The 144,179-nt window shown below is 37.7% G+C and overlaps 1 protein-coding gene across 1 annotated transcript; it reads left to right on the top strand.

The window, feature by feature from the left end:
* The first annotated feature begins 36,624 nt into the window (after positions 1-36,624).
* On the top strand, positions 36,625-138,841 carry LOC145996545 (proteasome adapter and scaffold protein ECM29). Its single transcript, XM_083133049.1, has 37 exons — positions 36,625-36,737; positions 43,318-43,448; positions 45,660-45,776; positions 56,415-56,533; positions 57,847-57,996; positions 59,730-59,877; positions 61,396-61,535; positions 64,985-65,180; positions 66,992-67,077; positions 69,810-69,882; positions 72,248-72,364; positions 75,128-75,354; positions 77,678-77,894; positions 79,010-79,202; positions 81,813-81,904; positions 83,211-83,345; positions 85,574-85,709; positions 86,758-86,939; positions 88,303-88,404; positions 91,517-91,723; positions 93,225-93,339; positions 99,297-99,480; positions 102,742-102,859; positions 108,541-108,711; positions 111,108-111,341; positions 112,064-112,185; positions 113,728-113,950; positions 118,482-118,638; positions 120,962-121,120; positions 122,175-122,306; positions 126,040-126,185; positions 127,601-127,764; positions 130,789-130,993; positions 131,752-131,884; positions 134,108-134,311; positions 135,067-135,138; positions 138,314-138,841. Exons 1-37 carry the CDS (start codon positions 36,713-36,715, stop codon positions 138,442-138,444), a joined length of 5,463 nt encoding a protein of 1,820 aa, XP_082989175.1. The 5' UTR covers positions 36,625-36,712; the 3' UTR covers positions 138,445-138,841.
* The last annotated feature ends 5,338 nt before the right edge of the window (positions 138,842-144,179 follow it).

Below are 144,179 nucleotides of genomic sequence, written 5' to 3'. Positions count from 1 at the left end.
CGTATTATTAACGAAAGTATGACGATAACAGGACGTGGTCGACTGTCTAGAATGTTCGTTAATATCTTCGCGACCACTGTACAAAATATCATAGCAATTATCACATTCATAGAAATGCTTCATGTAAAAGAATCAGACGTTGCAGCGAAAACTCCATTTACTTCCATTATAAGCAGTCGAACACCAAGCACCGGGGTCAACACCAGCGCCTCTAGCGGATCATTTTCGAGTGGTACCATCCAGAGAGCGCAGAAGCATGCCGTTTTCCACACTACGTTATTCAAGGCGCTGTAACTTCAACAATCACCAGAATATCTAAAAAGCTGCTATTTGCCACAAAACAACGTTGTATAAAGCTATGTAACGTACGAAAAAAATACAGGACTATGGAGCCTGTTTCTCATGGAATCAATCGAACCTATCCCATAGTGCAGTGGCTAATGCTATCCCCTTGTAATCGAAGGATCCAAATTCGATTCCCGCTGGAGGGAATTTTAAAGAAAATTAAAAATATATTTTTAAAAAAGTGAATTAGAACAAACTTTGTCTCGTGAAAATGATAATTTATAGAAATGTTCCGAAGTACAAAATTGTGTACTATATTTTTTAAGGCCGCAACGTATCACTGTCACTTTTCGTATGTGTATTGAGACAGGCAGGCATAGAAGATATGCTGAAAAGTATATACAAATATACGCATACTTCGAACGCACCCGCTGATTGATAAGCAGTATTTCAAATTTTCTGTGATTATTCGAGATCGTACAAGAATCACACGCGTTGCAAAGCATGCGGATGTAAAAAGTAACACAAAAGTCATATAACGCTAGCCATAAACACAGTACTTGCCTTTAAAATATGATTCATATTTCACCCCGGATTGGAAAAATCACGCCATCTTAACCACCGACAAAACTGTATAAAGGTATGATGTTTTCTCACAATTAATACATAAACAATGGCACACACACATACAGAACGCATTAATTTACCAAAAGGAAACTTCATTTGAAAATATACAATAATAGTAATACAATTACAAATGTTAAACATCGGGACATTTTCATACACGCAGCATTTACTTCACTCACTTCAGACTTGCTATGGCTTGCAGGACTAAGTGTCGGAGCACGTGCGTTACGTGCGTTTCGCCAGATTTCCCATCAAGCTCTCTGTCGCTGACGTCACATTGAATATCATCCATTTGTATTATTGTACATTTTCAAATGAAGTTCCCTTTTGGTAAATTAATGCGTTGTGTATGGGTGTGTGTGTGTTGTGTGTTTATGTATTAATTCATTGTGAGAGAACGTCATATCATCATACAGTTTCTTCGCTAGTTACGATGGCGTGATTTTTCGAATGCGGGGTGAAATATGAATGTTATTTGAAAGGCAAGTACTGTGTTTATGGCTAGCGTTATATGACTTTTCTGCTACTCTTTACATCCGCATGCTTTGCAACGCATGTGGTTGCTGTACGATCTTAGCTCGCAGAAAATTTGAAATGCTCCTTATCAATCAGCGGATGCGTTCGCAGTATACGTATAATTGTATACACTTTTCAGCATATTTCCTATGCCTGCCTCAATGCACATACGAAAAGTGACAATGATACGTTACGGCATTAAAAAATATAGTAGGCCTACGCAATTTTGTACTTCGGAACATTTCTATAAATTATTATTTTTACGAGACAACGTTTGTTTTTAATTCACTTAATGTTTTTTTTCTCCACCAGTCGAATTTTGGATCAATCGATTATAAGGGGATAGCATTAGCCACTGCTAATAATCCTATAATCCTATAGCGCTATAGCCCAATATTGGGCCCTGGATTATCTACCGACCAGAGGCGTATATTCGGGGCTATCTAGGCTATCTGCGAAGCCCAGACTCGGTGACCAAAATACAGAAAAAAATATCAATCAGAAAATGTGCATAAAATTGTTCATTTCAAGATGATGATGAACCTGATTTCTTAGGAGTTGGAAACATTGCCCGCTTTCTTTGAATTCGCGCGGCGGCTGGCCCAGCGCCGGCGGGCAACTCCACGGGGGTGAAGGGCAAGCGTGACAGGGCTACCACAAAGATCACCCGATCAACGTTGCAAACCATTTTTTCCCAGCATGTAATGTCCCCAGGAACGGAAATTTTGAAGCCAAATTATCGCAGGCAAGGGGAAAGTGTGGCATATAGCAGGGACAAGAACATCATTGAACGCTTACAGAGGAGTTGAAAAGGAGGTCGTTGACCTTCAAACAACTAGAGATACAGTGGGGAGTAGAAAATTGTTGGCTGACCGGGAATGGTTTATGAGTGCATCTAAAAATTACGGAAAAGGCAAGGACCAGTTCTAGTCTAGATCGCGTCGAGTGGTCTTGGTGCTTGGAATTCATTTAAGTGCAGCGTGTGATTGCAGTAGTGAGTGGATTGTATTTTTGTGAATGATATGTGCTGTGTTTTGTGAATTGAAATGAGGGACATAATTAACAACCTGTCTATTCGGCTTCCGAATGACGATAAGCTCCAAATCGTTATGGATTTTCCTTGTATGTTCACTTTATGAACAGATAAGAAAGAGATCGGACCTACAGTTAAAATGGTATCTAAACCACCCTATATCGAACCCCTTGGTTTCAAGGCAACGACGTTGCCACTGCGCCAACAAGGAGTACCCGAACTTTAAATCGTGAAAATAGGTAGGTTGAAATTTTATACTTATTCTCGTATAGGCCTATAGGTCTACATAATATTTCACAATATGGGCCTCTTATTTATACAAATAAGAATGAAATTCTTGAAATCCTTCCCTAACTGACAGTGTACATTTCCATGTTTTATTTATGAGGTATATATTTTTAATCAGAATTACATCATTTCAACCCGCCACCCCAAATTAGTTAGAAAACAAAAACACCCCCTCCAGCAAATTCTTGTCCATTCGAACACTATGATATGGTGCGATAGCTCGGAGGAGGACCTGCACTTCGGGGAGGCCCGATTAATTCCATGAGAAACATGCTCCATAGTCTTGTATTTTTTTCGCATGTTACATAGCTTTATACAACGTTGTTTTGTGCCAAATAGCACATTTTTAGATAAGTGTCATTGTTACGAGTCTTAGCAAAATGTGAAAGACTACATTTGGCATGTAATCGTTATATTTGTACTTTGAACCAGTGCCACAAAGGCTGTAAGCGCCATGCATATCAAACGTGGTTTTTCCCACACGCTCCGAAACGTTTGCCAGGATCATGGCGGAGGGCGTGTTTTCGCGCAATTAATTGTGGGGGAAGTTGTTCGCTGAATATCATCCATTAAATGAGACAAAAACCACTTCTTACTTTCGCAAGCTTAAGGATGAGGAAAGAACAAGAAGTCCAGGCTTCGTGACTGTGGGGTGATTCACCTCCTCTCAACCATCTTCAATTGCCTTCCCAGAATCACCCCTTCGGAAGCAAAGTGGCTCGTGAGTAGAAGCTCGAGCTTCAATTTCCTTCAGTTTCTTTCCGTCTTCTTTACAGCATTGATTATCGAAATTCCTTTGTCCGAGGAAGAAATGTGATCTCCACTGATTGGAAGAGAGGGTTCAAGGTCGCTGTGTTGGTCGTCAACCTTTCCTCTTACGGAACGTGTGGTCAGTCCGCTGCCAAAGTGCTCCCGAGACCATTGTTCCATCGAGTATTGCAAAGCTTGCAAATCTTGCGATGCTTGTTTGCCTTGCACTTCCGTTCGAGGATGCCAAAAGGAGTTGGGCAGGAAGGGAATTGTTGTCGGGGTGCATGTGCTGTTCAAATCCTTCGTTTCTTGTTTGAATCAAGTTCAATGCTATAAGCTTGGTTCGGCACACGGTCAATGGTTTCTCAGGAGCAAGAACTTCCGTTTAATTTGTGGTTCCTGTTGCTGAGGTGGGTCAAGGTCGGATCTACCCCCTCCCTCTCCGTGAAAGAGAGGGGTGTGAGAATGGGAAGGAAAGAGATTCATCGAATGAGAGAACGGAAGAGAGAGGAAATGAAAGAAATACAGAGGATGACAAGCAGAGATAGAATGGTAGATAGAAAGAGTAACAGATAATAGATATAAAGAAAAGCAAAGGAAAGAAGGATGTGAGAAACAACCGGAGGAAGAAAGAAGAATAGATAAAGAAAAGAGAGAGAGAGAGAAAGGAATAAAGTATTGCAGAAACGGAGGAGGAAAAAAGAAGCAAACAAATAGAGAGGATAACGAAAAAAGAAAATAAGAGAGGAATAAAGAAAGTGACACAAACAGGAATAAATAAAGAGAAAGAAATAAATAAATAGAGAGAATAAAAGAAAGAGAAAAATAGGAATAAATAGAGAGAATGAAAGAAAGAGAAACATAGAAAGGAAGAAAAAATAGAGAGAATGAATGAAAGAAAAACAGAAAGAACAGAGGCAACGAGGAGTAGAAAGAAAGAAAATAATAATAAAAAGAAAGTAAGAGAAACAGAGGGAGAAAAAGATAGGAAAATAACAGAGAATGACAAAAAGAAAGAGTGAAAATAAAATATAGCAAGAAGAGAAAAGAAGAAGAAAATAGAGAGGAATAAGGAGAGTAACAGGTGAGGCTCATGCTTTCATATACCACCACTTAATCCAAACAAAAAAGATTTTCATGTGTTTTCAGTATTCCAAAAAAAAAATATGCTTTCTCTTGAACAATGTGTATAAAAGTTAATAATAATAAAGAATAAGTACTGCATCTCAGCACATAAACGGTATGACATGTAAAAAAATAAAAAGGCAGTTGTGCTGAATATTAACTTATCGAGTGGAAGTGTGTATCCAAGGATTTAATAATAATAATTGTTGTAATTATAGTTAGCTTGTAATATTTTCATTATCGAGGACTTTCCCTTCGAGACCGAGACGAGCTGGATAACAAGACGGATTGTACAAAATGTCTCACAGCCGTAACTTGGCGGGGCAAGGTGGCACTCGCCCCCACACCACCAAAATTTCCAGGTCTATTAAAATTTACAAGTTAGGGGTATTCTCTTAAACCTTCTGGAACCTGAGCTTCATGCCTCCCTCCCGCCCTTCCAAAGTTAGGCCCCAAGTCTCGCTCAGCGTCAGTTGATGTACACTTATAGGGGTTTCGGCTAGAATTATTAATGCGCTAATGAATATGTACAGAGGGGTCAAATTGTGTGTCAAATGTGCGCAGGGAATGGTGTCTGGGCAGCAGGAGAGCACTGTAGGAGTCAAACAGGGATGCATACTTTCGCCTTTACTTTTCATTCTTTTTATTAATGACGTTGCTAGTTACGTGGGAGAAAAGGTGCTGAAACACCGGAGATAGTCGTCGGGACACCGATACCAATGCTTCTCTACGCGGAATATCTCGTTTTAATATCAAATTAAGTACAGGGGTTACAGCGGGGATTGAACAGACTTAAACAATATTGCAAAGCATGGAAGTTGAAGGAAAATACACGAAAAACTAAAATAATGGTGTTTAAGAAAGGTTATGTTTTCACAACAAAGGAGCGGTGGGCGTATGGGGATTCCGAACTTGAAAGGGTCAAACGTTTCACCTATCTAGGCTTCATGCTGAGTATGGCAGGGGAGTGGACAAAGGACATCGAAGGCAGAAAGGAAAAAGCTTGTTATGGTCTGGGCAAGGTAGAGCGACTGCAACGGAAAGTCCCTACAGTCAGTGTGAGATTGCTGGATTAAATTTATGAAGCAACGGTGAAAGCAACACTATTTTACGGCGCGGAACTATGGGGGAGGGCAGGGGCGAGTAGCAAATCAGATACAAGCGCGGTTTTTAAAACAAATACTGGGAACCAGCACGCATGCAAGCACGTGTGGCGTCCTGAGGGATATGGGAAAACATAGGGAGGATGTCGAAGCGAAGATGAGGTGCTTCAAGTACTGGGTGAAACTGGAACAAGGGGCTGGAGACTCACTGAAAGAACGGTGTCTGCGAGTTCAGATTGAGGAAGGGTTCGCACGCCACTGGGCAAATGGGGTTAGGGACAACTTGTACAGAATGGGGTGGGAAGATGTGAGGGGCGGTAGGTGCGAAACTGGGATGTTACAAATTATAAGGGAAAGGTTGGTGGACAGTAGCAGGCAAGACATCATGGCAGAATGTAGGGAGAAGGTAACGCTCGTCAACGCACAACCGTCAGGGGTGTGGGTGGAATGGGGGAGAAAACGATACATTGATACGTGTACGTACCAGCAAAGAAGTGGATTCGCCTGGTTCCTGCTAGGGGGTGGAGGCAACACAAACTCAAGGAGCCGGACGGTCGTGCCACCTGAACGTGATGCGGCTAAGAGGAGACGAGGGCTCACGTCCTACATGACTGTGTTTGGTCGGCACCCCTCAGACAACGCAAATGGGGGGACAGTGCAAGGGACAGCATTGAGCAGACGATCCAGGCTGTATGTAGGGAGGAGAGAGTGATATAGCGAATGCAAATATCAAAGCCCTGGGCTCCTATTTACATGCAGTTTGGAGGGAGCGCAGGAAAATGCTGAAAGGAGTCAGTGAAAGTGAAGGGTACGGAACAGCAGTGGCTCAGGCATAGGTGGAGCGTGTAGTGCAGTGTTGTGAAGGTAGTGATAATGAACAATCTCAAATGTAAGACGAGGACCACATTGCCATTTATATATGTACATAGTATGTAATTCTTTTCCAAATGTTTCTGTTTATAAATGTCTCTGAATGTATGATCAATGGGGTGTATGTTTAAGGCGTGGTGTTTATATAACAATATTGTAGGATACGCAAAGCCGAAGGGCTCGTATCAATATTAATAAATATCATATCTGAACCCCATCCACACTCGGTCCCCCTTTAATATTTACATCGGAAAAGGATGAGAAGAAGAGAAGTTCCGCAAGAGTCTGTGGCGGTTGCGTAACAAGCGTGACACAAATGTTACCGGCCACATGAAACCCAACCTTCTTGCGTCGAATCCACAAGCGGTGTTTTTCCACTCATGTTGTTCTGTACAACAGGTTTTGGTCTTGACCAAGGTCAGGTAATTTCAATCTGCAAGCGTCACGTGACCTTTCACGCAATTTGATTATGATGATAATCGGCTGAATGTGCAACAGAAGGAGGAACTGGAAAATTAATCTTACTGTCTCTCTTCTAGAAACATCTGCCATCATTAACAAAAGTTGACTAAAAGCATTTTTTTGCGTCTCGTCCCTTTCGTAAGACGCATTTCTTCTCGCCCCACTGATTAAGCTGCCATGATTACCTTGGAAGAAACGTACGGAAAAAACAGTTCGCTGTGATATTAAAGACGCTTTCAGACCGAAGCGACAAGCTACAAGCGGCACATGCTGATTGGAAGCGAACACGAGTGGAGATGACTCGGTGAAGGCCATTGATGCAATCAACACAAAGCGCATGGAGATCAACGAGGCTGCAAGGTATTTTAATATTCCCAAAACCACTCTTAAAAGGAGATGGAAAACAAATGATGTTTCTACGGGGCGTTTCGGTCCATCGCCCATATTAGGGGAAGAAAACGAACGGAAAATGGTGCTTCACATCACGAAATTACAAGCTCATTGCTTTACACCGTCACGAGATTCTGTTCGATATATGGCTTTCCACTTAGCTCAACAATTTAACATCAAACATAATTTTGATTTGCAGAGTTAAAAAGCAGACTATGATTGGTTGAAATCGTTTCTAGCTCGAAATACTGACTTATCAGTAAGAATGTCAGAAAGCATCTCTGTCAATAGGGCTCTTGGGATGAACAAAGAAGTTGTTTCAAAATATTTTGACTTGTTAGAAAATATTTTAATTGAACATGAGCTCATCAATAAGCCCAGGCACATCTTCAACGTAGACGAGACTGGCCTACAATTAAACAACAAATCAGGAAATGCTATTGCTAGTAAAGGATCAAAAAATGTTAGTACCTTTACATCTAGTGAAAGGGGAGAGACAATATCTTGCATCTTCAAGGGGAAAAACTGAAAACAAGAATTTTGTGACGGTATGCCTCTTGGTTCAGAAATAGCCATGAATGAAAAATCTGCGTACATTAACTCCGATTTATTTTACGATTGCCTGAAAAATCATTTTGTGACAAGAAAGCCGACAGGAAAAGTCTTACTAATTCTTGATGGCCACACTTCTCATAGCAGCTCTGTAGATATGCTTGAGTTTGCCGAAAATAATGACATTATTATGCTAAGCCTTCCCAGGCCCACCACCCATTTTTTGCAACCACTTGAGGAGTTTTTTTTAAGTCTCTTAACCTTTAAGTGGGTATGTGAGGTGGCCACAACACCCCAGGTCTAAAAATTGTTTAAAAAAAATAGTCTTATGAGTTGGCAACACTGTTCATCTTTCCGTTACCTTCATGTTGTTTACTCCTTGAGGGGTAGGTCTTTTAGTCGCCTGATTGTTGTGCGCTGGTCCACAATAACAAAAGAACTCCGCGTTCTGGGGTGTTATCAGCACCCCACCTACCTACTTGCGTATTGTTTTAAACTTTATTTTGCTCGAGTGTTGCAATCCTTGTGGCTTTTCTTTTCTTGGAAATGGAATACAAGAAAGAACAGGAACGTGTCAAAAAGCTATTAGAGTTATTGGACGTAGTTAGTAGTGTAAATGCTCTTGCAGATCCTTATCTGACAAGCTTTCATTAGGTGAACTGTAGTGATATTCAAAAATTATAGGCCTGTATCTGTTTTCCAAATTTTTTTTTAGCTTCAAATTCATGTTCATGTGTAACCATTTAATTAGTAATGATTAAATATAAATCCTCGTACATTTGTTTAATACATATGCTACTTTTCAGTAACTATTGTGTATTCTGTTTGGAAGGAAAAGTAAAAAAAATATAATAAAATAAGGACTTGTCCCTAAAAAATAGAAGGAAAAAGGGAAAATTATAAAAATGTCCTTAAAAAGTTTGAAATTTAGTTATTTTCATTATTCGCAATCTTACAACCGTACAAATAATATAAAATTATACATATTACAATTATAATTGTTAGAATATAACTGTAAGTGTATTTTTTCTTGTTTTTTCTACCTACTTAAAGGTTAAGTCAAATTACAATGCCGCATGCAATACATTCATGAGGAACAACCCTACAAGACAGATTGGAAGACTTCAGTTCGGCCAACTGTTAGGTTTTGCATGGTCAAAATCAGCTACAGTGGAAAATGCCCTGTCCGGGTTTAAAGCAACGGGGATTTTCCCTTTAAATAGATTTGCTATTACAGACTACGTCTATTTGACGCCTCAAGAATACTCTTCAGAAAATAATGACAAAATAGGTGCGACTGGCGCACCGAGTGTTGTTGCATCGAGTTCAGGGCATCTACATCCTGCTGAACAATTGGCGGTTGCTGGAACTTCAACTGGAAGCACCAACATGTTCAAAGGGAGCAGTAAAATCAATCCACCTACTAAAATACTGAAAAATATTTCTCCTCTTCCTATTCTGAAGAAGAAAACTACATTGCGTAGTAAGGCAGCAAGCATTTCGAAAATACTCAATTCAGGGGAGAATATAGGTCTCCAGAAAAGTAAAAAGGCAAGAAAGGATAGGCGTGATGGTAAATCTAGCACGTCTAAATGTAAGATACCAAGGACTTTACGACGAGAGAGGAATGACTCGTCAGGTTCCGAAGGGTGTTCTAGTGATGCAATTGTTTACAATGATACTAGCGACAGCGATCACAACCCATATGATTGGGATGAAAATGAATGTGCTGGGTGTGGCGAGGGTTACAGTACAACTACCAACACTGAAGACTGCATTCGATGTACTGTGTGTTCCCGTTGGCTTCACGAGAGTTGCACCAAGTATGAAAACAAGTGTGACTTGTGTGGGAAGAAGACTTAAAAACTAAAGTAATTCAAATTTAAATTATAATCATAATATTGTATTTTGTCTCAACGGTTTATTTTGTGTAAAGGAAACAGCTCAGATGTACTATACTGATAATATAGTGTTTTAAAACTAATGAATTGATGCATTCCTGTCCTCAGTTTTCGGTGGTCCATCTCTCCCATAGAGCATGGTCCATCTAAATCGGAGTCATATGGGATAGATGGACCACTGACATATTTTTTTCTTATTTTTGTTAAAAAAATGTTTTTGCTCCTTTAACATTTCAAACATTATCTATTGTTAGGATATATCGATAAGATACTGTGGTTCAATTTTATGACAAGTATTGCCGTAAGTAACAAATATATTGCAATTCTAAAAAAGGGAGTCCATCTCTCCGGCACGTATATATGTATACGTATATGTATTATATGTATGCATCTTGTGCGTGTATGTGAAGTGACAGAAAAGAGTGTGAAAGCATAATTACTTGGTTTTAAAGGTTTCGTAAATCTGACTTCACCACTGAATTCCTGGTGAAATTCTGGCCCAAACCCATACCCCACATGCCCCCCTTCCCATTTAAAGAAATGAAGTTGGATCCAAGATGACGGTCACCAAGATGGCGGACGTTGTCATGACATGCACCAAAAAGTTTCTCCCTAGGCCTAACATATTATGACCTATTGCTATTGCTACCATGACCAATTACTCCAATCTACACTCCTTTTTATTTTATAGGGGGTGGTCAGGGACTTTTGACACCCTGCACATCCCCTTTCTACCACTTTTGATATATTGTAGAAGATGAGGAGGAAAGGCAATAAGATAACATTGGCTAAAGGACAACCACAAACACACATAACTAGGACACAACACAAGCCGCACAGACGATTAAACTGGCTGCGAGTCCAGTCGCCAGAGTCTCGTTAGTCTGCAAAATTTAAAAAAATCGCAATCCAAGATGTAGTGGAAGAGAGAGAAAATAGAGAGATCATAGAGCAGTGTTTTTCAACCGACGAGTCGCGGCCTGGTACTGGGCTCTTGCATCAATTATACCGAGGCGAGAGAGGTTCATTACATCCAGCGGAGTGGTTGACAACTAATTTAAACCTAACGTTATATTTGTCAACTATTTACTCTTTACGGTTATGCCATAATTTATTAATTCTTAATTTTAAGGACATGTGTTAATTAACGTGTAATGTTTAAAAAACGGAAATGTATTTGAATAAAATTATTGCTATCATGGTGTCGACTTTTAAATTAGGAATTTACCGAACAATAATCTCACGAAAGTAGAGAACCACTGAATTCGAATATAGAGAAAGTGAAAGGAACAAAACGAAGTATAGAAAGACGGGAGGGAGGAAAATAAGAACTAAAGAAAGAAAGAGAGGAAGAGAGAATAGAAATATGAAATGATACAGAGAGGCGATAAAATGGCAGAGGAAAAGCAGACACAGACAGAGGTTTGGAAGAAGGAAAGAAAGCGAGAGAGAAATATGAAGCCTTAGAGACACAGACGATAAGAAAATGTGGAGAAAGAGAGAGACAGAGATGAAAGTGAGTTGTTGTCGTAAGTCCACTTTATGCACAGTAAGGCTAATCGGCACTCCTCCTGCAGTTTAAAGTGGAATCCGAACCACTATGTGCGTTCACCGGGTATCGAACCCAGAACCCATTGATTACAAGGCGATGACGTTACTACTGCGGCATCGGGGAAGCTCCACAGATAGAAAGAATAAACTATAAAGTCTGAGAAAGAAGATGATTTGTTTATTATTGATATTTACCAATGACGAATGATGAAATTAATGAAGAGAGATTCACTAGGAACACCAATCCATGGCCGGTTTTCGAACCCGGGAACCCTGGTGTCGTATCGGCTGCGCAAACCACTCCGCCACGGAACTCAGCAAGAAGAAGATGGTGATATAGAAGAAAGGATGAAATACACGAGGTAACGTGCCGGTCCCCGTGGCAGAGTGGTTAGCGCTACGGCGCCAGGGGTCCCGGGTTCGAATCCTGGCCTGGGCATGGATGTTTGTGAGTGTCCATTCATCATTTTCATCATATCATCACTCATCCTCATCTTCGCAAATTAGCGAAAAGAGGCATAAATGAGAAATAAAGTAAATTAAATCAATGAACATGAGGTAGCGGATACAACGTTAGCCACTGTACCACGGAGGCTGGTAAACAGGGGAAGATGCCCTCAAGTTGTGTTTCGAGAAGACGAGGCACATTATCTGCTCAACTTGGCAGAGCTTCGCGAAAGATGGTTCGTGTGTGGAATGCGGATTATAACAGGATAGTGGAAGTTACACAGGAAATGGAAGATCCTATCGTAAGAGGGAGAGAGCGTTAGGAAAACATACCGTGAACGTGACAATGAAAGTATTACTAACAAATGTATTTGCTGTCTGCAAGAAAGTTGCAAATGATAGTTTTTGGTGGTGGTGGAAAGAGAAGGTGATGACGCGTCCTCTACTCACCAATGACTTAAAAAGTAGAGGCCAGAGTTTGTTTTAAGTTCACTTTATATTTCACGTACAGTAGGATTCATGAATATCACCATGCAAATTGTCCATCATCATGTTCGTGCACTTTATTTGATCCAATAACAGCTTCAAGAAATAAAGGAAAACTCAAAACAAGCTGTTGAAAACTTCTGCACCAACATACATAAAAATCAATCGCTTAAAAACATAGGATGTAAGAGAAAAATTTATGAAAATAGTCATGGACAATTTGCACGGTAATACTATACACATGGTCTGTAATCTCAGTGTAAGAATCCTACTTGTCTTAATTTCATACAGGAATCAAAAGTTAATAGCTAATTTGTCCACTATTACAAATATATTGAGAAGTAAAAAGGTAAAATTTCCCCTTGCACATTGCACATTGAGGGGTGTATATAGCTCTAAACCTTTACAATCTCTACATAGGCGTCGCCACAAATTTTTGCAAGGGCTGGAGGATCCGGCCACTGATAAAACTTGATTACTAGAAATAATAATAACAATAATTATTACCACGGTTAAAGTGTTATTTTACAATAATAACTATTATAAGTTAATAAAAATAAACCAATTTTATTCCAAATTTATTGTTGTTATTATTATTATTACATTAACGGAGAGACTGCTACTCGATGCACCATAAGAGTGAATGTCCAACACAACTGTGTTCCTGCATTTCGTACAGTTAGCGTACTGAAATCCATAGTTATGTATTTTGTTATTAACTTGTTGGGGGGAAATTTTACTCCAAGTATATATTGTGTGACCTCTCACAAAAAAATGGAATTTTTGAAGATGTGTAACGTTTATTCTTTGGATTAAATGGTAGAATATGAAATATAACCTGGTTGCTAAATTTTCCACTATATGTTTTCGTTGTATGGAAGTTTCTTTTTATATTTTTGTTCGAATACTAAATGAACATAATTTATGTTATGAACAATAAAAATAACAAGCTTCTGCTTGAACAATGCCAATTTCCACGGGGAGTCAAACCCCCCCCCCCCCACCCCTCCGACGCCCACGAATCTCTGCTATTTGTGGAGGTAATGTGTTGAGCAGCACTCTTCCACAGCCTTTAAAACTCGGGTACCTTTTTTATGACAGGCTAAGCTACTCCTAGAGCCACCTGTTGCAGAGATATTGCTGGAAAAATTCCCACCTGGAATAACCCACCCCGGGAATTGAACCCGGGTTTCTCGTGTGGTGCAGACTTTTTTTTTAACAACCTCTGCAACACTCTCCCATTTTTCTTCTTTATATTAATAGAAATGCGAATATCAAAAAACATTTACTTTTAAAGATGTGGCGCACAAAAATCTTTGACAGCCAACCAGTGGTGGTGGTTAGGGGACGTGGGGGCGATTGCCCCCACGTCCCCTAACCACCACCACTTTTGCTCCCGCACTATGTATCGAGGGAAATTAAACTGTCCTTGCCCCCTCCTCCCAGTTTTGGAACCCAAACCCCGTCACTACAGCCAACCATCGTCTCCCCTCCACACCAGACGGTCTGGTGCCGCCACTGGATATATCACTCTCCTGTCATAAACACGGAATAAATAATGACTTTAGGATCCAAATTTTTCCTATGCACAGATCCGGTAGTTCTCTTCCAGAACAGTTGTGGCGCCACAATCGCGAAGAGATTGCGCACAACATCTTGTAGCGAATCACTTTTTGTGATCATTCTCGTAAATGATTTTCCCCATAAATGTCTAACGCGTTTAGATCCGGACTTCGTGCTGTCCATGGCAAACGTGACAAGGATCCATCCAAGGTTAACCGATGGCGAAATGCGTTAGCGTGTCGTCTTGTTGTCGGATGCATTTCGTCTGGGGTTGAGGAAAGGGCCATGTGCCAATCGTACGCAGATTTACTGGGTTGTAGGAAAATCAAGGTCCACACACATAATCCTCAAGTCATTCCCGCCCAAACCGTCAAACGAAATGGGCCGTGTTGGATTTCTTGATGAAGTTCCGGTCTTGGGAAATTATGAAGATTCTTCCTGGCGCCAGATATGGCCTCACTGTTGAACAGGAAACGTCCAATTCTGCGGCACGCTTATGAGCGGGCTCGTATTAAATCTATTTGCTCTTTGCTGCTCACCAACTTCTAACAAGGAACACTAAAATACACGTTGACGGCAGGGGACTTTGTCGCCCATCCTGTACACACCAGAGCCCACGCAGGACAGGGCAAGTACCGTTATTTTCTTTACTTACCTGCCGCAAGACCAACTCAGCACCACAGATCGTACATAGAGAGTGACCTGAGTTACGGCAGTGACTTTCATTGCACTTCAGAGGCAACTCTCACCTTCTCAGTGCAAACACCTGGAATTCCGTTTCCAAGAACGGCCGTTGGCACACATTTAGTAAAGGAGGAGACAACGCGTGAATCAATTTTGGGATCCAAGTGCTGTTTTTCAACAGCGGATGTTTGGGACAATTCATCACGAAAAGATTGGGGGAGCTGCGGAATAAACGTTTTTTCGCTTTCTTAAATTCGTTTGAGCACACAGGTTGGAACCGGAACTTACATAAATAAATAAGCTGTCCTCCTGAGTGTACATGTGCCTTAAGTAAACTTTGCCATGCATATGACAAGGAGGCATCGGCGTAGCCAGTTGTGGACTTACCGGGCACGGACCCCTCTCGAAATTTTACCATATTTCCCTGAACTACAATGCAGTTTACACAGAAAGGAGGGTAGCCATTATATGTTAAATGCTTGAATTTAAAAAAAAAAAAAATTAATGCTTTTGTACTTCGTTCTGGAACAGAAATTTATGGAATAAAGGATATTAAATTAATTTCTGAAATATATAGTGCATCAACAAAGTGTCAATATCATGCTGCTGCTTCAATCCGAAGTGATGTGTTGGTGAAAAAAGGCGTATTATTCCGGTATTTTTTCTTGTTGAAATGGTGATGTGGTGAATATTTATTATTATTTTGCCATTAATTCTTTAATGTTTATTTTATATTTTCATTTTTAATAGTAAATTTATTAAGAATTTATATAAATATATGTTTATATTAAAGCGTGATATTGAAGCTCTTATGAAAAATAGTTGAATTAATTTTTTGTTGTTGGTGGTTTTAAGGAGCTTATTGTATCAATATATCTTCAATTTCATAATAATTAGAATGTTAGGTTTCTAGAATGATATATTGGGACACCGAACTCGAAAAAGAGATTGGGGTGCAAAGGGGTCACTCAAGCCAACCTCACTTCCACAGCGGTAACTCCAATGTTGCAGACTAACGAGGCTTTGGCGTCTGGACCTACGGCCAGTATGATCCTCCGTAGGGGTGTGTTGTCCTGCTGAGTGCCCCTTTTCAGCCCCAGCTTTTAATAGGTAAGGATATTTTAGTTCTCAGAGAGAGTATAGTTTCAATTCTTGTTAGTCATCACATATACAGGGTGGACCGTAAGTCCCTACCCATTCATATATCTTGTATATCATGGCCGTATTTAGAGGGGGGTTTCTAGGGTTCAACCCCCCCCCCTCGAAACTTCTGACATGTTGGATTAATGGAAGTTCAGAAACCAAAATCTGTAACTCATTTTCCAAATTTTTTTTCGAAGCATCACAAAATACAAGGAGACAAGGTTGAAACGATCAAGCTGGAATTTTCATACATTTGGAATTCTGAAACTTGAGTGAAACAGGATTTATTCCCGGAATCGCAACTCGCCCGCGACCCCTCCGTTATCACTTCTGCTGTCCTCTTTCCAGTCTTGTTCCTGCTTCACAAAGAATACAGACTGAAAATTCACTTATGATTGTCCCAAAGTTCCCTTTCCAAATTTGTAATTCCCTGTTCGATAAAGTTGAAAATCCCCTTGATAGGAGTTCAAACATAGGATCTCCAATTTCGTAGCGCATTACATTCGCGATTGAGACAATCCATGCACCAGGCTAAGTTTTTTAAAAATAATAACTGGTTCCACACTTTTCAAAATTCCAAAAGTTAAGTTTTAAGGTCAAACAACAAAAACATTGTGACTAAAATTTTCATCCGACTTTTAAAGCTTTTTCTTGAAGGTATCTACAATTTAATAACAAACTATAATAATTGTGGATTTCAGTACACACTGTATGGAAAAAAAAAAAACTTGTGCTGGATATTCACTCGTCTGCTAGATTGAGTAAGCCCCGTCAAGGGTATAACAACAACAGGGGCGGTTACAACAACAACAATAATAATAATAATAATAATAATAATAATAATTGTTATTATTATTAGGCCTATTATTATTATGGAATAAAATTGTTTTATTATTATGAAATTTTAATTATTATTGTATAATTTTTGTTATTATTACTATTATTCAAATTTCTCGCGACGCCCATGGGAACAATTATGGATGAACCTGCCCCCCCGAAAACATTTCCTGTCTACGGCCATGTTGTATATAGACCTCGTATTTTAGGTTTTCAACCTATTTTCTCCTTTGCAGGTAAATGAGAAGTAACAAGTTACGTCAGCGTTTCATTAAAAAATGCAACAACTGAGAAAGTTTTATAGTGCCTAAAATAACCTATTTTGCTTGCTAGAACCTATTTTAGGTTTATGTACCTAAAATAAACTTTTTTTAGGTTTTTACATATATTTTTAGGTTTTACATTATTTTTATGTCTCTAAGAGGTATTTACTCGGTTTCGTCACGAAACAATTCAATGACTGGCGTGTTTGAAACATGTTTTCTGTCGAATTCCCTCCCTCCAAGTCTGTGGTGTTTTTCAAAGCTCTAAAGAAAACAAAATGGCTGACGCCACTGTTACCCTGCGCAAAGTGGCGGCGATTAGAGGAACAGTTCCCTCGTACTTTTTGCCCCCGCAAAAATGCTGAGCCTTGATTACTAAGAGAAAGTAAACTGTCCTTGCCCCCCCCCCCCTTAATAAAAGTTGCAATCTTTCACATCTAGGGAGAAAGAATCTGCTTGTGCCTTCTTTTCCATGTTTTAACAAAATTCAAGCACTGAAAGTGATGTAAAGATATTAAAATTTGGTAGCAAAATTAATATTTGGTTGTTGTATATACCTATTAAAACTTCTTACGGTTCTTGTAAAATTTTGTTTTTAACCATTATAAATAATCTGAATTTTTCAGTTTTTTTAGAACCTACTTTATGATTTTTCGAGCCTAATTTAAGATATTTAGAACCTATTTTAGAATCTTTAGAACCTATATAAAGATTTTTGGAGCCTATTTTAGGAACCAAAAAGCACACTTTTTTAGAAACTAAAAATCCGAGGTCTACTTATATATCTAGTGTATAGAGTTTTCTGTGTGTTGTTGCGCAAAATATTATGCGATGCCATGTTCATGGGCCAGTAAACCATATCTCTTATGTCAATATGTTACAACAATGGTTTATACCGAAACTCGATGAACTTGGAATCAGAGATGAGGTTTGGTTTCAACAAGATGGAGCTCCGGCTCCCTCTGTGTGCGTGAATATCTGAATTACACTTTTCCTAACAAATGGATAGGTCGTGGTTCTGAAATATCCCGGCGCCTATGAAAATTTGGACTTGGCAACGTGTGATATCTCTCTTTGCGGATACATAAACGACATTGCGTCGAAACAACGTTATAATTCCAGTGATGAGTTGGGGGCAGTTGTTACAGCGGCATTTGGAACAATAACCCCTGCTATGTTGCGAAAAATGTCTCACAGAACATGGCATCGCGTAATACGTATTATGCAGCGAGAGTGAAGGACAGCACGCAGATACAATGGACACATAAAATATGTGAATGGTTAGGGATTTACGGGCCACCATCTAGTATAGTTTTGGTTCTTACTTAGTAGTGAATGAATGAATTAGTTTTTAAAGTTGAGTAAGTAAGTTCTTTTTAACAAACATTCTATTTTCGGGTTAGGGGCTTCATCTCAATTTTGTTCTAATTAAGAGACTTGTCACGTATTGTGTGACGGGGAAAAGTAGCCAACGTGCTGTACTGTACAAACACAAATCAATCAATCATTCCAAAACGACATCACCTGTCTGTTGATTGATTACAGCCTACTTCCCTGTACTAGTGGTGTCGTGCTCCTTGGCGGAGTGGTCAACGCAGCGCTCTATGAAGCCAGAGGTCCCGGGTTCGAATCCTGGCTAGGACATGGATGTTTGTGTTTGTCCAAATGAGATAACGATAAAAAATTATAAATGTAAAAGTTGAGAAAATGGTGAATTACGGGGGATACCTTAAAAAGAAAAAGGTTTTAGCACAGCGCGCTATGACGCCAGGGGTTCCGAGTTCGAATCCCTGGTCTGGGCATGGGTGTTCTTTCTTAGTGTCCATTCATAAATTTCATTATATCATCACTCATCATCTTCGCCAAAAGTGGCAGAAAAGCGAAGTTGATTGATTGAGTTGGTGTTTTAAGTCCACTTTATGCACAGTAAGGCTAATTGGAACTGAACCTACAGTTTAAATTGGGATCCGAACCATTATGAGGAAAGCGAAGTAAAATAAAAACTAAATCAATCAATCAGTGTGTGTTGATTGGCTCTAGCTTGTGTTCATGTTATGCAAGTGAACATTTGTTTGTTTCTTTGTTTGAGTCCACTTTATGCACAGAAAGGCTAATCAGGGCTGGACCAAAGGTTTTAGCTACTGCTGTGCTGAGAAGTCTGGAGTTGCAACACAACTCGGAGTTGCACAAACGCAAGGTTGTTCCACCCACAGGAATAGAAAAAGATAATTTTCAATACAGGCATTATTTGCAGATAAGTCGACAAAATAGGACTACAAGTCCCAAGAAAATGAGGGGGGAAATCACAAATTGCTTGGTCTGCAAATCAGCAATTTGCACGTACCAGATAAATCGTGTGTTTGCGAAGAAAGTCCACTGTTATTCACTTCTTCTTTGTCACGATATTGGAAATATTATGGTCTTCGAGTGTTGTTTCAGATTTAAACATTGCTATCGTGTTTTCATTGCCCCAAGCAGAACATGAGTGAACTATTGTCCTCCAAGCGTCCTTCAGACGTGTACCAATCAACACCGTATGAACCTCCACTTCAATATCCTTCCATAACGTCTCATGCTGGCTGCATTTACTTTTAGTAATGAACATAAGTTTGGTACTACTCCTTTGAATTATTGGAAGATACAACTGATATTTTAAGGCAACGTTTCTCAATTGACGGGCCACGGCTGGTACCGGGCCCTTGGTGTCAATTATTCTTGGCCGCGAAAGGTTCTTCTCAAGTTTGCGACTTGCAGCCCGAGCTGGCAACCACCTGGAAAGATGGCCTTAAGAAGCCTGTGGTAATACACAAGATTTGAATACCCCCTTCAATTAATGCTCAATCCCCCTCTAACTAAATGTAAGACCTAGAGTTGGATACGGTTCCCCCAACCTTTAATTCAGAATCCCCTCCCAGAACCCACGTGTAAAATATGGCCTCCTCCCTTCGATAATACCCTTAAACACTTCCTTTTCTTCATCTAATGGAATAAATGTGGTGCATTTAAGGTGTAAAATGTTTCCATATATTTTGGAAAAATATATACTAAATGTTGAATTTCATATTATTTCAAGGAAAAAATCCCCCTCAGCCTACGCCATAATCCACCCCGTGGGCACCCCTGGTTACGAGAACGGAAATCGAATTCAAAATATTTCCAAAGCTCATGTGCCAAACAGACAAAACTATTTTAGAACAAATGAAAGCGCTTTCGTAGACGTACCACACTCGTTTAGTTTGACCGTGAATGTACTATCTTGCAACTCATGGGAATATTTCACGTTAGATATAATCTCTACAGCGCTAACGGTTCGATACATTCTGCTCTACCAGTGATTTCTACACCTTAGTTCCTAATTCCGGTATTGCCAGATCATACCTCAGATATGATACACACTGAGAAATTTAACAAGCAAAAGGCATGAGAGAGGTAGTCTGGTTGATTGAAAGAGAGCATGTTGGGAATTCCCAAGATTCCTCGAGACATGTGACTATTGAATTACTGCAATATACTTTGTAAAACATTGAATTGCGTTGGCTTAATACAAGCAATATATGCTCAATCAGTTTAGAATCCTATCATATCTTGTCTCGGATTTTGATCGAGGCACTGGTAAATGTCTAGTACAAGGGTCTTCAACCCATGGCCCGCAGAGCCCTTTGCCGTGGCCCGTGCCCGTGCTTAACATAAAAACCGGATTAAGTAAATGGTTGATGGCAGCATCTTACAGTTCTCAATACCGTAGTATTGCTTCGTGGCCCGCGAGCGTCATTGAAATTGTTAATGTGGCCCGCACTGTCCGACGAGTTGAAGATCCCTGGTCTAGTACGTACAATGGGATCCATGAGTATTACCGTGCAAATTGTCCATGACTATTTTCAATAATTTTTCTCTTACATCCTATGTGTTTTTAAGCGATGGATTTTTATGTATGCTAGTGCAAAAGGTGTCTACAACTTGTTTTGAGTTTTATTTTAATTCTTGAAGCTCTTATTGGGTCAAATAAAGTGATGGACAATTTCCACGGCAATACTCATGAATCCCACTGTACGCTAGGCATAAATACCCCAATAGAAGGTAACTAGACGTCCCGTAATATCTGGGACAGTCTCTTTTTTGAGCCTCTGTCCCGATTATTTTTAACGTAAAATGAGACGCCAAAATGTCCCTTTTTTGTTACAATGACTTAACCGCGTAGAATTACTCCAACAATACACCTTCTCTACTATTACTATGAACTATGGCATTGTTGGGTAGAAATTATTTCACATTTCAATGTCAAAAATGTGCCATATTCCAATTTTCTTAAAATATTGGAGTTTCTTCTCTGTTTACCTTAAACTAAAGAGAATGAGTGTTTTCGTACATGAATGGTTGTGGACAAGTGACAAGAATGCTCTTTCAGAACAAACTTTGAAAGCCATGTTGATTAATAAAGTGAACTTTAATAACACACGTGTGTATGCTTTTACAAAATATTATTTGAAAAGAAGGATGTACTACAGAAGATCCATTCTTTGGCAAAATATCAACGAATGGTTCTAATTCTAAAGGAGTGCTTGGTTGGTGTGCAGTGCATATCGCCACATTATGTAAGTTATTTACACAATATTTATTTAATTAGTTTTCAAACATAAATATTTATGACGGAACAGTTTTTATATTAAAGTGGATATATTTTGCCGTCCCGTTTTTCTTTCAGGAAAATATGAAAAAGTTCCGTTTCGTTGTTTTAAAAATCTGATCACCTTACCTAAATGTAAATATTCAACTCGAATGGAATAGGCAACATTCACCACAATCAAGCTACAGAATCAAGGAACAAATCTAGGCTGTTCGAGAAAAGGCACTTAAGTCAAGAAATGCAATTTTACAGCAAACATTTTTCTTACGCTTATTCTTATAGCCTAATAGCAAAAACATGTTGGATCCTCATTATTTAGAATCTTTACACATTATCAATATTAAAAAAATAATTACTTAAATTGATTATCTGAAAACAGCAGAGCACAAAATAAAATTGCAGTTTGTGCCTTATCCGCTTTTACCAGACACACTAGAAATATTCTCCAAATCTGAAATTCCACACGACTTTTTCTTACCATATTTCTCGACAGCAAAGATATCACCTTTGTGTAAAAATCCAAGGCAATTTGTCGAGCTGAATTTCAACACTTAAAATTTCGAAGTTCCAGAACTCAAAACACGCTTGAAACGATAAACTGTCACAGCAAAAAAAAAAAGAAAAAAGAACATTTCGTAATCTTGTTATGTGTATCACAAATACACAAATGTCGTACTGAAAAACTAAAGTAATAGTCAATTTAAACGCACAAAAATACTTAACACTTACCAAACCACGATGACAGCGCTCCCCGTGTCCAAATTGCGAACCCTTTCGCACTTATGATACCAGTTTGCACCAAGCCAGCACAGACTGACAAACACTCGCTGCAAACAACGGATTCTGGTACACAATCTGACGCACGCCACCGGCACAGGCTTCGACAAAAATATTGTCGTAGCAAAGATTCCAGAAACTGGGTAGAATTGAGAGTTCCTACCAGCCTAGAGACATATATTGACATTTCATAGCAAGGCGGATCGTGGAGAAAGCACAATGCCGTACGCTGACCTCTGTGCATAAACCCGTTAGGAGCAACGGAAGAACTCCCCTAAAGTTATCTCTCCTGTGTTTGATTTGATGCCCCGTCCATTTGCAAATACACAACTCTTGTGTGTTCTGGCTAATGGATTTTTCAGAGAAAAGCGTGCGCGAATGTAGGGCTTTTCCTGATGTGGGTGCATGCGTCGAATGTGCATGACAAAGAGAAAAAAATCCTTTAGTCATTTAGCCCAAAGGCAATAGTACACCCAAAGGCGAAAGAAACAGTAGGCGAATGAATTGTCCACCACCATTTTCATTCGGTCTAAATTCCACAAGGTGATGACAATGAATTGAAATAATGACGTCAATAAGCAGAGAACAATGCCTGCTTGGAACCAACATAGTTTCTTTCATTCCTTAAAACAACACAGGATGTAGAATAAAAAAAGTAATGAAAATAGCGGTGGACAATTTGCTTACCATTATCTTTGACGTTGACTGTACGTACGTGTCTATATTTCGTTACTGTTATTCGCCTACAATGATACATGTATTGTACACGTAGAAAGAAAAATGCTACATGTTATTCGACATTATAGCCCCTTAAGAAATTAGATTTCAATTGTTTAACCCCCACAGACAGACAAACGTGCCAATACGATAGCGAATCAGTTCAACATCTCAAACCAAATACATATCTCCAGCTCTTACTTGTCTTTGATAACCAACCTACAAAATATTTTACATAAGTAATGCTACTGTGAGCTCTGTTTATCTTGGTAGTTTTTCTTCTAAAACTAGTCGACTGTTTTACTATCGTTCCTTGCCGGTTTAAAATGGCTTCTGCTGAACTGGAAAATTCCATAAATAAATAAATAGAATCAAAACCATTTATGTCGCGTTAAAGTAATATTTACTAGGTCTTTATTTGAAATTCTTGATCTTCACATGTTAGTTTACGAAATGTCGACAGGTCACGATTGTTCGATTGTTGCCTCTCTAGGACAAATAGGGTTGTTTCTTGTTGCGATAAGCAGTCTAATTTAATCTTTATCGCTCTTGCAGTTTTTGAGATTGGTAGTTGGCTTAGCACGGACGGAAACGGCAAGGATACTTCTGTTTTCAGTAACCTGAAATCAAGATGCCCTCCCTGATGGCGTAGTGGTAACGTCGTCGTCTTATAATCAAAGGATACTGGTTTCGATACCCGGTGGAGGCACATAGCGATTTCACTTTAAACTGTAGGTCCAGTTCCGATTATACACACGAGTATGTGTTCATAAAGTAAGCTTAAAACCAAACACAAACTTCTAACATCAAGGGGCTAACACGATACAAGATTGTTCCCCAGAATAGGATGGAAGCACTGGCGTACGCAAGGCAGAGCTGATAGGGGCTATGGCCCCCTCCGAAATTGTGAGAAAATCATTTTTTTTTTCAAATTAAAACAGTAATGAATTTGGGTAAAACGAAAGAGGTAAATGAAATCTCCGCTTTAAAGCGACCCCTGATTATCATCTCTGTCTTTGAAGAACTTTTAAAACCAAGGTTAAATGTGGTGATTACAAAATATTATAGTGCATCCCCTCCCACAAGAACGCAGCAATGTACAGTCACAGGCAATAAAAAAGGGACACCTAGATCTTGAAATATCGGCTTCCATGCAAGGTGTTATGCAGTGGTGAAGCGTGCTGTCTCTGGAAGGGTAGGCACATGACGGAGCAGGGATTGGGGGGGAGGGAAAGATGTGATTTTTTTTAACAGTAGTATGTTAAAATATAGCCCCTAGAAAATAAAATATAACATATTGCTTGAATCTCGTCTACTGCTGTTCGAAAAAGTCGGGATAGTGATTGTAAAGAATAATGTAGTGATTAACGCTCTCGCCTTATAATCAAGAAGCAGAAGTTTCGATTCCCCCTGGAGGCATTGGTTCAGATTCTACTTTAATCTCGTCTCGATTAGATATCTGAGAATAAAGGCGCTTTTGTCTCGAAGGTCAGAAAACAGTGACAATGGGACTCGATGTTCTGACCACGCGTCACCCAATGAAAAAGCCGATCTGTGAGGCCATAGCCCTCTTACATTTCTTATATTAAAGCTGCTCGTAGAAAGTATTTGCTACTTCAATAACAGTATATTCAATGTTTCTCGCATTAAAGAAATGGATCACTTGATCGTCACTTAGCGTTTATTTCTTTTTAATGCTGACCTCCACAGCGGATTGGTTATAACAACGTGCTGCGACAAGGGCCTCAGGTTCGAATCCCCACCTGGGCATAGGTGTTCTTTGTGAGTGTCCCTTCGTCAATGTCATCATATTATCGCTCATTCTCATATTCCCAATTAGCCAAAAATGGCAGAAAGCCAAGTAAAATAAACTAAATCTATCAATCACTTATTTCTTTTTAACTCTTTTATGCATATGATTCTTCTTCAACACGCGGCGACTTTTTTTTAAATACTATAATATAATCTAGAAAATGATGAAATTCTAAATGAGAACACGGACACCTTTCTGTGTAACATACAGACCAGAAAATTTCAGTAATATGGATTTTCTCTATACGTTTGCATTGTACTTTGCCCCATTTTAAAAGTAGCGCGTTTTCAGTTAAGTCACTAATCATGAAAGAAAATTTCGCCTCAATATCCCTTTCCTCAATGAAATAAAATACTTCCCCTCTCTGAATCGAGATTGATGTGGGGCACATCCAGCAGCTAACACTTCGCGAAAAGCGCTTCCTCAAAAGAGCTGAAAGCACCAAACTTTAACACTGGTAACCAACTTGCATGCATTGTTTGCAGTTAGAATTCTAATAATGCCTACTTTGATAGGTTAGGAGGCGAGGTTTAGAGGTGATAGCAACACATTTTCTCAACGTGTTAGCAGCTGGGTGTGCTCCGCTCCCGGCAGAGTTCTGAATCTTCCATGGAAACGCTGCTTCAACAAGCTCTGTGCGTCCACTGCCTGCTTGTCACGCACTCGTACACGATCGGCCACTCGTACACGATCGGCACTCTTCGGAAGTCAGGGAGAGAGAGTAAGAGAGAGAAAAGAGCCCGGCCTCTCAGTTAACGTTACAGGCGAACGCGTCCCTGAAATTATGTTTTCCCGCACGAATCACATGGGTTGTTATGGGACCAGCTAAGGCACTCTCAGGCGGGCCTCGCCGAATGCGCAGATACGGTTCCAGGCAGGGTTGCAAACTTGCTGTAATTATCGTAAGACCTAGAATTTCAGTTTTCTTTCATTAAGCGTCGTTTAATGAAATTTATAAGTAATAAAATAATCCGTAATAGACAAATATATTAGGGTAGGCCCGGCCTCCGGGCCTCTTAGGACGCTTCGCCACTGGACTGTTATGTGGGTTTCCTAACTCTATGGCGGTGGCAGAGCCGTGTTCTCCCGGTCCTCCCGTTTCGCCTTATTGTGTTTTCACTTCCCCCAATAGAATCTCAAATGATTTATGTGATACGGCCGCGGTGGCTCCGTCGGTAACGCGTCTGACTACCATGCTAAAGGTCCCGGGTTCGATCCCCGGCTGGTTCAAATCCGGGAACTTTTCTAACGTTGGAAGCGACCCCGGTGCTCACCCAGTGTCGAATAACATGGGTACCTGGGGGAAACCCTAAGGGGTAAAGGCGGTCAGGGGCGTGATGCTGATCACGACCGGATCAAGAAAGTGTGGGGCGTTTCCCCTATACGCCTTCATGGCGTGGTGCTAAGCACAGGGGAGCACTTTACCTTTTTTTTTTTTACCTTATCCTATTTCGCCTTACACAAAAAAATTTCCCACCTGCTAATATTATCGACTTGAAGGGCAATTCATAATGGGAGCGCAGAGCGTGTGATGTTGCCTACCTTCGCTCCCCACCACGACCCCCAGGAGCACCGACCTCGGCCAATCTCCCTCCGTGCGGTTCACAGTCGGACCAAGTGGCCCTTTTAAGGATAGCCAGCGTTAGGTTAGGTTAGGTTAGGTTAGGTTAGGTTTTTGCCTTTGTTGAATTAATAAAATCAGAGCAGTACCTGACCCTTCATGTCGATAATATTCCCTGGTGGATTTTTTTTTGTGTGTAAGGCGAAACAGGATAAGGCGAAATGGGATGTCCCGTTTCGCCTTAGAAAGTTAGTGTCACATAAATCACGCCAAATTGTGTTGGGGGGTGAAAACGCAATACGGCGAAACGGGCCGTAATCGGCAGAGCTTGCCATTGCAAATTTGCTATTAAAATCCCCTTATCACCGTAGAGTTATGCAACACACATAACGCCTTGCAGAGAAGCTAATATTTCAGGATCTAGGTGTCCCGTTTTTATTGCCTGTGACTGTACCTAGGTAATATCGACCTTTACAATCCCAGGCTCCCCGAAAGAAAAAGTCCTGCGTCCGCTATTGGGTGTAAGTTGTCGGAATTTAAGCGTGCTTTTCAGCAATTCCCTACTTTAGCCATCTTCGAGAAAGAAATAAACAATATCATGAAAACCCAAAGAAAACCTGGCAGTCTAATCGCCCCAAATCGAAAAAAAATCGCAAGACCCCTTTGATACTGACGTCACAGAAACGTCAGAGTTAGGGCGCCTACAAATTTACCACCAGCCGCAGTGCACTCACGACATCGATGCTGCAATTTCTGCATGCCCTGGTGCATCTCCAAGGGCGGGTCACGTGACCTTCTCGGCGGACTGTTCTTCAAGGGCGGAGATGTGGAGGTGTCGAAATTGGCAGACTTCTTCTTTGTCTCTGATAATTACCACACCGCCTAGATATACCGTGAGTCACATCCGTTAATTTGTCCTTTCAGAGATTGCAAAGTCGTCTCAGGTATTCTCAATTCTTATCCATTGCAGGTTCAAGGGGATGCACTTGGTATCTTTCAGTCTCTCGCTGATTATTATCTGTGCAATGCTATGAAGGGTGGTTCCTGCGGTATGCATTTTCCCTGTCATTTCCTAGTTTCCTATTATCCATGCCTTGTCTTCCCGACAGTAATTTTGCTACTCCCATCCTCTCACACTTCCTTCTGAAACTCTCTCCCCTGACCGCCGACCTCCGTGGCTATCCCAGCACGCTACGACACCAAACGTCCCGGGTTAGAATCGCGGCTTGGGCATGTGTGTTCTTGGTGAGTGTCCCTTCATCAATTTCATCATATCATCACTTTCCCTCATTCTCGCGATCGGCCAAAAGTGGCGCAGAAAGGGAAGTAAAATAAAGCAAATAATTAATCAATCTGTCCCATGACTGTATATCAGGGGAGAGTTTAGTAAGAGGATCACGCCCCTTCTACTGATATAGTTCATATTTTGCATTAATTAAATAATCAATTGAACAATTGTTTGAATGTGTGCCCATGGACGTGAACACATACAGTTTATTTATTTTTAGCGTAACTGTTTCATTATGGAAGAAATAACTATGAACTATTATTTCTGAAAAACTTAAAAACAAACAATGACATATGTTACCCTGCCCCCGTGTCAGGGCAACAGTGATTTTTCCTTTTTTGTAATATTTATTAATATGTTAATTAATTGGGTAATCAAGTGTATAAACATATATATGTCTGATTAGTGTAAATCAATTTATTATGCATTTTTAGGTTCGTATTATTCCATGTATAAATACCATGTAGCTCTCTGTTCTTGCTTCGTGTTTCGAACGTTCAAAAGAAAGGCGGGCTTAAAAATTTTGAAAGAAGGGCCGTTGGCAACAGACGCCAACAAAACGTATATAAACTCCCAGATGAGAGTGGGGGAGGTCGGCTGTTGGAACTGAGACTTGGAAGGGAGAGGCTGTTTTTGCTTCGGTCAGCTAGGACCGGAGGACAGATCTCCCGCAACGGATGCTGTAAGAGATTGGATTGCCGGGCAAGCTAGTGCTTTGGTGTCCAGTTTACAGGTAAAAGGGTAGTTTGTACTGGATGTTATTTTGAAGTAATTACGGTGCGCCGGGCAGCCTAGTGCCTTGTCACCGTGGAGTTTGAGAAATGTACACGTCGGGCGACCTCGCGCCTGTTAAGACGTTTCTTGGAGTAACGCGAGTCTACCTTGTGACAAGCGTACTCCTGATGTAATTCATGAAATGTAAAGCATCCAGGTACAAACAATAGAGATTCCAACATCAAAATTAGAGTTTTGGCCCGATAATTAGAGAAATGAACGTTCGGATACCATTTGTACATACTTCAAATTTTACTTTAATTAAACTATAGAAAATATCCAAAATTTCCGTTTTTAATTTCACAGATGCTGGACAAGGTAATTTATCCCCTATAGCAATAAGGTTTCGCAAAGGTTATCCGTTGTCTCTTGTAGTTAATTATATAATTATGTTGACTTGTAGCAACCCACGTGCATTGTCGTACAAAGAAAGATACCCCTAGACAAATCAGAGCCGAGTACGAAGTGCACCGAACCTCGAGTGCGGAGGTAAAGAGTGTGGGGGGCCAAGCTAGTAACACATATTTCAATACTAGTTCGCATACTGATGTGAATTTATTCCTAATTTCTACATGTGTCCCATTATGGGGGAAAAAATTATTACCTATTATTTCTGAAAAAATGAAAGCAAACACCGACATGTGTTAATACTGTAATTCGTTAAATTTGAAAATAAAAGCCTACATGTATAACGAAATTAAGCTTTAAAAAAGTAAGGAAATATTATTTGGATAATTAAATTTTGTGAACATCAAACCAATATTTACATACACATTATTTGGAGAAAAATGTTTTATTTCTTAATTTAAAAAATGCAACTATTAAAATTCAACTATGATACTAATGAATGTTGAATCCTTCTATTTTTCCCCCCCTTTATACACTAGTGTCCAAAATTAAAGCAACAAACAGAAATACTTTCCTCGTGTGATTTTTTTTTTGTTGATAAATTTGCCAAGTTTAACCGCTATTGCTATCGTGATTTTTTGTTGATAAATCCTGGCACATTAAGGTTAGTTTATTTTCTATCTTAAACCAGTTGTCTATGACATCATAAATATTACTATCACCTGATCGTATTATGTGGTCAAATGGACACACGGGAAAGAATTTCCGTTTGTTGTTTTAATTTTGGACATTATTATATTTATAGATATAACCATAGTCCTTTCGTTTAGCATTGCTAACAAAGCCTGGAATATCAAATCAGAATATTTGTATATTGTCAAACACAATCAGATCAAATTCAAGGTGTCGAGTTTACTTCAAAAGATATGCAGCACCACATAATCTTACGTTATTTGTTCTTCAGTATCAAGCTCCACTAAGCATTTTGCAACCAACTCAAAACAAAAAAGCAAACATTCCATGATGTGTTTTCGCACGGGACTCTGCGACTCTGTGACTCTGCTTCTATAAGTTTCGGCCTTCCCAGAAGATGGCAGCAAATCGGCAAATGCAATAGTTCCATCTGTTGACAGAATGGTGAATTGCATGATCTCTGAATGAGATGAAATTCCCCAGGGTGTTTGCTTACGTTGCGTTTTTGAAGTTGACCGCATCGTGTGGCAGTGAATCAGGATCAGAGGCGGCGATTAGGGGGCCGAGGGGAGGCAGTTGCCCCCACTTTTGCCCCCGCACTATGCTAAACGTTAACTACGAGGGAAAGTAAATTGTCTTTGCGCCCCCCATCTAGATCTGACACCTTGCCTCCCTTACACCCCCCGATGGAAAATTATGATAAATCCCTGTTTGGGGGTGGAAATTCGTATTTTGTGGGGTGAAAGGGTAAATTTAAAGCCAAAATGAGCATAAATTGTGTATTTGTGAGGTGGGTGCGGATCAGGGTGCGAAATCATTGAAGACTGGTGCGGGGGGGAGAAAGATATATAAATCTACGCACAGTCGCACACACACAACTATGTACTTACATATAATTGATTGATTGATTGATTGATTTAGTTTATTTTACTTCGCGTTTTGTGCCTCTTGGCTAATTTGCGAAGATGGGGATGAGTGATGAAATGATGAAATTGATGAATGGACATTCACAGACAACCAAGCCCGACCGGGATTCGAACCCGGGACCCTTGGCGTCGCAGCGCGATGTGCTAACCACTCGGCCACAGGGTTGGGCTTACTTACATATAAAAATAATATTAAGTATAAAAGTTAATTACTAATATTTAAAAATACAATACTATTAAATACATATAAAGGAATTACTTTGTTACTTTTGCATATATCAGACATTTTTAAAGTAACAAACTAATTCCTTTACTAACTGGTTAAATATATCAATAAATTACGAAGAAGTAATATTCGTGAATATTTATTATTATTTTGTTATTTATAAACATTAAATTTTCTAATTATTTTTTGTTCTCCAATATTTCATTGACTTTAAATTATTTAAATAGTTTAAGTAGAATAATAAGTTGTGGACTTCGTAGTAACTAAGAAGTTCTTAAATCAATGATTTTTAGTTTTTCTATTACAAGCGTAATATCAATTATTTTATTAATTAGTAGAGTGATTTTATTGTTGTTAGGAATAATATTTTAATTAGGGATGTTACAATTTTTATTGAGTTCTATTAATATAAATCAATTAAATTATAACACCATTAAGCCTTGTTTCCATGATTATGAAAAACTAAATATGCTGACCAAGGCAGTAATTTATTTTATTAAAAACATAAACTAAACGTAACGTTTCAACCTTCTAGCAAGGTCTTCATCAGACTCTGTATGAAGTACAAAAGTAACAAGATACACAAAAAGGGCATTATATATACACAAACATTACTCCCTCCAGACTATTAGAAAGTTGTTAGGAACTTTCTAGCAGGTGGCTTTCACTTGCCAACTGCACTTTCACCTAAAAGGCTAAATATAATTAATTTCATATAGAATGTGGTTGGACTTTTTATCTCACGCTCTTTTTCCTTCATTTTTCTCCCTTCTTCTCTCCTCTTTCTCTCTTGTCCTTTCCACTCTTTCTAACACCTTCTTCCATTCTTTGTTTAACTTCAGTCTACCATCTTAGAAGCATCTTAGGAATAGCGAAGAATGCAAGCAAGAAAAAGGAGAACAGAGAAGACGAAGAGGAAGAGGAAGGGATTATCTACGAAGTGAAATGTAAAGAATGTCAGAGTGTGTACATAGTAGAAACGAAAAAGAGGCTGAAAGACAGGTTGAAACAACATAGGGATGATGTACGACTTAAGAGAGAGAGAAATGCGATATTTAAACACGAGAGAAACAGGACATGACATAGAGTGGGATGAGGCTAAGCAGATAGGAAGTTAGAAGAGAATGCTAGTGAGAAAATGGAAGGAAGCCAAGGAAATAGAGAAGAAAGGTGAAGAAGACATAATGAACTGGAATTAAATTTTTCGATTTACACTAGATAAAATGAGGTTTTTGGCTTGTGTGTGTGAAATAATATATTGTGTTTATAATTTAAAGAGAGATATAATTATCGAGGAAAAGCGGCAGTGACGTGCACTGAGGAGTAGCTAGTTTAGCAGAGATAGATCAATCAATCTCACGTCTCTAATTATTTTCAAATCACAATATTTATTGCCTTGAATGAAGCCTCAGTTCATATGCAACACTTCTTGCCATGCGCTTCTCGTCCCTCGATGTGATTAGCTGGCAAGGCTGGATACCCTAGCTGGCTCTTCTTCCGCCTTACCAGTTCCAGGTATAGACAACCGCCCGAAGCGAAAAGGGAAGATTTCTGCCTGTACTTCCCTTGCTCTCTCATCCCCCGCTTCAATGGTTGAAAACCCGTGGTTTCAGGTCCTCCAGTCTATCTCCTATAGGACAGATAGGGGATTGGTTTCCCTTCGATTCCTTTGTAAATCCTCTAAAGAACTCAGGGGAAAATTTTCTGCAGTACTTATGTTCTCTGAATTTACACAACCTTTTAAACGTTGTACAATATGTATATATAATATGCGATGTAGTTTTATTTGTATATGAATGGGAACGTGCTTGTATTATGTGCAGACAAAAATGTTATGGTTTCTTTTCTCTTTTTTTCAAATATGGAATATATGATGATTAAATAACAAATATCTAGCTCTCGTTTTAGTAGTGTTTTATTTAAATATACTAATAATTTGGCCTCCAATAAAAAATGGGTAAGCTAAACAGTCATAAATACGGATGTATTAATATTGGGCAAGAAAACGCGTGTTCTAATTGGTTTGGTTTATTTTACTTCACCTTTCTGCCACATTTCGTTATCGCGAAAATGAGGATGAGTGATGATATAATGAAATTGATGAAGGGACCTCACAAAGAACAATTCAAGCCGGGATTCTAACCCGTGACGAGCGCGCATTCTTGTTTCTGTGTGTTGTACTCTGCAGTGAATAATGAAATAATTTGGAATGAACAATTTATCCCAGAACTCAAAAAGCCAAATGAATATCAGCGAAGAAAGTAGAAAAAAGTGTGTTTTGTTACCTGTTTATCTCCTCTAATATATTCAATTTTTCCACCTCCCATCGCTTTTTCTAGATGTATAGATTTAATCGCGATAACTAGCTAATGAGCTTATGGAAGTCACGAGGGACAATCATAAACAGAGAACTCTGGACTCCTGATTTCACAGTGCCCTGCAGATGAACTGGGAGGAAATTATTTGTATTTTCTTTTTCCTTTCTTTAGCGTTGCTTTTCCATCACTTTACCTAAATTCTACCATGACTATGAACGTTGATTAAATTAAACGGATGAAGAGTGGTTGCAAAGGAACACTCATGCAAAGGCCAGGGCTCGAGCCCGGATCCTTCAGTAACGAGATCGTGAGATGGAGAAATTAGGGAAATCAAGCAATGCAATTTTTTTAGAAAAACGTTAATCACATACAAAAATGGTGTTTCAAAAATCCAATTGAAATTTACGTCCCACTGAGTAAACAAGCAGTTTGCTTTACCGATACCCAAGTATCCGAATAGTTAGAGCTTTCCACTCATCTTTGTTGTCGGCCGACCTCCGTAGAGGAGTGCAAGTGGCTCCAGATCGGTACCCGGTGGAGGCACATAGTGGTTCGGATCCCACTTTAAACTGTAGGTGCAGTCCCGATTAGCTTTTATGAACATAAAGTGGACTTAAACACCAAATCAACCAGCCGCGGGGGAGTGGTTATCACTGCATGCTATTACACGAGGAGTTCCGAGTTCGATCCCCGACCTCGGCATGGGTGTTATTTGTGTTTGTCTCTTCATTAATTGTATTGTATCATCTTCGCGATTAACCAAATGTGACAGCGACGCTAAGTAGCATAAATCAAATCATTGATTGACTGATTGATTTGGTTTGTTTTACTTCACTTATCCTACACTTTTGGCTAAACGTCAAGATGATACGATAAAATTGATGAAGGGACAAACACAAATAACACCCATGCCCAGGTCGGGGTTCGAACCCGGGATCTCTGGCTTAAAAGTCAAATCAACTTGTTTTGGATTTTCGAAAGTGGGTGGGATTAACACGTGTTTCTTTTCAGTAGGCCTTCCTCATTTTGCAATCCTTTCCTTTCTTTGACGTTCTATTTTTAGGAATACCAGACCCTAAAGGGGGGAGAGGGATTATGACCCACACCAACCTCCCTTGGGCACGCCACTGATTGCTACCCCAAGTGTCGACATCACCGCACGTCACTGAAAAGCGGAGAATGTTCTAGAACCCTGAGGGATAACCCTGTTATTGATAATATTCTATGTAAACTTTTCTTGCTCTTTCGGTGTTGTCGCAACGAACTTGAGCATTATTTAAGATTTGTCAGCATTTGGAAGTTGCACAACAAAGCATTGTTGAAGGCAGCGCCATGAGTCGGGCGATTCGTTGGATTACTAATTCTCTGAAAAGCTCGAGAGGGAACTTTCTTGAATAGGAGGTGGAGTCGAACTACAAAACATTTTATGTGCGGAACATTCCAGAATATAATATGGATATAAATAAGCGGATTCAATTTCATGGTTGTTCTGTACAACAGAATCATTCAATAAGACTTCAGGAGTAAGTGTGACAGTCGATTTGTGATCAGTCAGTGTCCATTGACAGTTTTATAAGATGTAGAGATTAGGGGAGAACTAGTGACACATTTTGCTGGAAAGTGCTGAAGTCTACCACTATTACAAGTTCGCGTCCAAAGCAGAAGACATTGCCAGGAGTGTAGTGCTAGTTTCGGGTCATGAGCCAAAGAGATCGAAGGTCTCTAAAGTAAATATTTCAGCAGTAATGGGCATTGGAGCATCATAATAATAATAATAAAAATAATAATGAAAATAAACTGCACAGATCGACTGAAAAATCTAAGTATTGAGTGACGATTTATTAGTGACCGGACCAAGTTTCCTGTATGCAGTCCGAGAGTTTCGTGGGATAAAAAAGGACTTTTAAGTCAACTGTTTTGGAAAAATACTCAAACGCTAACTACCACAAAGGGACAGACATGAAGGCCGAAAATTTTATGAATGTCGAGAAGAGAAAGCAAGAAGATGTTGCATATGTGGAAATTTTAGCGGAAAAAGCAAGCTGGACCATGACTCCAAAACCAGGGTCTCTGGCATATACCGTGCCATTCTTTGTTCTACCAAGTGAGCTACCGAGTCACCCTTGGCTTCGCTTGATCTTTGCTGTCGCTGTAGAGCAATGGCACGGTATGCCTGGTGGAGTCAGCATTTTCCGCTAAAATTTCTGCATAGCACATCACATCCCACCAGGTTTCACGCCGAAGCTACAAGCTATACGTGTCGCTTGAGGATTTCACAAATCGAACACAGGCTTGTCCAGTCTGTCGTGCCGCTACAGTGTGAAAAGTTTCTGCTGATTGGGTCACTCATTGCAAAAGACGTGTGTGTGCCTTCGGTCTGAATTCTTCCTAAATCTTGAAGATCCAAGTCACAAGGATGGAAAATTAGGATTTTTGATAAGGTTACGTTTCGAAGGCAGGCGACAACACCATAAAGGATCATATCCAAACCCGGTAGAATACATTCGAGTGGGCCGGACCCTGTGGCTGAGTGGTTAGCACATCGCGCTGCGACGCCAAGGGTCCCGGGTTCGAATCCCGCTCGGGCATGGTTGTTTGTGAATGTCCATTCATCAATTTCAACATTTCATCACTCATCCCCATCTTCGCAAATTAGCCAAGAGGCACAAAACGCGAAGTAAAATAAAATAAATCAAAACATTCAGCATAACAGCTTCGTGAAACGGGCACATACACAGTGAGATCGTTTCGGCACAAACACAACGTTCGTACATTGCAACAGAGGAGTCAAGTTATAAAAAAATGTCCCGATATCACGTTCTGAAAGGGAAAAAAACAGTTTAAACAGTGGCAAATTTAAGAGACAGTTGCTCTCCATTTTTGGCCCCGCACTATGGCTTTTTAATGCTAACCTTTGTCTACCAAGAGAAAGTAAACTTTTCTTGCCCCCCCCCCCCCCCCCACCGTTTTGGAACTGAATCGCCACCATCGACCTTAAACCTTGCGAGGTTCTATCTACACCCCTGTAAAAAAATGATGTTTAGCCCCCCCGTAAAAAAATCTGGATACATGCCTGGTGCCATGACATTCTCTCTTTTACATTCTTTTTCATTTAGATCATTCGGCGTCCATGACCGACTCCCGCCGCTTCCTAGCTACGGATCTGAACTTGACGAGACTGAGAAAGGCAGGTATTGCGAGGGAAGCGACCAAGAAAATTTTACGAAATGTATTTTTATTTGCATACGATTTGAAATCGAGGGGAGCAATTGCTCCTTTGTGCCCCCTGCAGGTGCCTTTGGCAGTTAATGTTTGCCCCCTCCCTAATAATATCACGGGGCGCCAAGACATTCTCTCTTTTACAACCTTTTCTCATTTAAAACATTCGGCGCCCATGGCCGACTCCCGTCCCCCCTTAGTAGCTATGGCTACTAAGTAGTCCCCCTGCAGGTGCCATTGGCCGTCAACGTTTGCCTCCCTTTATTTGACTGCCATCTTAGGTGTGGGGGCAATGCCTCCCTACTCCCCTGTGGTTGCGCCACTGTTCAAACATGGTCTTGCACTTTTCGGACACTTCCTCTACCTAAGAGGAAATAGAAGCGGATTCGAACCACTGTGCTGTGCAGTGTCTAATGTGCCTCCATGGGGAATCATGGACTTCTTGAGATTACAATGTGACAGCTTTAACCACCGAGCTATCAGTTAGTGAAAGAAGAGAAGAAAGAAGGCATCACATTGTCCTTCCTCCTTCAGTTTTGGGCCACCTGAAACATGGCGACGGCCACAGATGAACTGAGTAAGTATTGAAAAATAATTAAAATTACATTATTAAGAAATGAGGCAAGAGTTTTCGTAAATGTAATATGCAATATATACACATCAAGGCTTGCTTGCAATAAGAACGACGCTTGTGATCGTCCAGTAAGTGATTTAACAAATGGGATGTTTGTCAGTAAATAAAACCCACACACGCATTATCTCGGAAATTGTCTCTGATTTAATTATATTGAAGGGGGACATCATTTCTAGACGTTCATAGTCAGAGAAGTTTTTTTTTTTACATTGACAATGGTATGAAGATGCGTACAATGCCGGTTTCACAGGACAGGTCGACGACTGCCCGAGAAAGCACAAGGCGACATGAAACAATCGGGGACTGGTTGTTGTGTCCACGATTAGAATATATTGTCACCCTTGGCAGCAAATATCATTGCTAAATTTTGTACAGTTACGAAAACTAGAGTAGTACCTGTATTCAGTACTTAAATTTAAGAAGTATTGAAAGAATTTTACATTTTTTTTTTTCAAATGAGCGTGGAGCATGTTAAATTCTTAATTTCGGTTTCCACTGACATATAACCAGTGATCAGAACGCTACATTTTATAAGTAGTTTCGTTACAACTACAGTTACTCTTCCAAAATATAGCTTCGCTACAGCTACAACTACATTTGGTAAAAATTTACTATCCTTCGGACACCTCTATTTTTTTTTTTTATTTTTTTTTGTTTTGGTTAGGTCAATTTTTGACATTGATACTTACGTATCTGCTTCGCGGAACATTCCTGAAGGTGTATTAACGTTGTTTTGATGAAATTAATTGCAATTTTTCACATTACCAGAACGTCTTTCTGGTAGGTGTTTTTCCTTGCCTGAGACACAATATCGCGAGTACACCTTCCTACATAATTGCGCGTCCGGCTTATCTTTTGCCAAATTTTTGACATTCGAACTTACGTATCTGCTTCGCGGAACATTCCTGAACGTGTATTGACGTTGTTTTGATGAAAGTAAGAGCAATTTGGTAAAAATTTACTATCCTTCGGACACCTCTATTTTTTTCGTTTCGTCAATTTTTGAGATTCATACTTACGTATCTGCTTCGCGGAACATTCCTGAAGGTGTATCAACATTGTTTTGATGAAATTTGAACTATGTTTCCTAACCTAACAGAACTAACCTAACCACGCACCAATGGTTCGCAATTATTTCCAATTTCTAGATCCTGATACTAACACGACACCAAATTTTAACTATGTTTCCTAACCTAACAGAACTAACCTATCCACGTGCCAATGGTTCGTGGAGCTAGCTATTCTCCGTCGGAGAATAAATTTTCAATGAACAACATGAATTTCAGCTATGAAACATTCCCACATCACACAAAACACCTTCCCGATGTTCGACAATGTTACAGGAACTTATTACGGTAAGTAGTTTCGGAACGACTTTACAATACCGGACCACTCTCCAATTGCTATGAAATTTCGCCTACTCACTAATTGAGTCCTCCTAATCACGAATCTGCATGTAATAATTGGCGGTCAAGTATGGAAATGTAGAGAAAAACGAAATAAACTATGTTTTCCTAATGTAACGTAACCCTACCGTAAGAACAGCAGGTCCACGGAATACGCCATTTTCCCAACATGAAAAATTCAGCATGCAATACACCATTGCCAAACGTACGTATTCAAACGAGTCCACATACCTAAATAATAATTTTTCATTGTATTTACGCTAATGTAACCTAACCTAACATGCCTAACCTAACCTTGTAGGCATTCCTCGTCTGACGTCTGAACACAAGGTAGGAAAACTGTTGTGCGACAAGAAATGCGAAAGAAACATGGTTGTCAATTGCTTTGTATGGAGAATCATCGTGGTTTTTAACAAGGTTATTCTACAACTCCTACACGTTATTTTACAATTTCCGTGCTTGACCGCCAATTATTAGATGCAAATTCGTGATTAGGAGGTCTCAATTAGTGAGTAGGCGAAATTTCATAGAAATTGGAGAGTGGTCTGATATTGTAAACTCATGCCGTAGTTTCTTCTGTAAAAATAAATAAATGTGTCCGAAGGATAGTAAACAAGTACAGACTCCTAGTTGGGAAGATGGGATCCTCCTGCTCCTCCATTCCCTATTCTGCTCATCATTCTTCCCCATTCTCACAATTAGCCAAAAGTGGCATAAAACGGTCATAGATAAGAAAATAACTAAATAAACAAACATGCCATGATTGGAAAAAGTTACAGAAAAGGGATACGAAAGTAGGAAAAATTCATAAATTTGAAAACTGTGTATTTTAACAAAAAAATGTCATTTCTGCAGGAAAGTCAATAACTTGTACATTCTTTTTACAATATGATAAAATATATTGAGGAAACTGATGTGTAAACCTGAGTGTTCTAAACATATTGTAATTTTAAAATTTGCGAACAAACATTATGACCAAAATAATTGTAATTCCAGAAACCCTATCGTTCTTGTAACAATAATTTCTTGCCGGTGTGATCCTATACACTGACAATGATCAATGCTGTTAACGTATTGAACCATTGATTGCTGGCACTATTGCTTTGTCAGATTAGTGGAAAATGGATCGCCCATTTTTGCACTGTAAGTTGTGTTTTACACAGTAATTATCGATATTTTGCTGTCTGTTACGCCATCGATATCCACAGGATTTGTTCCAGGGGTGGTACAAACGGGGCATTTTTTCCTGGCGGTGTAGCAAATGAGGCATGTTTCTCTCCAAAATAGTGATGCAGCTAAAATAAATAGCTATTAGCCGGAATATATTCATATATGCCAGTTAGTTATCTGGATATTATAATTATTCAGATGCTAATGAAATAAAGCTGACAACAACAAGCTTAAGTCCTGCAGGAAGTACAGAGGAAGCATGGCTATCCAATTGGAAAGCTTATTTTACACTGATTTATGTAAGCTGTTGTCTGATTGGCTTTAGATCACAATTAAATATGAACAGCAAAGTGGCCATAAGTCGGGTAGTGTTAGTTTCTTAGATATTATATGAGAAGATAAAAGTTTAAGAAGAGAAAAGTATCACACATTTCCTGAATGAAACCTGCTTTTTATTTCATCTTTAATATAATTTTTATTTGTTAATATTACTCCTAAGTACTTGAATTTGGAAACTGGGTCAAACGAGTTATCAATAATTAGATTTTGATTATTACCTAAAACTTTGTTTCGACCTGTAAGCATATATTTAGTTTTCTCTTTGCTAACTTCCAAACCTATCTTTTTAGCTGCTTTGAAAAATACTTTAGCATTATTCTTAATTGTATTTAGGTATATCATCCCCTAGTAAGTCTACATCATCTGCATATGCTAACAACTGAGTCGCACCCTTTAAGGAGGTATATTTACCCCCATAATAGTGATGCCCCCTCAAATAACACTATTTCAGTCTGAAATTATCACGTTCCTTCAATGCCTGTATAATGATTAACCTAAATTACAGTGACTGAAATGAAATTTTGTTCGCCACTAGTCATTGGTATGACTAAATTTAAGTTATTTCTGAACATTCAATTTCAATAAATTTAAGTTATGTCTGAACATTCATTTTCAAGGGGATGTCCATACTGACTGACAAGTTCCAGTACTACATTCTGCTTTAGAAGTAGTGATGTTACAGCAATACTGCTACCTGTAGAGTTATTGTTGTTGATCCATCATAACATTCTTCAGCAGCCGTACTTACAGCATTCAGTTCCTTGCAAAGCACATCAAAATCTGACTCTCTACCACTGGGAATGTGTAGTATTATGTTTTGTGTCTATGACCTCACACTTTCATTATCATCTACGGAAAGCACTTTTCACCAATTTTTTCCATTGTGTTTGAACATGCCTTCACTGTGGTAGCAAAATTTCAAGTGCGCTGTAATGCTGCATGCAGGGTGGATAAAAATCATGATCTTTAATTTTTTTAAAATAATTTTTGATGATTTTTTTTTAAAAAATCTGATTATTTTGATTTAAATCCGTTATTATTATTTTTTAAGAAAACACACTTAAAATTGTGTTTATTGTTTTTGGCACCATGCATATAGATATGTTTTCTTATAGAAAGGCTTTTCCTGGTAAATGGCATAAAATATTTGAACAGTTTGATTAAAGCAAGTAGAAAGTACTATGTAAATATACATTTTTCTGATACTGTATGTAATGTTTGCTGAGTGTTTTAATGATACTATAATTTCAGTAACTTTTCTTGCTGTGAAAATAAAACATTCTGGATGTTGTATGTAATTGTAATTTAAAATATTTTTATTGTCTTTGTAGCTGAATTTTGGCAATTTTTTAAATTATAGTTTGCAAAATATCATCTCCCATTTTTATTTACAGTTTGATGATAATGGCACTGTTTACGGTTTAACATGATTAGTATTTTGTATATTTTTCTACACAAAATGTTTGCTATTTTTGCCTATAGAAATTATTGAATTTTATATCAAGAGAAATTTAAGTGTGTTTACCATTTACATATTACATTTCTATTCGTATGAGCTTCACACCATCAGTACATATATTTTGTTTCCTATATTTTCCTTTCTTAGAGTGTAATAATCACCATTAAATGATTACAAGATGAATGCCCTTTCACCAAAAGTGATTCTGATATCTACAAAATCCTTGTGTACATTATTCTATAAATTATTTCTTTAAAGTGATATAAGTCAGTGATTATAAAAAAAATCACCTGATTTAAGTCACTATTTAAATCAATCCACCTTGGCTGCATGTATGGTGAATACAACTCCTACTACGTCACATATGCGAGGGTTATGATTGCATAATGTTGCCAGTTGGAGATGAAATTACGTGTATTTTTTTTGAAAAGGTACATTATTATATATTCAAAAACAAAAATAGCACATAAAAGTAATATGAACTTGAGTAACGCAGTCATAATTTAATTGGCTCATAATGTCAACTAATGGCATAAAGTGGCACAAACTAAGATGGCGTGGAGTACATTAAGCAAACTTTACTGCCATCTAGCCATGCTTCAAATTATTTATGATGTTAAGCGGTGGCTCAGTTGGTAACGTGTCTGACTACCATGCTCAAGGTCCCGGGTTCGATCCCTGGCCGGTTCAAATCCGGGAACTTTTCTAACAGTGGAAGCGGCCCCGGCGCCCACCCAGCGTCGAATAACATGGGTACCTGGGGGAAACCCTGGGGGGTAAAGGCGGTCAGGGGCGTGATGCTGATCACATCACCCCCACTCACGACCGGATCAAGAAAGTGTGGGTCGTTACCCCCACACCCCCTATACGCCTTGATGGCGTGGTGCTATGCACAGGGGAACACTTTACTTTTTTTTTTTTGTTAAGAATTAAGTGCAGGAGGTGCCAACTTTTGAAAAATATTGGATGGGTTCAAACACTTGTTGGTAAATAACACTAAGGAAACCACAACCATATTACACCAATGTTCATGAAAGCCCAAACTTTCTTCAACTGATTCGTTCCTTGCAACTTGTGTTTGGTAAACCCCACTTGTCTTCACTCAAGAAAATCTACACTCGTTCATTGTTGCCACCACGATATGCACCAGATCAACTGGGCCAAAAAGATACTATGCTGGCAATAGGAGAAGCAAGTAAGGAGAACGCTAACAATGCTTCCTCTCTTATTTAAAATAATATATATAGTGGCCACGGTGGCTCAGTCGGTAACGCATCTGACTACCAAGCTAAAGGTCCCGGGTTTGATCCCCAGCCGGTTCAAATCCGGGAACTTTTCTAACGGAAGCAGCCCCGGCGCCCACCCAGCGTCGAATAACATGGGTTCCTGGGGGAAACCCTTGGGGGTAAAGGTGGTCAGGGGCGTGATGCTGATCACATCACCCCCACTCACGACCGGATCAAGAAAGTGTGGGGCGTTACCCCCACACCCCCTATACGCCTTGATGGCGTGGTGCTATGCACAGGGGAACACTTTATATATATATATATATATATATATATATATATATATAATTAATTTTAAATATAAATAGTGAGTAAATGCACAAACACTATGTGTTTTCCTCTCTTATTGTTTTCAAAACTCTGTCATTTACAGATTTCAACAAGCAATCCACGAATCACGACAACAAATATGTGATGATATGATAACACAACAAATTATTGGGTGGGCTTGGGCCCATATCAGTTAGATTATTAACTGATTAAGTGTATCCAAATGGCAACTCCATGTACTGTAGGGTTAAGTTACTGTCCCCGACATGTTAGAAGAAATTATAGTAACATTGCATTTCTTATGTATTCTTCAAGTTGTTTAAATTTATAATTATGCTGTGCATGAGAACTAGTTTCTATTCTTTTCTTAGAATTAACAAGAGTGAAATGTGATACAATAGTTCCTGGTTTGATTATGAAAGTCACAGAAAGAGAGGAAAAACATATTTCCAAGTTTCTTAGCTGTTCAGTCTTTCCCATGTGGTTTAACCCAACAAGTAAACATTGGAAGCAATTTGTGTCACAGTTTTTGTTTCAGGCAACAGAATTAAAATTCATGAAACACACATTCCAATCTGTTGCTCTCTTCACAGCTTTACTGGAAAGAGTATTTCTTCGCATCGGCTCAGCAGATTCAGATGAGCAGTTGCAGAGTGCAGTTTCGAAGTTTCTACCTCCCGTCCTGCTGAAACTTTCGAGTCAACAGGATGGGGTGCGTAAGAAGGTGAGTAACACATGAAGTTTACGTGAACGTTAACGTATTGCAGAGTGGTATTCAAATTTCATTCCTCCACCATTGTTTTCACCCAAATCCCTGAAGCAAATTGGATTAATTATAATCTATTTATTTATCTATGGTATAGTCCTTGTTGTAGTAGGATATTTATTATTGGAAATTGTAATGTACAGGGTGTCCAGAATGGGAGTGACAGTTTTTTAAAGTTTGTGGTTTTAATATGGATAGAAATAGATGAAAAGAAAGCATTGAGCGTGGTGGCCTATCCTCTTTTGTGGAGCAAACAATAACAGGAAATTTGTTCTTAGATATGCTTGAAAACTTTGCAGTTCCCCAATTACGTCATTTACAACCTACAGTGATATACCAACTACATGGTGCTCCGCCACATTGGCGCCTACAAGTGAGGGAGTATCTTGATACGGAATTTCCTGATCTTTGAATAGGCCGTGATGGGCCAATTTCCTGGCCACCAAGCTCGCCTCATTTTACCCCTCTGGACTTTTTTACTCTGGGGTTATGTGAAAGACATTGTGTATTCTGGCCCAAAGGTACGAAACCTACAAGAACTGCAGGACCGAATTAGGAATGTGATTGCTTCTGTCATGCCTCTGATGCTACAGAATACGTGGAGAGAAATTGAAATCAGGTTGGACATCCTCGGTATCACAAAAGGACCTCATGTGGAGCTATACTGAGCTGTGCAAAGTTGTAACTGCTACCAATAAAACTTGGTGAGTTTATCTTCAAAATGCTTTCTTTTATTTTTATCTACTTCTATCCATATTAAAACCACAAACTTAAACTGTCAGTCCCATTCTTGACACCCTGTATACTTTTGACGATCTGAAATGTATAGCTCTATGCTGCATCTTATTGATAGAACATGTGTTACTTGGTGTGTGAAAAATGTAATCCATTTCATTGTTATTTTCTCCTATGATAGGAAAGAGTATATGTGGAAGTCTGGCATTTAATTTTTTCCCGTTATATGTGTATTATCAATCAGAAATGATGTGCCTGTTATTGAGGTTTTCACTGCAACCTTGCAATAGCATTAAGCAACAGCTTCATAACTACAGTATGAGGCAAAAGTCAGGTTACATAGGAAAACAAATACATGCATACAAACGTACCTGCTTGAATGCATCCTTCTGTTCGATGCTCCCAGTTCCATAAGATGATTTGAAAGATGGACCTGTGATCCTTTCTTTAAAGTGGTCCAGTATCTTAATTTTCTTAGCATACGCGATGTCCTTTTTATGTCCTGACAAGTAAGAATCCAGGGTTGTTAGGTCTGGTGACCGTGGTGGCCATTTACCCATGTAACTTGACTTTTGCTTCACCCTGTATGTTATTCTAAAAATAATAATAAAACCTAATATGACAAGGTTAAAATAAACTATGCCACAATACATGCACACATCCAGGCACAAAGCTCAGAAATACCGAAGTAACTAAACCCATTCACACAAACATCTGCAATCAGAATTTGGGCCATATTGTCCATGATTCAACATAAGGCCCCTGTAACCTGAGATTTGAAATTTATTAACTCAATGGTGCAATGGACATCATGGGCAATGCTTTTGACAACTGTTGTCTGACTGGAGTCCATTACCAATTATCAAAAGTAACTCCCAAATTGTGCACACAATTCTGGGTCAACACTGAAAACTTGGGAGTTCCAACCCTGGACCACTCGCATCAAAGGCAAACTTGTATACAGCAATTCTGATCCCTTAGAGAGGAATGATTTTATTGGCTGCTTTTGTGTGTGCATGTGTTTGTATTATAATGATTTTTTGGTCGGTTATATCTTGGGAAAACTTGTACTGTGCACAAGAAGTAGCTCTAAACATAGGTGTTGGTGGTTTCTATATAGTTCGACATATATGATGGACAGGTGAACCCATATTCGTGGTACACACTGGATAATCACATGACTGTAACAGCCAATCTGTATCCCTTGTATTGAAGCTGCTTCTAACGAAGGCATGATCACCACGAATTCTGACGGGCAACGTTATTGCCCTACCCACTGCAGTGTTTCTCTCTCTGCCGTTGTATGTGGCGAGCTGTATAGTGTAGTAATATTAACATCCTGTCAATGTTGAACATGCACATTACAAATTACCCGACTTTGTTCTGCAACTGACTGCTAGTTGAAATATTCAGTGAATAATTTTATTGAATTAGGTGATGGAGCTTTTGGTGCACATCAACAAGCGAATCAAGAGCAGACCTCAAGTGCAACTCCCTGTGGAAGCCCTTCTGGTCCAGTATCAGGATCCAGCAGCAAGCTCATTCGTGACAGTAAGTATTAGATTGCCGTAGGTAGCATACAGGAGCATAAAGTGAACAAATCCCTTCTGACTGAAATGTTCGTTTACCTTCCATCTTTTTTTCTTTTTCTTTTTATCATCATGATGCTTAAATTTAGCTTTTAAGATACCATAGGAAAGGTGCCTTGAGTGAGGTAACATGCATTTAGATACTTATGTACAATATGTTATTTATTGTCAGGAGCATACATTAGAGAAATAAACGCTAGAGGAAATATATACAGGGTGTGTCAAAAGTCCCCTAACACCCCTAACCTGCTGAGTACAATTGGTTGTAATAGAAACAGGTTGAGCCCAGGGGAACCATAGTTGTGTGTGTCAAGCTGAGGCCCGCCATATTGAATTTCAACTAGAGCCTCAAAAAAATTAAAATTTCTGGGTATCCTACTGGATGAACACCTTAGCTATACAGAACACATAAACAATCAAAATTAAGTAGTGTGTGCTATGCCCCTCTTTTCGATAAATTTTATGTGTTAACTCTCCCCTGCATATACATTTATAAAGGCTTAATTTATGTTAAGTGAAATATTTCCAACTTTGCCACAAATGAGGAAATACATGGCCTAAACACAAGAAATAAAGACAAACTTCACATAAATCACTGCCGCCTTAACTTATGTAAGAAAGGTCCCTTAAACTCTTCCATAGATCTCTACAATAAACTACCACAAGATGTGAGGAAGGAACCAAAATTGATGATATTCAAGCACAAGATAAAATCGATGCTTCTGAAGCATGTTTTTTATTCTATAGCTGAATACATGGAAGCGACTTTTACTTGAGACAACATGTATATAACGTAGTATAATCACATATTCTTCTTGTAAATTGAAACGTCAAATGAACTAGGATAATTAGTATCACCTAGAAGTAGGCTGTAGTGTTCTATATCTTCTCATGTTATGCTCTTTTTGTGATTTTGATAAAATACCAGAGTAACACCCAATTTTTTACAAATTTTGGCTATGTATTTTGTATTTGTATGTGTAAGATCTATGAATGTAGTATTGTATTGTAATGTATTGACATGTCCTATATTACCATGTACTGTTATTTGTACACACCTGTAGTCCGTGGACACAAATAAACTGAACTGAACTAAACTCCAAAATTTTAAATGGGAAGGAGGTGATGTGTTATATATCAATTCCAGCTAGAATTTCATGAGAAATGCAATGGTGAAGGTTTTTTCAATACATCTCTAACCAGAAAAAGTTATGAAGGAATACTTGTGCTCATTTACTCCTTTTTAAAGTGTCAGAAAAAAAACCATTGAAATGCCTCCAATGTGTAGTAACGAGATCATTTTGATGTCTAGGGAGAGAAGTTCAAGTGCCATAGCTCATGATTTTAACCGAATACATCCACGAAGAGTTGAACATTATGAATGGTTGTGTTGAACAATTACGGGTCTGTAAACTAGCCGTTTTTGAGATAATCACAAATGTGTGATTACAAGCTGCCACCAGGGGGGCATGATGGGGTCCTTGCATCCCCCTTAATTTTCTTCTGCACCCATTATGTTCAACTGAAAACACTAACGTTAATATGTAATATTATGTCATGTCGTCATATTGAGCACCGAATGATAGGTACTGAAGTAAGACCGTTATTATTGTATGCAACAGGCAAGCACTGAAAGAGGTGCCGATACTTTCCTGTACTGGCGGCAGCCTCTATAAACATCAGCGGCCCTTTTTTTTCTTTTGTCAGCATTGTTATTATGATTTTTTTCTTCTTTTGTTTCTTCAAGTGGCCTGTTCGTGATTTTTTATAATTGCCTATAACTTAATGTGAGTTATGTTTTTTTCTGTTTTGCATTGTTGATAAATGGTTTATTTTCCGCCTACTTGTTCTTCCTTACACTGGAGCAAAATTTTCAGCTGCTTTTAAGGTATCATCAGGTCGTGCTCGGGAAATTATTTAATGTGAGGTTTTTTAACAGTTGTAACATGAAGGGTAGTTTTCTTCTTAAGTTCTATGTATTTGTTCCACATAACATGTCTAGTAAATGTACCATTTCAACCTTTTTTAAAAACTGTTAGGAAGAGGCCCAATGTTTACGAAGAAATTTTACAGTTCGTTGGTGGGGATATTGTGCGGCAAAAGGAATTTTAAAGATGACACAGTTGCTGTGCTCTTTACTTTTTGTCTTGTGGCAGACTGAAGGTATAATGTACTATGTATATTGTACCTCCATTGGTTACATTGAAAAGGTTCTAAAATTGTGTTTTTAAGGGCAGGATGATTTTATTTTGTATTCCACTACATAGTGCAATAAGACTGCAACGTGTATCTGACTGTTTACACTGTATGACCACTTTCTTGGAGTAGAAGACTTAATACATATCATTATGGACATCCAGGGGGAAGGCAAGGGGTGGGGGCAGCATCCCTGGAAAATGAATGTCAATCTAAAGTTATATATTTCACACATATATTTTAATTTCAGTCAGTAATTTATGTCAATCGGTGGCAGCGATTAGGGATGCAGTTGCCCCCCCTGCTTTTTGCTGTTTTTGCCCCCGCACTATGCTAAACCTTATCTACCAAGGGAAAGTAAACTACCCTTGCCCCCACCCCCCACCCCGTTTTAAGAGGTTGCATGCGTGTTTCATGTTTTCCTTATTTTCAGAATCACACCCCCTAAATTTCTTTCCGCATCCCATCATCACCTCTGGCCGCCACTGACTTCATTGTTTCTAAACGTAGTCCTAGTTGGTAAAATTCTAATAATGTGTGCGAGTGTGTGGGTACGAACTGTACCACCTTGATATGATCCACATTGTTATGTGACGTCATCAGTAGAAGATATGTCACTAATGTATTTATTTTTGTAAAAGATAGCGTAATTTCTTTGTTATTAAAGGTAATAATGCACCTTGTTTGTAATATATATCTTTTGTTTAATGTTTATTGTATTTTATGCTCTGTTATGAGTAATTTAATGTATCTTTGTTTGCAAGAGTGCTCTATACGAATTTGTATTTCTAAAGATGTATAGATGTCAGTCTTGTTGATAGTATCCTTTTGTAGATAGTGAGTGATTCATCTGTACTTTAATCTGTGTTCTCGAAAATAGTATAAAAGCGAGGATGTCGCGTAAGAATCAACACACTTTCGCCACGGATCGACGAAGCTTTTAAACTTAAAAAGAACTCCTCGGTGTTGTGCATACATCCTGGTATGGTAGTTCGGGGCGCAAGCTAGGCCTATGTGAACATAGGTACGCCGATAGCCATGCATTGATGATATGCACAATACTGCAACCATTCCACATCAAATAATAAAGTTAGCCTAAAGATTAATCTAGAAATAAAAGGTTAAAGAGTAAATATTGGCTCAGTTATCATTGCATATCTCTTGGTGTGGTAGTTCGGGGCGCAAGCTAGGTCTATGCAATCATAGGCTTGCCGATAGCCACGCATTGAGTTTTATGCGTTTTAATTGAGTCAATTCATCGACAAAGCGAAATCCTCGCCTTCGTCTCAAGTATAGTTGCATTATAATTGCATTAAATAAAAATAAAACTTTTCAGTTTATATATACGGCAGTAATGTGGTTTTATTTCTCTGTGCTGTGAATATTGTCTCTGCCTAACACTATCCCTGTACCTGAGAGGAGTCTGTGTACTTCACCGAGTCTCATCGTTCACCGCTGAGTATTATTAAGTTAATATTAATAGTAAAATAATACGACGCCTGAGGTAATTCGACAGACCATTAATAGAACGTATCAAATGGCAGCTCAACGTGTTGGCTCGATTCTGTAGTGTACAAGGGCAAGACAATTGTTTAAAGTTGAAATTCATTGTGCAAGAGCACTAAAGTTTTATATTTGTAGAAAAGCACAGAACTACTTCGTTGAAATGGAAAGAAAACATTTGCGTAGCGCAAATAAAAATCTTGCTTCTAGTTCAGAGCTTAATGTTCCCGATTGTTGTCGGAACGTTGATAAAGATAAAACCACATTTGTGTGCAAGAAATGTACAAAGTTTCTACATTATGAATGTTGTGGCTTAGATGTTCGATCTGAAAGCCACGAAGCTACCGATTTCGTTTGTAAAGAATGTGAATCATTGTCTACAACTATTACCTTTGATCCATTAAATATGTTTGAAGCTTTAAAAGCCATGATCGAAGGAATTAGCAAGCAGCAAGTTGAAAGTATGGAAACATTACAAGCTGATATTAGCAAACAGTCTGAAACATTGCAGGCTGACATTAAACAGCAAGCTGATTCCATTAATAACTTGAAAGCTGATATTAGCAAACAGTCTGAAACATTGCAGGCTGACATTAAACAGCAAGCTGATTCCATTAATAACTTGAAGGCTGATATTAGCAAACAGTCTGAAGCACTGAAAGCTGATATCCATATAGAGCCCGCAGTCTGAGTTTGGCTAATTCTCCTCGAACTGTACGACAGCTTGCTGATTTTTTGAAAAGATTCGAGGTGCTTGAAGAGCAGGACAGTTGGAAACCTGTGTGGAATAGGGAAGGTGCAGGCCAGGGAAATGCTCCCAGACAAAATAGAATTGGAAACCAACAACCCAGAGTCAGACAAGTTATGCAGAACCAGAGGAATGGATATTCCAATTACAACAGACGACGTAATCCTCCGAGAAGGGATGGCAGGAACAACTACGCACGTGGGCCACGTCGTTCCAGATCTGATCCAGAAGACCATTCCCGTGACTCTTCACGTAACGCCTCTGAACCCAGTAATTTCAGAGCGACGGCGCCTCCGTTTGAACCTTCTGCTTCACGTTTGACGAACGAGCAACGTCAAAGCGTCGACATGACAAGAGACTTTTGTTGGGCACCATCGACTAGTGCTAATCCGAGTGGTATGCAGTCGGATTTAGCCAGTCGCCCAACGTGAATTCTTCGTTCCCGATCACGCTTGGGCTAAAATCTTGGACTTCTCTGGGAACCGATGACAGCGTTATAGATAGTGAAGATAATCATCTTTTTGTTGTGCTGACTCTCAATGAAGGAGAACAAAGTTTAGAGAGAGCACTAAAACAGGCAGTTGGAAAGGAATTTGTGTGCAAGAAATGTACAAAGTTTCTACATTATGAATGTTGTGGCTTAGATGTTCGATCTGAAAGCCACGAAGCTACCGATTTCGTTTGTAAAGAATGTGAATCATTGTCTACAACTATTACCTTTGATCCATTAAATATGTTTGAAGCTTTAAAAGCCATGATCGAAGGAATTAGCAAGCAGCAAGTTGAAAGTATGGAAACATTACAAGCTGATATTAGCAAACAGTCTGAAACATTGCAGGCTGACATTAAACAGCAAGCTGATTCCATTAATAACTTGAAAGCTGATATTAGCAAACAGTCTGAAACATTGCAGGCTGACATTAAACAGCAAGCTGATTCCATTAATAACTTGAAGGCTGATATTAGCAAACAGTCTGAAGCACTGAAAGCTGATATCTGTAGACAATGTGCGCTATTAAAGGATGATATCGGTAAGCAGCACGATGAATCTATGAAAGCTTTAAGAGCTGAAATAGGCGAGATGGCCTGTGAAATACAACAACTAAAGTCTGAGAACGAGAATACTAGGGCCCGATTCTCTGAAGAAATTCGGCAGGCTAGAGAGATGGACTTTGATGAGTTCCGGCGTAGCTTGGCAGCCGATGTTAATAAAGCCACGGAAAGTGTTCGCATCGATGTAGGGGATATTAATTCGAGATTTACTGAGGAGTGCAATAAGATTATTGAAAAACAGCTGACGATGGAACAGATATTGGCCGAGGCCGAGACTGACAAAATACAGTTCCGGGCTGAGGTCCAAGAAAATATTAGTCAGATTTCCGTCGTTGTGTCTCAAAGAAGCAAGGATGTTGAGGAAATAAAGACTCAGGTAGAACAACTTACGAATCAGTTAGAGACTATGCACGTTTCCCGGCAAACGGAAACAGAAACTGGATCTCGAACAGCTGGTCACCCGTCTGCGGTTGCTGAGAGTGCAGTGTTGCCAACCATTAACATTGAACTAAATGAAGCAATGGACAGAACAGGTGGAGAGAGAACTAGAAAAGACAAGCAAGTATGTCGCCCACGAGTTACTGCTGATTCAAGAGCTAATGAAGTGGCCTCTGCAGTTCCACCTACCTTTAGTCTCTCGGGCGATGATAGAGGTTACAGAGAGCGTGAATCTCCCAGGGCACGGCATCGTCGTTTTGAAGAAGGGGCAAAGAGGAAACGTCTAGCAAGGAAGAAAGATCGCAGTTCCTCCTCTTCCAGCACCAGCTCGGACTCTCAGGATCAAGCGAATATCAGAAAGCGAACACGAAGGCATGGAAATGTGAGAAGCGGGTCAGATGAGTCACCACCGCGAACTCAGCGATCAACGACGACAGGAACCCCAAGGATGGCAGACCTTAATTCCTTGTCCAAGTTCAAGGGAGACCTGGAAGCCCAGAATGCTGAACAGTATTTAAAAGAACTCAATATCAACTTTGATTTAATGCAAGTTCCATACGAATATCGATTGGAAATTATTCCTCGGTTATTCAAAGGCCAGGCTGAGCATTGGTTTCGAGCAAACCAGTTAGAGTTCAAGTCCTATTCTGATTTCTGCCGTCGTTTTCGCAAACAATATGCTTCAGAAGAGGCCAAAGAAAGGCAGCTGACAGCAGTGAGATCTCGTCGATATTCAAAGCAGTTTGGTATGAGTATGGAAGAATACGCATGGTCCATTTACTCAGCCTACCGCAATCTGTCTGCCCGTTATGTAGAACCAGAGATAGTGAACTTAATTATCTCTCAGCTTCCATATAGAGCCCGCAGTCTGAGTTTGGCTAATTCTCCTCGAACTGTACGACAGCTTGCTGATTTTTTGAAAAGATTCGAGGTGCTTGAAGAGCAGGACAGTTGGAAACCTGTGTGGAATAGGGAAGGTGCAGGCCAGGGAAATGCTCCCAGACAAAATAGAATTGGAAACCAACAACCCAGAGTCAGACAAGTTATGCAGAACCAGAGGAATGGATATTCCAATTACAACAGACGATGTAATCCTCCGAGAAGGGATGGCAGGAACAACTACGCACGTGGGCCACGTCGTTCCAGATCTGATCCAGAAGACCATTCCCGTGACTCTTCACGTAACGCCTCTGAACCCAGTAATTTCAGAGCGACGGCGCCTCCGTTTGAACCTTCTGCTTCACGTTTGACGAACGAGCAACGTCAAAGCGTCGACATGACAAGAGACTTTTGTTGGGCACCATCGACTAGTGCTAATCCGAGTGGTATGCAGTCGGATTTAGCCAGTCGCCCAACGTGAATTCTTCGTTCCCGATCACGCTTGGGCTAAAATCTTGGACTTCTCTGGGAACCGATGACAGCGTTATAGATAGTGAAGATAATCATCTTTTTGTTGTGCTGACTCTCAATGAAGGAGAACAAAGTTTAGAGAGAGCACTAAAACAGGCAGTTGGAAAGGAAAAACTACCCAGGGCTCCGTTAATTAAAGCAACTGTAACAGGCGTCGATTTTATTTGTGTTCTGGACACTGGCAGCGAATGTAATCTCATGAGCTACGCCATTTGGAAGAAGATTAAAGAGAAGCTGCCGTCATTGCAGTTACAAACTTGTCCAGATGTAAGGCTGACTGATTTCACTGGGAGAAACAAAACTAGAGTTGTGGGATGTAGACGAGTATATCTGGAGATTGCTGGAAGAAATTTATTGGAGGACATGTTTGTCTTGAAGGGTCTCGAAGCTGACTTTATTTTGGGCTACCCATTCCTCAGGAAATATGAAGCAGGAATTGACCTACAGCGCGAGAAGTTATCCCTCACCGTAGACGGAGTTCCGGTAGAGCAGGACCTCGTAAATGATGGATCTTCGAAAGGGACGTATGTAAGAAAGGTCCGTGAAGATTCCCATGTCGATCAGTGGACGGCTAGTCCTGACGACATTCTGCAGAAGGTCAATGCGAATGAGATTTTATGCGAAAGGGGTAAAAACCAATTGAAAGAAGTCTTATTGAAGCATAGAGATGTATTTTCCGAGAGACCAGGTACTATTAAAAACTTCCAGTGTGAGATTGAACTCACCACCACAGAACCTGTGTATCGATCTCCATATCCCATACCTATAGCCTAAAGAAAGCTCCTGAAGGAAGAACTGAAAAAGTGGAGACAATGAGATGTTACTGTGCCTTGATATTCATCTTGTATGAGCACCTTAATTGTTGGTAAGCCTGATGGTAACATACGCCTGCAGTCGTTTTGCTGATTCATTATTCCGTTTCTGAGACTACTGGATATTCACCTGCTGAACTATTCTTCAACCATCCCATACCCAGAGAGATCTTAACCCATTTCAATTGGCCCGAACGGGAAGAAGCCCAACCGGATTGGAAGTCCAAATTATTCTTAGCCCAAGTCAGGGAGAAGAAGAAGCTGTCGAAGGATTTAAAACAGAAGGGAAACGCCAAGACAGTGACAGTTGGAGACTTCGTGATGGTTAAAAACCATTCCTTAAGCTCCTCATTAGATAGGACCATTCAAAAGTTATTTATGTTGTGGATAGGACCTTATCTAGTGGACAAAGTGGAAAATAATGTTGTGACATTGCTAATTCCAAGGACTAAAGAATTATATGGTAAGGTTAACTTGGATAACGTAAAACTGGTGCGTTTTTCGGAGGATAAAAAGAAAGAATTTGTAATTTAAAACTAAGTTTCCTCCAGGTAGATAACTTCCTTCCTGAAACTTAGTTTCCGAAAGGAAGGGGCAGATGATATGATCCACATTGTTATGTGACGTCATCAGTAGAAGATATGTCACTAATGTATTTATTTTTGTAAAAGATAGCGTAATTTCTTTGTTATTAAAGGTAATAATGCACCTTGTTTGTAATATATATCTTTTGTTTAATGTTTATTGTATTTTATGCTCTGTTATGAGTAATTTAATGTATCTTTGTTTGCAAGAGTGCTCTATACGAATTTGTATTTCTAAAGATGTATAGATGTCAGTCTTGTTGATAGTATCCTTTTGTAGATAGTGAGTGATTCATCTGTACTTTAATCTGTGTTCTCGAAAATAGTATAAAAGCGAGGATGTCGCGTAAGAATCAACACACTTTCGCCACGGATCGACGAAGCTTTTAAACTTAAAAAGAACTCCTCGGTGTTGTGCATACATCCTGGTATGGTAGTTCGGGGCGCAAGCTAGGCCTATGTGAACATAGGTACGCCGATAGCCATGCATTGATGATATGCACAATACTGCAACCATTCCACATCAAATAATAAAGTTAGCCTAAAGATTAATCTAGAAATAAAAGGTTAAAGAGTAAATATTGGCTCAGTTATCATTGCATATCTCTTGGTGTGGTAGTTAAGGGCGCAAGCTAGGTCTATGCAATCATAGGCTTGCCGATAGCCACGCATTGAGTTTTATGCGTTTTAATTGAGTCAATTCATCGACAAAGCGAAATCCTCGCCTTCGTCTCAAGTATAGTTGCATTATAATTGCATTAAATAAAAATAAAACTTTTCAATTTATATATACGGCAGTAATGTGGTTTTATTTCTCTGTGCTGTGAATATTGTCTCTGCCTAACACTATCCCTGTACCTGAGAGGAGTCTGTGTACTTCACCGAGTCTCATCGTTCACCGCTGAGTATTATTAAGTTAATATTAATAGTAAAATAATACGACGCCTGAGGTAATTCGACAGACCTTTAATAGAACGTATCAACCTCTCGGAAATGTTCTGTTTGATTGCAACGCCACCTCTCTGAAATGTTCTGTTTTGTAAACAAAGAGCAAACCTCAGACCGCGCAAGGAGTAAAGCACTCGGTGTTTACAAAATACAATCAATGATGGGTTGTAACCACACATTCACACACATTATTAGCATTTTACCAACTAGGACAACATTTACAAGCAATGAAGTCAGTGGCAGCTTGTAATCACACATTCACGATTATCTCGAAAATGGCTCGTTTGCAGACCCATGTGTACTGAGACTTTTTTTGCTTCTATTATCGTATACTTTCACCTGTGTCAGTTTGCGCTATTACTTTCGAGACACCCTGTATTTTTGTTTTTATCTAGTAGATTTCTGCATGTAGGGTTGCACAAGTTTAGCATAGACTCATTACTGGTCTACACTTATATTTTCAAGTTTTAGTGCCTTTATACCTCAAGAAGAAGAATCTTTGGGATGCATGTGCAGGCAATTGTGAGTCACTGCAGTTTTTCCACTCATCTGCCTGCGAACTCAGGCCATTGTCAAACTTTTTCCTCCTTTCGTAAACTTGTGGTGTGATTAACATGTGTAGAGATATTGAATTTTTATTTGCTGGAGAATGATACAAGTTTTAGTCTTCCGAAGGGCAAGAAACTGCTGCTCTTCACTGATTTAAGTGTATGGAGGAGGTGCTAAAAAAAAATAAAAAAAAATAAAAAAAGTTTTGAAGCTCACTTTGTCAGTTTGGCAGCCTTAAGGTTGTTCTATAAATAATATAAATAAAAGTTCACACCTCAAGGTTTACATTCGACTCTTCCTTGTGTGTACAGTATTATGAAGGTTAATGATTAAGCACAAAATTGCAATTTTCATTACAGAATTTTACAATCATCTACATCAAAATGGGATATCCACGGATGCCTTTAACAAAACAGGCAGAGCTAGTGCCCAGTTTATTGAATGCCTTGGAGGGAAAGCCACAATCTCATCAGGACAAGTACGTTTGGATACTATTAATAATCATATTCATGTTTTTAAGTAAACTTTATAAGTTAATAAAATATCCACGAAATGTAAAATATATTAAAAAATTGTAAGGTGCACATTCTTTGGTAGAAATTTTAAATGGGAGACAAGGTAAAACTGTGCACACATCTCATCTTGGTTTTTCAGAGGGCAAAATTGTAAATATCAAATTTCATTGACTGCTTCAAATGGATACCTGTGGATGGGGAAGGTGACTGGAGCAAGGTGCTGATCACATCACCTCCACAAATAGCTGTAATTGAATAATGTGTGGGGTCCTACCTCCACACATGCAGTGTGCACAGTCCACTTTACTATGCAGGTTTTGGATTGGCTACTTCAGTAATCAATTTACGCAGGGTTAGAGTTGCTGCCTTGGTATGGGTCTACCTTTGCGACCATCCATTCATTATTTTCATCTTCATTGTCATGAACGAGGAGTGGAAGAAATGCATTGTAAAATAAGACAATTATAAATACTATATTTTGCAATTTCTTGAATGTTCGCATTACCACTGTTTCACAGAAAGAAAAATGTTTTAAAAAAAAAGTATTTAAGAGGAGTTCTCCAAGGTCTTCTTCATGTTGGCTATGAAGTTCAAAACATTAAAATAAACATTTCTCAACATTGGTAAAAAGCTTAAATGGATAAAACGAGGTGGTGGATGTTTCTGGGGTAACCTTGGAAATGAACCACTGGAAAGTACTCTGTTTTGATAAAAAAAATTATTAAATAAATTATTACCCAAAATATTTTAGAGATATTTATCGAAAATTTTTGCTAGTCTAGAACTAAACTAAAATGATGAAATACACAAACAGAAAGTATATATACACATTGCAGGGTGACTAGATAATTACTGTGTGGCTAGTCACCCTGCTATGTGTATATATACTTTCTGTGTGTGTATTTCATCATTTTAGTTTAGTTCTTCATCTGAGGAAGACCTTCATAGAGGGTAGAAACGTTACATGTAAAGTGTTTTTAAATCTTAGTAAACTGCCTTGGTCAGCAACTTTAGTGTTTTTAATATGGAAACAAGGCTTAATTATATTACTATGGTTTTTCTGTTTGTGGTTTGGAAGTAAAAACAGTCACGTTGTTAAATAAGAATTGTAGCTTTCCTGGTGACGTTTGCTTCCTAAGGGAAGCTAATGCCAATTTAACATGGCTGGTAACCTGAGAACACTTGTTCAAATCACATTCTTACATAAAAGCCATGTATTATGGGATTTCCACTTTATTTTTAATGTAATATATATATATATTTTTAATCTTTACAGTTTACTACTGCTCATAATGCCAGCACTAGGCCATGTTGCCGTACCAGCAGATCCACAGAAAAGATTGGTGCTGTTTGGATTGAATGAGAAGCAGCATGTTGCGAAACAGCTATCTGAGTTTATGTTAGATATGCTTCTGTTGCCATATGGGTAAGGAGATGAGGTGTTCTTTTCTTGTAGAACTGTGCTCTTTTTACATGTATTTTGAAATCTAGTCAGATACGTGGACTGTTTCGGAAATTGTCATGAAAAAGCATTTTTTCTAATGGAGCTTGAAACTGAATAATTGACAGATAGTTTTTATTAGTCGACACTGACCATATTTTCTTACGATAAATTTCTATTCCAGTGTATTTGTAAATAGCTTATGCCTTACCTCCATGATTCTGTCTTTTGTTACTGGATTTTGAATGCATTTTGAAACATACAATTTATTTTCTAATGCAAAATGTTTAGGCACTGGCAACCATAAATCTGTGAATTTTTCCACTGTCCGGTGAGTGTTTCCTTTCTCCTTCTTTGATCTTTGATTTTATATATATATATATCTTTGCAATATAGTTGATTGTGTTAAGTCCTATCTACATAGGTGGAAAACCCCAAATTAATAAATTGGAACTCAGATATTCTGTTTATACTCTTCCAAAGAATGCTTGTGTCGTAGGTGTATACCACTCTGAATATACAGTCATATAAAGAAATACTTCCACCATATAGAGCCTTAAAATCAGTAGTCTTATGGGGGAAGTATTTCTTTCCACAGCTGTACAATATTACTCTTACCAATACATACATAAACATTGTAACAGCTCAAAAAAGTAGTTCAAAGTATTTCTATATTTTAACATGTAACTATTCCATTGATATTTTACCAAATCCCTTAAGTGTGGATGGCGTATATATACGCCCTCCACATTGTGCTGCTGTAGTGTGGAAGGCGTATATGTACGCTTTATGTTTGTTTCAACTATATTCGATTTACAGTGGCGCATATAGTCACACAGACATTTGGTGAGATAGTTCTAGCTGTAGTAGAAACAAAAAACTAGTAGCAAGAGAAGAAAAAGGAGATGACAAAACTATTTTTTCCCTTCTTTCTTTCCATCTTCTTCTTTTTTGTATTTTTCCTCTCTTGCTACTATTTTTTGTTTCTACTACAGCTAGAACTATCTCACCAAATGTCTGTGTGACTATATGCGCCACAGTAAATCGAATATAGTTGAAACAAACATAAAGCGTATTGATACACCTTTCGCACTACAGCAGCACAATGCGGAGGACGTATACTGAATTTGACGAAAAAACCTACATTTTCCAGCAAAAAACAAATTCCACACTTAAGGGGTTAAATATTTATGGTTTCATATCAGAATATTAAAATACGTGTCATGTATTCACAAAATTAAAAGAAATTGCACATTTGTATAATTTCCATAATTTATAATTTGTAAGGATGGGCCAATATGACATTTTGGCTGGTACTGATATAGTACCGATTACTGATATTCTAGCGATACGATATAAAATTTGAAGTGGTCCTTTGAAGAACCTGAAAGCTTTATGGACCTCATTAATAAATGTGTGTTTCAAGATGACTGCAGGGCAAGAAGTTGCATATTTAAACATTTACTTTTTTAAAAAGTACGGCATGAAGATTATCCACTGCATTTTACAAACCCTGCAAGATATCCAAACTCTGTAAAAATATTGGTTGATATCAGCGATTAAATTACAACCAATAATTTTCATTACTGATTGGTATTGGCCCTGCCAATAGTGGTACAGTGGTTTCTTACATCAGACATTGGACCGAATAATCATTTTACGTTGCAGTGCAATGGGCTTATACTCATTACCTCATTAATTTTTTTTTTCACCTTTAGTGCCACACCTCTTCCTGCTCAGCCGACAAGACAGCCATCCCAGCAAGATGGACAGCAGGTGACCAGTACTGTTCCTCCAGGAATGAGTGAATATTCATTCAAACGAGTTATGGGGGAGACCCCCTTAAAGGCTGAAGATCTAGAACAGGTAAATGTGGTCTTCTCTCACCAATTTATATCAATGTTTTAACGAACTCTTGATTTCACCACCCTTCTAGCACCTTCTTGATACATGTATTACACTAGTTCTATTACTCTTAAAAGTTTTGCATGTAGTATTGTGCCATATATCAGTAATCTGGGTTCTGAGTTTTGATCATAATAAAAACATTTCATCTTCACTAAAAAAATGAAGTCGTAAGTGATGATTGATGAGTTGCCTTGAACACCAGATTCCAGGTTTGGAAATGCTACTGTTAAATATTTTCATATTGATTTAGGGTATGAGTAGGGGCATGCATATTTCGTTTTTGACGAAAAAACGAAATGTGACAAAACACATTGTAGTGTTAATTTTTCATGTTTTTAAAAGGTCTGAGATGCATTTTGTGACCATCTTTTGTCACGAAATAATGTGAAATGAACTGCAAAATGCGAAATGAACTCTTAAACACGAAATTTACCGTTTATATACCGACGCGACACTTTCTGAAGTCTGAAGTATCCTGTGAGTTATGCAATTCACAGAAAATTGATTAATTCTGCTGTAAATATTTGGGAAGCAAAAATAAACCCCTTTACACAGGAATAAACTTAATACTCTGTTAACTTCATAAATGTGCTATTAGAAGGGATAAGTTTATTTTGTGTAATAAGTGCAGTTTTTAAATCGAACTTAGGATTATATTCACAATTTTAAAACCAAAATGTCATTTTATATAGCACTTTTCATGTTATTATTCACCGCTATAACACCGAAATTTCATTTTATTTACCGCTTTTGAACCCGAAATCGACTCTGTTTTTGTACCGAAATTTTGCTTTTTTAATTACCAAAAATATGTGCCTCTAGGTATGAGACTTGCAGTATTTAATCCTTTTGACATGTATACTCACTCAGAAATGGAAATTTTAGTCAAATTACCATTTGTTGATCCTTTTCTGAATATTACTTACTCTGTTAGCATGTATCTTCACTTTTGTGTAGGAATACAAAATACTATAGTTTACAATGTAGCTTATGGATACGGCATGAAATGACCTTCAAGTGTTCATAAATCAAAAAAAAATGTTGTTTCATTCATAATTTTTCTAAATATTAAATGATGACTGATATTAATGTCAACAAAATAACATTCATATTCATTCATGCTAAGGTATAATCATTGCTGCAAAGTTAAAACAATTTCAATACTGGCAGAAAAAGCAAAAATTAACAACCATATTTTGGCCGTTGTGCCAATTGGTCAAATGCACAACACACCATCCCCCCTCAAAGACATGCTGAGCAAAAAACAAAGATACTGCACTTATGCCGCCATTACGCGGGCCAGTTATGAACTGAAATGTCAAACGTTTGCAGCAAAGCAGATGACAAATGATGTACAAACACGTTTCTGTGTTGTCACTCAAAAATGTATCCACAATTTGTACACAATAGGGAAAAATGTAGAAATACTTTCTCCACATTGAAAGGCTTAAACATTACATTTTTCATCTGTTGCAGACCAAGCTAGGGATTGTCAAGTTCCTGTCATCTGGTGTCATAGCAGAATGTGATATTCTCCCGCATTTGGTTGTTGCAGCGGCCGACACAAGGTTCAATGTGGCAAATGCTGCTGACTTGGAGCTGAAGAAGATCACTGGGTTTGTAGCACATTATGTCCTCCTGCAATTTGATGGTATTGTGTCAAAGTATTTTGATGAAAAAATACACATATTGTTATCATGATTTGTCACTGATGATTACGTTACGTAGTGCCAAAAAATATTTGAGGAGGTAAAAGACAAATTGCACAAGTTTTCTATGCCTTGATAGTCTCTGGTGGTTCTGCACACTTTTAAATAGAACTTTTTCACCATTGTTAAATTTAATTTTGGTCATTACATAAGGCTGAGCCCATACCATTTTGAAACAATACTGATCCTGATGCTTGATAATTGTAACAATAAAATTTGTTCAAAATCATCATCATCCTTCACCGTTTCCTGCCTCTTGCTGGGTCGGCACAGAAGTCAAGCAAGCCTCAATTTTATCCTGGTCTTCCACCACTCCTCTCTTTCCATGGTGTTCCAATCTTGTCCTCTTCTCCTAACACTCTCCGCCATCTGCTCTTTCCACCGACATCTTGGTCTCTTCCCTTGGCCTTATTCCCACTCGTTGTTCATTGTAAGCTCTTATTGCCAGCCTTTCTTCATCCATCATCTTCATGCATCCAAACCATCTCAGCTGTGCCTGATCTATCCTGCCCTGAAACTTCACCACCCCCACTGTCTGTGTCGGATCTCCTCATTCCTTATTCTATCCCTTCTAGTTTTCCCCAATATACTCCTTAAAAATTTCATCTCCACTGCCTGCATCTTTCTTTTGTCTCTGTCATTGTCCAAGTCTGTGCTCCGTACATAATTATTGGCACATAGTATGTGTTATGTATTACCTTCTTGCATTTCTGCATTTCATAGATACATATTTCCCTGTTCCATATTAATCTTTGAATGTTTTGATATAGTCCACCACCCATTTGTCCTCTTCTATATACCTCCTCTTCTACTCAAAATATTGATTAATATTAGTGGATGAGTTTTCCACTGAAATTATAAGCATCAACTTACCATAGTTTTTCTTCAAAATATTCAAGAATTACATAATGATATTAAAGTTTCTGTTAGGTAATCACAAAATGCAGTGTTTCACATAATATTAGTGCAAAATTAGTGGAAATTTTCAAGTCTGCATAATTTCCAGGCTTCATGAAATTGTCATGCAGTATATTTGTGGACCCTGTCTGAATACCAAAATGCTAGAAAAGTTTGAACTGGTATCAGCAAGTAAAATCCAGCTGATTCTTTCTGATACCAATATATCGCCATTATGTCAGGCTGAAGTAGTACCGTATTTTTGCAATACTCTTACTGATGATAATACCCTTACCTTCCAACATATACCAGTACCAGTGCTTGAACATTATATCACTTTGAAGTTGTTGAGAATATTTCATCATGTGAGAACCACAGCATGATAACTCCAATTTATCAAGCTCTCCTGTAAAATAATGTATTCTTAGGAATATGTCGCACTTGAAAAATAAATATCTGTAAATTTGAGAAACGTGACTTGACTCTACACCACTAAGAAGAGATGGAGACTCCAAATAGAACCGAAAACTGCATTTTTGGCAATACTTAACTTTCGTACTCGCATGACGATTTGTAAGGAATAATGTAAGTATTCCATAGCAATGTCTACCATAGTTTTGCTTGGAAAATATTTGAATTACAAAGAGAAAATCAGAATGTTAAAATACGTGTCATTTAATTATAAAAAATCACTTTTACCACACAATATTTGTGCAAAAATTAAGTAAAATTATGCATTTTTGGAGACCCTGGAGGTATCTAACGTTAGAAAGGTGTTTTCTTTATATTTATGGCACATATGTGATCTCTACCTTGTATCCAAAATGAATTGAAAATTCTGAATGGTAGCATTGAGTGCACTATCATTATTTTATTCAAATAATTTTGGTACTTTAGTATTTATAAGAGTTTAATTACTAGAATGAATATTACTGTAGTGCTCTTAGAGGTTCAGCGAGACTGTTATAGGGAGGGTTTGGTGGAGTATACTAAATCAACCAAGAATAAAAAAACGACGACGACAACACTTAATCAAAAAGAGCAACGCTTTACGCTGCCTGTGCTACGTGTGGTGTTACGTGGACAATAACAGGTATCCCTGGAGAGACCTGTTAACACCAACAGACGAACTTTAGCCTAAAATCTAAAAATGGTAGGTAGAGGAGGCTTTTGTAGACTTACGGTTCATGTCAATGATATCATTTCGATCACATTTAAACGACACATTTATTCAATATGGCCACCACCAAACATGGACATCTTCACTGTTACACAAAGAACACAAAAATGAATATACAAAAGACTTGGTATTTACAGATCAGCCAATTGCACAAAATACGCTTCATACCTGGGGGCCCACACTTTTTCACAACTACAAGCCACATCCCGACACCTGGCAATTTATGGGACACACAAGACAAAATAATTGATAATTCCGGCTTCTTTGAGGTAATAACGACTTTGGGGAGTGATGGATGCACTTTCCAGGCTTTTCATGGAAGGATTGCTGGATATAACCATGGATTTTCATGGATTCTTCATGGATGTTCTTATGACTCCTTGCCAACCATTTGGTCTGGATTTCTCACTTTGGGTATGGGACACAGATTTCGGCACATTGTCGAAAATTGCATGCAGAACCTTAAAAGAGGTCTTGGCTACCATATCGTGTGTGGTTACACCTACTCAGGTTCATATTTAATTTATATTGGCCTTGGATGCCTATTTCCAGTGTAAGTCCATTGTTCACGGCCCATGCGGCCATTAACACACTGGTTTTGGTCAGCAACACAAAACCAGACCTGCTCAGGCAGCTAACAAAAACAAGTGAGCTTGAACGCCAAGCTTAAAACATAATAGAACACCTGACTGCCTCGTCCCAGCCCTGGAAGCCTCTCATTGGCTAGCTGAGGTCACATGTGGCTTTTCCTTGTCTGTGCAGGTTCCAATTCCTTCCACCAGATGGCAGAGTTATCAGGTGGTTGAAAAATGTAAACAAAGGTGTTTTTTCACATTTTCTGGCTTATTTATGCCAGATAATTAAAAATGAGTTTACTTTTCATAAATTAGACATTATTTTACCTATGTACAAATGTTATCTTTTATATTTAATAAAAGATAAGAGATTTAGCAAATATATGATTTGGAGCACATGGTTTTTTGTATTCAAGATGGCTACTGTTTACCTGAAAATTGTTACTTTTAATAAATAAAGCATTTTTATCCATCCCATGGGTGTAGCAAATGGTTGTAAGCATTACTCATGATGCTAATTGGGGGAAAGTATAAGCTTTTGGGAAATAGCTCTCGCAAGCCTTTTCTGATATTAACCTAATGGCCCTTGCACTTAGGTTGGGTCTGTGGGCATTGTGTGTGGCCTAATCCTTGATTGGTCATATATTATTTTCAAATATTTTTATATTCCTTCACCCCTAAGAGATATTTTATTTCTATTTTAGTGGTCTTGACTGGAGTAGTGCGGCTCTTACGTCTCGTCTCTTCTCCTTGTTTATTGGAACGCAGGTCCTCAAAGACAGACCGCAGGTTAAACCAGAGTTGCGTCGTTCACCTGCTAGCACCAGGATAAGACTCAAAATCCTGCCCTATCTTTGCAAAGCTCGAGGAGTTGCCCTTCAGTTCCCTGCATGTATTCAGGTATCCTATTACAGTTCTTCACATTTATACTGGTTTTAAGTCTGTAACATTGTCAAATCTATTAAGAGCCCCATGCACACCTAAGGGTAGGTGTGTAAGGGGTGACGTTCTGGGAAGGCACACAAAAGTTAACCTCACTTCCCCGTAGTACACTCTGGTAACAGCTGCTTGCAGGCTAACAGTGACCAGTATATAAACCTTTGTAGGGCTGTGTTTATCTTTCTGTGTGCCGAGTGCCTCTCTACAGCCTCAGCTTTTAATAGGTAAGGAGATTTATCCTCGGAAACAGTATAGTTTTGGGTCTTTATAAGTTATGAATAGGGACGTGAAGTTTTCTTTTTTAACGATAACACCGAAAAGTTGAGGAATATGTATTTGTGTAGGTAAAGGAGGCAAATTTTCGGTGTTCCGGAACAACGAAATAACGCAAATTATGCCATTTTTCATAATAACACCAAGTTTTACACTTTAACGTGAAAAATGCCGTGAAATATGCAATATAAACTGGGGATAAACGCTTCTTCTGTTAAAAAAAAAAACTACATGAAGTGCTATTAGATCTCTCATTTGTAGTTTAGCTGGTGATAGTTGGAGTTCGATTCAAGAGATATTGTTACGCTTCAATTATTGCAGTTTGGCACAGACATGACTTACAGTGTTCAACCTCGTCCTGAAGTAGAATTCACTTGGGTGGGGGGGGGAGAGATCTTGCCAGAAGGGAAATTTTGTAGGAAGGGGAAAATTTTCAGGAAGAAGCATCTGTTATGTTTCGGGGCGAGGGGGGGGGGGGGGGGCTAGTGTATGTGTGTACATAAAACTGTATTTTAAGGTCGCAGAGGGATGTTTTGCATTTTTAGGGAAATGTGATGTGTATGATTGTGTTAAAAAATTTGGATATTATCATTCAATAAACATTTCATATTTTGTGGCTGATGAGATTAAATAGTTTTCCAAATGGAGGAAATTTGGTCATTTCTCACGAAGGTAAGCCACAATTTTTTTTGTATTAAAACTAAAACTTCTTTCAATTTTCCAGAATTAAAAGAATGTGGAAATCTTAAACATAGAAGGAACAGTAAAAATGTATGGAAAAATAACATCGATTTTACATAAATCTCACCGAATTTTGCCCTAAACCGCAAAAAATAACACCGAATTCCTGTAAAAAATAACATCGAAATTTAGGGAAAAACAAAACACGTCCCTACTTATGAATAAGTTTTAAATATTGAGTGAAGAAACTTAATAGACATCTTTTATTTTATTCTTAAGGCCCTGTCCTATGTTTTGTGTGATGGGCAATATGGGTATGTGCTGATATGCTTATAATATAAAAATCAATCAATATCTAAGGGTATAAAGCTTAGTTTCGTCAATTTGTGGGTCAGTTGCTCCAAACAACGTTTGTGTAATTTATTCAAATACTACATCTGCAAATTGAACCTAAGACTTCCCAGTGGCATGGTGGTAAATCAGTTGCCTTGAAATTAAAGTGTCCTAGATTCAGTACTTGGTGGAGGCACACTGCACAGTGGTTCGGATCTTACTTTAAAGTGTAGGTCCAGTCCCAATTAGCCTGTCTGAGCATAAAACAGACTTAGGGAAGCTTGCAGACTAATGAGACAAGTAACATGGCACCAGTAGACCAATCTTTCACTTCATTATGAAAGAGGAATTTATTTATGAAGACTCCCTTCCAAGCAACACATGATGTTTGTTTCTTGTCGCTTCAGTCTGAAAACGCCCTAACGCAAACTTTTTTTTTCAAATTTAACATGCATATTTTGTTAAGATGATTTTTCATGTTTCAGGTTGTGTTTGATTGTCTTTATGGGTCCAATACTAATGCTAGACTGAAGACAATGGCCTTACAATTTGCATCTCATATCATCTCCGGGTAAGTGTGTTCATAATATAGGGTGGCCCCAATAAAGTAAAAGTATTTCAGTTACCTTTTTTGTGGACCATTCTGTAGTTAGTATAGTGTCTGGTCTAGGTTATAGGATAGCACTGGTGACAATTTTATAGGATAATGATTGAAAGTTCAGAGGTAAATTGTCCTGAACCAGTGTTGAAATCTGATTTTTCTTCATTACAATTTCTAACTCGTAAACTACGATTGATGTTAAAATTGTATGAGAGAGAAGAGAAGGAGAGGAATAAAAATAAAAACAGCAGGGAGGGAGGGAGAGAGATTGTGTGTGAGTGAGTGCAGGCTCAAGTAGAAACAAGCCAGCCCAGGTTTTCCATTGTGTGTCTGTGTATACTACATCATAAGTTACTAAAATGTTTGATGTTAAATAGAACATTACGTTATTATTTGAATACTTTCTGCATATTGTAAATGTGACATTATTATTTGATACGAGGGTCACTATTTATATTTTGAGCCTAACAATGAAAAAACAGGAATTTGGCATTGAAAACTGCTTTATTGTTTTTCGAAGTATTCTCCTTTATGGTCAATACACTTTTGCATTCGTTCGAACCATTTGTCAAAGCAGTTTTTCCAATCTTCTTGAGACACCTCCATAATATGGTTTTTGAACGCATCAACGGCGCCTTCCGCCGACGAAAATCTTTGTTCACGCAATTTATTCTTGACATTCGGGAACAAGAAGAAGTCATTGGGTGACAAATCAGGACTGTATGGTGGATGACCCATCAATTCGATTTTTTGACTGTTCATAAAGTCGGTTCTTAGACGAGATGTGTGACAGCTGGCATTGTCTTGATGAAGAATGATCCTACGGCGTTTGTTTGTTTTCCGTATTTGACCGAAGACCTCTGGCAAACAAATTGTTGTGTGCCATTCAGAGTTGACCGTTTTACGTTCCTCTAAAGGCACAGTTGCCACATGACCAGTTTTCCCGAAAAAAAAGGCGACCATTTGTTTCGATGTGCTTCGAGCGCGAACAACTTTTGTTGGATTGGGTTCATCTTGAAACACCCATTCAGTCGACTGCTGTTTACGTTCCGGCTCATATGCATATATTCATGATTCGTCACCTGTTACAATCTTATATACGTCTTTTAAAGCACCACGATTGTATTTATTGAGCATTTGTTTGCACCAATTGACGCGAGCGTCTTTTTGAGTTTTTGTCAAATTGTGTGGGATCCAACGAGAACATACCTTTCTCACAGCTAAATGATCATGTAATATTTTATATATGCTGGTGGAACTAATGCCTATGGTTGCCTCAATCTCACAGTATGTCACATGACGATCTTGCAGTATTAGGTTTTGCACAGCATCAATGTTTTCTTGAACAACAACTGATTTTGGACGACCTTTGCGAATCTCGTCGGTGAGCGAATGACGGCCACGATTAAATTCGTTATACCAGCGTTTCACAGTGGCAAAGGATGGGGCTTCATCGCCAAATGTGGAAGTAAGTTGATCGATGCACTCTTGTCTTGATAATCCACGTCGAAAATCGTAAAAAAACATCGCACGAAAATGTTCACAAGTTAATTCCATTTTATTGTTGTCGCGCAATCTCCAAGGCAACATAAACAACACAAATGAAGCTATTGACAAAACATTTGAAATACGTTATGGTCAATAATGCCAGACGATTCCGTGCAAACGTCAAATCGCGCCTAACTTCAATCAGTGATGCCAAGGCTCAAAATATAAATAGTGACCCTCGTACTAGTTCTTTTTAAAACCAAACATTATAACAATTAATAATAACACTCTTACTGATTAATATTATTGATAATAATAATATTTCATTGTCATTAAGCTTGTACAGCAATAGACAACGTCAAGAAACAAAATACATGTGAAATGTATTGTAAAATAATATAAAATTATAATCTCTTTTATGTTTGAGTTACACTAACATACAATATTTTTAATAAATATAGCATTAGCATTTTTGTGCATCCTGTGAAAGATCAAAAAACTGGAAAAATAACGACCGGTGTCTGCAATAAAATCCAGTAGATACTTTCAGATACCGATCCCACAATACTAATACATCGGCTCGGATCTAATCAGAGCTCATTTAAAGAAACTTGTCATGCAATTGGTACATAAATTAATATGTAAGAAATGCATTGTTTTTCTTACATGTTAATTTATTTTCTATAGAAGGAAGTTCTATTTTTATAGTTGTGAATTTTGTTTTGCAAGATTTGTCTGTAGTTCATGTTTTTCTCTGCATCTTTAGTATACATACAGATGAACCCTGATTTGACATTTCAGGATTTTATATTTTCCTGTGTTGTACATTCAATCCTTACAGTCCCAATAGAGGAAAACAGTAAAATTACTGATAACTTACCAATTTTATATTTCTATAAATAGCATGTACTTTAGTGTAAAATCCTGACATTTTGTTATTATCTTTCTAAATTTATAGGGCAATTCTAGTTCACGAAATATTTTCAATTTTTGTATTCAATTGTTCGAATACTATCTATAAATTTGATATTAATACTTTAGCTGTATCAGTATAAGATAACCTGAAAATAGATTTTATTCTCGGTGCAGAATGCAAATGTCATCCAGTAATACATACTTTTTGAATTGTACTGTATCTTAATCTGAGTTTTATTGTCTTGTATTATATTTTAACACAACTGTGAGGTGAAACAGGATTTCTTTCTTTCACATAGGGCTAACCAGGCTCGACTTGCACCAGTTGCTGGAGTTCTGTTATCTGGTCTCCTGAAGCTGATAGCTGAAGAGGTAAATAAAACACCACAGTACTTAGACATTTTAAAGATGTTACATGTAACAGGTGGCCCAAAAGTCATCATCCTATTTGAACTGACCTTTATTTTCACATCTTGTTGTTTATATCAGTAGTGTTTTGTCAGTTAAATAGAACATACTCACGAAATTTATTGTGTGCGAAAATGAATAAGTATACCCCACATACAGCCTGCGAAACATTAGTTCTTTTCGGGGAAGAGTAATATCCCGTTTTGGTGATTTGCCATGTCCGTCCAGGTCCCCCAATTTGACCGCTCCAGATTTTTTCTTTGGAGATATTTGAAGTCATTGGTTTATGTGAATAAGCCAGAGACGTTACAGCAACTAAAGGAAAATATTCAGCATGAAATTGAAAACACTTTCCCGCAGATTCTTTCAAACACCACCAATGCAATAAAAAGAGCTGAAATTGGCATCAATTCGAATGGTAATCATTTATTGGATGTTGTCTTTAAAAATTGAGGACATAAAACTTACAAGTATCAATAAAAGTTTAACACAAAATCACCTAGTGTGTTTAATTTATAACCCAAGCTATAGGCTAAGAAAATCAGGTGATGACTTTTGCACCACCTTCTATATAATTTCTTACTTGTATAGCTTTGCGTTTTCCAGAATTCTCTCGATGCTGAACATCCAGTCTTGGTAAGATATAGTTCCCCCTGCATATAGCACATTCTCGATCTCAGCCATTTTGAAGGTAATGTGATCAACAGCATGCTCTGGCCTCTTTTACCCCCCAGGGTTGCCCATGCCCATTGATTTGAAGCTGGGTGAGCCGCAGAGCTGCTTTATGTGGGCACAAGGCTTGAAAAATTCTGACCTTATGTCACCTACCCCGGGAATCGAACCTGGGTCTCCCACGTGGCAGTCAGATGACTTACTGACTAGACTGCCTTCGCCATGAACATCCGGTCTCGTCCTTGAAGATTTCAAGTTTGAGTTTGCCAGCGCATAGGTATTGTATTACATTTGTTCTTCCAGTAATCATTATCATTCATCCACATTCTTGCAATCATTCGAAAAAATACAGAAAGGCATCGTTAACACAAAAAAATTGCCATCATCATTATTATGATTATTATTATAAATTGTACAATGATCATTTACATCTTGGTCTACCAACTGCCAGGACTGAACAGTTTTCATTGAATTTTGGACAAAGCATGAACATTTAATTACTTTTGTTTCTGTTGACTATTTTACTATTTCATTCTCATCATCACTTATGTAGAGATGCAAGATTACATTTTTGTTAACACACTTTTGCATAATTTGCTGAATTGTAGTGATATAATTTTTTTTTAAAATAAGTATTTACTTCTAACTTATGCTGACAAATGCTCATATTTTTTTCATAATTTGGATGTTACAAATTAGAAATGGGACAAATTAATCAGTACTTGATCAGCATCATCTGATATAAGCATATCAGTCTCTATCAGTTAATTTTACTGATTCAACGTATCCATGAATTGTCTGGCGATTAGTGCAAAATTCTAGTACCGGTACTTTGTTAGTACTATTTATGTGAATTTTAAGGTATAATTCATACACTTTTTGTTGTGGGTAAAGTATAGTAAATGCCATTTTCAAAGCAAAAACTTTTTGCACTATCTGGTTACTTATGTTAATTAAAGAGGTTAATGGACCATTAATGTTCTTTATGGAACTTTTGGAAATATATATTGGATCAGTTGAATATTGGGTATTGGCATCATTAAATTTTATATTGGTACTTTTCAGTAACAGCAAAAAAAATGATACCTGTCCATCCCTATCACATATACATATCTATAATTTATATTCTCAAAGGTTTGCATAACCATTTTTTGTAGATGGAAGATAATATAATACAGTTATTTTTAAAAGGAGTTAATGGAGAGAGGGAAGGTCAGTGCCACTGGAAGGAGGAGGGGAGGGAAGACGAGACGAGTAGGGTGGCCCCCGTGGCTGAGTCGTTAGCAAATCGCACTACAACACCAGGGGTCTCGGGTTTTCGAATCCTGACCTAGCGATAGATGTTTGTGTCCATTCATCAATTTCGTAATATCATCACTCATCCACATCTTCGCAAATTAGCCAAAGTGGCACAAAATGATATGACACCTGCAAGTTGGAAAAACCAGTTTACCTAGGAGGAAATAAGGACACAAGTTAGTCATTCCTTAGAAGTGTAGAGCGACTAGCCATGTGAGATTGTGTTGTGCTTATCTAGGTGTAAACTTGAAAAAGTTCTGGGAAACCAGGACGAAACGTCGCTGAAAAAATAAAAACAACGGAAAGTAGCTGAATTATATTATTTTGTGTGTATAATTTACAAATTCTCTGTTTCCAGGAACCTAAACTTAAAATGATGGCATACGTAGCAGTAGGCAAGTTAGGTCAAAGGATGCCGCATCTAGTAAACAAGGATTTGGCTCTTCTTCAGACATTTTTCGATGCTTTGTCTCAGGTATGCTTGATTGATTTGTGCTATTCCGCTCGTCAACTTGGACAATTTGTGATAGATTTAACTAATCAAGATTTTTCATGTTGGATATGCTATATGAACAGTATTAAGAGAACATCTATGTAGCGCTCAGTTTTTTCCAGGCACAGAATTGCTTGAACTCTTGAGGCTTCTAATTACAAAACTACCCTACTACTGACCTCAAACATCGAAGAATAGGCAAGATTTTTTCTTGCTGACCTCTGCATCAGAGTGGTTAGCACGTCAAAGGTTATGCGTTCGAATCCCAGCCATGGGCCTCCCCGATGGCTCAGTGGTATCGTCGTTTCCTTCTGGGTTCGATACCCGGTGGAGGCACACAGTGGTTCGGATCCCGATTAGCATATATGTGCATAAAGTGGACGTAAAACACCAAATCAATCAATCAAATCGAACCCAGCGTGGGCATGGGTGTTCTTTGTGAGTGACCCTTCGTCACTTACCTCATCTTTGCAATTAGCCAAAAGTGGTAGAAAGTGAAGTAAAATAAACCAAATAAATCAAGAAGTTCTCTCTAGACCAGCGGTTCTCAAACTACTTTCTCATTGTACCCTTTAGTCGTAACTAAATGTCTAATGTACCCCCACCATAGGTCTTCTCTGAAAATTGTGTTGGGGGGGGGGATTTGGCTGCCTGGTTGGTGGGGCATTTTTGGTATGTTGGAGGCGTGTTTCTGAAATAGAACAAAATGGTATTCGTGCTCTATGTGGAAGGATAATAAACAAACATTAGAATCGTATGTTTTATTATTTTATTGGGTGTACATACATTTACAATAAATATGATAAATTACAAAAATAAAAATTTAAAACTCATGCATGGAAAGAAGTATATACAAAATAATGAACTCTGCTGTACACACCTGCAGCAAAAATTATGATGTGTGGGTATTCTCTACATTTCTCTTCCGAGCTGATCGCGTACCCTCTTCAAGTCATTCATGTACCCCTGGGGGTACGCGTACCGCAGTTTGAGGACCACTGCTCTAGACCATTACCTTATTCTTCTTGTATGTATTGCTTGTATTGCAAAATTTTTTTTATTTTGTGGTGGTTACAAGCAAGTATACACATTTTTGTTCATGCAACATTTCAGAACACACACTCCCTTCATCGAGACAATTATTTGTAATTCTGTAACGAAGCGTAAGTCTGTACATTTTCTAAACGCTACAATGTGATGGTCGTTCACTTATTCTACCAGCCAGTTGCTCTTCTTAGGCATGTCAAGAATGCAGAGTCAAGTGTAAAGAGACTTCCTGGAGTACTGGTGTAGCAAACTGCTCACAGGTAAACAGGTTGTAATTTTGCATAACTTGACGAATCGGTGTGGAGGAAGTCTCCACTTGTAGAGTAGAAAGGTGGAGGGATCACTTTTGGGATTGGCTTGGAATAGTGAACAGCGCTCTTCGGTTTTGTCTTCGAAAAGTCACGTCTTCCTGACTTAGATGGAAGCAAGCCTTGAGTACAGACTTACACTTCGTTCTAGAACTTCATCTTAAAACATCATCATCAGACTTCAGGTTAGACAGGTAAAATAGCCTACCCTTACCATGTATGATTCAGGTTCAAAGGTTTTAAAATTCAAGTGTTAGCTGCTTGCCATTTCTAGTTCTTTATTAGTGTATCTTGTTACTTTAGTACCTCTAGCTTCTTACCATCGAGCTCACAATGAACAGCTAGTTGCTCTACCATCTAGGTGAATGATTGAGTGAGCTACATTCCCATTAAGATCCCTCATACCTAAGGGTATGATACGATTCGATCAATACACAATATACAATTAATATTGTCAATAATGTTTATACATTCTGTGTAAGCTGTCGTTACATTGTTGGAGTGTAACAACAGCATCAACAATGAAATGAAGAACATTCTTTATGTGTTATAAAAATCCTGAGTTAATAATTGAGAATCTTACTAAACTTTAATTATAAACCAAAATGCCGTCAGGCGGAAGTTGAAAGCTCAGAATAAATTTTAATTGTTATTTTTGTGCTATGTGTTGTTCACTAAAATTAAAAGTGTGAGCCAATACGTACCACTGTGGACCTATACCAGTGCTCGTACTGATACCCATTCCCATCAATACTTGAACAGTGTAACAATTTAAAGTGAGCCAAAATATTTATACACAAGTTTTCCTATATTGTGTCAATCTACCCGAATTTGGCTTTGATGTATTAATATTTTCACATGAGGTAAATAATTTGTTGCAAAATTTGTTTCTCTTCACAATCATGTTGCATCATTTCCAGGTTAATTATAATTCACAAAAATTGTATTTTTGCAGACCCTCCGAGAAACCAGAAAAGTATTGGCTAGTATCTGAATAAATTGTGATACTTTCAGATAACAGTACCTTTAATATTGATCGATACATAAGCATCGGTATCTTCTCAAACCTTATTCAAAATCATAGTATTCATAAATACGCAGAAACTAGTACTCACTTTTATCCACGAAGCTGTTTTTTTCTTTTTCGATTAATTTCAGTGTCCACTGCCACCTTCCTCGTTGGAAGTTGCTGTGGGCACTGAAATTAATCGAAAAAGAAAAAATAGCTTCGTGGATAAAAGTGAGTACTAGTTTTCTCCATATTTATATACTACAGCATCTCTCTTTACCCAATTATGAATAGTATTCATAGTTGTGTTACATCAAATAGTTATTATGTGAACTTGAATTCAATGTAATTAATTTTAAATTCATTGCCACATTCTTGCAGGAAGACGTTGAAATACGAATGGCTGTGAGGGAAGCATTGCTTTGCCTGGTCCATGCATTCCAGAGTTTAGACGTGGCGAACCAGCAGCTTATGCAGGCTCTTCTCACCAGCCAGATTGAGTCTGCTGAGCCAATGGCACGATTTGTAGCCGTTAAGTATGCTGTCAGTGTCTTCCCGTCAAACCATGCTCCATCACGTTATTTGTTGCTATTGGCCAGTGGAGATAGGTACAGTTTCTTGCAAAATTGTTCCCACAAAGTTTTAGATTGAAAGCGTGGTAAAGCTCGAGTAGAGATGGCTGGAGCATGTTGTTGATTTCTTCATCTGCAATAGGTTCAAGCCTAAAATTTTGTGCATAGAGCTCTACCAGCTGTATTTTATCAGTGAGATTAAATTAAAATTTGTATACAGTAGAACTTGGATTTTACGTTTTTCAAGGGACAAAGGTATTAGCCTAATGTGCAGAAATATGTGAATTGGAGGAAAATTTTGCAAATTTTGATGTTTGAATATATAAAGCAGTAAAATAGTAAATCTGAGAATATAAAATCATGATTCTACTGTACTTCCAGTAAGAAGTAATAAGTCTGTAGCACTTGCAAAATCTCAATAACTATTTTTTAAATGAAGTTAGAGCTTTATTCGTCTTGTATTTTATGGTTGTTATAAGCATTTTAACAAATTTTTTGATGTCACATCTCAGGAGAACACATGTTTCTTTCATCAGACATTTATTGTTAGTTTGATTAAAAAGTTGGAAAAAAAATTAAGCTTATGGTGTAACTATAGTTATGTAGTCCATTTACATGTAATAGTTCATGCTCAGAAAATAAGAACTATATCTGTACATACACAAAGCAAATGTTATATAGGTACAGAAAACAAATCATAACATCAGATAGATTAAATACCTTCAGCCCAATTGCATGACAAATGTGGTATTCAGTTTTTGATAAGTTAATTTGTCTTGGTGAAGAGGTTCCCTTGGTATATCATCCAGGTCAGTTGCATATGCTTATGAGCTTTTTGAGGACTGTACCTCTCATCTTCAGGGATTTGAAGATATTTCAATCCCTGAAGATGAGGTGGCGTTAGCATCTCGAAAGCTTAGAAGCATATCTGGAACTGACGTGGCTGATATCTTGAGAGAACCTCTTCATTGTTCACCAGCAGGAAAGCTTCAATAATTATTAATTTGTCTTTTATGCACGTGTTCTAAATGCATCATTTTAATTTTAGTTGGATGTGAAAAAATTTTTGCAGTGAAACCTTGTTTTAAGTTCCCAGATTTTATATTTTCCTGCAGTATACATTCAATTTTCCTGGTTCCATTAGAGCAAAATGCTATAAATTTTTCCTCAATTTTACATTTTCCCAGTTACAAGTTTTTTGCCTCGGTCCCTTCAACAACTTAAAATCGGGGTCCCACTGTTATTATACGAACAGTAAATGGTGAAGGACTTTTAAAACTCAGTGTAATTAAATTATTCAGAAAATGTCATAATGAGAAGACAAGCTATCATGGAATATAATTATTTATTTTATTTTAAATGTTACGTTGGCATAGTTGGGACAACAGCCAACAGAAGTTCCACTACCACAGGTGCAGTCATGGTAATGAACCAATGGATGCTTCAGTTGTTTCGCAGCTAGTGGATTGTGACACCGTGTGATTTCTTCATGTTGGGTTACATCAAGTGTCGTGTATCTGCACCACCCCAACCACAACCTGTGATCTGCAACACTGAATCACTGCTCCTGTTACGTTTAGGTCATTCGCCATCCTAACAGCTTGGCTATGAGAGGAGTTTAAATGTGAGAAGGGGAATAATTAATGCACCTTAGACCTCCACCTATTTATCGTACATGGGCCGAACGGGTGAGGGGGTGAATATGCCCGAGCCAAATTTGAACAACTAAACTCTGATACTTAAATTACTGGTGCATCACTGTACCTGATCTGGTCCGTCGGCACCGTGTCATCCGTTGGCAGGGTGTACTTTGGGCACTGCCCAGCCTTCACATGAACACACTTCACGAGTCAAACTATTTAGCCCAACCACTCGCCTTGTTCGCTCTCTTAAGACTCCCTTCTGCGACCTCTTGTCACCCGGGAGCTGGCTGGTGTTTTTGTGATGACTTAGCATTTTATTTCCCCCTCGTGACACTCCCATTAGCCCAGTCACTCCTGATATGGGTCAGATGTGGACTGAAACGGAGTAAAGTTTAGATGCATTTCATGTGACAAAGGGTGAACATATTGAACATTTATGAGAACTGTAAAAAGAATCTGAAAGTTTGTGTTCACTTGGTGTATGATTCGTTACATGTAACTAAACCATTCAATTACACAGATTGTTTGAAAACTTGCACGTATTTTATAATCACTCTGTCGTAGTAAGAAATGTTCTGTTTCTCAACACACTTACACCGCAGAGGTAAGGCAAACGATTATACCTTTCATGTGAATAAAATACTATGCGTCTTGCCTTTCAGTGTGACATTCATTGCTACTTAATAATATTCATGGTAGTTGCAATCTTTTCGCAGCAAAGACGAGGTCTTCACGGAGGCACTGAAGGCACTCTATGGAGCAGTCCACAAACACGAACGAGATAAGGTTGCAGAGGAGAAACCTGTTGCCCTTCCTTTGTTTTCCGAGATGATTTCATACATCAGTGAGAAAGCACAAGATAGGATCCAGAGTCCAAAACGTTATGTGGTCGGCAACCATACACTTGCATTTAGCCCTGCCACTTTCACTGAAGTAAGTGTTGCAATGTGCAGATATTATAAATGTTAGTTTTATGCTCAAGCTGTGCAAGTAACCATGGTCATTTGTCTAGCATACATGTTCATTTTTTCAGAGTGGCAATGTAAAATAACAAAATATTATTATTTTTCCAGAAACAACAACAAAACACAGTAAGTGTTATGATTATTGTTTATGATAATTTGTATTGGCACAAGACAGAAGTTATGCCTTAACTGAATAATTTCCCATGCGGCAAGTACAGCAAAATCATTAAGAACAGAAGTATTAAGAAACGATACAATTCTATTAAATAATCATTATTCTTAGGTGAGGTTCAGCAAATGCTGATCTGCAGGGTGACTCAGAAAAATGGGAACTTTTGAAAAGCGTAGGTGGCAACACTGCATAGTTGACAGCACTGCATAACGGTATCTTGAGCAACAGACAACCTTGCCATTTAGTAATCATGGATCAGTGGAACGGTCAACATCGTGCTTTCGCCATAAAAATGTTCTCTCTCGATTTGGTGACATTCCCTGGCCACCAAGATCCCCGGATGTGTGCGTATGTGATTTCTTCTTGTGGGGCCATCTTAAGAGTCAGATGTACACGTCTCGGCCAAGAACAAGGGTTGAATTGAAGCAACAAATTAAAGACAAAATTTGTGCCATCCCACATGACATGTTGCAGCGATCAATGAGGGACCTTAATGGCAGATTGCAAGAATGCAGAGCTAGCAAGGGACTCCATCTGAAGGACGTAATTTTCAAAAAGTGATACTGTTGATTACTGTATCTTAAATGGGAAGTTGTAACAGTTCAATTTCTGTCAATATGTTTTTGTATCTGATTTCTCTGGTGTCTGGTGGGTTTTTCAAAATTTCCTGTTTTTCTGTGTCACCCTGTACAACCTAACCCCTAAATGGGGCTTTCCACTAGTATATAAAAGCAGGCTTTTTTGTTGTTTTTGCTTCTTGCTGTCTGAATTGGGAAAGCAAGAAGACTGGACTGATAAAAGTAATGTAGCTGATGCTATCAGTGTATTATAGGGGTTTTATGTAGGCTAGTGTCATTTTTATTTTGCATATTAACCTGTGGTACAAGCTAATTTTCAGTTATTCTTTGTAGATCATATCCTATCTTAGGCTTTGCCTAATAAGCAGTGCTAAAGTTCCTGTTTCTCAGGAAATGTCATATCAAGCTAGCGAATCAACACCATTGGTAGGGAAGTTCTTGAGGCAGCTGCTGGAGACAGACGAGAAAGCACAGCCCCTCCAACAATATCTGCAGATGCTTCATCAGATACTGGTGGCGAATCCAGGTATCTACAAATATATTCCTGTTATACATTGTAAGAACTGCATGTATGACCACTGCTGAGCTGATGCCACTCAACTGATTGCCCATGCTGATGTTGGCACTCTTACTGAATCTCACCAATACCAATGCTTGAAAATTGCACTATCAATTGTTCAAAATATTGGTAATTATTATCGGTATTGGTCGATATAGGGATATTGGTTTATCGGTAAAATTACCTATTATTTTACCAATCTGATATATCTATAAATATCAAAATTTTGTCATTTTCGAGTCTGCCTGGGTTCAGTCTGGGTTTTCGGCCTGTGTATAGGACCGGTGGCTACGAGTGAGTAACGTAATCCAGTCTCGGAAATCTCCTGTAACTGCTGAGGGTTCGACGTGCTGACCTTATGTCACCCCATTACCGGTTGAAGAACTCCACACCTCTAGGTAGGATTGTGGGAGGGAGACTGGCAGTCGGGAGATAGACCAAGGCCCTTCCAGGGCTGTCGAGCCACGGATTATTATTATTATTATTAATAACTTTTATGTATAATCTCCCTGCTCTACTATTTAGAAATGTCTAAATGTGGAATTTCTTTTGCACTGCAGTTACCTTGAGACATGCATTTATCAAGGAGGTCAATGATCCATTCTGGTTCTTCAGGGATCATTTCGAATTTTATATTGGATCGGTAAATTTTATATCTGTACTCTATTGGTATTGGCCAGTATTTCATATCGGCTCAATTATTAATGGGTAAGTGTTGCATTCCAATTACAAGCATCAATTTACCAGAGTTTTGCTTCAAAATATTGAAGAATTACCCTGATCATTAAAATATCTGTTATGTAATAACAAAATACGGTTTTTCACAATATTGGTGCAAATTGAATTGAAACTTCAAATGTTGCATCATTTCCAGAATAATTAGACTAAAAATGTTGTGTTTTCTTTCTGCACACCCCATGAATGTATCAGGTGCTACTGTTAAATAAAATTCAACTTACATTTTCTGGTACCAATACCACTAGTATCATACGATAAGGATAGATCGGCATCGAATCATCCCTACACATTGGAACCCATTTTCCCGCATTATACATTCAATCTTCATGGTCCCAATAGAGCAAAACTATGATAAAATTTTCCCGGATTTTACATTTTCCCGCCTATTAAGTTCTTTCACCTTGGTCCCCTGAAAAAAAAACTTAAAATTGAGGTTTCACTGAATATGATCATACATATAAGGAGCATTCAGAAAGTAAGTTGTGGTATGTCTTAGAGTAAAGAATAAAATTATATGTACATTTGTCCCAAATTTTGTTTGTACCATTGTTAAGGCCCTTGTGAGACCAGGAGGCTTTTGTAGACCCTTTCTATTATCTGCTTGTGGAAGTAAGACAGTCGGACATTTTTGTTGTGTCACTGAGAATGCACAGTTACACAGTGCCAATACTGCAACCTATTGGTGACATGATCCATACAATAGGTGAAATTTCAGGGAAGCTGTAAGGAGAGATCAGAAATTGTGATATTGGTCCACATAAACTTCGTTTGTTGGCCATGTGGCTCAGCAAACCCACACATGCCACCACCACACAGCCGACTTACTTGTACACTATAATGTAACTTGCCTTTAGGTAACTGCACATGTACACTGAAACAACAGCGACATGTGTGGCTTCAGTGGAAACTTGAACTTGTGGCAAAGAATCCAGCAGTCACTTTTTGTTGTGTCCTGGTTTCCTAAGTGCCTTAACAGTGGTTGTATCTATGACGAGAAGTATCTTATGAGGCAAAAGTTCTGACCATATTTTTGTTTGTGCCAAATGTGTGTGTTCTTTTTTAAAGCCCACTGGAACTTACTTTCTGAATACCCCTTGCTTCAAATTTCCTGTTTATTGAATAATCAGTCTTGTCTTTTTGTTTGTGTAATGGAAATTTCAATTTTTTTTCCACAAAAGTCACTTGACATGTACCTGAATTTACTACCTCAAGACTTGAACCACTGTTGCCAGACAGATCAGAAGGAGGAAACATTTTAACAGACCTTTTACCTGTTTTATGCCTTTTAATTAAAAATGAGCTCACACTTTTAACTGTTCAAATCCTCATGAATATGTTGTGAAAATCTTGAGGTAGTACATGTACAAGTACGTGTCAAAATAAGTAACTTTTATATTCATAATGTTAGCACATGGCATGAGCTTGGCTTTATATTTTTTGTCTCTCATTAAGATTATGTATGCTGTTCTGTGAAACAATTCATAAATTATTATTAATGACTTCGTACGAATGAAGATTAACTCTTGTAAGTTCTACAAATTTTTATTAATGACTGCGTACCAATGAAGATGAAGATTAACTCATTTAAGTTCCATAAATTTTTATTAATGATTTCGTACCAATGAAGATTAACTCATGCAAGTTCCTTAAACTATTATTAATGACTTCATACCAACGAAGTTTAACTCATGTAAGTTCAAGTCAGAACATCATGTTGCATTAAGATCATTCCTTTGTATGGACTATCACAGTTGGTCCATTTTCAGAGCTCCCAACTCTATATCGGAGCAGTCAACAAGCTGTATGCAAATTACATGAAGATTGTAATTTTTTTTGCAGGCCCAACACCATTGTACTGTTTGCTTGAAGCAGTGGCATCGGCTCCTGACAACCTTGCGTCAAGGTTTACTTCTAAAATAAGTTGGCTGAAGGTAAGAACATAGAAAATCTATAACAGTACATATTTGTAATGACTGAAAATTGTTTGATTTTCAGGTATTGTTGTTACTGTTGGCACTGGGGGTTACTTGAATCCTGTGCTATTTTTTTTAGATATACCATGACTTCACTCCTCGTTACAGTGTGTGTTCATCATAGTTTTTACACATTTGTATAGATGGGAAATAGTGTACGCAAGGGCAAGCATATCTTTAAAATATCCTTTTTTGTAATCTTTTGTGGTAAAACAGTTTTAAATAGATTTTTTTTTTTTAGTGGTGTTTTGAGTCAGGTAATGCATTTTCTAGTGTGTGATGTTTGGAGAAATAGTCTCTATTTTGCATAATCTTGCTTCAGATTGCCTCTTTCCTGATTTTTTCGTGATGCTTTAGCATCGATCCAACTGTGCACATTCACCCAGCATTCATGAAATGTTAATTTGTTTATTTGCTAGTTGCAATCGCCTCTTTAATCTAGGGAAAGCAACCATTAGTGAGTAGAAGCCGTGTGTTGTAAGATGAGTGGTCAAAATCCTTGCAGTAGCCCTATATCCCTTTCGGAATGCACCCAATGATCACTCTCTTGTACATTGTGCACCCTCTTCAATTGCATCTTATCACCATTCATCCTCATCTTCACGATTAGTCAGAAGTTGCAGAAAAGCAAAATAAAATAAATAAATCAGCATACGTATATTGGAGTTGTCATTGTCTTAAATAGGGAACAATTTAACTACAGGACGTAACACTACTTTTTAATAAAATGAGAACATCTTACCATACGTTGGAACAACATTTATTGTGGAAAACAGAAAAAACTAGTGATAAGATGTGCACAATGGAATATAATATGTTCATGTTCGCTGTCTACATTTTTATATGTATAGATAATGCATTTTTACATGTCTGGTGCCTGTAGAAGTTTTAACTGCCTGTAAATGAGCTCCCTATTCATTCTGGTCAGCTTGCTTTTAGAGCAGAACTCTCACGTAGCTGTGTGCTTGGTACTCTTGCCTTTGGTGTGAGCTGTCCTGGGTTTGATCCCTGATGGAAGCTCCAAATTTTCAGTGTTGATCCATCATCTTGAGGACAATTTGGGTTACTGTTGTGATCCTGCACAATCCGCATTTTAAAATATTTTCACAAGAATTATCATAAAAACTTAGGGAAGATTTGAGTAATTTATTCTAGAATACCTTGAATTTTAGCTTAATTCTAGATTAGCCACTGTTTCCAATGTATTATTGGTTCTAGTTCTAATTTTCTTCATCATTTAATGTTTCAATCTCTTTTTTTTCAGGATCTGCTTTTTTCCATGAAGGAAGATGTTAGAGAAATAGCATCTCAGTTGTATGGAATAGTGTTGGCACATGGCCTAAGTGACAGTGATTTTGATGTTTCTATTAAAGATCTTCAAACATCTCTTAAAGATAAGGTAATGTAAATTATTTTGTAGTATTTTCCTTAGTTGAAGAGCATGAAATCAGTTTTTTTTTTTTTTTTTGTTGTTCCCCCCCCCCCACGTTTGTCACCTATGAGCATGCAACACTTTTAATGCACATTTAGCTTGCTTACAACATCACATACAAATGTATTTTTTTTTTGTTCTAGAATATTTTGACTTCTGTTACTGTGTTAGCACATTGTCATATTCTCTTTGGTGAACTGTCATTTTCCTTAGTGAAAATGTTGTGAACTTGGTGTAAACAAAATTCTTGAAACTAGTAATATTGTAACAGCTTATTCTTCAACATTTGTTATGACTAAGGCTTGGAAGTTGACCTAAAAAATAACCTGTAACATGACCTTAAAATTATTAAAAAATTACCTAAAAATAATTTTTGCTTTTCAAATGAAAGCCTGATTTTTTTATCCGTAATTTACAAAAGAGTAGTTGCATAATCCCATAAAACCCTTTGTTTGGTGGATTAATCTGTTGAAGCAAAGGGCAAGAAAACAATTATGTGCTGATGCAGTTTTCTTTATTTCTACTTCTAGTTTACATAAAATACACCACAAGGTTTTTCTGTACAAGTCCTTCACCTCCTTTCGCAGTGGGCCTTCTATGGTAGCCAGCCAGCATCTGAAAATACGGTTGTGTTTCGTGTACATCAGATTATAATATTTTTATATTGTGACTAATTTTACCTTAAAACTGCAGATTAAAGCGATAAATGTGGCCTGCAAGGGAACCTCAGAAGTAAGCTTCACATAAAGTAATATATTTTAAGTTTGCCGGAAGAAAAATAAATTTACCACAATAAATTATTTAATGCGTTGTGAAACATTTCGGTTAAAAAAACAATATTGTGCTTGTCCATTGACCATATTTTCAATTAATTGCAAACTTGCAAAAAGACCATGTCAGGAAATGTAAATATGTAAGCTATGCTAACAAATGCATTTAAAATTCACAAAACACAGGAAGAGAAAAATAAACCTCAAAATAACGAAAATGATTTCTAGTTCTAACTGAAGGGAAACGGACTCATATCAGGTTTAGCATTGTTTTCAAGGCTCAGAAAAAAAAATATGAATACAAAACAAAAGAAAAATATATAACCCGAAGTTTCTTGAAATTTGAGTAATGCAGTTTGTATTTTCTTGTATGTCACTTTTCTCGCTGTTGGCTAATCATGACGAGGATGGTAAATGTCAATTGGATGTAATTCATGAAAGAACACTCAAGCCAAACCTAGGACACAAAGGAATCTTCCCTGTCCCTATAAGGAATGTTCAGGAATTACACATTCCTTTATAAGTTGTTTTTTTACACACACATAAAATGAAGGTTGCATTGTATTAGTCAGTAAGGCTAATCCAAACTGGACCTACAGTTTAAAGTGGAATCCGAACCACTATGTGCCTCCACCGGGTCAAACTTAATGAACTCTCAGTAAAGTACAAATATCCAAGGATATCTTGCCGTCTCTGTTGTCTGAGGGTGTTTTTTTTATATATACCAGAACGACAGCACTCCTCTTCATTATGGCAATTGTGTTCATCAGTACCATAATGTGCAGTTTCCCAACACTAGGATTGGTTGGTAAGGTCCTGTGAACTGACCACCTTGTTCCCCAGACCTCACTCGACCAGATTTCTACCTGTGGGAACATATCAAGACCATCGTGTATTCAGGGAAAATTCGGGATGTAGAACATCTTAAGCAACGAATCATAGACACATGTGCCACCATTACCGCAGACACTTTAAGGAGGGTTTTGCACGAATGGGGATCGAGACTGGCTTTAAGAGTTCATCAGGATGTCAGGACATTGAACACATCATTTAAACATTAGTGGTGTCATGACTAGCCTTGTTTGGGGTGACAACAACAAAGAATCATTAATATCTTCATCACGGTTGGTGCCAAAGCAACAATAAGCATACCATTGAACTTGTGAGAAAATTTACTGTTTAATTGAAGTGTCACAAGCTATGGTTTCCATTTACAATTTTGAAGTTGAATTCAAGATTGCAGGTTTGAAGATGGCAGCTGTCATTGTCATATGCCCTATAACATTCCCCCACCCCTATTTCAAACCTACAGTGTTACTTTTGCACAACAGTATGTCATTCAACTTTTATTCATGTGTCTCCATACTTTTGAACCACTCTCTAGAACTAATTAATGTACTTTGATTGGCATTTTATTTATTCCAGGGATTGGAAGCCAAACATGGTTGCATACTGGCTCTAGGTTGTAGTTTGGGTCGTAAGGTACACTTGAAAAGAAATGAGAACCAAGTTCATTCCATTTATACTTGGAAAGTGTACAAAGAAGCTGTGACTGCAGTGGGTAAGTTGCAAATGACTATGTTCAATATAGTAATTTTTATTAAGGATGGATTGATATGAAAATTTAACACATACTGATTCTACCAATATAAAATTTACTGATGATTAAAAATTGCTAATGTTACATGAATAACAATAATTAATTAACCTTTTTATTGAATGTATCTGTACGGGAGATTGCAGTAGGCTTTCTTTAAAAAAATGAAATTAAGTATTTTGATATTTACTTTAGAAAGCATAGGTACTGTATTTGGATTTTACCTGTACATTTGTAAATAAAGTTGCAGAATTTTGCCCTAAAGTACAGATTTTTTAATAGATATATGTAGGGACTTTGAGTTTTCACAAATGCAGTAACACCAAAAAATATTAATTGTTGCAAAAGTGTTTGTGTAAGTGCAGTGACATGTTCTAAACAACTTTTTCATTTCAAATTTGGCATAAAATGCATATTGTGCTCTTTTTCATGAATTTCAACACATTTTGTGCTTAAAATATGAAAAATACAATGAAAAATCCATCATCCTTTTGTTTTAGACTTAAAAAATAAAATGTACCATGTTTACACATGTTTTTGAATTTTTTTTAAAATGAAAAACTATGATTCATGTTACACTTGGAATAATGTTCTTGGCCAAGCAAATTGGCAGTGTTCTCATGGGAGATCAAATGCACACTTACTGTCACATGGGAACCATGACACAGTACTGAGCAAAATGACAGATCTGATGGAGATCAAGTGTTCACCTATGGTCACACGGAAGCTGTAACATTAGGTTTCACGCACGAAACATTTTTAATGAATGAGGAAATTGGTGGAGTTTTGGCAGAGATAGTGGGTGCTCCTATGTTCACATATAAGCCGTTGAATCCCAGATTTAATCCTTGAGCAAACCACAATTTTCTCAACTTTTCATTGATTTCAAGTCATCTCTGTGCTGTAAACTGTTTTACTTAGCATTATATCATATTATTATAGCAATATACATGGCGTGTGTGAATTGTTCCTTACGTGAGAAATTTTCTGTAAAACTATGTTTCATTTGCAGTTTCATATCTGGAACACCAGCACGTTCTGTTGATTGGAGCAGCCTGTTCAGCAGTGGGTGAGCTAGGAAGGTGCGGACCATTGCCTCTAAACAACGATGAGAATGATGCAGGCACAGTTGGAAAATTAGGTGTCGTGAAGAAGCTTCAGAATATCATGAGCAACAGTAAACTGCCTTCAAAGGTAAGTCTTAATGTTGTCAGTGCCTTATCGTTACATTTCCTCAAATTCCAATACTTCATTGTTCATGCCTCCAGCACTTACATTAGCAGAGAATTGAGAAACCTTTGTATAGTGCCGTACCTTTTGACATTTTTACAAGGCTTTTTTATGGAATTCAGTTAATGACATTTTATTCATTCTAAAGCTGTTCTGTATGTTTTTCACGCTGTATTTCCAGAGGTCATGTAATCAAATCCCATCCTGGGCATGGATGTTTTTTGTGAGTGTCCCTTCATCATATCATCACTCATCCTCATCTTTGCGATTAGGCAAAAGTGTCAGAAAAGCGATGCTATATATCAAAAATCAAATGCAGGCTGTATTTGTTTATGGAATTGATTTGTTACGATGTGGCTATTACTATTTGCTAATAGTTATTGACAGCACGATTGAAATAAATACTAAATATTTCCCAAACATTGTAGAACATCTGAGATATATTTTTTCAGTTGTAGAAAGAATTGATACAAGACGATAAAATGGAAGTTGTATAAATTAAAATTGAAGTGTCTCGCAGCACAGTTTATAATGCTTCACACTTTCACATAAAGGCCTGAGTTTGAGGCTCTCCTCGTTAAGGATTTTTGCTCTGCTGGCACACCGGAGCTTTCTTGCTTGCTTCTACTATTAGGCAGATAATGTGAGTGCAGTAGTATTGCTCGCAAATTGTCCACGAGTATTTTCATTATTTTTTCTTTGCATCCTGTGTTTTTAATGATATTATTATTTTTTATACTGGTGCAGAGGTAGTCAATAGCTTGTTCGACATTTTATTTCAATTCTTGATGCTTTATTTTCATGAAAGAGAGAAAAAAACTTGGCGATGCTGATGGACAATTTGCTTTGTAATTCTTATGCACCCCCACTGTACATCAGCAACAGCATCCATGTGATTTAGCCAGAAGCTGACTGAGTTGCAGGTATTGCTATGTAATCATTATTACATTCCCCTAATGATGTAGAAAACTTATCGTAAATAACCAAAGAGAAATTAAGTGCAAATTAATTAATTTTTACAGTTGCCACTGGGTTGTTTTGCGAGTCTCACATTTTGATGATTGAATGTACATGTCTTTCAATTGATTTTAGAAGATTCTCGCACCTTATGCGGAAAGCATGATTTTCATGCATCACCAGGTTAAAATGGAGACTAACAGAAACAGTGTTTGTGGCTGTTTGTTTTATTTTGTCGACTTTTAGACAATTTTTATCGAAAGAAAATGTAATCCACACTTTCAAATTTGTTTTCAGTAATTAGTATTGGCACATGCATATAGTGCGGCTCTTTTCTGTATTTAATAAATGGCATCTTTACCCCACACAGGTGAAGGAGAAGGCAGCGAAAGCTGAAGGTTACCTGTGTATAGGAGAGCAGTTCCCACACAGCAGGGTGATTGTGGAGGGTTTCTTAGATATGGCCAAGGAGGTAGGTATAGGACTACTTTATTTATCATTATGATGAATGTGCCCATCAAAATATGATTTGGGTGCTGTTTTCAAGTAGAGATATAGGAAAGATTGTGCAAATATTGAGCGAACCTAGGACTGTGGCATATGATGTCAGTGTTAGACTATCTAGGCGAGCTCTCTGGTGTTACCACATTTATTGAGATTGAAATAAAGTTTTAGAAAATTGTTAACGATGTATAATTTTGATTTGTTTTCAGTGCCATCTTGTACTCTATTTTGTTGTTGTTGTTATTTTCCTGCTGTTACTGTTTGAGTGTAAAATGGTCATTCAGTACTGTATCTGAAACTTTAGGTAAAATAATAAATAAATAAGCTGTTCTACACAATACTTCGTGTCAAATCAACTTTCCTCCATTGCTGGCATCTTCTTTTTCTCTAGTAACCAGAAATATATTGCTTTGTGTGTTATTTAGTAATTGTACATTATTTACTCATGGGTCCAACTACTGTGTAATGATTTGTGTATAAAGTTGAATATAATTGACGAGGGATTATTGACACAATGTTATATAATTCTGTTAGTAACAGTCGGGCTGAAATTGTTTACCTTCATATCATTTTATTTTAAGCATGTTTTCATTTGTCAAAATATTAATTCTATAGATGGAACAAAATTAAATTACTTACACCAATAAAAATAAACGAATTCACTAATCCAGTATAAAATGAAGGGCTTGTGTAAATCATGGTGACATTTTGGTCATTTTTGAGTTCATTAAGGGCATGCGATACAATTTGCACGGGAGTCTTCACAAGCCCTTCTGTCCATGGCAGTGTGCCAACTTAGCTCTCTTGGAGCCAGATCTGGCTCTTTCGTGCACTCTAGCCGGACCCTGTGGCCGAGTGGTTAACACATCGCGCTGCGACGCCAAGGGTCCCGGGTTCGAATCCCGCTCGGGCTTGGTTGTTGGCGAATGTCCATTCATCAATTTCATCACTCATCCCCATCTTCACAAATTAGCCAAGAGGCACAAAACGCGAAGTAAAAAAACGAAATCAATCAATCTTTCGTGCACTCGTTCGGCTGTGATCTGGGATGCCCACCCCCCCGTGCCCCACTATGATGCAATCTCTGGTTCCGTAGACCACCTTTCGTCATAATTATACATTTTGCACGTGACGTGATATTGTTATATTGGCTGCGTCGCCCCACTGTCTCTTATCTCCCCAGCTACTTTTTTATAGCGCAAAGTTAGACGTGAAATTGACATTATATTGTCGTCAGGGAATTCTTACTTTCGATTTCATACCACCATCGGTGGATTTTTGAGATGGGCGATGCCGCCGGATCTAGATGTTGAAAACTAAGAATAAATTGTCATCAATTTAGAGTTAACGATAATAGCAGTGCCCCACCCCTTTGACAACTAACATTACCCTAGAAGGCACTTTATCCAGCCATCATAAATCTAGCTCCATGAGAGTCAGTTTTAACTCCATTTAAGGTGAAATTTAGTTCTTTTATGCCCATCAGGTTTGGCAACACTGCCAGGAGGCAAGGGAAAAAGCATTGATCATATGGGAGTATGATTTGATTCATTCTCTTGTGAATATAAAACTTCCGATGCAATAGAAAGAGATGTCAACGGGAAGAGGGCAGTTTGAAGATGAATTTCACCAGCGGAAAAGTCGAAACTTCCATTTGATTAGCCGTAACTTGATGTAGAAGTTGATTCCCCATAAGGAATACATGGGATTCTGAAAATTATTATTCATCATATATTTCAAACATCGTGCCCAGCTTAATAATCAACATAACAAAATATTTGCACTTGCAACATGGAGAGAAATTCATACTCTTGGATACACCCAGGGTTTGTTTTAGTAGCAGTGAGCATTCGGGCGATACTGAAATAAATGCACAATTGGTGCGTAATTGTATCTCCTCGCCTTAAGGAAAAAGGTTATTAGAAGCTATACTATAGATAAATTGTTTTCGTGTTGTGTTTACCAATTTCAGAAGGCTTTACTGATTCCAATGCAAATTGCAGGACATGGTAATTTCACTCAAAAATTGAAGGATGGCACATTTTACTTCGTAACTTAAAAATGATCAAAATGTCACCTAACATGTTTTACACCCGGAACCCTTCAAATGTCAAGCAGTTCTGAGTGATTTATTCACCTCCTTAAATAATGTATATAATCAGGTAACAGCAGTGGGTTTTGTCTTGGAAAAATAAACTATTTAGAAATGTAATTTTAAAAAACAGAGTACATGAAATATAACTTTACATAACATAAAAGCAAGGAGAAAATGAACTATTCACCAAATTTCAGGCAATTAACAGAATACAAGGCTCCCATTGATGTGAAAATTCAGGAAATTGACCTATGGCAAAACAAATATTGAGAAGTCAAAAGAATTTCACAAAAGCTTTCAACAACTTGCAAAGGTCAGATTATTAAATATGGTTCTTGTACATGCAATGAATATGGATTTTTCCCATATTTGTAAACTCGGATACAAGTGTCGCAAGAAATGCCTACAAATACAGCATTTCTTGCAACAGGAGTCATTGTTTTCATATTTTCACTTCAAAAAAATCTGTAAACAGAGTTCAGGTATGTTAAAACTTGGAATGGGACAGATTAGTGGGTACTCTTCTTGATATTGTTCAATATAAGCATATCAGTGTATTAGTAAAAATACCAGTAATTTTACCAATCTGAAGACCTATAAATAGCCTGTAATTTAGTGCAAAATTCTGCCATTTTGTTTTTACTTTTATGAATATAAGCATATACAGTAATTCGTATAAATTTATATCAGATTGATAAGATTTTTGTTACCATTACCGCAGTCCATCCTCAGCTAAATGTTACCGAATTGTCTGGAAATGGCCTGAAAATTATAAAAGGGTCAGGTAATTCGGTTTGGCCAGATGACCAAACGGTAAACTTACTGACAACTTTATACATGTAATGTATGGGTGGGAACTGTACTAGCCATGTACTCAGCAGTCGAGATAGGTGTACTGACTGCTTCAATCAGTAATAAGATCAGATGCATTCCCTAGTGTTTGTGATCTGTCTTTTACAGCCACTAATGTGGAATCTCTTCTCAGACCAGAGACGTGGAGGTCCACTTCACAATCGGAGAAGCCCTCGTGTGCTGCATGCAGGGACCAGCATCCGCAGCAGGTCGAGATGTGTGGACCACCTTGGAGTCTGAGTATGCGTCACCAGTAGAGCTGGATGAGGCTGATCTCCAGTGGGTGCTTGAGGAATTGCTCACAAAGTTCATCCCAGAACCCCATCCAAATTCAAGACAGGTAATTGGATTGTTATATTACAGCTGAACCAGTACTACCTTGAACCGATAAAAAAAAGTACAAGATACAAGAAACATTGTCCATACACTCAGTCCCTTTCAAAGTAATGCACCTTGGGATCTCGCTCACGTCTCCCAGTGTCATTTTCACTGTTCAAATCATTCTACAAAGTTCTGTGTTGGAATTGGGAATAACTGCCTCATCGTATTGGCCTGAATATCATCGACAGTCTGGAATCTCTTCTCTTCCAAAGCTGATTTCAGTTTATGCAACAGCCAAAAGTCACAGGGTAACAAATCTGGGATGTATGGTGGCTGCCAGGTTACAGTGCAGCCGTGCAACTGTTCTCATTACATTAACATTGGCTCAATATTTTTGGGATACCACATATATTTATATATGTACATAAACATCCCCTTGCAATCATACCACATTATTTTACTAGAGTTTGCTTTACGTCATTCAAGGTATTACATCAAGACTATTAAAATTGTTGTCATATAATTACAGAATCCATTTTTTTTTCTCATAATACTAGTGTAAAAATAAAATTTTGAATTATGCATAATGTCCAAAGTAACTAGACTGGAAAAATGATTGGCTGCTGTTGGTGACAAAATACATACCAATACTTTCTGGTTCTAACACCACTAGTATCTGCCAATACCAATACCATTATTGATTCAGCCGTAATAAACACATGCACATATTTGAGTTTTGAATTTGAATTTTTGTTTTAAGTCCATTTTTTGCACAAATAGGCTAACTGGGACTGGACCTTCAGCTTAAAGTAGGGTACAATTCAAACTTGGGACCTCTTGATTACAAGGTGATGATGTTACCATTATGGCATCAGGGAGACACTACTATTTTATTTAATATATCTACCCTTCTAATTTTTGTGTTCAGTGTGGAGAATAAGGAATATGAACTAAATTTACAGCAAAATGTAGTTTGAAAATAATTTTACATAATGTACTGTTAATATGTATTGTCTGGCTTCCATTCATATGAAATATTAAAGATAAATAATAATTCCATTGTGTGTGTGTTTACATTTTGTATTATAAATAATTTTTGTTACAACTTACTGAAAAGTTACCAAAAAAAATAAGATTCAACCAGGGATTAAACCTAATCCATTGTCATTCCATTTCAGTGCTTTATTGAAGCCAGCATCTGACATCACTTGTTATCTATCTCTGCTATGTCTGTTCTAAGTCCATCTAAGGCATCTTCACATTTCACTACACCTACTGAGACATCAAAGCAATGTCATTTAAAGTGAAACAAGTGGTTGTTTGGTTGCTCAGTCAAGATCATTGCCACGAGATGCCAAAAACCCATTTGTGATCCCTTATCCAGTGTCAAATTTTCACTAACTTTTCAATAACTTATTTTAATCCCCTGTGTACTTTTGTGAATAAATCAGCTTGAAATATATATTTTTTTAGTATTACTACTATTTGCCCAGTTTTTATTATTATTTTTAATGTCTCAGGCTTCCTGCATTTGGCTACTTGCACTTCTCAAAAAGTGTTCGGAGCAGAATACCATCAAACAAAATCTGGAAAGGATACAGAAAGCATTTATGGATCTCCTCTCTGAAAATAGTGGTAAGTATTTTTTTAAAATTAAGTAGTACATGAAGTAAGACTTGAAGCTTTTCTGGCGACAAATGATGAACACATTCTATCGGGCTATTGACCAGGTGAGTTGTGGAAATCATTCCAAGCTTTCGAGAGCTAGCATCACTTTCATCTTCAGGGTAGAAGTGCAGTTCTGAGTGTCAACCCGGTGTATATACGTTCGTGGAGGGGGATCCCGGTGAAGATGGCGGAACAATCAAGTGGCGTGTCTGCTACGTGCGAGTTTCTGGTTAACTAACGCTGACCAGGCTGGGTCCAGTTCGAGCCCCATGTCGTGATTAAGATTGTCTTTTTCTTCATGAATGGCTATTGCTTCCTTGTTAATACGGTCCCAGTAGTTTGACGTTTTGGCTATGATTTCTGTGTTGCTGAAATCTGGTCTGTGACCCTCGTTGATTGAATGTTCTGCTAATCCCGACTTTTCAGGGTGGCAATACTTGATGATGGAGCTTTGATGTTCTTTACAGTGCTGTTCTATTGTCCTACCCATTTGCCCAATGTATGCTTTCCCGCATTTACAGGTAATACGGTAGACTCCTGGTGTTTTGAGTCCTAACTCATCCTTGGGGTTGTGTAGTAGGCTGCTGATCTTCGGAGGTGGTTTCTGAATGGTTTTTATGTTATGTTTCTTTAGAATTCGGCTGATAACTCCGGAGAGATTTCCGATATAAGGAAGGATGGCTATCTTCTGGTCAGTTTTGTCCGTGTCCCCTGGTGTGTGTGGATTCCCCGGCATGTTTGGATTCCCCGGCACGTCTGGATTCCCCAGCGTGTCTGGATTCCCCTACATGTTGATTCCCCTACATGTCTGAATTCCCCGGCATGTCTGAATTCCCCAGCATGTGAATTCCCTGGCATGTCTGAATTCCCCGATGTGTCCAGATTCCCTGGTGTGCTGGTCTTCTTGGACAGTACTCGTTTTAATGTCATGTTGATGTTGTGTTCCGAGTACCCGTTCTGTTTGAAAGCTGTGCGAAGATGTTGTATTTCTTCTGATACATGCTCCACGTCGCTAATGGAAATGGCCCGGTGAAATAAAGTAGAGAGAACTGTAGCTTGTTGAGATGGGTGGTGAAAAGTGTTGGCGTTGAGATATAGATCGGTGTGAGTCGGTTTCCGGTATAAACTGTGTCCCAAGGATCCGTCTGGCTTGCGTCTGATGAGAATATCCAGGAACGGCAGGCTCTTGTTATTCTCAGTCACCATGGTGAACTTTATTTTTGGGTGTTGATTGTTTAGATGATCTAGGAATGGCTGAAGAGTTACCTTGTGGCCAGACAACAAAGGTGTCGTCGACATATCTGTAGAAGGCGGTGGGATCCAACAGAGCTGTGGCCAGCACTTCGTGTTCAAAGTTCTCCATGAAAAAATTGGCTATGGCAGGCGAGAGTAGGGAGCCCATTGCCACAGTGTCTGTTTGTTCGTGGTACTGTTCACCATAGCTGAAGTAGGTAGACGTCAGTGTGTGCTTGAACAGACTGATGATTTCTGGTGTGAAGTGGCATTCTAGTAGTTGAAGTGAATCTTGAAGTGGCACTTTGGTAAGGAGTGACACCACCCATCTCAACGAGCTACAGTTCTCTCTACTTTATTTCACCGGGCCATTTCCATTAGCGACGTGGAGCATCTATCAGAAGAAATACAACATCTTCGCACAGCTTTCAAATAGAACGGGTACTCGGAACACAACATAAACATGACATTAAAACGAACACTGTCCAAGAAGACCAGCACACCAGGGAAACTGGACACATCGGGGAATCCAGACATGCCAGGGAATCCAGACATGCCAGGGCATCCAGACATGCCAGGAAATCCAGACACGCTGGGGAATCCAGACACACCAGGGGACACGGACAAAGCTGACCAGAAGATAGCCATCCTTCCTTATATCGGAAATTTTTCCGGAGTTATCAGCCGAATTCTAAAGAAACATAACATAAAAACCATTCAAACCACCTCCGAAGATGAGAAGCCTTCTACGCAACCCCAAAGATGAGATAGGACTCAAAACATCGGGAGTCTACCGTATTACCTGCAAATGCGGGAAAGCATACTTTGGACAAATGGGTTGGACAATAGAACAACACTGTAAAGAACATCAAAGCTCCATCAAGTATTTCCACCCTGATAAGTCGGGACTAGCAGAACATTCAATCAATGAGGGACATAGACCAACCAGATTTCAGCAACACAGAAATCATAGCCAAAACTTCAAACTACTGGGACCGTGTTAACAAGGAAGCAATAGCCATTCATGAAGAAAAAGACAATCTTAATCGCGACATGGGGCTCAAACTGGATCCAGCCTGGTTAGTGTTAGTTAACCAGAAACGTGCACTTAGCAGACACGCCACTCGATTGGTCCGCCATCTTCACCGGGATCCCCCCTCCACGAACGTATATACTCCGAACCGCTCAGAACTGCACTTCTACCCTGAAGATGAGAATGATGTTAGCTCTCGAAAGCTTGGAATCATTTCCACAACTCACCTGGTCGATAGCCCAAGAGAATAAGTAGTACAGTCATGCACCCTTGTGAGTTATAACAACTCCCTTGAAAGTCAGTTTGAATGTTGCAACTCAGAAGTGTGTGTTGAAAATAATATCGCATAACCAACTTTCAATTTAACGATACATTTTCATCTGAATATTTATAGAAAAGTATTGTACAGTCACGGACACCACTTGGTTGTAACAATCCCTCAATGGAGTCATTATCCGTGACTGTACATAACTTGTTTTTTATAATTTTACACGTAATGCATGCGTTTATTTCAAGTATCTTTTCCATGCCATTGTGTTAGTCATAACTAGACCTCGGATTTTTAGGTTCTAAAAAGTGTGCTTGGTTCCTAAAATAGGTCCTAAAAATCTTGAAGTTAGGCTCGAATAATCCTCAACTAGGTTCAAAAGATCTTAAGATAGTTCAAAATTTGTAAATAATACTGTGAAAATGGGATACCTATATTCTCAAATAGGTGTGTGTGTACATATATATCTTGCATAACGTTATGTGTGTTGCCTAACCCTATGGCGATGGCAGAACTTTCCCTTATAAATTTGCTATAAATTCCACATTTCGACATATAGTAAGGCAACAATCGTTTTTCATGTTACCCACAGTCAAACTCCGCAATTTTGTCTGTGAGGGTCATCTCGTATATATGCTAAAAATAATCTTTCAACACAAACATAGTTAGTGGTGCAAACTTCAATGCTGAAATGTTAGTTTGCAAGGTGTGAATGCCACAAAGCACCGAAGTGACGTGAAAGTGAGTTAGACCACGCAGATCAGACCACTTTGGATTGTACAGGTAACAGTGGCAGCAGACATTTCGCTTTGTTTAGAGCTTTGAAAAATGATCATGGACTTGGAGGAAGGGAAATCGACAGATAGTACGTTTCAAACACGTTCATCATTCAATTTCCTCTGTTTGACATAAAAATCCTGTAAAATCTTTAAAAATATATAAAGACCTAAAAAAAGGCTTGATTTAGGTGCATAAACCTAAAATAGGTTCTAACAAGCAAAATAGTTTTTTTAGGCACTATAAAACTTCATCAGTTGTTGCGTTTTTTTAACGAAACGCTGACATAACTTATTATTTCTTACATACCTGTAAAGGAAAAAATAGGTTAAAAACCTAAAATCAGAGGTCTAGTCATAACATCAAGATTGAGCCAAAGCTGTAGAAAAGCAATGTAAAATGTTAAAAAAGATTGAGCCAAAGCTGTAGAAAAGCAATGTAAAATGTTAAAATTGAAATAAATAGTTTAAATTAGTAGAAACTCTTGCTCCTACAGGTGCAGTGTGTGTGTGTGTGTTTCTCTCTCTCTCCCTCCATCTCCCTCTCTCTCTTTCTCTCTCTCCCTCTCTTGCTCCCTCCCCCTGATAGAAGTTCCCCCAATATAAATACCATATTTACTCTTGAATATGCATGCTTTTTTCCAAAATTTTTGACACCAAAAACTGTGGTGCATATTATGCACGGAATAATTCGTGCAACCAACATGAAGCCATGCATGTTTTCACTATGTTACTGCGTATAACAGGTGCAAATACAAATTACCAGGTTGGATTTCTTTAGTAATAATATCTTTTTTTAAAAAAAAAAAACACCCATCACCCGGAATGTGTATCAGTGGTATTATCAGACGAGAAAAAAAAAAAAAAGAAGAAGAAGAAGAAGTTCCCGAGGGCTGCAAATCCATAACATAATTTTGATGTTGCTTTCTTCTACTGCAGAATAAACAAGGTGGTTATAGAAGTGGACGCTTCAGGATGCTAAACACAGTGGAGGGGGAGGTGGTGTGGGTTGATGACTAGGGTGACCATAGGTCCCGTTTTGACCAGACAGTCCCATTTCAGAGATTTGTTCTGGTCATCCCATCCAATATTTTTAAAAAGCCACTATTTGTCCGATTTTATAAAAGTTTAGGAGTTATCTTGAAAACAAAGTGTAACTTTTAGAGACATTTAATGCTAAAAAGATGCATTGTTTTGTATGTGTTCCATTATTTGTAGAGCCAAATAAGTATGCAATTTCTTTACGGAATTGCAAAAAGAATTTAAAGTACCTGTGTATTGACACAAAATCAAAAGAAAAATCTAGGGTTGTGTGTGTTATATGTGGGGTAAGGTTTTTGGGGAGATTTATAAACGATTGATGAAGAATAAATCTGACTCAAGAAGATTGGGTCTTCTTCTAAATACTTCTGGCTTTACTCAACTTCAGCATAGGACTAACATGAAAGGGTGATCAGAAAGGACAAGAAATGCTGTGTAAATCTTACCAAGATTATAATAATTAATACCTTTTGACAACGGGAGATCATATTTCATTTATTGTCTGTGAAGCATCATTCATGCGATCCATCCTTTAATAAATAATAACAAAACATTAATAATAATAATTTTATAATTAGCCCTAACTGATTTTTAGGAAAGGGGGGGGGGGTGTAAACATCTCCTTGAGATGTCCCGTTTTGGGGTCAAAATATTATGGTCAAAATATTCTCCTCTTGGTCCACATATCAATGGGTGGCTCATTGAATAGGCATGATGTAATTCGTTCTTGATCAGCATAGCTTTACGACCTACAACTAAGAAAGTCATTTCTTGAACCTGAATTGTACTGCACGTTATCAGACTGGCTACTCACCATGAATTCTATGTGAATTTTTCTCCGTAGACGTGAAAAATTGAAACTTTTATGATTCCAGATCCTTTTGAATTTATACATATTTATTAATGCCCTGAGGCAAGTTTTTCAGAGTTTTGTTTTTTTAATCAAGATAGGAAAATAAAAGAAAGCTGCATGGAAAATAAATCACAATTCTCTGTTTGCTTCATTTGTGTCTTTGCAGAAGAATCTATCTGATAGATGTAAGATCATTGCAAGGTATGATATCTTGAAGTTGATAGGTAAATTTGAGTTCTAAATTCTTATACAATTAACATTTTGTTGTAGATTAATATATCCCATAATATTTGTGACTTGTAGGTTGTAGATGTTTCGAGTATGACAAAAGTAAACTCCACACCTTAAATTAAATATTTAAATATACATGCCGTTTAATTTAATTGCATTAGATTATTCGATAAATTGGAATCATCGCACAGACCCTTTATGTCGTTAATGTATTTGTTGTGGGTGGTGAGAGGGGGTAATACGAAAGGCTGAAATAGAGAAAACGTCGACTTGTACCCTTGAACTTTTGGAAAGTTTGCCTTGAAAACCGGGAATTATACTTGAATTTTATCGTGGTCCTAGAGTAGCCACTCTGATTATGTACGAGATATAATTGTTTGTTGCTTTTGCCGTTATACATGCTTCATGGTCTTGCATGCTATAACAACATAATAGCATGCAATAAGAGTGATATGGAGTAAAGTATCTTTCTTATTTCTACTATTTCAGATATTGTTCAGGATGTAGCCTCGAAGGGTCTTGGTCTGGTGTATGAATGCAGTAGTGAGGAGCTTAGGAGCAAACTGGTGAATGAGCTTGTGGAGCAGCTAGCCCAAGGGAGACGATCAGTTGCCCAAGTGACCACGGACACCAAGTTGTTCGAAGAAGGAGCTCTGGGGAAGGCACCATCAGGGTAATTTGGTTTTATACCTTTTGCATGTACAAATGTCAGCTTTCAGACTGAAGCACAATTGACTATACATACATGACCAACAGACTGAGGCAAAACAATGAGAAGACAAACCAGTCCGAGTGACACACAAGCAACACACGGCATGTGCAGCCTGTTGTGTCACTTCAGTATGAGATGTATTTATTTATGAAGGTTCGTTTTACCACGAGTTCATCTCAGGTTTAGTAAGAAGAAAGTTATTTCTGTTTGAGTGGTTCTTGTACGAGGCGCATGTCAAAAAATGGGCCGATATTTTTTAAAGAACAAGAAAATGATAGGAGGAGAAATTTATTGTGATTGATAAACAAGTACATACCTTGGCTATTTTTCGACATAGTCACCATTAACCTCCAGACATTTCTGATAGCATGGAACAAGCTTCCGTATACCCTCTGCGTAAAAATCTGCCGCCTGAGAGTGCAGCCAGTCCAGAACTGATGTCTTGAGCACGTCACTGTCGTTGAAACGCTTCGTAGCAAGCCACTTTTTCAGGTGAAGAAAGAAAGAAATCGCTGGGGGCAAGGTCAGGGCTGTAAGGGGGATGATTGAATAGTTCCCATCGAAATCTTTGAATTGTCTCAACAGTACGAGCAGCTGTGTGTGGACGGGTGTTGTCATGGATCAGAAAAATTCCAGAGCGTAGCATTCCTCTCCACCGATTTTGGATGTCATGGATTATTCAGTGTTTCGCATTACCCCAGGTTGTCAGTCACAATTCGATGCACTGTTTTCGCAGACACTTCTGGAATTTTTTTTTTTTTTTTTACATGCGCCTCGTATGTTCCCATATTAATTGATTGAGCATAATTTTAATCTATAGTGTTGTGTGGGGAAGCTGTTCAAAATCACATGGAGAGCCCTGTGCTCCCATCCTTTAGAGTAACTTACTTTGTACCTAACGATTTCAAAAGTCCACTGCCTCTATTGTCCAAGGCACTTGGGATGCACATCGTACCATATTGATGCTTCCTTTACAATTGGCTTGCAGGAGTCAAAACTCCATTTCGATTGGATGGCCACTAATCTCAAAATTGTTTCTTTCCTCACTTTTCCTCCAACCACTAATTCCACCAAGCAACAGTTCAAACTCTTGATAGCTGATTGTTTGATCGATTTGATTTATTATACCTCACCTTTCTGCCACTTTTGGCTAATTGCGAAGATGAAGATGAGTGGTGATAAGATGAAATAGATGAAGCGGCACATCACAATCACACATGGACAGCGCACAACACAAGTTCCACAGAGGATTATACTGGCCATGGATCCAGATGCCAGAGCCTGGTTAGTCTGCAGTCCAGGGTGTACTATGTGGAAAAGAGGATGGCATTTGGGTGTCTTTAGGGTCACTTCTTGCACCCCGATACCAAATCGTAAGCCAGCATTGGCGCAATACAACGTGTTGTCTAGACACCTTACAGGATGAAGACTGCAAAATTAAGATGTACCTACAACTGGTGCCATCACGAGCACAAGCGGAAGAAGAAGGAACCATGCCGCCCACAGCAAGACAGTACATGCCTGACGAAGCCACCAGATGGGTGGTGAAATCGATCGCAAAGAAAATTTGCACGTAAAATGAAAACTTATCAGAGAAAATGTACCTAGCAAGTTAAATGAAGTAATACAGGTACAGAACGTTTCTTGCAATAACTTTAATATCAGTCAATCCTTTACCACAGCAACAAACACCATAAAGAAGAAAATCTGTTTAAAAAATATAGTGATTGATCTTCCTGTGGGTGCTTCCTGTCGAGATGCCTTCTACAGGGTGTCTACCAGTCTGGAGATCCTGGAAAAGTGAGGGTACAAAATTCTAGACACCCTGATCTATTATGCAAGAATTTGTTAATAGTCAGGGAATGGATTTATATGTGCTAAAATTGTTAGATGGGTAAATATATACTTAGTTATTTTAATCAAAATATGGAATTAAATATGGACTTATAATTGTGAAAAAAGGCAATTTTCATTAAAGCAAGTAGCTCAACTTGCTATACATTAACTGTAATGTAAAATTCAAATGCAAAATGTGCTTTATTTTCTGTTACCAAACCAAGGTATTACCAAACACACTTTAAAGTGCTGAAACGTGAATCTCCTATTGTCCACAAAACAGGTTTATATTTACTGAAACTGCATTTAATATTGCATGAAGGATGCTTAAAATATGCAATGGATTTCACCATGAAATCTTGAGTTTGAATTATCTATTGATGACAAGAATGTTAGAATAACATGCATTGTCTATTGTCAAGATTGAAAATAAACAATTACAAAACAACCAAATTACAGATGAACTGAAAACCTTTCATCTTTAACTCAAGAAAATGGAAAATGGAGTAACAGCATGAATAGGGAACACATTGCTTGTGTGAAATTTTGAAATTTCGTATTTCCACATTGCACAATTTAATGGTTATATCCTATTAATTTCGAAGACTTGTCTTCATTCACGAATACGGAATAAGAAATTTCAAAATTTCACATAAGAAATTTTAAACTGCGTTTACCACATCCACCATGAATAGGGAATAGATATATGTAGAAATAGCTAAAATATGTAAAAAAGGTAATACAGTAGAACGTCGTTTATCTGCACGTCAGTTATCCACAACGTCAGTTATCCGCACACTCAAAAAGGCAAGATTCAGTTTTGAACAAATTTAAGCAATTTTTTCAATTGTTCATTGGATTTAGATGTGTTTTAGTTGTTTTTTTTAATGGACTGTCCACCCTGCAGGAGGAAAGTTAAGTAACAGACTCTGCAACAATTAAGCTCAAGGGGTGGGAACACCTGCCAAGCAACTTTGAATTCGTCAACCTAGCATTGTTATCAGAAACTAGCAGTACAGTACAGTACTGTTTTCTCAGAATGCTTCTTTATGTATGTATAAAAGAAACCTGTACTGTACGTGCCTTTCTTTGTTAAATAAACACATGTTTGATATCCGCAAAAATCGTTATCTGCATAACCTTCGGTCCCAATTAATGCGGATAAACCACGTTCTACTGTATATGTAAAAATATGGAAAATATAATAAGCATTTTGGAGCTTGCATACCACGGTTCGCAAAGAAGATACAAAAGAACATTTATTTTAGCATTACATGAAGATATGTATTTACATATAAATCAGTTCCTTGTTAATAACATTCAGATTTGTTCTAGTGTGATAGTATGATGCTAAATAAACTAACAAATCTTTTTTTTTTTTTCCAGAGGAAATTTGTCTACATACAAGGAACTGTGTTCATTGGCATCTGACCTCAATCAACCTGACCTAATATATAAATTTATGCACTTAGCAAATCATCATTCCATGTGGAATTCAAAGAAGGTGTGTGTAGAATTAACGTTTGCTTGCTCCGAAAATGTACTTGACTTAACATGGATTCCAGTGCTAGAATTAAAAGTAGGGCAAAACCAACATATATACTGGTGTATTGTGGAATTTATTCACCACTACTGGTGAATACAGTGGAACTCCGATTTTACATTTATATTTGGTCCCTGAAAAACATAAAATTGAGGTTCCACTGTACTTTTTCCAAAGTTATGTTATTTTTTTGGGTCCACAAAAATGTCATGCATATTTTGTTTTTGACAAAGACACGAAGTGTGAGATAACATTCTGCAGAGTTAATTTTTCATGTTTTTGAAAGGTGTGAGGTGCATTTTGCTGTCATGTTTTGTCACGAAATGATACAAAATGAACTGCATAATGTGAAATAAACTCTTAAACATGAAATTTAGAGTTAATTTACTGACACAACACTTTCTGAAGTCTGAATTATCCAGAGAGTTATGCAAATCACGGAAAACTGATTAATTCTGATGTAAATATTTGAGAAGCAAGAATGGACTCCTATACACAGGAATAAAGTTAGTAGTACTCTGATAAATACACAAATGTTCTACTGGAAGAGAAATGTTCATTTTGCGTAATAAGTATAGTTTATATATCAAATTTAGGGTTGTATTCACCATTGTAACACCGAAATGCCATTTTGTATTCTGTTTTTGAACCCAAAATGTGTCTAGTTTTGTTACCATTATCCTGATCTTCTATTCACAATAAATATGTGGCTCTAGTCATGAGCAGGGAACGGAACTTTATGTTCTAAAAAACTCAGAAATATTTATTTTTTTGTGTGTCATAAATGTTAAAAATATGTGACAAAAATAAAAAAAACATTTGGTAACAAAAACAAAATATTACATGCATTTTAAACACCTGAAATCAGTTTCTAAATGCTTACCTCTTAGATCACCATAGTTTTTTTCCAAATTCTCCATTGTAAATCTTTGACGATTATCTCTAAAAAGCATCTTATATTGTGAGAAAGATCGCTCCACGTTATAAGAAACAATTCTTGCATATTTGAAGCACGAAATGTCACTAACGTTGAATTTTTCCAAAGTTTCCTCTTCGTCACCTTCCAAAACATGTGCAATTTGGCACCAAGTTTGAAAACATTAGTTTTTCCCAAAAATTTCTGTACATTTAGACATTAGCACTTGTGTATTAGATCCAGTGAGTTCTTTCAGTTTTGTTTCTACTATACGGACTTCACCAACAGAAGCTGCCAAAGTGTTGGCGGACAATTCAAGGTTTCGTATGGAATTAGAGAGAAAGGACAGGTTTGTTGAGATGTATGCCAATTCGACTTTTAAGGAGGGATCCTTCCAACAGTTCTTGCAGAATTTCTATAGACGATGCATCTTCTTTGTCGAGATCATTTACAACAGATACAAATTTTTCAAAGTTCTAAGCATAATATACAGCTGCATCCAACCAAGTGCCCCATTGCGTAACTACAGGTGTAGGAGAAAGGGGAACCTCAGGACATTTTCGTTTAAAAATGTCTATTCTTCTAGGAAACTTGATAAAAACTTCCTTCCCATTTGAAACCAGTGTATCGACATTGGGATAAGGAGCTCTTATCTTTTCGCATATTTTATGCAACGCATGAGACACATTTGTAACGTGCACCATTTTGGGCTAGCTAGCGGCAAGGCTTACTGCAGCTTTTTTCATGTAAGCTGCAGCATCTGTCAAGTTTTATGCCTTCCGGCCACAATAGCTGCATTGCTTCATTAAAAAGCCTTGCTATCGTTACATGTGTAGCCCCAGCTAGCTCTATACACACATTATTTAGCACTCCCACAATCACATTTCCCACTTTTCTGCCGGTGGAGTCTGTAGTTTCGTCAATACATACCCAAATATTTTAATGCACACATTGTGAGCGAATATGTTGTAAGGTTTGCTCGTAACACCTGTGCCGATACATTTTTCGCAACGTTGATTCGTCAGGCAGTTCGTATATTTCGCGAGAAAGTTTGGTAAATCAGGGTTCTTTAATTTGAACAGTGGAATATCTGCAGACACAAATCTCTGCACAAGTCCATTGAAAAAGCGGACAATTTTGACAGTTCCCCAGAAGTAGATGGAGTTTGTTGCTCGATAAGTGCCTGTCTGCCCCTCAACATGCTTGTTGCTACCTAAATGCTGCGTAATTTGCGAATGTTGGTCAGCTGCGATAGATTTACCACACTGTTTGTAAAATAACACTTTGCCATCAGTTGAAAACACATCCTTATATTCTTTACAGAACTCTTGCAAACAAGATGAAACACTTGCCTTTTTGGCATATCGCACGAGAAAACACAATGCCGCACAAGCACCTAATCTGAACATGACAAAAGCAGAAAGACTCGAAGCTCTGCATTACTTTGTACACTGTCCTCAACAAGTACTCCAGCAGTTTGTTTCTTTATACAGCATATTTGCAGAAGATACAATTCAATCTACACGTGTATCAATATACACTGTATAAAACACACCTTATTACTATCTTTGTTGACCCTGTACGCTTGCTTCATCTGGGTAATATTTTCCCCCAATAGGATCATAGGCGAGGTGCCAGAAGTCTGCCAGCGAGCGTGTTCAAGGACAAAAGAAACCTAGCACTCTCGATATGAAAGAGGTGCGGAGAATAAACATTTTTCCTTCGAGGATTTCGAGGTAGCTGAAACATACGAGTGATTTTATGTATTTAAAATGAAAATTTGCAAAATATGTATTAACATACGGAAAACTGGAAAAATGTGCTTTTATGTAAAATAAAATTTGCTGTGTTGACATTAGAGGCTATGATCAGAATTTTGGCAAAAACGAGGGGGTCTATCTTCTCACAGTAAAAACATTTATTTACTTAAAGTCTGTTCCCTAGTCATGAGTCATTTACATTAAGACGGTCTGACCAAGGGGGGGGATGCCCACTCCTAAAGGTTACATGAAATCTCAAATAAAACTATGTCATCCCAAGTTTAATACCTATCCAGAACCAGCTCAAGTTTCATGTTTCAACCGTCCGGTGGAACTAGCGTCTATTCTCTTGAGTTTCACAGTAATTCCTTTCTAACCGAAAAAAGCAAATCCCTCGTATAAACGATTAAAAGAAATGTCAATTTAAATTTGATCACCCTGTACCACAGAAATATAGAAGGCAATCACCACAGTACCTTTAGTACCAGCTATTTTGAATCTAGGGAACTTTCAAACATTCAAACAAAATTCAGTTGACAACAGATTTCTCCCCCCCCCCCCCCCCTTATTCTTTTGCTATGCTGGAATTTCATAAAGAATCATGCTCTGGGTCGGATTAATGTTGGGTGGAAATTTCAGATTACAGGCCCACTTTCCAATCAAAATCTCCTCCCAGATAGACCCCTCTATCCATCATGGACTCAGACGTTCCCCCACTGAAAGAGAATGACATGATTAGATTAAAATAACCTGTGTAGTGTTTACCTGGATAGCATTGATGATTAGGTGGAAATGCAACACAAAAATGAAAACCACAGATTTATGTAGAAACAACTCGAATTGAAATATTACATCTGTAATTTCATTACACTTTTGAAAAATCACTTCTTTATAAAACTAGAATTTTCTTTCACCAGGTGTAAACCCTTTTCTGGTGAGTGTTTACATTCTCTCACACATGCGTGTCTTTGAGCAATCAACAAATGAAGAAATATCCAGATAGATTTTGCAACTTTCTATAAAGTTAAAGCACTATTTAAATTCAACTTATCTATCGGTATACTATTAAACCACATAATCTTTTTAGCTTAATAATAATCAAAGTGCTAGTCTGAAGAAAGCATTCTTTCACATTGCATAAACTCGAAAACTCCTCAGGTTACATGATAATTGTTGCGTAACAAGACTATACAGTTTTAAGGTAAATAATTTCCGACAACCGTAAGATTTATGTCTTTGAATTACACAGAATATTAGTGTATTACCAGATTAATGTTCAAACTATATGAAGGAAGGTACATCCATCAAGTAACACACTCTTTCAATTTTCTTACGTCCTTATTGATCCCTTTTGGTTGCTGCGCAATATTCACAACTAGCGTTATTGTTAAGCAAAGTTCGAACAAATCAAATATTGTACAAAGTTGCACAGCGTTCACTGTAATGTTTTTGCAATGGTTATTCACATTTCATTTGTGCTGCGCAATTGCTTTGGTGGGGGGGGAGTCTACTCAATGTAGCTGCTGAAACGACCAGTATCGGCACACGCACGTCGGCTGTGCATAGCACGTTTCATGATTACTTTGCATTTACTAACATATACATTGTCATTTACTTGCAACTGGTAAATTCGCTAGATGCGGGACAATGTCTTGACCGCACTTTTTTATTTATCGGAGGCGAATGTCCTTACCTTATGACTGCGTCATAGCTAACCTGCTTTTTTGCTCCCACCCTGCTTTGGTGATCACTCGTCAGCCAATCCACATTCCACCAAAATATTGAGTTGTGGCTTCACTACTCTTCTTTGTGCACACGATGGACGATATTAGCACTTGCCTCCATGCCGTACAATGCAGATGCCGAACGATTAATTTGCACTGTCTTTCTTGACTCTCGTACCACCTTCCGCCATTGTTTCTAGTACCATGAAGTCGGCCCTCTCTCCTTCTTCCTGCACCAAACTTCTGCCAGCACACCCCTTAGTTCCTTGCATTAAAACTAAAATTTCACAAATCACAGCTGTACGTGTGACAAAAACATGCTTTTTTGTACACTTACATGAACAAATCAACAACCACACATCATTTGCTTTAAATACAGTATTTCAACATTCCAAACGTAATTGCATCACCCCCATGTACAATTTGCATGATATAATTTGTCTGCATGAAACATTGCAATCACCATTCTGACCATTACCGTAAACTTAACATCAATAATATTGATGAGATTAATGAGGCAAGACATTACAGTGAACATGGCATCCTTATAGTGTCCACTTGCATCAATTCACATTAACAATTGTACACTTTTAGCAATTTCATGCGTTGCAAACTAAAAATTCATTGTTTGCCTGTATTACAGACTAGATAAATCTGTTCGCACTCTTATGTATTACAAATACAAACTCCGTATCCTTTGCATTTCCCTGCCATCTAGCTGCAATCCTGGACACTAAATATATTTACTCTACTTCGGGTAAACAATATGCATTTTTAATTCTCTCCTTTTCGTTTGTTCTTCATATTAATTGCAATAACAAATTTAAGAATTACTCTCAAAAAAGTGGAATTATGACAGAATCGTCATAACATGAGTCTAAGGACATTATGGAGAATTAGAAATTTTCATTAGAAATATATAAATTCCCTGCTTTTGTTTCACCTTACACTTATCTTGTCCTATTTTTCTTTTCCCCTCAAAACTGAATATTTGACTTTCACCTTCTTTATGTTTCATTTCTTCAGATCATAATTTTCGAAAGTTGGATACATTTAATACCACATGATGTGCTTCAATAAAATGTTTTCTAGTTCCAAACATCCCATCAAGTACCACCCTACATCTAATTTTTCACAAGAATTAAAGGTGTAAAAAAAAAATAATTGTGTTTATCTTAATGACTTAATGACTTAACTAGTAGTAATTCCATCCAGTTCGTTACATGTTTTTTTTCTTTCCAGGGTGCTGCATTTGGGTTTACCATGATAGCGTTAAAGGCTGGGGAACAGCTAGGACCCCATTTACCTAAGATCATTCCTCGCTTGTATCGCTATCAATTTGATCCATCCACGAAAATCCAGAATTCGATGGCAAGCATTTGGCATGCTTTAGTTCCAGAACCTCAAAAGACTGTAAGTATCTTCTTTAAACATATTTCCATGGAATTGCCGTTTGCAGGTTTAGTTACTGAAATTTTGTGTTTAGTTTTTATTTTATGTAATGTATGACCATGTTTTGCGAGCCACAATGGTCCGGTTGGTAAGGTGTCTGACTACCACATGGGAGATCGGGGTACAATTTCCAAGATGTGTGATTTCAGGTAGGGCATATTACCATTGTGGCCATAGTGCAAATTAACGGAGGTGGGTGGGGGGAGGGATGCTGGGGATCCCCCACAAAAAGTGTTATCCCTGCAAAAGTAAATTGTTTTTATCCCTGCGATATGTTTTTATCACCCTCAAAGTAAAGTGCCCCCCTGTGCCTTGCACCATGCCATGAAGGCATATAGGGGGTGTGGGGTTAGGACCCCACACTTTCTTGATCTTGGCCAAGCTGGGGGTGATGTGATCAGCACCACACCCCGGGCTGCCTTTACCCCCCAGAGTTTCCTCCAGGTACCCATTTTTATGCTGGGTGGGCACCGGAGCCGCTTGAACAGGTTGAAAAAGTCCCAGTTCACCCCCACCAGGGATCGAACCCGGGTCTCTCGCATGGTAGTCAGATGCCCTAAGGACTGAGCTACCGCAGCTTATCACCCTAAAAGATAGAACTGAATTAAGAATTTCCATTTCTTAACTATGTAACAAACACAATTGAAAAATCATTCAGGTCCTTTAGTGGTTCAGGCATCAAATGTTTCCCTGCCATAAAGTATGGATTGAAGGACGTCATTCTGAAATTGACCAACCCTCACAGAGCTGAGACAACAGCAGGTTGTTCCCACTTAAGTTTTCATGGCATAGTGTTGAGATTGTACGTGTATTAAAATGTTCACAAGAAACTTGTAGGTAATGTAAATGGATGTTAAGGTTGAACTTGGCAATAAATATTTGATCAAGTTTTCGGGGTTACTATTTTGATAGCTCTTTTTGGTATGGGTTTGGGTTTCGTTAGAATGTAAATACAGTGAAAGACAGATTTTACGTTACCATATTTTACAGCAGCAATTTGAAAGTACATGGCATAGTGACCAGCGCAAGGAAATTCACAATATTTTTCTCAGTTTATGTTTATTATAGGGCTGAGCTTATACCAATGCTTGACACTTGCAACATTTAAAAGTTGTTGAAAATGTTGATTAACGTTAGTGGGTGGATATTCCACTCCAATTAAATATGTATCAGTTTACCAAAGTTTTGCTTCAAAATAGTCAAGAATTGCAACAGAATATGACTGTTGTGCATTCACAAAATACAGTTCTTCACCCAATATTGGTGTAATATAAATGGAAACTTCAAATTGTGCATAACTTTCATGATAATTAGAATCTTGTCACATGCCACCCCATGAACAATCAAAACATCTGAAAATATTCACTGCTATCGGGAAGTAAAATCTAACTGGCCCTAGTGTATTATGTGAACATCTATGTTTGTATACATGCAGCATGATCTCCATTGTATCTGAAAGTTGAGATACAGAACATTCTAATTCTGCTATGCTTTATCGGCGTGCATTACTGTGAACGGTGCAGCACAAGCATCAGGAGGCTTTGCACGCTCAGGGCATTCAGGGTCAATCGGAGGCACGTAGCGGTGCTGTAGGAATCTGTGACTACCATTTCAATTTTTTGGGTTGATAGTTCAAATCGACCCTTTCTACGAGTGCAGTAGAGTCTTTGTCACCACCTAAAATAATCCACCCTGTCAGACTGCATCAGTGGAGCCTGGGCCACTGATAATCCTCTGGCACCTTCATGTACAAGAGGTCCTTGTGACCGGCAGACGAGGTGGATCCTTGGCCACCGAGAATAATCCTCCAAGGCAACCATTTATACACACACCGTCCCCAAACACATCCTGTATCCAGGGATTGAAGTATGAATTAGTAGATTACACACTACCCTGAAGACAGAGGAAGACTCAGCCTCCGAAACATTTGTATTTTAAAATTAACACAGTGGTTAAAAGTCCAAAACTAAGAATGAGTAGTTCTATGTTGTGCAAAATCCTTAGCATTCTATTTTTTCAAGAAATGGATGGTGTCATGCATACACTTGGCAGCAGGTGCTGTCCCTCAGGAAGAATAGTTTGGAAAAGTATGTCAACTGTGTTGCTTTGATTTTTTTTTTTTTTGCCCCCTCCCCCTTCCTCTCTTTGGTAAAGATGTCTGCAGACTGTAAAGTGCAAACAAACTATTCATATGAAAATGTTCAGGAATTTATAATTCAAACACATTTCTAATTCAGCAAGTATCATAGTAAGTTGTGTTTCATGGTTATAATTTATGTATAATTGAGATTTCATTTTATTTGTAAAACGTGATGTACAGTATACAGTGTTTCTTCACAAAATTGTATATTTTGCAGGTGGATACTTACCACAAAGAAATTCTAGCTGATCTAGTTACGAATCTAACAGCACCGCAGTGGCGCGTGCGTCTCTCATGCTGCCTGGCACTTTCAGATTTCCTCAGAGGCCGCTCATTGAATGACTCCTTGGATGTTCTTCCAAAGTTATGGTTTGAACTGTTCCGTGTTATGGATGATGTGCATGAAGCGACACGTCACGCAGCTGAAAGTACTGCAAAAGTTTTAAGTAAGGTATGCAGAGATTTTTCTGTTATTGACTTCTCAGTCCTTTTGATTTGATTATTGTTGAATTAGCTTATATTGTGTCACTTTGCTGCAACTTTTTGTTAATCACGATAATGGGGATGAGGTTAGAAGGGACAATCACAAACACATAAGGATGACCCTGGCAGGGGTGTATCTCTTTCTCTGCGTGTGTGTGTGCTTTAGAGTGGCACACACACAGAGAGATGGAAGGACAGAGTAAAAAAAGACATGTTGAGAGAGTGAGAGATTGAGAAAAGGAAGACATTGTGATAGGGTGTATATGTGGATAAGATGAAGATAGAAAGAAGTAAGAGAGAGAGAGGAGAAAGTGGGAGAAAAAGAAAAAAGAAAGGGACCTTCCCCCCACAACAAAAATCCCACAGAAGATTATACTGGCTGTGGGTCCAGGTGCCGGAACCTCATTGGCCTGGAGAAATACAGTCAGGATCCTCAGTCCTTTGGAATTAGGCTCCCCTTAATTTCATATATAATATTGCTTTCCTCAGTTTGGAATCATATATTGTTGTCCTTCTCGGTGTGGAAACAAACTCCTTGCTCCTTGACTGCCCAAGTTTTTAATTGTTTCATCATTCATTATTTCATTGATTCCAGTTTTTGTTTAGACTTTTACATGCTACTAGAAACAGTTGCCTGTATATTTTTTCTTCTCTACAGTAGTTTAACCTTACGTATTTTTCTATTTCCAGCTTTGTGTAAGATCCTGTGATGTGAGCAATGGCAAGGCAGGTGAAGATATGGTCCGTACCATATTGCCAGTGTTCTTGAAAAATGGTATATGTAATACTGTGACAGAAGTTCGGTCAGTCAGGTAAGAACAGGCAGATTGCAATGAATACAATCTCTACTTACATCATTCAATACTAGTTAAGTGTCTTATATAGTGAATGCGGAAGTACAACATAGTAAAGTAACTGTAGAGCATTACTTCATCTTTATGATTTCATTGACAACGTAGTCACCATATCACCATTTTGGTTTCTTTTATTTTTTAAGTAAATTTTATTTATATCCCGGGGCAGGTGATCTGGACCAGGAATTTTTCCAGTTATTTCCCTGTTCCTGCATGGCTCTGAGGCCCACTCAGCCTTGCATCAATGGGTACCTAAGGGCAATCCTGGACATGATGCTGATCACATCATCCCAACTATGGCCGATATTAAGAATATGTGGAGCTCTACCTCCACATTACCTTACATGCCTTCATGGCATGCATTACATGCACAGGGGTGCCTTATTTCTATTTATTTCCTTATGTGTTCTCTTAACAACTGTAACTAATGTAAACACAATATAATGCATATCCAAATGTGAAAAGAATGTACTTACAACTGATTGAATTACAGAATGTCTTTCCAAGTTTAATGTAGTTCTGTGTGATCCCTGAAAGAATGAACTTTGTACAGTGAATTTATTATTTTAAATATAAATAATTTTAAAATAATAATAATCTAACAAGTCCAAGACAGTTCAGTTGAGTAACATTTCAGAAGTTAGTAGCATGTTGAAATGTTTGTACAGTCATGAGCAAAGGTACATTGTAACTATCTGTATGAAAATTATTTTCTCTAGGAGTGTACAGCACTGAAGCATCAACCTCACTTCCACATAGTACAACATGGTAAACAACGAGGCTCTGGCATCTGGACCTACAGTTAGTATAATCCTCTGTAGGGCTGTGTGGTACCTCCTGTTTTGTTCTTATATGTGCCGAGTGCCCCTTGGTACCCTTGACCCTCTGTACACCCTAGAGAAATATCTTGCATGGTTTATGAAGATTTTGTTGTTTATGAACGTTTTCAGTTGATTTTAGCTCTCGGAAATGTGTTATTGTGAAGTAAAGTACGTCTTGTTACTTTAGCATGTTACTTTACTGTGAAGCAGAACAGCCTGAAGGCTTCATGCAACTGAATATAGCACCCAAAACGACTTTCACAACGGCAGCTATAATTTTACGTATTTAGGTTACTATTGTTAGGTTTGATACTGATAGTAGTTATTTTCGACATGTTCTTTCGCTATTTTAGTATACATACAAACAGTTTTTACTAACAAAAAGCCGTGAAAATACTTCAGAATTGTAGGTTTTAACTTACATGTGCCATTCTTTGGTATCAAATATCTCAGTTATTTGTTCTTTCCTAACACAACCACTTTTACATTACATACTAAAGCATTGAAATCTGTCGATTAAAAAAAAAAATTCAACGCAATTCTTGAGGTGGTACAGTGGGTAAACGGTCCCTGTCCCTTTACAGCCTCAGCTTTTAACCTGAAAAAGGAGATTTTGTAGATATTGCAAGTAGTCATCCCTTGTACTTGCAATATATTTACTCTGCTTTTTTTTTTCTAGCCTTCATACCTTGTCGCAGATTGTTGGTTCTGCTGGCAACCTGTTGAAACCTCACCTGTCTGTTCTGATACCTGCTCTGTTGGAAGCAACGGGCGAACTGGAGCCGTTGGGCCTCAGCCAACTGAGTACCCAGCTAGCGGCACATCAGAGGCACCAGGAGGTGGTGGATGCGATCCGTGCCTCAGAAGCTAAGTCCCATTATACTGTTGAAACAGTCAGCAAGGTAGAAATTTTGTTGCTTAAATACCATATTTACTCATGTATAATGCACACTTTTTTCCAAACTTTTTGCCGCCAAAAACTGTGGTGTGTATTATGCACGGAATATTTCAGACAGCCAACATGAAACCGTGCAGGGTCATTCCATGATTTTGGGACACTTGCATTGATTTTTCATGTTTACTAAACCCAATCATGTTATCGTTGTAAAGCTTGAATCCTGCAGTTTCTGAATATGGAAACAGTATTCCACACAAGATAACGTGGAAATACAGTATTTAGATTTTTTGTCTTAATTAGAGCCAAGCTGCTATCACTTTGAACTGATTATTATAACAGTGCCATAACTCTTACTGATTTCCCATTGATATTGTATAGAAGTTCAGAATATTTATAAATTTTAATACATAAGATATCCTTTGCAACTGTTTCATAACAAACTACCAAAGGTTTGCTTTAAAATATTAATAATTTTTAGCAGTGGCGGCCGGCGGCAACTATGATGGGTAGTGCCAACGTGATCAAGTAAATAGAAAAAAAAACCTCCGCAATGCCCCCCCCCCCCCTGCCCTCTCCTTGAGGTTGCCACTAGCCAAGATGTTTGTCCTCGTTTGGTAACGTGGAAAACAACATGTGTTTAAGTAATAACGTACTAATCCGATTCATCTTTACTCACTAACCTATCTTTATACACTACAGGAAACTTCCCTAAAAATATAACAATTACAAGAGGAAAGGAAAAACAAATCCTATCACCTTCTTCTCCCCCATGCACACATATTCTAACTGGATGTCGAAAATATCTTTGTTATGAAAATAAATTGTCGAAATGCCAAAGGAAACTCGCATCATCATAGGATATTTTTAAAAAAGTCTGGATGGCCCTCTTGGTGCATCTATCTATTATCAAAAATGTTCATTTAACTTTGGAAAAATATTAGTTTCGTTTCTCCAAAAGTAGGCAGAAATTACTTCCCCAACGGGTGTTACAAACCAGTCGTATTTAGCGACTTTTTTCGGAAGGTGGAAACTGTGTCAATTCAACACTGCGAAAGTTCCCTCGCCAGGCCAGGCTAAGACTGGCACGGTTTCTTATGGGCTAACCCCGCCCCCTGCCACTTTATTCTCGGCTCATGGTGGAAATGTTCCTCGCTGAGACTTCTTCAACCCTCTGCACGTGTGTCAACTTGGTTAGGCCAGATCTTCAGCGGCTCGGACCTTTGCCTCGCGAGGGTACGAACGAAACAGCTGGCGATGCAGTGAGAAGGTTGGGGCGGTCGTCAAGTCAGCTTGACCGATTGCAAGATTCGAATCTCCTTGTCTGTAAACTATCAATGTATTCATTTAACTTTACTTGGTGACGTATGAATTTCTTCTGAGGGTAGTGCCATGGCACGGCGGCTCTACCCCTTGAGCCGCCGCTGATTTTTAGGGATGGGACCAATTAATCGGTACTCAATCGGTATCGGCCGATATAGACATATCGACGTATCTGTTTATTGGTAAAATAATTGATAATTTTACCGATCCGATATATCGCTAAATATCTGATAATTTAGTGCAAAATTCTGTCATTTTGTTGTAATTTTTATAGATAATCTTCATGCCCTACTTTCTAAAAAAGCAAATGTCTAAATATGCAATTTCTTTTGCACCGCAGTCACCTTGAAATACATTTATTAAGGAGGTCAGTAATCCATTCAGGCTCTTCAATGACCATTTCTATTTTATATCAGATCGGTAGAATATCGGTATCGGCCAAAATTTCATATCGGCCCATCCCCAATAATTTTGCATAATTAATAATTTAATCACAAAATCCGTTCCTTCCAACATTGGTGTTGTAAAAGTAATGAATATTATGCATTTTTCATAATTTCCAGGATATTTAACTGCAAAAGTGTCCCTTGGCAGTTTTGCAGACCCTCATGGAGTCAGCAAAAATGTCAGACAACACCTCCTCAATCCAAGAAATTATGCAAAAAATTCATATTGTTTTACAACATTTTGGAGAGAGATGAATTTTGTGACTATTGATTAGTCTCATGTGCATTTATGGTGACCTCTGTGGTGGAGTGGTTATCACAGTGCTATGATGCCAGGGGTTCCAGATTCAAATCCAGACTTGAACATGGGTGTTTTTCATTTCATCATAGCACCACTCATACTAATCTTCGCAATTATCCAAAAGTGGCAAAAAAGTGAAGTAGAAAAACACAATCAATCACTTGAAGTTATGAATATTTTAAAGCCCAACTCTGGTAGATTGCTATGATACAGTTCCAGTGAACTGTGGAGAATTTATAGATTCTGAACTATTTTGAATTGGCTCAATTAGAAGTATCAATATTGGTATCAGTGAAAATCTCTGAAAAAGTGGCATCAGTTCAGATGTAATTCATGCAACTACATGCAATTCAAGACTTCATTTTTTTAAAATTTGTTTTATCGATAAGGTTTTTATAAAGAAATAAAGGAGAAAATTTATTATTTACGTGAAATTTCAAGTTTTTGCATTGCGCAATTGGATACAGTGGAACCCTGATTTTATGTTTCCAGATCTTACATTTTCCCGCATTATACATTCAATCTTGATGGTCCCAACATAGTAAAATGTTAGTAAATTTTCCTCAATTTTACATCTTCTCGTTTTTTAAGTTCTTCAGCTTGGCCCTGTGATGTCTCTTAAATATGTCTATTATATTTGAAATTCACAACATCTAAAATGGGAACACAAATGCTAATTTAATATTAATTAATTTTTAGATTATAGTTCCCATCTCGGTAATTGTTAAAATTTTGCACAATATATGAACTTTATAACCCTAATAACAGTTGAGTTACTAACATACAATTAAGACTTCATATATATATACACACAGGAATAGGATCAGAAAAGGTGCCAGAAGGGTGGATAAATACAAATGATGAAGGAGACAGTAAACACTACTGTCTCCTTCATCATTTGTATATATATATATATGTACAATCCAGACTTGAACATGGGTGTTTTTCATGAGTGTCCCTTCATCAATTTCATCATAGCACCACTCATACTAATCTTCGCAATTAGCCAAAAGTGGCAGAAAAGTAAAGTAAAATATATATATATATATATCACTTTCAAGCTTGGAAAATAACTATTAGACAATTTAACATGAGTTATATTCAAGTCTATTTCACATGCAGGTATTTTTTGTATCTTCGATAATCTTTGGAAGAAACTATGCTTCACAAAATAATTCTACATTTTAATATGCAATTACAAATAAAAATGTATTGTATATTTTTAAGAAATTGTATTCGTCACCATAATTATATGTATACTCATTGCATGGCCATGCCTACTACGTGTAATGTCACATCAATTATTACAGTAATTAATATTACATTATACTTTTCATAATAGCGAATGAAGGTACTTTTATGCAATCTTCAAAGTTTGTCACAAAGGTATGAGTACAGTTTAAATTTGAAAGTACTGTTCATATCCTTTGATGGCCATATCTTAGAATCTAGTTTCTATGTTGAATAATATCACTGTTGAATGGTTTACTTATAGTTGACAAAAAAGATTCCAGCCTCCCTTACCTGGAGCTGTATATCTGTATTTTTCCTGGTAAAATCACTTTTACTCAAATCCTCTGCTGTCTTGCCGAAGTGTGAAGATGATTTACTTGTATATTTTCACTTTTGTTTTTAAAAACTTTTGAATAAATCTGTTCACTGAGCCCTACTTTGGTTTCCATTTATGTTATTTCTGATAAATTTGGACTTAAATCTGTCAAATGAAGAAATTTTTGCTCCAACGCTTATTTGCGCTTCTTTTACAGGAGCCATTTTTTATGAGTAGCCTCAATTCAGGCATCCATCAAGATTTAAATTACCAAACAATGTATTTTAATGCCCATATAACAGTACATCTGAATGGACTGGTTATAGTACCCTACAAAATGTAAAATCAAGGTTGTACTGTAATAATGAAAACTGGGCAAATAGTACTAATAATAAAAAAAATCAAGCTGAACTATGCACAAAAGTACACAGGGGATTAATATATAAGTTTATTGAAAAATTAGTGAAAATTTGACATTGGATAAGGGATGAATGGTGGGTTTTTGGCATTTGGTGGCTGTAGTTATTTCCGATTGCCTTCATTTACTAAGGGTACGGCATCTGGAGCAGATATGGTAGCGTATCACTTCTTTGTTAGTTCCCGGGCAGCTACCATCTTCTCTCCAGATGCCGTACCCTTAGTGAATGAAGGCAGTCCTTCAAAATTTATCAGAAATAACTCTCCAATTGTGCCACGTGGAGACTCAAAATTTCACGTAGGTAATACTTAAATAGCGTTTACCGCATCCACCATGAAAATATATTACTTTCACATAGGTAGTTTCAGCCCATAATCATGTATCTCATTTGCATCAAAATTCCAGCAAAGTTTTTCCAACTGATAAATAACATACAGCATCATAAGGCTTTTCTGTAATATGTAGTAGCTTATATAGTAATTTGTTCCATTCTATTCGCAGTGCCTCCAGTATGTTGATGCCAGTACTTTAGAAGATCTAATCCCGCGAGTGCTGGAGATTATGAAGAGCTCTGTAGGCCTCGGAACAAGAGTGGGCTGTGCTCATCTTATCATCCTTCTCTCACATCATCTGGGCCAGGCTTTGCAGCCATATACAGGTAAGCAAAGTTGCTGTCCCTTCTAGTATATACATGGTCTGTTCCAGTGGTATATACTGAATTAAAAACCTGGGCTATCGCACCATATCATAGTGTTCGAATGGACAATAATTTGCTGGTGAGGATGTTTTTTTTAGCTCATTTGGGGTGGGGGGGGGGGGTTGAAGTGATGTGACATTGTGATTATAATATATATATACCTCATAAATAAAATATGGAAATGTACACTATGTCAGTAGTGAAATAATATCATTCTTATTTGCATAAATAAATATTTATGTAGTTCTATATACGAGAATAAATATAAAACTTCTACTTGCCAATTTTCACGGATTGAAGTTCGGCTCCTTGTTGGCTCAGTGCTAACGTCGTTGCCTTGAAACTAAGGGGTCTCGGGTTCGATACATGGTGGTTTGGATACCACTTTAACTGTAGGTCCGATCCCCATTCGCTTATCTGTGCATAAAGTGGACATAAAAGAAAAATCCACAACGATTTGGAGCTTATCGTCATAAGTAAGCCAAATAGACAGCTTCTTAATTATGTCCCTCATTTCAGTTCACTACACAACACAGCACGTATCATTCACAAAAATACAATCCACTCACTACTGTATTCACACGCTGCCTCTAAATAAATTCCACACACCAAGGAACCCTTAAAGATCACTCGACGCGATCTAGACTATAGATCTGGTCCTTGTCCTTTCGGTACATTTTAGATGCACTCATTAACCATTCCCTGTCAGCCAACAATTTTCTCCTCCCTACTCTAGTTTAACTCTAGTTGTTTGAAGGTGAACGACCTATTTTTCAACTCGTCTGCAAGCATTCAATGGTGTTCTTGCCCATGCCATATGCCATTGACCCGGACTGTTGAGGTAGTTCAGAGGGAATTTTCCTGACATGTGCAACCCTGTTTCCTCTCCTATAACAGTTTGGCTCCCCAATTCCCCGTTCCTGGGGAAATTACATGCTGGGAAAAATTGGTTGGCAACATTGACCAGGTCCTTAAGAAAGCTCTGTCATCCCGTGGAGTTGCCCGCGAACTCCTAAGAAATCAGGTTCATATTCTTATTGAGATGAACAATTTTAAGCTCATTTTTGATAGCTATCTTTTTCTCTATTTTGGTCTGAGTCTGGGCTTTGCAGATAGCCCTGAAATATATGCCCCTGGTCTGTTCTGTTATACTGTAATACAGTTGCAGAACCCTTTGAACACTAGGAAATATTTTCACAGTCTTTTGCTTTGTCCATTGAGATATTTTTAAATACTCTCGAGTACCACCTAATTCGTTACAGGAATTTCTAGCTCTTGGGTGTAAGGGCTGACCTCCTTTTAAGACACCCAGAAGTCAGCCTTATTTTCTTGTAGTACACCCTGCTAACTCCTCATTGCAGGCCAACAAGGCTCTGGCACCTGGATCCACAGTCAGGATAATCCTCTGTGGGGACATGTTGTTGTTTGAGTTAGATGCTTTTCTGCCACTTTTGGCTAATCACGTAATCACGTGTATTTGTTCTTGTGTGTGCTGAGCACCCCTGTACAGTCTCAGCTTTTAATAGGTAAGGAGATTTTATCCTTGGAGATAGTATAATTTTATTCATAATGGGTGTGAGAAATTTCTTGTTTCCACGTTGCTAATTTGACAGTTTTTTCCCACTAAATTTCGAAGGCTTGAGGCTACGGCATCTGGAATGGAGATGATGTGTCACCAGAAAACACATCAGCACCACTAGATGGGAAAAACCGGAACTTCCACCACCTGGGAACAAACCTAACAAAGAAGTGACACACCATCTCCGTCCCAGATGTTATATCCTTAGTGAATGAAGGCAGTGAGCCTTCGAAATTAATCGCAAAAGGTTTCAAATTAGCAACATGGAAACAAAATTTCTCTTGTCCTCAGCTTTGTTATAGTTAAGGGGCTTATTTCCTTAATGTGTGGCATGCAATAATAGCCTATTTGGTGATATGTTCATAATATCTGAATCAATCAATCTAGATATGAATGGTTCAAGTCTAAGTGATCCCTCCCCACTCCCTACAATGCCCATTTTGAGAGAGAACAATGGATGAGCAGTTATCCTATAGTACCAAATCAAAGTTTCATGACTAATCTATGGTTTGTGACCAATTGGGGTCCGATGCAGAAATTGAGTGGAGTGAAAAAGTGGCATTTTTAGTTGCATATAATATTTGTTTGCAACACTAGCAGTCCGTACTAACTATTCTGCTGCATTTGAACGGTCGTATGGAATTTCAGTGCTAAAGAGATTTCAATTAATGTACCATTATTTTAACCCGCATCTTGTATTTTCAGGTAAATTGCTGGCCACATTGCTGAACGGACTGAGTGACAGAAATCCAGTGGTTCGGAAGAATTATGCCACGACTATAGGTCAATTAGTAAATACAGCAAAAGAGAGCAGCTTGGAAAAGCTATTTCTGAAGCTGAAAACATGGTACTTTGAAAAAGAAGGTATGAGTTAACATTACTGTTCAATGTTTTTGTCCATTTTTACATATTTTGTTTCCCTATACAGGTCACAATTTTAAAATTTTTAAGTTACCAGTTAATTGCATAATAATTTGTTTGTTTTTGATCTGGATTGATCTTTACTGCATTTAATGTATTTAATATCTGGCCAACAATTAGTTATAATTATTTAATTAATATGTTTTTACATGTGAATGCAAATATGTGTGTGTGTATCTTATTTGATTATGCTTTGCTGAATATTAGATTTTCCTATGCCAAGCTTCATAGTTCTCATTTGAGAAAATAAAAAGCCTTTGCAATGGAATATTCCAGATCTGTGAGGGGGAATTTCCATAGCCAACCATAGACCTTTAGTGGCAGACTACGCTGATTGTTATGTAAGAAGAATTTTAAAAAAAGTGAAATTTGGTGTAAGCCAGCCCCTGTTTGAATTTTTCCAAGTACCTATTAGAAGAATGTAGCCGGGGTGGATGGTCTGAGGTTTTAATTTTTTTCGGCCTTGTCCCCACTCACGGGCTCACCCAACGTCAGATCAATGGGTACATGTGGGATGAAGGTGGCCAGAGCATGTAGCTGATCACATCACCTCCAAAAATGTCAGAGGTCGAGAATGTGTTGGGGTCCTACTCCCACATCCCCTAAATGTGCCTTAGCACAGGATACTTTACCTTTTTTCTTTTGTTTGTTTGTTTATAGAAAAATGTTTTCACACGTGAAATATACCAAGAATGCATCATATTGCCTAGTGGACTATAGAGAGAGAATGCATCGTAAGAGAACATGCTAGGACACTTTCCCCTAGTTTTGCTAGAAGGTTGCTGTTTGATTCGGGCATACCCTGAATTACTACTAGTATTCACTCCTGATCTTTACAGCAGTTGCCACTTCTAGTGTTCATTTAACAAGGTTTAAGTGACATGAAATAAAGTGAAATTCGATTGTTCTGAATTGTTAATTTAATTTAAATTCTGTTGTGCTCCACTCCCTCTTATAAGTAAAATGAAAACTTATATATTTTTCTTTTCTATCACAGATGACTCAATCAGATCAGCATGTGCCTATGTATTTCAAGCTATATCTCAACACAACCAGGATGTGATCAAGTCTCATTCCACTTTGGTGCTACCCTTAGTTTTCCTTGCCATGCATGGTGTGAAAACTCCAGGTAACAGAAAAAGAAATGCTAGATTACGACATGAGTAATTAAATTTGTTGCCAATTTTGTATTGCATGAGAGACTAGATTTTTTTCTAAAAGCATATGTTTGTAAAATATTGCAAGTATTGGTATATTTGTAGTCCCAATTTATGCATTATGTTACTTATGTGCATATTAATTAATGCATTAATTTCTAAATGGTGCTTGTTACAGTAATAAAGTAATTTGAGTGAGTTCTTGGGAGTTTTTATGGTTTGTGGTAGCCAGGTCACAAGTGTAACTATTTCAGTGTTGGAGAGTTTTGCAAGAGTTTGAGACTAGATCTTGATACTTAGGCGCCACTTGCCTCCAAATGCTTCAAACATAGTTGCCAGCATCAAAAACTTTTTTCACTAAATGGAAAACTTAGTTGCCAAAATATACCTCAATGAATCAAGACTAAACAAGTGACATCACGATATCAGATATTGAACACTGTTAAATTAAGCTATCATCTGCTTTCTACAATGTACATTATAACAACCCGTGGTGCCTGTGAGGGTTAAGGCCTAACTACCAACTGCCGGCCTCACTCATCCAACCAATTACGGGGTGACGTGTGGTTAGTACGACGAACCCCCAGCCGTTGTTGTAGGTTTCTGTGACCATATTACGCTACTCATTCGTAGCTCTTCAATTACCTCATGATGCTGGGTGGCCACCAGTCCCATTCACAGGCAGTGATCTTAGGAGAAAAGTTGTTACGCTTCCCCCAGGATACTCGAACCTGCATGCATCCTGTAGCTGTAGCCCAAAGCCTAACGCCTTATGAAAAAATATAAATATGCTGACCAAGGCAGTAATTTATTTTATTAAAAACATAAACTAAACGTAACGTTTCAACCTTCTAGCAAGGTCTTCATCAGACTCTGTATCAAGTACAAAAGTAACAAGATACCAAAAACAGGGCATTATATACACAAAACATTACTCCCTCCAGACTAATAGAAAGTTGTTTTGGAACTTTCTCGCAGGTGGCTTTCACTATACTTTCACCTAAAAGGCGAAAAATATATACTTTCATATCGAATGTGAATTGGGCTTTATATATCACGCTCTTTTTCCTTCATTTTCTTCCTTCTCCTCTCCTCTTTCTCTCTTGTCCTTTCCACTCTTTCTAACACTTTCTTCCATTCTTTGTTTAACTTCAGTCCCCCATTCCAGTTCATTGTGTCTTCTTCACCTCTCTTCTCTATTTCCTTGGCTTCCTTCCATTTTCTTACTAGCATTCTCTTCTCCCTTCCTATCTGCTTAGCCTCATCCCACTCTATGTCATGTCCCGTTTCTCTCGTGTGTTTAAATATCGCATTTCTCTCTCTCTTAAGTCGTACATCATCCCTATGTTGTTTCAACCTATCTTTCAGTCTGTTTTTCGTTTCTCCTATGTACACACTCTGACATTCTTTACATTTTACTTCGTAGATAATCCCTTCCTCTTCCTCTTCTCTGTTTTCCTCTTTCTTGTTTGCATTCTTCGCTATTCCTAAGATGCTTCTCCCTCCCTTTCTGTAAGTTTTAATGCCCGCTTTCCTAAGCACTTTGCATATCTTTTCTGTGGTCTCACCCATACTCCTTATTCCAAACCACCTCTCTTTTTCTTTCTCTTCATCTTTCTCTTTCTCTTCCAATTCTCCCCTTCCTCTTTTCTTCCTTCTTCTGTTTATGTCCAGTCTATCCTGCTTCTCATAGCCATTCTTTTCCAGCTGTTTCCATAGGCTATTTATTTTGCCTTCTTTTTCACATTCCTTCGTGCATATTTTCGTTATTCTGTCCTCCATATTCTTTATGAAATTTCTTTTTGTCACCTCACTTACATCACTTCTTTTGTGGCAGAATACCCCTGCTGCACACTTCTTCTGATGCCAAGCGGTTTCAATTTCTTCTCCTCTCTTCCTTTTCATCAATATATCAAGGTAGCTTAACTTGCCTTCTTCTTCTATTTCAAGTTCCAATAAAATCCCTCTTTCTTCATCTTGTATTTCTTTGGCAAAAATGTCAAGCTGCCAAAGAAATACAAGATGAAGAAAGAGGGATTTTATTGGAACTTGAAATAGAAGAAGAAGGCAAGTTAAGCTACCTTGATATATTGATGAAAAGGAAGAGAGGACAAGAAATTGAAACCGCTTGGCATCAGAAGAAGTGTGCAGCAGGGGTATTCTGCCACAAAAGAAGTGATGTAAGTGAGGTGACAAAAAGAAATTTCATAAAGAATATGGAGGACAGAATAACGAAAATATGCACGAAGGAATGTGAAAAAGAAGGCAAAATAAATAGCCTATGGAAACAGCTGGAAAAGAATGGCTATGAGAAGCAGGATAGACTGGACATAAACAGAAGAAGGAAGAAAAGAGGAAGGGGAGAATTGGAAGAGAAAGAGAAAGATGAAGAGAAAGAAAAAGAGAGGTGGTTTGGAATAAGGAGTATGGGTGAGACCACAGAAAAGATATGCAAAGTGCTTAGGAAAGCGGGCATTAAAACTTACAGAAAGGGAGGGAGAAGCATCTTAGGAATAGCGAAGAATGCAAACAAGAAAGAGGAAAACAGAGAAGAGGAAGAGGAAGGGATTATCTACGAAGTAAAATGTAAAGAATGTCAGAGTGTGTACATAGGAGAAACGAAAAAGAGACTGAAAGATAGGTTGAAACAACATAGGGATGATGTACGACTTAAGAGAGAGAGAAATGCGATATTTAAACACACGAGAGAAACGGGACATGACATAGAGTGGGATGAGGCTAAGCAGATAGGAAGGGAGAAGAGAATGCTAGTAAGAAAATGGAAGGAAGCCAAGGAAATAGAGAAGAGAGGTGAAGAAGACACAATGAACTGGAATGGGGGACTGAAGTTAAACAAAGAATGGAAGAAAGTGTTAGAAAGAGTGGAAAGGACAAGAGAGAAAGAGGAGAGGAGAAGGAAGAAAATGAAGGAAAAAGAGCGTGATATATAAAGCCCAATTCACATTCGATATGAAAGTATATATTTTTCGCCTTTTAGGTGAAAGTATAGTGAAAGCCACCTGCGAGAAAGTTCCAAAACAACTTTCTATTAGTCTGGAGGGAGTAATGTTTTGTGTATATAATGCCCTGTTTTTGGTATCTTGTTACTTTTGTACTTGATACAGAGTCTGATGAAGACCTTGCTAGAAGGTTGAAACGTTACGTTTAGTTTATGTTTTTAATAAAATAAATTACTGCCTTGGTCAGCATATTTATATTTTTTCATAATAATGGAAACAAGGCTTAATGGTGTTATAACTAACGCCTTAGACTACATGGCAACAGTGCAGGACAACGATGTGCATTAGCCGTGTATATTATATATTTTAAGTCCTGCACCATGGCTGTTGCTTTGGCTATGAAACATGTGCTGGTTCGAGTCTCTTGGGACAATCGTTACAACTTTTCTCCTGAGATTTCAGCCTGCGTATTGGACCGGTGACCACCCACCATTCTGAGGAAATTGGGGAGCTACAAATGAGTAGCGTAATCTGGAAAACCTGTAACCATGTCTGGGGGTTTTTCGGGCTAACCACACATCACCCTGTATATGGTTGGTTGATGGCACACCTCTGCTGAGACATGTGGGAGTGAGACTGGCAGTCTGTAAGTAGGCCGTGGCCCTCAAGTCCTGTTGTGCCATTGGTTGTTAACATTATTATTGCTTTTAATAATTAATTCAACTACTTGGTTTTGTCTATACAGAAACAACTAGTACGATTGCAGTATGGGAAGAAGTGTGGCTAGAGGCTACTCCAGGAACTGAGGCCGGTATACGAATTAATCTAAGAGAAATAACTGAACTGCTGCAGTCAGCTTTAGAGTGTGCATCGTGGACAATGAAGGCTCAGGTGAGCTGGGATTTTCTTCCTTACTTAATGTGAAGCTTTACTCGTAACCTTTATGCCCTCACTGCCTATGTAGCTGGAGTGATAACCTATTGAAACTAATAAAGGTACTTATGCTTCTTTGGTGGTTAAACATGTTGCATAATCAACTTATGATCTTGCCACCAAGAGTTCCAAAGTTGTGTCTTCACCTGGGCATGGATTTTTGTTTCTTTGTGAGAGTTCCTTCATCAGTTTTTTTTTTCATCTAATCATTATTCAACCTCATCATCATGATTAGCTTGAGGAGGTAGAAGAGTTTGTAATAAAAATCTAAATATTAGAAATTAAGTACAGGTATTTTTATTTACAAATTTAAATTATTGTAAGTGAATACTATAAATTGCAAGTGGACTGTGAAAATCTACTTAAGCTTTTTCCTGAAATACTATTTTATTAATGTATTCTATTATCACAGTAGTTTTAAAATTCAGAGTACCAATTGGAAAAGTCAAGAAATCAATGTAAGAGTGAAAGGACATGTGAAAGTTATTGCTATTCTTCTTCTTATTATTATCATCATAATTATTTGCCAACATAGCAGATCCAAAAATATATTTTTACCTTTCCTCTGACAAGCTTTTTGTTTGTTTATTTTCAGGATTGTTGAATAAACTTTATTTAAATAGTAAAGATGTAAAGTTAAAAATTTGGCATTTATTTACTATGTTAAAGCATTACAGACTGGAAAAGTCCAGAAATTTGTTTTGTTACAATAAAGGGCAACTCAGACTATTTTTCAAAATTAACTTTTGACAAAGATTAGTTACTATTTGTAGTAAATATAAAAATATGGTACAAAAGAAGGCTCAAATTTAGTATTGAAGTCTCTTTATAAATATGCAGTTCCTTTTTCTCATGAGAATATTATATTATTGAATCAGAATTTATATTCTTCATGAATTTTTTTGCATATACAGTAAAACCTCGTTAATCTGGACTAATGGGGGGTATAAGTTGACCAGTTTAACGACAGTCCGGATTAACTGAAATAATCTAAAAGAACAGTAGAAAGTGCATTAAAACTCCATTTATAGCAACAAGACACATTTATTATGGTGTATTTAAATGGCATAGCCCTAAATACAGTACAGTACCAAGTCTGCAGGAAACAGAATTTCATCAGTGGTTGACTGCCTTTTCTTTGGGGGGGGGGAGTTGACTTCTAGCCACGTTTAAAACCTTGCATTCTGCTTTTTTTCATTTTCTTGCCTGTCCGGATTAAGCGAAGTCCAGCTTATCAAGGTCCAGATTAATGAGGTTTTACTGTATTTAAATGGTTGGCACAGTTGTAATGTTCACATTATACAAAATAGCAAAAGAGAGACGAATCTCCTTTTGAGAAGTGTAATTTGATTGCTATCTATTTTTGTTTTCAGGCTGCCAATGCTATAGGTACCGTAGCAACCAAGATGGGGAGCCAGCTAGATGCTACACACAGAACTTTGCTTACAGGCATTTTATTGGCTGGTCTCTCTGGTCGAACGTGGAGTGGAAAAGAGAGTTTATTGAAAGCCCTAGCCAAATTGTGCATAAACTGCAAGTATGTAAAGTAACTATTCTCCATACACGCAAAGAGTTCTTTTAAAATTTTTGGCACAGTGTGGTATTCCCAGATTTTACATTTTCCCTCATTTTGGTCCATTTCGCCTTTAACCCTTGACTGTTTCCTGGTGATGTTTCAACCCTTTTTACTAGCGATGGGACAGATTAATCGGTATGCTATTGGCCGATATACGCATATCAATGCATCGGTAAAATTACAGATTATTTTACCGATCCAATATATCAACAGATATCTCACAATTTAGACAAAATTCTGCCATTTTGTTATAATTTTTATGGATAATCTCCATGCCTTACTTTTTAAAAAAGTAAATGTGTTAAAATATGCAACTTCTTTTGCATTGCATCCACCTTGAAACATAAATTTATTAAGGATGTCAATGATGCATTCAGGTTCTTCAAGGACCATTTAGAATGTTACGTATATCAGATCGGTAGAATATCGGTTATCGCTATCGGTACTTTATCAGTATCAGTCATTCTTACATTTTACAATGCTTTTTCAAGACCAATAGGGACAAATTAATCTCTATTCTATTGAATCGGCCCTTTAGGCATATCTGTGTATGAGTTTATCGGGAAGATTGCATGTAAATTTACCAATCTGATATGTCTGTAAACAGCTCTAATTTAGTGCAAAAAATTTGGCCACTGTAATTATTAGAGCCACATATTTATGGTGAATGAAATACCAAGATTTCGGTACAGAAAATGGTACATTTCAAGATCAGAAGCAGTTGAATGGAACCTCGATTTTACATTTTTCAGGGGACCAAGCTGGAAAAACTTAATATGTAGGAATATGTAAAATTGAGGAACGTTATATCGGGGTTTGTGAATATAACCCTAAATTTGATTTCAAAAGTACACTTATTACACAAAATAAACATTTCCCTTCTTATAGAGCATTTATGTAATTATCAGAGTAATTAAGTTATTCCCATGAAAAAGAGTATTTTTTTCTTCTCAAAATAATTCCAGCAAATTAATCAATTTTTCATGATTTGCATAACTCGCAGAATAATTCAGACTTCAGAAAGTGTGGTGTCTGTAAATAAACTCTAAATTCATTATCATGAGTTTAGTTTGCATTTTGTGACAAACCATGCTAGGAAAATGCTCCTCACACCTTTCAAAAACAAGAAAAATGAACATTATGGTGTCTTACTTTGCATTTCATGTTTCCATCAGAAACTAAGTATGCATGCCTGTAGCTGTTAGAAAGGAAATGTTTCTTTTGTGAACTAGGTATAGTATTTGGAAATCAAATTTAGGATTGCATTCTTCATTTTAATGCTGAAATATTTTATATGAACAGATTCTCTGGGGTATTGACCAGGTGAGTTGTGGAAATGATTCCAACCTTTCGAGAGCTAACATCACTCTCATCTTCAGGGTAGAAGTGCAGTTCTGAGCATCGACCCGGTGTATATACGTTCATGGAGGGGGGGGGGGGATCTCGGTGAAGATGGCGGACCAATCGAGTGGCGTGTCTGCTACATGCGTGTTTCTGGTTAACTAACGCTAACCAGGCTGGGTCCCGTGTCGCGATTAAGATTGTCTTTTTCTTCATAAATGGCTATTGCTTCCTTGATAATACGGTCCCAGTAGTTTGAAGTTTTGGCTATGATTTCTGTGTTGCTGAAATCTGGTCTACGTCCCTCGTTGATTGAATGTTCTGCTAGTCCCGACTTTTCAGGGTGGAAATACTTGATGGAGCTTTGATGTTCTTTACAGTGCTGTTCTCTTGTCCTACCCATTTGCCCAATGTATGCTTTCTTGCATTTGCAGGTAATACGGCAGAATCCCGGTGTTTTGAGTCCTAACTCATCCTTGAGGTTGCGTAGTATGCTTCTGATCTTCAGAGGTGGTGTTTGAATGGTTTTTATGTTATGTTTCTTTAGAATTCGGCTGATAACTCTGGAGAGATTTCCGGTGTAAGGAAGGATGGCTATCTTCTGGTCAGCTTTGTCCTTGTCCCCTGGTGTGTTCGGATTCCCTGATGTGTCTGGGTTCCCCGATGTTTCTGTTTCCCTTTCTGTTTGAAAGCTGTGCAAAGATGTCCTTTTTCTTCTGATAGATGCTCCACGTCTCTGATGGAAATGGTCTGGTGAAATAAAGTAGAGAGAACTGTAGCTCATTGAAATGGGTGGTGAAAACTGTTGTCATTGAGATATAGATCGGTGTGAGTCTGTTTCCGGTATACACTGTGACAATAGAACAGCACTGTAAAGAACATCAAAGCTCCATCATCAAGTATTTCCACCCTGAAAAGTCAGAACATTCAATCAACGAGGGACATAGACCACATTTCAGCAACACAGAAATCATAGCCAAAACTTCAAACTACTGGGACCGTATAGCAATATAGCATAGAGAGCAATAGCCATCTATGAAGAAAAAGATAATCTTAATCGCGACACTGGGCTCGAACTGGACCCAGCCTGGTTATTGTTAGTTAACCAGAAACACGCACGTAGCAGACACACCACTCAATTGGTCCGCCATCTTCACTGGTAGCAGACACACCACTCGATTGGTCCGCCATCTTCACTGGAATCCCCCCTCCACGAACCTATATACACCGGGTTGACGCTCAGAACTGCATTTCTACGCTGAAGATGAGAGTGATGTTAGCTCTCCAAAGCTGGGAATCATTTCCACAACTCACATGGTCGATAGCCCAAGAGAATGTGTTCATCATTCGTCGCCAGGAAAGCTTCAAGTCTTACATCATGTTATATGTCACTTTTAATCCTGAAATGTATAGTTTATGTACCAAAGTCTTGATCTTTTATTCACCCCATATTCACTTTCTTACTTAGCATCGTAACCTTGTAATCAAGGGGACCCAGGTTCGATACCCAGTGAAGGCACATAGTGGTTCGGATCCCACTATAAACTGTAGGTCCAGTCCCAATTAACCTTACTGTGCATAAAGTGGACTTAAAACACCAACTCAATCAATCACTTTCTCACTGTTTTCTCATTTTCTCAATAGGACTGCTTTTAGAGAAGATGCATCTTCTTCGTCTCCAGGTGATAGTGTTTCACTTACAATTGTGGATGCAGTTGTAAAAGAATGCAAGAAAGAACAGCTGCTGTACAAAAGACACGCTCTCCAAGCATTGGGTGATATACTGTATGCCTTAGATGTGGATAGGTTTTCCGATGTATATGAAATAGTTCACGACGTTCTTAGTAAGGTAGGTGTCATATGTTGTTAATTTCCTTGATATGAATTTTATTATGGACTTCCCCAGTAGTGTCATTGCTTTGTAATCAAGGTCTCCCAGGTTTAATACCTGGTGGAGGCCTATAGTAGTTCAGATCCAACTTTTAATTGTATTTGCAGATTCATATGAGGGACATCGATTCTATTAACCCATTTTCTGCATGTGATCTCGCCATAAGCTTTAATGGGGATGGGACAGATTAATTGATGCTCTAACGGTATCAACCATTGTAAGCACATTGATTTATCGGCAAAATTTTGCTGATCCGATATATCTATAAATAACTTATAGTTAGTTCATTATTCTGCTATTCTGTTAAATTTTTATGGACATAAAGATGTAATCTCCATTCTATACTTTTTTAAAAAGTAAATGTGTAAGTATATTTAGCATTGCAGTTACTTGCTAAGGAGATCAATTGACCATTCACTTTCTTCAAGACTTGGTTATCGATATCGGTGAACTTTATATCAGCACTTTGTATCGCTATTGCCCAAAATTGCATATTGGTCCATCTTTAATTTTTAATGATGTATTACAAAACGGTGTGAAAATCTTATATGTAGCCAGTGATTGATCGATATTTATGATTTGCACATTAATATAATATTTTCAAAAATTATATTCTCATTTACTGTTACATTTATTTTTCCTGTTGCAGTATTATGATGACATATTGTAAGGCATAAGGCATATTGTACAAAATCTAAAGTAATAATTTCTTTCAGTGCTCTGATAAGAAATCATCAGAACGTATGGATGATGACGAGTGTTCAGCAAATCGTGAGGATCTAATTAAATTAAAAGAAGTTGCCTATGAATCTTTAGGAAAAGCCTGGCCCAATAAGGAAGACACACAAGGTATGTGTGTAGATGTTTATCTTGTAGGGCTCTTAGTATATCCTAAAAGCTCTATTGATCCAAATAAACAACATTGCGTAATTAAATACAAAAATGCAGAAGTGTAGGTATAACAATGCACATCCATTAAAGGGTAGAAGGCTTAACTCTGTTGCCTTCGTATAGCTGCAGACAAAAGTATGCTAGCATGTTGGGTGTCTGTGAAAACCAATCATATTAATGATCCAGCCACCACTGTTCTCAAAGGCTACTGCAGCCAAACAGCCTATTTTTTAAAAGAAAAGCTTGGCTAGACCCTTGACCTGCTCTATTCGAGCCATTTTCAAAAATTCCCATCCTTTTAAAAAACTGATATGTTATTTCAAATTAAAAACATTACATCTGGTTAGAATTACTTCTACAGCATTTATTTTTTTCAAATTAATTAAATTTAAATTAAAATTCAATTTAACGGAAAACATCAAGGAACTCTGTGAAAGCAATGATGATTTTGAATTGCCTGATGATATTTGGGATTAATAATTTAAAAATAATAATAATAATAAATAAAAAATGTGATGATTTTTTTTTATTCGAAGTAAAAATAAAACAGACTGCTTGTTTCACAGTTAAGTTGCTATATTACAAAATGTAACATTGACAACATCCATTTTATAACAGATTATTTTTTGTTATATTGTTTTTACCATTGTTATAGTATGCTGAGCATAAGCAACCACCTGTAAAGCTGTAAGTCCAATAATAATTTGTTGAGTTTAGTTGAGGTACCATTGTTATAACTGGATCTTTAATCAAACTAAAAATAAATGTCTGATGAAGGGAGCGTGTGTTCTGAAACGTCACAACGAAAAACGTATGTTTTTATGCTTGTAATAACCGTAGACTACAAGAGAAATAATCCTTCTAGAGCATTCACTTGAATCTTCATTTTCTTTATTTTCACTATTGTCCAGATATTTGCAATAGTTTAATAGCCACAAAACTATTGCAAATATCTAGACAATAGCGAAAGACAGCCACATTATGAATATTTTAAAGCAAAACTCTGATAAATTACTTTAACATAGTTCCAATGGAATATTTATGTATTAACATTTAAAAATGTTCTGAACTACTATGAATTGTTGCAATTTTCAATAATCTTAGTGTTCAATATTAGTATCAGTTCAAAGTGATGTAACTCTGCCCTGTTCTTAACTGTTTCAGTTACATTTTTCATCCCACAGACTTTTATCCATTACTTAAAACATCGAAAAAGCACAGCTTGAAAAATCATGTAGCTACCTTTACGTCTGCAAAGGAACAGACAATGTGAGCACATCAGCAATAGAGTGGAACTGTTGTAACACTTGGTGGCAGCAGGAGCGCAGAGATATGCTTGCTGTTATATGCAGAGGAACCTCGATTTTATGTTTCTGGGGGGACCAAGGCAAAAAAAATAATCAAGGTTTCACTGTAATAACTTTCATAAACCAAATTAGCTGCTACATAAAAATGTAACAGGGTGTCTACCAGTCAAGAAAAAGTAATCAACAAATAGGTCAAGATGTCCGTAAAGAGTCAAGAAATTAAACTTGTGGTCAAAAAATATTTGCTCTCACAATGACTGATTGATTTAGTTTATTTTACTTCTCTTTTCTGTCCCTTTGGCTAATCGCGAAGATTAGAATGAATGGTGGTAAGATAAGATGGAAGAAGGGACAATCACAAATATATAGGGACAACAGCACGAGCCCCACGTAAGATTATACTGGCTCTAAGACCATATGCCGGAGCCTCGCTAGTCTGCCACAAACAGTCCAGGATGCATTAATAGATAATGCAAGTCTAATTCTCTTGTTAAATACAGCTTCAGTTTTCATCTTAACTGGCCTTTTGGTAGGGGATTTTCATCAAATAAATATTTATTTTCTTAATTGCTAATTTATTTAAGTAGGGGTCTGTAAATAATGGTTACGGAAGACGAAAAAGGTCAAGAATTTTGGATTTTTTTATGTTGGTAGACACCTGTGTAAGCAAAACATGCAAGCTCAACCAGGACTTCTAAGTCTCTGGCATAGGATGCCATTACTCGAATCAAATTTGCTACCAAGGAAACCCTGACTTTGAGTTTTCTGTGTGGAATTGTCAAATTTCCTACAAGCTTACAGACTTTTTTCTTCCTTTTTCAAATATAACTTGTAAGTGCATTCTGAATCTCATGATATTGTTCTAATCTTTCAGCAAAATACAGAGAGCAGGTACTTCAGCAGTGTGTCTCGTGCCTGGCCAATAGCACTCGCCAGGTGCAAGTGTCAATAGTGGTAGCCCTTCGATATTATGTGGAAAGGCTCTACTTGCTGGATAAGAAGGATCTCTCAAAGACTGAAACGGAAGAGCTTAGTAGGATCTTAAACCAAATGTCAAAGGCACTTGCGTATGCACTAGGTATGTAAAAGGAGACTTGTTCAATTTTAATGTACATATTACATCCACAACAAATGTCCAATCTCTTGTACCAGTAAATTCGATCTACTTCTGCACTATTTTTTCTGTTTTGATAACTTTTAGGATTGTAAATGTCAAGTTTCCTACTTGCCCATGTTCTTTTTGTAGTTTAAATGCTATATCAGTCAAAAAAAGAGGAATTTTTCTTACCTGTTGAGGTCATTCCAATTTGCAAATCATATCAAAGGCTCCAGTGAAGTAATTCCTCTCGTGGTATATTCCTTCCAGGTGGAACTAATTGAGTGTTTGACTCAGTCTTGAGTCTGAAGTTCCTGGATTCGAATCCCAGCTACAGCTATGTTGTGTTCAGAAATACAGATAGTGAAGTCAGTTTAAAGATTGAACTTGTAAAATGGTACAACTTGTGTTCATTTCTTTGCAAAAAAAAATTCTTAAGAGAGCATATGTAATATTTGTTGTAATTTTGTAATTTACTAAAGAGAATGTGTATATTTGTGCAAAACTGGTGCATTACCATTTTATAATAAATTTTGTTTTTAGAATTGGCTTTACCTAATTTTTCAAGTGACGTTATTCTGGTTATCAGAAATGTTTCTATAAGTTGTCTCTGCAGAGAGTGACTGAAAGAGGGAGAACAGTATTTTATTAAATATGATCATTTAATTATTATCATTGTTCCACATTAAATGAAAATGTAATTCTCATTCTTCTGTTACTTTCTTTTCTCTGCACAGGAATTAGCAAGCATACTGGTCTCAGGAAAGAAGCTTTAAGTGTTGTTCTACTTCTAGGCAAAAAATTAAAAGGTACAGTATTATTTCAGAGGTTCAGAATTAGCTACTGTTTTTCCATAGAGGTTCCAAATAGATAAGAGTCATGCATATTTAGTTTTTGACGAAAACACGAAATGTGAAATAACATTGTAATGTTAATTTCTCATGTTTCTGAAAGGTGTGAGGTGCATTTTCCTACCCTGTTTTGTCACGAAATGATGCGAAATGAACTGCAAAATGCAAAATATACTCAAACAAAAAATTTCGAGTTTATTTACCGACGTGACACTTTCTGAAGTTTGAATTATCCTGTGAGTTATGCAATTCACGGAAAATTGATTAATTCTGCTGTACATATTACAGAAGCAAAAATGAACCCCTTTATACACGAATAAACTTAATACTCTGGTAACAACATAAATGTGCTATTAGAAGGGATATGTTTATTTTGTGTAGTTAGTGCAGTTTTTAAATCAAATTTTGGATTTTATTCACATTTTTTAAATCAAAATGTCATTTTTATATACCACTGTTTCACCGCTATAACAGTGAAATTTTATTTTATTTACTTCTTTTGGACACAAAATTTTGCTTTTTTATTTATGAAAAATATATGACTACAAATAGATAATTTTTTATAGTGCTGACTAGTTCATAAGAACAGGTAATAGCTTTACCTTTGAAATCACATTTGTAATATTGATGCCGGTTGCTTAACAAAGGTAACAATATATTGCATGTGTGAACAAGTAAAGTTTGTAGAGCAGAAGGTTTGATGAACAGAAACTTACTCAAGTTGTAGCAAATTAATGTTTCATAATCTTCCCCAGGAAGCCATGATAAATAGCAGATGTCTGAACAGTTTGATACATAAATTCTTGAAACAGTTATTTGGAAGCTTGGCACAGTGTTATGAGTGAGCAGGGAAATTTCGTGAACGAATTCAAGCTGCTGTTGAAATTGCTTTTTATTAGTACTGAGCTAATACCGATGTTGATGTATAGGTATTGGATATTTTTGGTTGTATTTTATTCACCAATACCAGTCGATACTTTTCCGATGCTTTGGTCTCCCATGGGGTTCACAACATTTTTCACAGACATAGACATATTTAGGGAGTCCAGACCCCCCCCCCCCCCCCAAAGACTAACCAAGTACAAATATTAAATAATCAGAATATAAATGTTTAGCAATATTGCATTATTTAATATAATTATAACATTATATAGGTTATATATTAACATTATATAAATTATATATGTATTAGCATTATACAAGGTCAGTCAAAAAGTAAATGCAATCATTTTTTTTATTTTTCACAGCAACAATAGAAAACTTACAATGATATAATTTTCCAACATAGTCCCCCTGCACTTCAATACACTTGGTCCAACTTTGCACAAGCTTTCCGATACCCTGAGAGAAAAAAAGGTTTTTGGTTGAGCAGCAAGCCACGTATGCACCGCTTCCTTCACCTGTTGATCTGTGTCGAATCGACGGCCTCTTAAAGCATCTTTAAGTGGACCGAACAGATGGTAATCTGACAGGGCAAGATCGGGACTGTATGCAGGATGCTCTAACACCTCGAAGCCCAGATTCTGAAGAGTTTGAGCGGTGTTGGCAGCAATAAGGGGGACGCGCGTTGTCATGTAACGAAAGAATGCCTTCCGACAATCGATCTCGTCGTTTCCTTCGAATTGCAGGCTTCAACTTGTTCGAAAGCATATCCTTGTATCATTCACTGTTTATTGTTGTCCCCTTTTCCACATAATGTTCCATAATTACCCCTTCTGAGTCCCAAAAAAGTGTGAGCATCACTTTTCCTGCAGAGTGTTGACGCTTGACTTTTTTTTCACTGGAGAGACAGGGTGTTTCCATTCCATGCTCTGGCGTTTGCTCTCAGGTTCAAAGTGATGGATCCATGTTTCATCTCCAGTGGTGATTCATTTCAGAAAGGCTTCACTTTCGTTAGCATGTCTGTCCAATAATTGCTGACAGATTCTCACACGATTTTGCTTGTTCTCGTCAGTGAGTTCTTTAGAGACCCATGAAAGTTGAGCCTGTTATGAATAATTTCATATGCAGAACCATGACTAACGTGCATATGGTTTGCCACTTCATCAACAGTCATTCGTTGGTTATTCAGAACCAGCTCACCACACTTGTTAGACCACTTTTGAACTTTTCAATCCACTGGTGAACACTTTGCAGCGGTAAAACATTGTCACCGTATTGTGCTGAAAGTGTTCTATGGATTTCAGCTCCTGGTACACCTTCAGACCACAAAAAACTGTTTACAGAACGCTGTTCTTCTGTGGTGTACACAGACAGTGGCACAGCCATGTTTACTTGGCAACACTGCAGAGCGAACTGAAGTGATGACGCTGTAACCTACCACAGGCGAAGACAACGATACTATCTATCGGCTTGCGAGCGCAGAAAGCTGTACAGCCAACCTACGGAAGAAAAGAAAAACATTGCATTTACTTTTTGACTAATATAATGGATGGATATTTATTTCTGCTGAACTTATTGGAAGGCAAGGAATGGGGATCATACGACTTTGAAGAATAGTTCCAAAGATTTATGCATTCTACTACTTACAGTAATATGCATAAAATATTAATCAGGAACTTTACTTTTCGTCATTTGGATGTAACTCCTTTTTGTTATTCAATAAATATTCAGTTCTTTATCTATTTGACATTAATTTCCTTACCAGGGTAGTTGCTTTTATACAAATTTTGGCGATCTTAAATACACATAAGCTAGATAATAAGTACATGCTGTTATATCTATCGTTTTACCATCTTTTTACCCATTCATGTAATAATAAAAATACATTAAGAGTTCAATATATATTATTTTAATTTAATATTAATGAGACACTTGGTCCCCCCCCGACATGTATTTCTGGATATGTGCCTGTTCACAGACTAATTATCCTGGTAATTTTGCAACATTCTAAAATTTCATTTATTTTGCACCAATATTGTGTGAAAAACTGTATTTTTGTGATTAGCAGATTTGAATATCTCGTAATTGTTCAATATTTACAAGCAAGTGTTGTCAATATTTTGAACATCTTTTAATTGTAATTTTTAAGGATTGGTAAGAGTGTAAACATCAGTATGGATATCAGTTGAAAGTGGTATCAGCTCAGTCTTGCTTTTTAATAATTTCTTAATATCTTCATTGATTCTTCCAGATACACAGCAGCTAGAACATCTGCAAAGCCTTGAGAATTCCTTAAAGAAAAGCATCGAAGAAGTGAGCCATGATAATCAGCCAGAGATTAAAACAAGAGTTGCAGACATAAAAGATATCTTCAAATCGTGAGCTACTCCACGATTTTTTTTTTCTAAGATTTGTGTATTCTAAATAATTATATTGCTTTGTTAACGTATGTCATAATAGACATATCTTTGTACAAGAGGACAAAGGGTTATTTTCCTTCACTCTCTGTGTGACCTTCTCCCTAAATTGCTCTTTATACATTCATTACTCGTTGTAATGTACAACATGAAAGTGATATTTTGTTCCGAAAACTACTGTGTCATTATGCCAAAATTGAATGTGGCTGTGATACAAAGTTTGTTGCTGTTAGCATCGATGCATAATATTGGATGCCATGAATTAAAAAAAAAAAGTATTATCATTACTGTGAAACTGGTTGTTTGTGTATATGAGTATGTGTATATTAATAATGAGAACTAACTTAATAAGTAAAAATTATTACCAATAATCACTTGTTTTATTTATATCGCCTTGGTGACCAAGTGCATTGAGTGCTGAGCTCATGATCTCGCCACCTACAGTGATTAATTCTTTATAAGGGTGGTTTATACACACGTGAGGAGGTGGAGAGAGACGGACAGAAAAGCTCTTTAAAGTTATGATCAGCCTCACGGTAATCCATGTATGCAGATTGCTATTTACATTTTTCAAGTTCAGTAAGTTATTCTGGTAAGGATGGCTTCTGAAATAGTTGGGGAATATAATAATTAAGTAAATAATTACGAAATAAAAGTTTGTGATTATCCTTGCACAAATGACCCATATTGAAAGGTAAGCAAACAAACGTGATCAATACTGAACTTAATAATGCAGAAATCTGTTTTAGAAAAAAGGTAAGCATTTAAAGAATATGCTGAGAATCCGTTAATCATGGACATGTCACTGTAAAGGATTTTTCATTCCAGTGGAAGCGTCACACTGTGTTCAGGGCAACCATTCATACTGCTCAACTACGAGGGTCACTATTTATATTTTGAGCCTTGGCAACACTGATTGAAGTTAGGCGCGATTTGACGTTTGCATGGAATTGTCTGGCATTATTGACCATAACGTACTTCAAATGTTTTGTCAATAGGTTCATTTGTGTTGTTTATGTTGCCTTGGAGATTGCGCGACAACAATAAAATGGAATTAACTCGTGATTTTTTACGTTTTTCAACGTGGATTATCAAGACAAGAGTGCATCGATCAACTTACTTCCACATTTGGTGATGAAGCCCCATCCTTTGCCACTGTGAAACGCTGGTATAATGAATTTAATCGTGGCCGCCATTCGCTCACCGACGAGATTCGCGAAGGTCGTCCAAAATCAGTTGTTGTTCAAGAAAACATTGATGCTGTGCAAAACCTAATACTGCAAGATCGTCATGTGACATACTGTGAGATTGAGGCAACCATAGGCATTAGTTCCACCAGCATATATAAAATATTACATGATCATTTAACTGTGAGAAAGGTATGTTCTCGTTGGATCCCACACAATTTGACAAAAACTCCAAAAGACGCTCGCGTCAATTGGTGCAAACAAATGCTCCATAAATACAATCGTGGTGCTTCAAAAGACGTATATAAGATTGTAACAGGTGACGAATCATGGATATATGCATATGAGCCGGAACGTAAACAGCAGTCGACTGTATGGGTGTTTCAAGATGAACCCAATCCAACAAAAGTTGTTTGCGCTCGAAGCACATCGAAACAAATGGTCGCCTGTTTTTTCGGGAAAACTGGTCATGTGGAAACTGTGCCTTTAGAGGAACGTAGAACGGTCAGCTCTGAATGGTACACAACAATTTGTTTGCCAGAGGTCTTCGGTCAAATACGGAAAACAAACAAACGCCGTCAGATCATTCTTCATCAAGACAATGCCAGCTGTCTCACATCTCGTCTAACAACCGACTTTATGAACAGTCAAAAAATCGAATTGTTGGGTCATCCACCGTACAGTCCTGATTTGGCACCCAGTGACTTCTTCTTGTTCCCGAATGTCAAAAATAAATTGCGTGGACAACCATTTTCGTCTGCGGAAGATGCCGTTGATGCATTCAAAAACCATATTATGGAGGTGTCTCAAGTAGATTGGAAAAACTGCTTTGAACAAATGGTTCGAACGAATGCAAAAGTGTATTGACCATAAAGGAGAATACTTCGAAAAACAATAAAGCAGTTTTCAATGCCAAATTCCTGTTTTTTCATTGTTAGGCTCAAAATATGAATAGTGACCCTCGTATTTGGGCATGTATCCCAGCATTAGAGGCATGTTAAGAGGCTTTTTTTTCTGATACCTGAAAAGAAGGAAATGGGTACAAATATTCATTAATAACATTTTACTGGTTAAAGATACTTCAAAAAACCTTCACCATTGCATTTCTCGTGAAATTGTGTATATCAAATCACCCCTTCCCATTTTAAAATTTTAAGTTCAATTCAATATGGCAGATGTTTGCTTGAAACACACCAATATGGTACCCTGTAAGCCTAATCGGTTGCTATCATGACCATTTGTACCCAGCCTAATTCCTTTACATTTTGTAGAGGGTGTTAATGGACTTTTGAATCTCCCTGTAGAACAAGTCCAGGTTGAGTGGAATATTGCTACAGAAGCTCCAGGAATTAAGACACTTGCATCATATTGAATCTTCTCAGTTGTCATTTACAACAATATAAAGTTCAAATATTTCACCTGGAGCTTTTCTGCTTCTAAGAGTTTATGGAAAGAAAACGTGGAAACCATATGTTGTACAAGTGTCTACAGTGCCAAAACTATGATATTAGTGTTTCTTTCCTGAAGAAACACTGAACATAACATCATATATTAAGAAAATGATGTAGACACCATAAAACTGGATGATATAATTCAGAGATTGCCTAGTAACATGAGGAACTATTGTGTGATTGTGGTATTTCCATTCTCAGTTATGTAAAATTAATATTAAGACCTTGCATGATAATCAAAATCCATGTATTCTCATACAATGTCACAAACCTTGTCGCCTGTCATGTACATGACTGGCGGAATTTTACTACATTAAATAATTATAAGCAGGGCTCTGTTAATTCTACTAAGTGATGTTTATTTGTTAGTACTTTAGTAGCCTGTAAAACATTTCAAAATACACATTGTTTTGTATGAGGGCTATTTTTTTTCAACCTCCAATAGGGCATGAAATCTAAACCACAGTGGATAGCAAAATGGGTTTATTGACAAAAGTTACGTACACGTATAATCTACTTTTCAATGTAATCACCAAGAAGACAGATATTTATCGTACCGATGCACCAGCTTTCCAATACCCTCTGCAAGAAGAGGTGCCACCTGTCTGTTGAGCCAGGTCTGCACGGTGTCCCAAAGCTCCTCATTGGGAAGCACCATCCTCCCAACCACTTGTTCATCGCGCCGGGAAAAGGTGGAAGTCACTTGGTGCTAGGTCTGGACTGTAGGGAGGCTGATCAAACACTTCCCAATGCAATCGTTGAAGGTCTTGGGTTCATGCAACAACATGCGGTCGGGCATTATCATGAAGCAAGACAATGTCTGAAGACAGCATGCATCAGTTTGTTCTGGATGGCTCTGCGTAGTCTCCGCAATGTCTCACAATATGCAGCCGCATTGATACCGATACTGATTGATACCCGGCTCCATAAAGTCAACAAGTAACACATATTGCATTTGATGGGAGAGTCGATTATAGCAGACATCTCTTAAGTGTCCATAGCTCAGCTTCAGCTGAAGCGTTGGCCTTGGCAGTGGTGGTGATAGTGGCAGGGGGATTGCAAATCACACTGCGTGGCACCCCGCTTCCTAGCGCTTCATGGGCCAGCTGGCGGTGCCATCGGAGGTTGAAAAAAAAACAGCCCTCGTATAATTCACAGAATTTTCAAGAAGAATGTAACTTCTATTTTGTCACATACATGATCATTATAAAGCAATTAAAACAGTCAAAAATTCAATGTAATCTACCCTCCAATACTTACTGCTAGTAACATTCATATTTATGCCATAAAATAGGTTTAATCTCAATACCTCATTTGTGACCCAAAGTACTGTTATTTGTGTCTGTATGTGGAAGTATGTTTGTCACATACATGACTGTGGAATGAGCCATTGACAGACAGGTCTTCTTCTACAATTTAGATGAGATTTACATTAGAGGACACTAAATGTAAGTATCAATCCAAAGTTTTAAATGCAGTTATTAGAGAAAAATGCAAAGCCAGCTCATCAGGATAAAGAAAAGGTCATGACACAGCATGACCGTATTTAGAGGGGGGGTTTCTAGGGTTCAAACCCCCCCGAAACTTCTGACATGTTGGATTAATGGATGTTCAGAAACCAAAATCTGTAACAAATTTTCAATTTTTTTCTCGAAGCATCACAAAAATACAAGGAGACAATGTTGAAACGATCGAGCTAGAATTTTCATACATTTGGAATTCTGAAAGTTGAGTGAAACAGGATTTATTCTCGGAATTGCAGCCCACCGACGACCCCTCCATTATCACTTCTGCTGTCATCTTTCAAGTGTTGTTCCTGCGTCACAAGGAATATAGACTGAAGATTCCCTTATGATTGTCCCAAAATTCCCTTTCCAGCTTTTAAATTCCCCGTCCGATAAAGTCGAAAATAAATACCCCTTGATAGGAGCTCAAACCTAGTACCTCCAGATTCGTAGCGCATTACGTTCGCTATTGAGGTTACAATCCATGCACCAGGCTAAGCTTTAAAAGAGAATAACTGGTTCCACACTTTTCAAAATTCCAAAAAAATAATTTTAAAGTCAAACATCAAAAACTTTATGACTAAAATTTCCATCTAACTTTTTAAAGTTTTTTCTTGAAGGTATCTAAAGCTTAATGACGAAGTAAAATAATTGTGCATTTCAGTACACTCTGTATGAAACGTCAAAAAAACAAAAAGAAACTTATGCTGGATATTCACTCATCTACTGGATTGAGTAAGCCCCCTCAAGGATATAACAATAATATAATAATAATTATTAGTAGTATTATTATTATGGAATAAAATTGTTTTATTATTATGAAATTTTAATTATTATTGTACAATTATTATTATTATTATTATTTCTATTATTCAAATTTCTGGCGATGTCCTGGGAACAATTATGAATGAACCCCCCCCCCCCCCGAAAATTTTTCCTGCCTACGGCCATGTGACACAGAATAAGAAGGCTTAGCAAGAAAAGAAAGGAAGGAACAAAATGAGAAGTTACTAACTGATGAAGTAGTAGGACAAAACAATGCTACTCCACAAAAGTCATTTTTTGTAACTAGAATATTTTAACCAGGGTGGATAAAAATAATTTTTGATATTTTTTATTTAAATCGATTTTTTTATTTATTTTAAAAAACACTTGAAATTGCTTTACAGCTTTTTTTGGTAAACGGTCATATAAAATATTTGAACAGTGTGATTAAAGGAAATAAAAAATGTATGTAAATATTCATTTTTCTGTTTCTGATACTGTTCATATATGAATCTTAAGTGTAAATGAAACTATAATACAAGGCTCATTCAATATATAACCTATAATGTGTTGTAACAAATATTTATTACAAGCACCAAAAGAACTACAGTACTATGTTTCAACATAGTCCCCCCCTAGTTCAATGCACCTACGCCAGCGCTTGATAAGGGCACTGATTCCACAGGAAAAAAAAATATTTTGGACGCATGCATAACCACTCGTGCACCGCTGACCGGACTTCGTCGTCATTCTTGAAACTCTGTCCACTTAGTGCATCTTTCAGTAGGCCGG

The sequence above is a fragment of the Lepisma saccharinum genome, chromosome 1 (genome assembly GCF_977018435.1).
Source record: "Lepisma saccharinum chromosome 1, izLepSacc3.1, whole genome shotgun sequence".
NCBI classification, from domain to species: Eukaryota; Metazoa; Arthropoda; class Insecta; order Zygentoma; family Lepismatidae; genus Lepisma; species Lepisma saccharinum.
This window is presented reverse-complemented; position numbering and strand designations above follow the sequence as displayed.

What these genes read in the sequence shown, in the direction of transcription:
- LOC145996545 (XM_083133049.1), top strand. Translation starts at nt 36,713, where the DNA reads ATGGCGACGGCCACAGATGAACTGA. An exon ending in AGTTCCCTGCATGTATTCAG is followed by an intron (nt 65,181 to 66,991) that starts GTATCCTATTAC and finishes TTCATGTTTCAG; the next exon opens with GTTGTGTTTGATTGTCTTTA. An exon ending in AGAAGCTGTGACTGCAGTGG is followed by an intron (nt 85,710 to 86,757) that starts GTAAGTTGCAAA and finishes TTTCATTTGCAG; the next exon opens with TTTCATATCTGGAACACCAG.